Below are 144,179 nucleotides of genomic sequence, written 5' to 3'. Positions count from 1 at the left end.
TCACTCCCTTCTGGACGCCAAGCAACATCCTTCATCGCTTATACACAACCATGCACATCTTCTACTGGCTTTCATCTTCGTACTTAATCCTCGATACTATCTGTGTTATCGACCCTCATCCTGAACGAGGCTAATAACAATTAATTGCAGATGGAAGCTTGAAACACCAGTTTTGATAGGTACCATTGTTTTTAAAAAAAGCCCGGGCTTACACGTGATTTTTGCAAAAAATTCAATTCTTACCAAAAATACCTCCAAACACGTTATCAGACCCATTGGGAAAATGGCAATCCCTGTAAAAATGATAATGATGACAATATTTTTTGATTACCAATAGACCCGTGAAGGTCCCGGGGTAGAATAGGCCTTCAGCAACCCATGCTTGCCATAAAGGGCGACTCAGCTTGTCGTAAGAGGCGACTAACGGGATCGGGTGGTCAGGCTCGCTGACTTGGTTGACACATGCCATCGGTTCCCAATTGCGCAGATCGATGCTCATGTTGCTGATCACTGGATTGTCTGGTCCAGACTCGATTATTTACAGACCACCGCCATATAGCTGGAATAATGCTGAGTGCGGCGTACAACTAAACTCACTCACTCACTCACTTGATTACCAATACCAATATAGTGACCATGAACTGTTTCCATCAACGTGTACATGGATGTTTTGCTAGAGTCATGAACCATAACTGAAATGCAGGTATTTACAATCGCCTCTTCAACGAAAACGCATGCTTTCACTCATTCTCTGGTCATTCTCAGTGTCTCTAGTTGGAAATCATCGAGGTTTCAGGAAGGTCTTCTTTGCAACCTATCCTGGTTACACGAAAACAATGGCTTGCTACGCACCTGAACACAAAACAATGACGGCGCCCGTTCAAACACCACCAAAGAAGCAGTCATTTCAAGTTTGATTGCATTTCCAGCCATTTTCGATTATTGGTGTGTACCGTATCCTACGTTTTCAACGACCACGCTTACTACGAATTAAAGAACACAGCAAATTAGTCCCGACCACGTGGTTGTGTACTTTTCAAAATGCTAATAACGAACTTCGGTTATGACGAACAAAATTGGTGGTCCCTCGGAGTTCGTTATAACTATAGTGCACTGTACTTCCCCTTGACTGAGTGCCTTTCTGGATGTGTCTGTATCACTACACGTATTTGCCATCTACCTGAGTTCGAATGTGCCGTTATATTCTTCGGTGCCATATAGATTTGGAGAACTGTAACAATTATACAATTCGAGCATTAGCGTACGGTATTTTTCTGCAAAGGTATATCTCGCCGTCATTGTTATTCGCTTTTGTGATGTGGTGATTGGTCGGTGATGACTCTTTGTGATGTCTACCTGATATTTACACATGACTGTCAATCGATTAGTTCCCAAACAACCAGAGCTTAACAAAAGCCCAATTAAAACCCAGTTAACCTGTTCCACGGTGTGTAAACTGCGGGGGCGGTAATATACGCATTGATATATAAATTTTAGACGCGCCGAACAATCACTTTATTGATAGACTAGAAGATCTAGTGCAATTACTACTGATACAAGAACAGAGGTTCCGCTGCTTGCAGAAAAATCGTTTTAAATAATCATCCGTGTACCAACACAATGGGGACAGATTTAATAGCCCAAAGAACAATATTTTCATGTTGAAACTAGTTTATTTCTCACGGGCAGAAAAATCGACCGCGATCAAGTATATAAAACATCAATGCAAAAGAATAACTTAAAAAACCCTGCCAGATTCAAAAGATGGATTATATGAAGAATTGTCCGGTACTTATGTCCGGTACTATTCTCCGGTACTATTGTCCGGTATACTTGGCTGGCACTTTTGTTCAGTACTATTGTAATGGACATCACACACCGTCCACGCGCACTGCTTATTCAGCATTTGCCTCAGTGCAAAAATGTCATCGATGGATTTCTACATAATTGTTCACATACAAAGCAAGACGATATTGCGAAGTGAGCCATTTTTTATGGGAAGCTCGATAGTTTGCAAGGCTTCATATCCACGTATTACTGACGGCTTGCCCAACTTCCATGGTGATCTTTAGCAGAAATCACGTTTAAGCCCGATAGGTTGCAAGGCTTTATATAACCTTTTTAGCAACAATCATATTTTTTATAATGGTAGCTACACCCCTGAAATTAGTGAAAACACCATACTGCTATTTGTTGAAAGGTTTCCCAGTCTGAGGAGCGGAAAAGCGTCAAATAACGTCCCTGGATAAAATCAGATGCTAAAGTCTAGATTACGCACTATATGATAAACTCTTGTAATGCAACTGCCTATTCGGAAATGGGCCTCTGACATCTGATACATTTCCACAAGCTGGAGTGTGTGAAGGCGAAGAGCGAATTTGTTTGTCACTGCCAATGGCAATTTTCGTGTATGGCTTCCCAAATGAGATTCTTGTGAGATACTGACAAGAAATGCCAGAACTGCTGCCTCGTGTTTCTTTAATTACCTTTTACCCATTAATCATGTGCAATAATCACTGTAGGAATGATAATTCTCCTGAAACTTCTATACAGAATAATTCTAATTGCTTACGACAAAATGTCTGGAATTCATATTCGTTCAAAAATATATGTTGAGCTTACGATGGGAAGAAGATGGACCATCGTCAAATATGTGTGTGTATGTGTGCATGTGTGTGTATATGTGTATGTATGTGTATATGTTTGTTTATATGTGAGTGTGTGTGTGTATGTGTGTGTATGTGTGTATGTATGTATGTGTGTGTGTGTAACAATTAGGATACATTAGGATTACATTTAAATGGTAATACAGAAAGCTTGCAAGAGACTTACGGATGTTAATAATGTCATGAATTGTGACACTTGACATACTTACATAAAATTACATGCATGCAATAATTGTGTGAAAGAAGAAAGAAACAACAGTCTCGATCGCCCTCCCGAATATATTCCAGTGGTCGCACAAAGCAAAATACAGGTGACATTTACATAGATGGGCCATATAACATCAGCGATGGACAAAGGCCTACCTAGGTGTCCGAGAAAGGTGTACGCGCCTTGCATTTCTTTAAATGAAACATCGGGTGGTCAGGCTCGTTGACTTGGGGGATGCATGTCATCGTGTCCCGAATGCATTGATCGCTGCTCATGATGTTGATCCCCTGGAGTGTCTGGTTCAGACTCGATTATTTCCGTAAATAAGTGAGTGAGTGACTTTGGTTTAACGCTGCTTTTAGCAATATCCCAGCAAAATCAAGGTGGGGGACAGCAGGCAAAGATTTCACACATTATACTCATGTGGGGAATCGTACCAGAGTTTTCGGCGTGACGAGCGAACCCTTTAACCACTGGGCTACCCGACTGCTACCGACCACTAAATAATGCTGCAGGGCACACGCAGTGTCATTTGCATACTGACGTGGACGGCGTTGTTCGTTTCGGGATGACAATACAAGAGCACTTAGGGTACATACTGAGCACCCCCAGGAGGAGGCCATAACACGTTTACCACGACAAGCACCCCAGACTTTTCACTCATCAATCATGTCTGGGATTTCTTCTCAGCAACCACGAACTTGGCACTGCCATGCATGAAGAATGGGATGGGATGAGTGAGGCTTCATTTGGATTATGCCTCGTCGAATCTGGTGTCGTCTTGAGAACAGATTCGGATTCACGCGTTGTTATTGAGCTTGACTTTCTATTGTAAAAGTACGTAATGGACACAGGGGCGTTTGGGGCAATCGTCTGACAAAATGTCAGAAAGAGGTCAGTTATGCCAATCTCTGTCAGATTGAACTTTGTGAGAACTTTGACACACTTTTAGCACATTTCCCCTATATATTTTTAACAGCATATGTTGTGTCTGTATGTCTTTGGTTGCTAAGGCGTATCAACAAAGGACAGGTAATAACACTCACTGTCTGCCCACACCGGTATTAAATGTCTGTACACTATTGAGATTACTGTTAGAACACAGCATTACAACTAGTACCTATTCCTTTATTGGAGCACGGGCTTTACAAATGTATATTGACAATCCAGTGATTTATGAGACAAGTGTGTCGAGCCTAACAAAGCCGTTCCATTAATGGCCGGGTGTACCAACATCTCCCTTAGCTACTGCGCAGAATGTATTTCCGTTTCATGCACATGTGTGCATTCATGCACTGTTTGCTCTGCGCTTATGTTCACCACACTAAATATGTCCATTCAACATGATCCACGTTCAAACTATCACTGTAAATGTTGCAAAATATACACTTGCCATCAAATATAAGACCACGAACACTGGGCTATTTTTGTTAGTTCCCGTTTGAAATGTGGGTGGGAGTTATATTTATCCGAAACGAACACGGTGGGTACTTAATGGTGTTTTAAACAGTATTCCAATTATACTGATATTTGCATGTTTTGTATGAGATAAAACCCTGAGTGAGTATGTCGGAGGTTTACGAAACCTTAGAATTGGTACAACCTAAGGTTGACAAGTTATGGATACTGACTGATCCAGAGCAGCAGATCCTTGTATTGTCAACGGACATCACTCAGCACAGGGAAATGCGACGTCACAATCTCATATGAATACAAGATATAACCTCTTCACTTATTGTAACGTTGTAGGAAACTACCTGGAACATATGTTTACCTTAAACTCACTGACTCAGTCTGCTCTGGGGCGTAGTAGCCGTGTCGCTGGCTCATCACGAGTTTGATTCCCCACATGGGCACAATGTCCATAGTCCAGTTCTGGTACGCCCCGCCCCCCCCCTGTTATTGATGGAATATTGCTAAAAGCAGCTAAACCCACTCACTCAGTGTACTCTGACAGCGTGACTCATAATATCAATCACTGGATTGTGACAACCATTATATTACTGGTCGCCGTCAACTGAATGCCTTCTCCTGATACTGAAATACTGTGAAGCCACCGATTAAGAGAATAAGTTCACAAAGATACATATATCAGTGTGTTGTAAAGATGTAAGACTTTTTCTACGTTTGAATTCCACAGAAACCTTGGAACCTAGTGGTTCCCCAACTACGTGTAGGTAGAGGAGTGAGAGACAGAGAGAGAGAAAGAGACAGACAGAGAGAGAGAGAGAGAGAGAGAGAGATTGAGAGATTCATACAGGTATAAGACAGCAATGATGATGAACTTGAACTCTCACACTGGTGCACTCCACTTTCATATTGACAAGTGAACAGACTTTGAGGCATGCTTGAGAAAGATAAGATAAGTTAACCTTCCTTCTTAAATGTTTGTTGGCCGGTTTACATACAACATCCTGCATATCCTGCTGAATAAATGCACAGCTACTATCTCTTTTATCATATTAACTAACTAACTAACTAACTAAATAAATAATGTAAGATTTAAAGGAACACGATTAGAAAAATATCATTTTGTATGTGTTGTTTTGTTAAGCAGTTTTCCCTCTTTTTTCTAGTCCTTTTACATTTTATTCAGTGATGAAACTTTATCACATTTTCTAGTCTTACAATAAATTAAACCATATCTGGCAACATCTCGAAATCGTGAAGCTTTTACGCACCATTAAAGGAACGTTTTTGGTTTGCCAGACAAAAACAATGAGCCGTGATTACACAATGCCATTTAGAAAGTGGTCAAGTTGGTAGCCTAGACTGCGTACTTTGTGTACCCCTCTGATTAGTGTAAAGGTGCCTGACTCTGAGGGTGCGGGTTCGAATCCCGGATGCTACTCAACCAGAATATAACATATGTTGCAGCCGCAATGAGCCTGTCAATACCATTATTGTTCTCTATAGATTAAAAGGCGGTGTGCCACCCGTCCATGCTTTCCAGAATGTCTTTCCAGACATTATTATACGAAAACAAAGCGCTTTCCTTTAATGGTGCGTAAAATCAGCGCCTTTCATAAGTTTTGGTTTTCACATCAATTGTTCACATAATCTGTTAATCATATGCTTGTTGAATTGTGTCCAGAATGTCCTTTGTTGAGTTTTCAGAATAGTCTGCAAAATATCTATAAAGCCAATACCATTATAAACAAGAAATTAATCAGTAAAACATGTCACAGATGTCTGATTGTCATAGCATTTTCTGACAGTGAAAGATGGACAGTCGGCTACCTTTTATTTTGTAAATGTTAACATCGTTTTCGACTTAAAAAAGTGTGAAACATGAATGTTAATATTTCACAGTTATTTCATGTTTTACCCTCAGGTTCCTTTGTTTGCATGTGGTTTAAGGTCGCACTTAGCAATATTCCAGTTATATGCCGGCTGTCTGTAATTAACAAAGTCTGGAACACACAATCTAGGGATGAACATCATCTGCAGCGATCAATGCATTTGGGACACGATGACATATGTTCTACAAGCCAGCGAGTCTGACCACCCGGTGTTTGATTTGAAGGAAGGGTAATACGCTTTCCCCTTTCTCGAACACTTTTGTCCATCGCTGATAATACGTGATCCTTCATGATAATTCTCACCTTTATTTTGCCTATGTGTCAATCCAGTGATCAACATCATGAACTTTCATCTGCGCTTTGGGAATAAAATAACATTTGTCAACCAAGTCAGCGAGCCTGACGATTCGATCCCTTCAGTCGCCTCTTACCTACATGTGAAAACAAAGTTACGAGGAGACGGATGAAGACGACAAACGTGTGCAGATTTCCCCAGCGAGTTGCCACATCGACATCATCATTGATCAGTGTTAACGAGATCCGTGACATGTGATACTCTCGTGGCAAATCAGATTGCCTCAACTTATTGTCAGTTTTATTTGGAGTTATTTACTTTTTAGAAGTTCAAGTTCGTACTTAGCAGACATTTGGAGACATATGATTACCCAATGCCATTTTTAGAAAGTGGTCAAATGCAACATATGTCATATTTGGGATTTCACTTTCAAGTACAAATTCTAATTTGGAGACATTTCGAAATCTAATATTGCAGACCAAATGATATCTGATACAGTTCCTTTTTATGAGTTGCATAACTGTCCCCTTTTTTTCAGAAGATCGTCAGAGCTTAAAGCGCACAGTGGGTTCTGTGGAGAGATCTGGTTCTGGAAGAGATTTGATTTGAACATAGACATGCTTTAGTCGTTTAAATTAGTATGCACTCAAGAAGACGAGTTTCGACGCATCTGTCTGAAAAACTTTGTTATAGCCCTCGCAAATAAGGATGTTAGGGATGAAACAGTACACTCTCACCACGGTACGGTACGCGTTGCGGTACATTGCCTTCAGTTCGGTCCGTTCCGGTTCGGTGTTTGCGATATGATCACAATTCCAAAAAATACACAAACATTGCAAAAACAAGAGCCAAACTCCATGACAGCATCGAAAACAATACGCATACCTTTGCTACTTTGAATGAAGAAAACTGTCATTTTATTACTTGATAGAAATGACGATCCTAAAACTGAAAATACCGAATTTTTTATTGCATTACGCTATACCGAACCGAAGGCAAAATACCTCGGTTCTACTATTACCGCGGTACACCGTTTCACGACTGAAGGATATACGTGTAAAACATCCCCCATGAAGTAAATATACCTTTAGTGTCCTTCAGAGGACTATAATATCTTAATGAGATATTGATCATGACAACAGCCATTGTAGGTGTTATCTCGTCATGACAACAGCCACTGTAGGTGTTATCTCGTCACGACAACAGCCACTGTAGGTGTTATCTCGTCATGACAACAGCCACTGTAGGTGTTATCTCGTCACGACAACAGCCACTATAGGTGTTATCTCGTCATGACAACAGCCACTGTAGGTGTTATCTCGTCATGACAACAACCACTGTAGGTGTTATCTCGTCATGACAACAGCCACTGTAGGTGTTATCTCGTCATGACAACAGCCACTGTAGGTGTTATCTCGTCATGACAACAGCCACTGTAGGTGTTATCTCGTCATGACAACAGCCACTGTAGGTGTTATCTCGTCATGACAACAGCCACTATAGGTGTTATCTCGTCACGACAACAGCCACTGTAGGTGTTATCTCGTCATGACAACAGCCACTATAGGTGTTATCTCGTCATGACAACAGCCACTGTAGGTGTTATCTCGTCATGACAACATCCGTTGTAGGTGTTATCTCGTCATGACAACAACCACTATAGGTGTTATCTCGTCATGACAACAGCCATTTTAGGTGTTATCTCGTCTGCGTGTTCGTGCTCATGGTTTTTACATTATAATTTATCATGATTGCAAAATCTTTGATGGCGGTGTCCTTCGTTGCTGGGTGGTGCAGAATCCGGCGAAGTTTACTTTTTACTTTAAAGTTTTGTGTAAGAAATCAAAGAAGATTTTGATTTTTATATGTAAATATACAAATCTAATAAAACGAAGTTCTGAAAAACATCAATTAATTTTCCCGTAAAGATCTTAATGAAAATGAACCAATATCATTCGCAGGATTGTATCCAATTTATACTTGTATGTTAAAATGGTTCTGGATTACCTAAGATCGCTAACTACACGTTGTTTTACGTGAAAAGTTAAAAAAGTAGGATGTACTGCAAGGTTCTAGACAGAAAGCAGCATTGAAATGTTACAGGACGTAGTGAAAACATTTATTATTACAAAATGAATTGATCTGGGCATAAGTTACCCGACATAGGAACACTCTCTCCCGCATATATATATATTTATCATATATAGATATAGGTGTATAAATTGACAACAGGGACATGTGGAATGAATTTACAAGGAGAATGTGTATAATATAACACACGAATAAAACTACTAAAAGCTTTCAGTGAGCTTAACATATCTATGTTCAAATACTAATTCATTTTCTAATAGTGGTAGTGTAACATGACGAAATAACAATAAATCTAGATTGATGGGTATGCCATGTTTAACGACAGTATTTACATTTACAGACACATCTTTTCGCTGCGTTGTATTCAAAGAACATTCGAAAAGATAATACCATACAATTTTCACAAGAACAAGTACAAGAAGAACTGATCTTAAATTATTTTTGAATAAATTTTAATTAAACGGACTTGTATTGTACCTTAGCTTTGTGTGAATCATGTTGAATGTTCAATTTCCTTCTATCTGACCAAAGAAAAGGTAGAGCTGCATGTATTTTACTTTGACTTTTCAGTTTAAAACCTGATAAAGAATCTGTGTTTATCATTTTTATGGGAATATTTTTCCACATAGAAATATAACGTATGTTGTGTGTGGGGTTATACTTTCTTATAAAGTACAGATATATTTAAGATGTTTGGTTGTATGATATCAACCATCCTATCTTATGGTTCTGTGATACTACTGAATCTGTCCGTATTAAGTTTTGGTATATGGTTTGAAACTTTGAAATCCAACTCTGACAATATGGCCTTGGTTTAATGTGGACGACTTTACATTTTATTTATACAGCCACTGCTGTGAAATACTGGTGTAGACTTCTAAACATGCCTCATACATAACCAAGAAAATGCTGCATTATGTAATTATCTTTTGAAAGTGTAGGTAAAAATTCATGGGCAACTAAAAGTTTAAACAGTCTTCTTTAATTTGGTTTTGGCTTTGTCTAGTTAAGCCAGGAAAGTGATGGTCACAAACTGTATATTAAAGCATTTAAGCACAAATTACATGATTTATTTCAAGCTTGACAATCATCTTTGGACACCAACCATAAATGTTCTTACTGTAAACAGTGAAGATCTCTGATAAATGTAAAATGTTTAAATGTAAAATGTAAAATGTAAAACGGTAAATAATGATTTCTCTCAATATTTAAAATATATTTGTGCCTAATTTAGGTGTCGTGATCTTAAAATAGCAGTTGAAACTGGTAGATACATTTCTGTTGCATATGATGCAAGGTATTTTCTGTTTTGTAAATAAAACATCATTATTATTGAGAACGAAATTGCATGTATTTAAAGATGGGATGTATACTCTCATGTTAGAAATAAACACACATCAAATTATTTTACTGAATGTCCATCAATAATTAACTTTATATTTACAGAGTAGACATGTTACTGTAATGATTTTAAAAATGTTTATACAATGTTGACATGACAGACATATCTTAATAAATTACTACACATTTGCTCAACTGAGCTCTCAGTCTTTGTATCTGTATTTTGGGTCTGACGTCTGTGACTGAAATAAAATGACGTCTGCCTGTTTAAAGTACACAATCTCGTTTTTTACAGTTCCATCAGGGACTGGAACCCGACGCTGAGAGTGAAACACCCAATAGTGAGTGAAACAAAGTCTAATCTAGCCCATTTTGCCACCACGGCTTCCAAGAAAGTGTCTGACAACTGTTTGTCCAGTTGACATACCCGTCTGCCACTGTAAATAGACTCAGCTCCCAGACAAAACTACTGACACACAACACCTTCAGAAGGTGGTCAATCAGCTCAGACAAACATGCATCAATGAACATCAAGGTATAAAATGGCAGCCAAGAAATGACGAGTCTGAACTAAGATGTACGATTACCTGAAAGAGCTTGAATGACGGCAGGGTATTGAAGCCTTCACCGGGAGGTGCATGCACTTATCGAAAAATGTCCACAGCTCGTAAAGCCATTCTAGGTCTTTAAATAATGGTATATTGTAAAAACCTCTCATAAAGTTTGAAACTGTGTGAGTGGTCAATATATATAGACACTCATGACGCTGCTTTACCTATCTGCACTGTGGCACCGCATAATGGCGTCAATACACCGCCCACTAACATATGTCTTCATTGCACTAGGAGCTGTTGCCTGTTCACCCTGCAAGGTAGCAATATTTATAATTGATTCTCGAAAAAGAACGCTGATGGCGGACATTAGAGCACAATAGGGGCATCTAGTGCCTGCAAAGAGTCTTTAGAAATCACTGAAAACTCCGAGAGTCAAGTTGATATTGATCTAATCATGTTTTGCCAGAGGCAAAAACACGGTTGACAATTTACGCCAATACCTGATTCTGATTCTGGGCCCTGCCTTGAGAGTTTCCATATTTTCAGAACATAGACATGGATAATTGTCCTGCCATACTAATAGCCTTGGTGGGTTATTTGGGGACAGAAAGAGTGATTTCTTTATGGAAAATGTGATGACATGAAAATATCACACATCGGGGGCATTCCAGAGAACAATGACTGCATTGACAAGGGAGAAGAAATACAAAACGACATGGCGCACTGGCACGTGAAGAATGACACCATAATGTGAAAATGCTCTTGTTAAGTACACAGTTTGGATGAGGGATTGAAACTAACCATTCCCGGTTGGGAATAACACTTAATAAAACTGTCAAGAAGTAGGATGAAATTTCAGACAATAAGCAATAATAGCAGGACAAAGTTTACCTCTAAGTACTAAAGTGCACTTTAGTTTTAATAAACAATAACCACTTCATTCAAATATTGCTTTAACAAAGCAAAAGGAATGAATTTGATAAGGTCAGATGAAACGGAGCTGACAATGAGATTTGATGACACAGGTCAAGTTACAGAGTAATTATCATGAACATGAGTGCAACAGTACGTGAAATAGTGAATCAGCTTTGGCTTTGAGATTATGCTTTACACTCTTGTCTCCTTAAAAACCTTTGAATATCTTGAGTTCAGAAGATGATCATTAGACAAAGACGTGTGTTCAAAGGAGCACACTACACATTTGCTGTAAAGAGCTTCAGCTCTAACTGCACAACTCCTGCTTTCACATTGTGTACTTGGTAATCATACGCGATTATTATTGTTGCTATTATCATTTCAGAAAATCCAAAGTCGTCTCCCTTTACCACTGCAGTATTTCATTACTAGTGTCTGGTGTAATACATATTCGACAGTTTACTTCATGTTTGACGTGTGTGAGGTGATGTGGTATTAATGTCGCCCTTAAGAATATTTCGCTTATGAGTGTGTGTGTGTCTGTGTGTGTGTGTGTGTGTGTGTGTGTGTATGTGTGGCTACTTGTACTAGCCCTGACTTCAGCTGGTTTTATAGTGCTGACCATGAATACGCCAGTGAGACACATTATGCTGATTCCGAGCCGACCAGTCCTTGTTGTACCCATTAGTGCAGAGCTCCAGGAAGGGACCAACAAGTACTATATTTTAATGTCTTTAGGAAAGACACGGCCGCGAACTCCGGGTGGACACTATAACAAGTATGTAGTCGTTTGAAGTTCGTATCAGGTTGATATAAACATACATTTCAGATGAAGAATAGAATATATATCAGATACCACATCCGATGATGATAATAATCAAAGAATTTCAGCACACTGATACCCTTTTCTAATTTTATCATCTGGTGCTTCCGCCTTTACCCTTTTCGCGAACACTTGGTGTCATCGCTGATTTGCAGTGATCCATTTAAATACCTTTTACAACTGCACTTTACACCAAACAGAATTTGTTTTTGAGGGACCTCAATCACAGGTATTTTTTCGCACTGAAGTTTTACTTTTCAATCTGTACGCAGTAAATGTCGTTAGATACCGTTGACGTGTCATAATGGACCTTGCTGGTGGAATTCAGACCTAAGTGAGTTATTTCCGTATCACCTCGTCCCTATGCACAGGGAGATAATGGACTCTCACAGACAAGTATTGAATTAGGGATCTCATGCACTCTTATCTGGAGTTGTTTCTTATGCGTGCATTGTAATTGTTATGCCGGAATATCTGATTTTAGGGTGAAGGATAGAATGAAGTAGAGAAAAAATGTGGTATTATTTGCTGTGATTTTGAAATTCTCAATTCAGGTAAAAGTTATGGTAATATACTGAACAGGAAAATAAATGCAAGTTTAGAAAAAAATGTAAAGTAAGCTTTCATGTTTCAAGTGTTTATGTCTTCTGTCTCAAAACTTAATAAACACAGTTTCTTTTTCTCTTCAGTTGCGTTTCTTTTGCTGTGCGGTATAGCATGAATGCCGCGTCAGTGTGTATTTACACACCACCGCCATATAGCTGGAATATTGCTGAGTGCGGCGTAAAAATGAACTCACTCACTCCTAAACAATCAAATCTAGCCTTGTCAATCCCGTGACAAGAAATATGAGCAATACAAACAGGACACAGTGACGCCAAAGTCCTTCACCACTATCTTCTTTGACTGTCTTTCATTCTCCAAACAAGTATGCAGGCCGCAGATCTGTCAATGCCAGTCAACAAACGGTACCAACAAAAACAAAACAAAACAACCAAACAAAATACAGAAAAACAAAAGGCAACGACCAACAAACAAAACAAATCAAAACGAAACTGAAAACACACACACACAAAAATAATAATAAAAAACAACAAAAAAACACACACTCTTGGCGGTACAATAGAAGTATACTGAACAGCAAAAAAACCCCGCAAGTTTCAAAAGATGAAATCTCATGAAAGTAAGCGTTCATGCGTGTGTCCTCTATTTAAAAACAAAAAAAAACACCCCCCACAGTGTTGCGTTTCTTTTGCAGTTCAGTTTATTTACAATACATATACATAAAGACAAGATGGCAGAAAGTACAATTATAGTTGCAAGAGATAAATACAACACAGTTACTTTTTACAATATAATCATTTGGTCTTTTTGACAATTGCATCAACAAGGGTATTTTGCTCAATGTATTGATTGTGCAGGATTTTTTTCAGGAATATGTTTTTTACAATTTATTAGATTAGGGAAAGATAAACATTTAATGGGAATGTATTTCTTTCTTTGGTTAGTATGTAAATAGTTAATGATTTTCATGTGCTGCAGCAGGTGATTTACAGAGACTGCAGGTTCTAATTTCACGATCAATGACATGCCAGCAGTTAAAAACTTGTTAGACATACATACGCCCACAGCAGATAATGTTCTAACATAGGGAGATTTTTAATCCATTTGTAGTAAACACCTGTGGAGCTATTCCTATCTAAACTTTCCAACTTTGGTAAAATTGTTCTTTCAGGAATGATTCCACCTGAGAAGTTACCAACTGGCATGAAACATTTGTGGAATTATGAAATATATAAGATAGACCACAGTTATCAAGTATACCTTTAACCTATATGGTCCAAATACGTCATTACACCAATGGTTTAATAGTTCAGTGTATTGGTTTCTAGTTACCCGTGAAGATCAGGGCTAGAATTGATCTTCAGTAACCTATAGTAACCTATGCTTGTCGACGACTAACGGAATCGGGTAATCAGACTCACTGACTTAGTTGACACATGGCATCGTATCCCAGTTGCGTAGATTGATGCTTATAACTTTGATCTCCAGATTATCTGGCCCAGACTCGATTATTTACAGACCGCCGGAATATAGCTGGAATATTGCTGAAACTAAGCTCAATCAATCTAGCTTCTCTAGTTGGGTTGATACTTGAATGCTGATATATGCAATGTTTCATTGATGACATGAAACGAAAAGGTACAACTCAAGGTCAAAGTTCTCACTGTTGTTGGAAATGTATGTTAGATCACACACATTTGCATATATGCTACATTTAATTAAAAACATATTAATAAAAACAGACAATGCAGTAATAATTAATGTACTGGATATCCATAGTTATACAAGCATCAACATCAAGATGACTGTTGTTGTCTCCCTCGAATCACCGCATCAATGATTTACACAATCTTTAAGCCAAACTCTTTCCCTACATTCAGAGAAAAGATAACAAAACAATCAAGGGAATAGCTTGGTATTTAAAACTTTTGGCAACACTATTCAACATTCGCAAGATAAAAAGTAATTTTATGCTCATTAGGGGCTCATTTCAAACTTGGGTGACCATCGAAGCAGATTCACAAATATCTTCAAAGGTTCAGGTTAACCCGTGAAAACGAATCGATCATTTTCTCGTTTTAACACTAGAAATATAATCTTTTACTTGGAATAACAAGATTAGTAGAGTGTTTATCACTGACAGCTATTGGTGTGCGTGTTACATTGGTTAAATTCAATATCAAACTGCGGCGTACATACATACACAGACGCACGCACGCACGCACATACATCCATCCATCCATTCATCCATCCATCCATCCATCCATCCATACATACATACATACATACATACATACATACATACATGCACGCACGCACGCACGCACGCACGCACGCACGCACATCCATTTAGATGTTTAGAAGTCAGTTTAGATAAACCTGAAATTTTAGTTTTTAGAAATGGTGGCAAGCTAAGGATCTCTGATACATGGGTGTTTGGCAGTAAAACTATTAACACATCAACGTATCATAATTATCTTGGGTTAACGCCTTCTAACGGGTTATGTTGGTCAAAAGGTATTGAAGTTCTTGAAAAAAGCATCAAAGGATTTAGTTTCCGTTAAGCAATTATATACAAAGTAAGTTTCAGATTATTTCTCCTTTAGTTTCATTGAAGATATGTTTTGCTCAGATTAAGACAATCTTGCTCTGTTCTAGTGAAGTGTGGGGTCACTCAAAAATTGAATGCATCTAGCGTTTTCACATCAAGGTTTGTAAATATGTTGTTGGTGTAGGTACTTATGTGTCTAAACGTGCTGCACTTGGCGGATGTGGTAGATATTGATTATTTGTTGATGGTTATAGAAGATGTATTGAGTGCTGGGTAGAGTTAGTATCAATACCTAATCATAGATATTCTAAGCAATGCTATTTTCTCTGTAAATCTTTAGATGACTGTAATCGTTTTACGTGGGCTTCAAAAGTTAACATGTTACTTTTTTCTTATGGTTTTGGATTTGTTTGGATCTCTCAGGAAGTTGGTAATTGTTATTTATTTCTTAGTGTCTGAGCAAAAAGTTAAAGGCTGCCACCAGCAAGATTAGTTTTCTAAAGTTTGTGAATGAAATACGTTACGTTCCTATCAAGAATATAAATCTCTACTTTACAGATGAATTGTGTATCCTCCCTAAAGGATCGAAAATATAGACGATTTTTATTTTTGCTAAGATCTGGAGAATTGTCTTTAAGGATAAACGTCGGTAGATCGTGTGATATTGTTCGTGTATTTGTAATTTGTTATTGGTTGCATAGAAGATTAATGTCATTTTCTGTTAATATGTTAAGTTTATTCCAATTTAGAACATAGGTATATTCCGCAATCTTTCTGGAAACATCCTATTTAAATGTAATGTGTTATTAAGTTCTGATACAGTGAATGTCATAATTATCTTATTAAGCAAAACCTGTAAAAGAAGCTTTAAGTTTAAGAAGTGTTTAAAAGGTGTATCTAACCATTTTTTAGGTTTGTAATTGGACCTTTTACGCAGAATGTAGTTTGAATTGGAAAAAACACTTGCTGAGAGGACAAGGCCTCGGTAAAGTTTCCAAAAAGGTCAAGGGAAGACACAAGGAGGACATTTCCAAATTTGAACGTATCAATGTCAATGGATTTATTTCTATACTGACTTGTACCTCCGCCTATTTTTCAGGTGAAAAGCTGTTGAATCTGTGAATGTGTTTATGACGGGTACATGAGGCGGGGCAAGAACGATTCACCCAGACCTCGATTCGATTCGATTTTCGATATTAGACCTACGATTCAGTCATTTTCGATGCGAGTCTTCATGTAAGTTAAAACATCAGTAAGAAGTAAAACATCAGATTTCATTTAATTCTTCGTGTGATTTTCAGCGTGAAATCCATCGCCAACTTAGCGATGTCTACTAACAACAATGCCCATTGGATAATTAGGCCAGCACCTTATTCCAGCATTCGAAAACTTGACTTGGAGTCAAAATTACGTTCTGGCTATGTGGAGATAATTTAAATAGGTATTCAAAATTAATATCGAATCGAAATCGTGATAATGGTTATCGAAAACCAAAAGTAAGGTGTCAGATTCGATTCAGAAATGAGTGGCACATACTGTACCCAAATGGGGAATCAAACCCGGGTCTTCAGCGTGACTGGGGTGTTTTCTCCGTGTGACCATGCGACTAAATATGTATGACAATTAGAGTCACACAATGTATACGACCATATATGACAGAAAATGTTTTAAGCATCACAATAAATATTAAATCAAGTGTACCAATATCATATACGGCATCAACATCTGATTCTGAAGCAAATCAACTATCGCTTTCGGTAATTGATAGTTACTTGATTCGTGAAGATCCATGCTGAAACTGATCCCCAACAACAGATAAACAATAAACAATAAACAATAAACACTAAACAATAAACAATAAAACTGAGAGTGTAGTTTCTTTTGCTCGACGTTTTAATCAGTAAAATATTTGCGTCCACCTCCATCACGGCAATGTACAAGTGTGAGGCTCTATTGGTGTTCAGCTATGTCTTGTATGTAGTTAGAAGTCTCCTGTCAGGGTTTCTGGAGTACTACTATTACACATATTTGGGTTGTAAATATGCATCGAACTATCGATGGATTGCGATCACTCACTCAGTCACTCACACCCAGATCAGGTGTTTTCGTATTTATCAAGTCAATAACAGTACAATACAATTGAAGCAAGGTTAGTTTTTCGTTTCTACCATTGAAAAATACACAGGAAGTAGCAGACTGGTTCACTTTCATTCAATTATTCGTTCCTGTTATGCATCATTGAAACCTGATCTGGGTTTCACGTTTCTTGTCAGTTATGAAAAGAGACTGAAACTAATTCTGCATATTTTTATTTCATATAAACTATACATTCAGTTGGGAAATGACCTCAAATCATCACTGAAATTGTATTGCCACAATTGATCGCAATAGACGATCGCTATCGCAGTGGGTGCGTGAGTGGGTTTAGTTTTACGCCGCACTCAGCAATATTCCAGCTATATGGCGGCGGTCTGTAAATAAGCGAGTCTAGACCAGACAATCCAGTGATCAACAACATGAGCATCGATCTGCGCAATTAGAAACCGATAACATGTGTCAACCAAGTCAGCGAGCCTGACCACCCGATCCCGTTAGTCGCCTCTTACGACAAACATAGCCGCCTTTTGTGGCAAGCATGGGTTGCTGAAGACCTGTTCTACCCCGGGACCTTCACGGGTCGCTATCGAAATGGCTGTTTCCCCTTCAATATTCACCGCACTGTACTATCAATCTGAATTTATGTCAAGTCAAGACGCGTTTCCTAAGCATGGTATTCAGTATGCTTATTGATCTGTGTGAGATTGCGACCTTTTCGTCCTTATAGACAGGTAAATTACATGTATGGACGCAGCACGCTGTGCTATATTCGTCGCTGTAATAACAACTATAAACGTCAAAGAAGCTGTCAGCAGTGTTGGCCAAATTAATTCTTGAAATACACGCGTCTTACTCATGAAAGGCCCTTTTAATCACCAACACTACCGTAAAGTCCCCGGTAGACCGTATGTGCGTCAGGGTTGTCCAGATATTATTACATCGTTAGCCCTATACACGGGTTCGATTCGCACATTGGTAGAATATAAAAAACCATTTTGACAACTCGGAGTGAAACGACGCCATTGTTTTGTCGGCTAGATTGATAAACTCGTCTCCGAGAAGCTAAACAGAGACTGATTGCGATGAATACCCGAGCAACGTTTGTCGGGTGTTTGTTATGACCGGGCAAGGTTTGTCGGGTGTTTGTTATGACTGGGCAACGTTTGTCGGGTGTTTGTTATGAGCGGGCAACGTTTGTCGGGCGTTTGTTATGAGCGGGCAACGTTTGTCAGGCGAGTGTTATACCCGCGCAACGTTTGTCGGGTGTTTGTTATACCCAAGCAACGTTTGTCGGGTGTTTGGTATGACTGGTCAACGTTTGTCGGGTGTTTGTTATGACCAGGCAATGTTTGTCGGGTGTTTGTTATGACCAGTCAATGTTTGTCGGGTGTTTGTTATGACCAGTCAATGTTTGTCGGGTGTTTGTTATACCCGGGCAAGGTTTGTCGGGCGATTGTTATACCCGGTCAAGGCTTGTCGGGCGATTGTTATACCCGGTCAAGGTTTGGTGGGTGAAACGTACTCGAATCCGAGCTTCTCCTGGATTATGGTTTGTGAGCACCATGTCAGTGGCAGGATATCAAAGTAGTCGTCAACGTATAAAAACCTGCGTCATTTTGGCTTTCCTTCTTTTACATTAATTATAAGGGTCGGTGGGGTAGCCTAGTTAAAGCATCCGCTCGTCACGCCGAAGACCCAGGTTCGATTCCCCACATGTTTACAATGTGCGAAACCCATTTCTGGTGTCCTCTGTCGTGATATTTGTTCGAATATTGCTAAAAGCGGCGTAAAACTATACTCGCGCACTCTATAATATGTAATATATCTGCACATTGACTTTGCATATTTACACAAATCTCTTGACAGTGGTACTAAATTACTAAATTAGTATGGTCCGACTCGTTGCATCTTGTGAATGAGGCAGTCACCGTACGAATACCTCCCAGTTTGATTTGAACCATTACCCAGACATATGTCGTCATGTCCCAATTGCGTAGATCGGTGCTCATGCTGTTGATCTCTGGATGGTGTGGTCCCGACTCGATTAAGTACAGAACGACGCCATATAGATGGAATGTTACACAAGCGAAAGAAACCCAAACAAACAAAGCACAACGACAACAACAACAACGACGACGACGACGACGACGACGACGATAAGAACAACAAAACACAAAACAAACAAACAAACAAAAAAAACCCCCAAAAAACAAACCAAACCAAACAAAAAAACTCACACTCAAAGAAACAATCATCACCAATATGAGCAGCAAACGTTACATCCATTTTCATCAGTTTCTGCGTGTCCCATTTGTCCGTACTTATTCTCGTTGTCTTTATCAATTGGTTAAAAAACTTCCATACCACACCCGGTTCTTTTCATTCTGGCGGTGCACGAGGGTCTAAATGGTTAGATAACTAACATTGTACATGTGCTGTTGGAATGTAAAACCTGAGAAGTGGGTGAGTATGGCTTTATACGCTGCTTTTAGCAATATTCCAGCAATATCACGGTTGGGGGCTTGGAGGAAGGAGGAAGGGGGCTTTTATAATGAACCAGTACATGCTTTCTTCTCAGCAAAGGATCATATTAAATTATTAATAAAAAGTGAGTTGAGTTTTACACCAGTTTTCGCAATATTCGAACAAATATCACGGGACACCAGAAAGAGGCTTCACACATTGTGCCAATGTGAGGAATCGAACCCGGGTCTTCGGTCTCATGAACGAACGTTGTCACCACTTGGCCACCCCACCCGCTATTAGAAAGTGTAATAACATATGATAACTTAAAGTCGAAGAGGAATTCAAATCCCAGAACAATACCAAGTCATTCCTGACTTAATGCGGATTCAGACTTAAGTTATTCTCAAGACGTGAAACGATATTTGGACAAAAACAAAGTTGTATTTTATTCCTTTCATCTAACATCAAGCATGGAGAGAGGTGAAGACAACAATGTTGCTTTGATTTTGTAATTGTTAGACGCCACCCACGTAAATAGATGTCTGACAGTGATAAAGATGTTCCTTTTGAAAACGTTCACCCGTTTAGTGCACTGAGCTCTATACACGCTGAAAACATGTACAGTAGAAACATATCTCCATCTGTCTGAGTTCATGTATTTGTCTGGAAGCGATATTCGTTAGAGAAATAATGATCACTCAGATAAACAAAATGGTCGCCGTTTCAAACGCCGTTTCAAACGCCATTTGAAACAGTACACTAGAACGTTGACACAGAAGACCCGAAGAAAGAGTTTCGTTGTTTTATCGTCGTTATATCTTCTCATCAGTGTGTTTAATTATTCTATATCGTGTTACAGCCTGTGGGGCATAGTTTATTCCACAAGTACATGTAATTCGACATGCGGTGTTAGATAGTTCTTGAGTACTGAAGATCAGGTTTTGTATCTAAGTCATGAATGAGTGAGTGTGACTTTTACGAGGCTTTATCAATGTTTTACCAAATATCCCCTCTTTAGGAGAGCACAAGAAATGGGCTTCACACATTGTACTCATGTGGAGGATCGAACCTGGGTCTTCTGCGTGAAGAGCGAACGCTTTAACCACTCGGCTACCTCATCGCCTCTCCAGCATGAAGTTCTACAAAGTAAGATTTTATTTTTGTACAAATCGCCAATTATCAGAGTTTGGATCGATGTTTTTCACGCGGACTAATAATCGTCCTCACTGAAGGCATTTGAACAATGATTAGACAATATTGTATGCAAACAGTGGATGCGAAATAAATTTAAGGATACCAAGCAATGGGAATGATGCACAAAAATGGAAGGGAAACAAGAGATAGGAGGATTAGATGTTTGACTGGCATTTTAGAAGTTGCAATACACGCAAGGGCAAAAGAAACGATACCAAACTTATAAAAGTCATAAGTGGTGTTTGGACGTCAATATTATGAGAAATTATGGCTAAGAACATTCACCCGAACGCAACAAGGCTGGTGCAATGAAACAAGGATGCACGTGCAAAACAAAAAGCCAGAAAAATGAACTTATTCGCAATAGTTTAGTGCACGTGCACGCATGATACATGTGACTATATTCGGTATAAAAACACATGAAAATGTTTGTCGACATCTACATTTCGCGATTACATTTGCGACCAAATTATCGACAGTAGAGAGAGAAAGGGCAATTGGCATGATCCAGCTTGGCGCCACCCACACTCGCAAGGATCTTCGGTTGTACCCGACTTACAATAACCAGGCTAATGACCCGTTACAGACAGACAGGCAGGACACGGGACAGGCCGAGGAGTGGCAGATCTCGGGTCACGAATCCAGCTGAAGATCGGTACCTGCGCACACGGCACTTGGGCAACCGATTTCTCACTGTGACGTCATCATCAGCGACTGCCCTGGGTCATCGTATCAGCCGGAGGGCTGTGTCCAGGAGACGTCTTCAGCATGGTATCCGAGCCTACAGACCCTACTGTGGTGTAGCACTGAGGCGTCAACATCGACATCAACGTGTGAGATGGCCACGTGTCGTTCAAGGTTGGCAGCGCAGACAATGGGACAGAGTCTTATTTACAGACGAGAGCAGATACCTCCTGAACAGACATGATGGCAGGCCACGAGTGCATCGACACAGAGGAGAGCGGACGGCACGTTGCTGCGTGCAGGAGGTTGAGCCGTTTGGAGGTGGTGGCGTTATGGTGTGGGGAGGGATATGTGGTGACAGAAAGACAGATCTGGTTGTTGTGGGTGGGAATTTGAATGGGCAGCGTTATATCGACCAAGTCCTTCGGCCAGTTGTTCTACCCTTCCTGCAACAGAATCCAAGAACCGTCTTTCAACAGGACAACGCCCCATGCCACACAGTTCAACGTGTTCAAGGCTTTCTAAACCCTAACAACGTTGTTGTCCTGCCATGACCATCACGCTCTCCGGATCTTTCACCCATTGATCATTTGTGGGACCATCTTGGGAGACAGATTCGTGCCAGATAAGTCGCCCCAGTGAACAGGCAAACCCTCATCCAAGCTTTGAGGGAAGAATGGAACAGGATACCTCATCACGTGATCTGACCTCATCTGTTCGACGTCGTGTTAGAGCCTGTATTGATGCTGGGTGGTGACCACACTCGATATTGACTCACATGCGTGTCTTTGTGTCACTGACATTCTGTTATCTCATAAAACTGGAGTGATCGAATACAGGACATATAAATATCATGTGGTTTTATGCCATTATCTCTCACAATTATTGACCTCGTTTAATGAATTTGATGTTCCACACTCCTCACCTATTTGTTTTCAAATCACAACATTGATGTTCTGTTTATATTTTGTCATCTCTGATTAATTGGCTTCAATAATGTCGTATCGTTTCTTTTGCCCCTAAGTGTATGATGGACACAGGGATTTTTCTGGGTTACATCTCCTTGATTTAATTCGGACCACAGCGTTTCGGGGCTTGTTCTAGCCCCATCATGAGGTAGAGCTGAAACGTTGTTGTCCAGAATAAAACAAGAAGATGTAACCCAGAAAGATGGGAGGATGTTACATGATACAGATGTGGAATAACATTTGTGTGGTAGATGCTGCAATATGTAGATGTGCTAATAGTTGAATAATTTCAGTGTGGTGTATGTTGAATGGTGTTGTGGTAGATGCTGCAATATGTAGATGTGCTAATAGTTGAATAATTTCAGTGTGGTGTATGTTGAATGGTGTTGTGGTAGATGCTGCAATATGTAGATGTGCTAATAGTTGAATAATTTCAGTGTGGTGTATGTTGAATGGTGTTGTGGTAGATGCTGCAATATGTAGATGTGCTAATAGTTGAATAATTTCAGTGTGGTGTATGTTGAATGGTGTTGTGGTAGATGCTGCAATATGTAGATGTGCTAATAGTTGAATAATTTCAGTGTGGTGTATGTTGAATGGTGTTGTGGTAGATGCTGCAATATGTAGATGTGCTAATAGTTGAATAATTTCAGTGTGGTGTATGTTGAATGGTGTTGTGGTAGATGCTGCAATATGTAGATGTGCTAATAGTTGAATAATTTCAGTGTGGTGTATGTTGAATGGTGTTGTGGTAGATGCTGCAATATGTAGATGTGCTAATAGTTGAATAATTTCAGTGTGGTGTATGTTGAATGGTGTTGTGGTAGATGCTGCAATATGTAGATGTGCTAATAGTTGAATAATTTCAGTGTGGTGTATGTTGAATGGTGTTGTGGTAGATGTTGTAATGTGTAGATGTGATGGTAGTTGAATAATTTCAGTGTGGTGTATGCTGGATGGTGTTGTGGTAGATGTTGTAATGTGTAGATGTGATGGTAGTTGAATAATGTCGGTGTGGTGTATGAATTAACGAAACTGATACATCTATAGAATAGGCCTGAGAATTAGAAGTCCCTCTTCCTTCCACCCACCTCTCTAAAACACATTCTGCACGTGTTTAGCACACACACACTTTTCAGTTGCTCCCGTACACGAGTACTAAAGTCGAGAAAAAAAACCAAAACCAAAAAGAACATGACTTCTAAGACGAAGAGTTTCAGTTTGTAATGGAATAACCAAAGCCGGGACATACAGGCGCTGGCACCAAAGGCCCAGTCGGGGTTTTCAGACAACCTACGCAGACGATTGTTATAAATATCATTATTGAAGATTTCCAGGCGACATTTTTCAACAAAACACATCAAGCTTGTCAGAAAAGATCAATCTTATTAAAAATACATCGTAGTCTAGTTTGCTGCGCATCAGGATAGACTTCAAGGATATTTGGAAATTCAGTACAAGAAAGGCAGAACGTATATCAAATACCGAGACCGGATCGATAATATACTGGACAAGACAAGAGGAAGAATCAGGGGGGATTTAGTGAACGACTTTGGGAGAAGTGAGTGAGTGAATATGGTTTTACGAGGGTTTTAGCTATATTCCAGCAATATCACGGCGAGAGACACCAGAAATGGACTTCACACATCGTATCCATGTGGGGAATCGAACCCGAGTTTTCGGCGTGACGATCGGACGCTTTACCATTCGGCTACCCCACCGCCCCTCTTTAGGGAAAGAAGATTAGTGGGGAGATATCGTTTGAATATACCAGAGTGCTGTTAAACACCAACAATATACCACATTTGTCATTGTGATCTGTAAATGATGGACTAGTTAATTCAGAGATAGATGTTATGAATCAGTATCAGACAAGCCAGTGATCAACAGCATGAGCATGTATTTGCGGAATTGTAATACATATTTCTCAGTAAGAATGTGGTATGAGAATACATGTCACTTGTAACCAACGTCATATTCCTTTTCAATAAAACCTAATATTGTTATTCTGACTCTGATTAACTTTGAAACTGAAGTACCCTGATACAAGACACTATCATGGATGACAACTTCTTTAATTCTTTTAACACGACGTTTCAAGGCTAATTCTTGCCCCTTCGTCAGATGGATAATGAGAAGTGGAAGTGGAAGTACCCTCAGCGCTATCCTCAACCGAGTTCAAGCGAGTAACACATTTTGGAAACAAATCAAGTCTCTCTCATTAAACTAGCTTTGTGAACCAGAAACACTACACACCGGTACAGAAAACGAAAAACATATATTACGCGTCAAAGTTAATGACAGTATGCATGAAATGTACATAAGACATGGACACGCCATGACACGGCAATATTAATGATGTTCGAGGCAAACATTTGAAATTATGTCTTGGGTGGTGGGACAGCCTAATGGTTACAGCGTTCACTTGTCACGCCGGAGACACGGGTTCGATTCCACACATGGTTGTGATATGTCAAGCCCATTTCCCATGTTCCCCATTGTGATATTGCGGGAATATTGCTGAAACGCACTGAAATTATGAATCCGGACTGGCACTTCAGTCATGATAATTACATACATCTTCCAGAAAATCACCTAAAGCCATCCAGTTCTTCAAAATATAATGTTACCCAAAAGAATATATTTTCAAGTTGAAGGAGTTGATGATAACATAAACTGATACTACAATCGGAAATAAGTGTGTGATGAGGTCCACATCCAAACTGCAACACATGTATATTCGTGACTCAAGGCTACATTCATTTGAAAAAGATGTGTTGGTGTTTTTCATTCTAGCCATGCGGCCATGCGAGTTCGAATAATGAAATGAGTTGTTACTGTCTATTTCAATCAGTTTTTGTACATTTAGAAGTCTCTTTCCGAAAACAGCATCTTTATTGAATTGTGACCTATATACGTAGTGTGTCAGTCATGAGCATATGACAACTTGTATGTTTATTGCAAGCAGCAGTGTCCCAGTTATATAACGGCGGTTTGTAAATAATCAAGCCTGGACCAGACAATCCAGTGATCAACATTCACGCAGTCGGGATCCGATGATATGTGTCAGAAGAGTCAGCGAGCCTGACAGATACCTTTCATGTTATGATTTGAGGACATTGATGTATCACACCTGTGAAGTCCAAAATACAGGTATTCTTGTAAATAAAAAATTCAAAAGAATTTGTTATTATTGCGTAGGTTTTAGAGCAATTGTTTCATGTCTTTTCAAGGTGAAAATTCTTTCAAGGTAGACAATTCCAGGACGACAACAGCCTATATTGTTTTGCTTCTGTTTACTTGAGTCCACAAGATGTCCTCAAAGTCAAAGTCCGTACTTAGTATGGCCACCGCTGGCAGTCTCGGCACAGACAACGTCGATCGAGTTCGTCAAATAGGTGATCTATCGGGTTTAGATCCAGTGATCAGGAAGGCCATTGCAAGACATTGGCCTCAGAACTGACAAGGCAGCGGACCGTGACGCGTGCTGTATGTGAAATAGCGCTGTCATGCTGGAACAATTCCCTCTCTTCTTCCATAGTCGTAAGCATGTGATGCAAGGACGTGGTTTCTCCGACGCTGTCATCCATCTTGCCGGTGAAGAAGAAATCGCGATTGATCACTGAACCAGATTCGCCTTCAGTTTCTAAGGTTTCAATTCCGGACTCTTCCGCAACCGATTGACTTGACGGACAGGGGCGACAACTGTCCGTTTTGGTCATCACCACTTCAATCAATCAACTCCTGACAGTTTGGTCGGAACTACTCAAACCAGGGATGCGTTTGCAGTCTCCTCGGTAGTAGCAAGACGCTGACGCAAGTGAACAACCCGGATGTAACGGGAGGTAACTCTTCTTGGGCGATCTTGGTCTACAGGTAACGATCCCAAAAGACGATATATACTGCTCTGAGATTTCGGGCAACTGCAGACTGCGAATCCCCAGCTTCAGTGCTGCCTATAGTGATATTTCGATTGGCTGCACTCAGTCGCGTCATGATGATTTCCGTTTCTCCAGACAAAGTCGAATGACAAAATTTAACACAAGGTTTGTATGTTTATAGCTAGCGATACCGAATGCTTTTCCGCTTACTTGAACGCTTGTTTTGCTTTGTATCTTGGAGAAGTTTTGGTGAATATTTTTCCAAATGCTTCTAAACCAAGGGGGAAAAAAATCAAAACTGATGCGTTTTGAAGCTCTTTACAATCAGACAAAGAGGAAAGAAATAGTATGTTCTTATTGTTTTAACCACAGGTACAAGAGTCAAATATTCTCAAAAATCACCAGTGCGTTTCTTTTCCTAGAGAGTACATACCTACAGCTTTGTTATGGGTAAACATTAAAAGCAAGAGGAAAATGATCCTCATCTTAAGAGACCTGTGATACACCTTGAAAATATTCTTTGATCCTGTGCTACAATGATACTTCAGATAATGGCAACACTATTACATGTAACCGTTATTTGTATAAGTTTATACAAAAGAGAAGCTTCAGCGGCTCATTCAGGCTTGATGACAACTGAAGGATAATTATACATGCGTGTGAATACCCCACCCACCAACCTCTTGAAAATTTCTGAATCTGCCTATACTGCCTCACCGTTGTTGCGACGTTTAACGTTCTGGCACGTCATGCCTTTCAGAATTTGAGTGAGTGAGTTTACTTTTACGCCGCGCTCAGCAGCATTCCAGTCATATGGCGGCGGTCTGGAAATAATTGAGTCTGGACCAGACAATCCAGTGACCAACAACATGAGCACCGATGTGCGCAATTGGCAAACGATGCCATGTGTCAACCAAGTCAGCGAGTCTGACCACCCGATACCGTTAATCGCCTCTTACTACAAGCATAGTCGCCTTTTGTGGCAAGCAGGGGTTGCTGAAGGCCTATTCTTCAGACCTTCACGGGTCTTCAGAAGTTGAATAAGACTAATTTAAAAATCGAACAATTATGTAGGGTAAATACACTGACCCAAAAAAGAAACGCATAGCTGAAATCTCATTTTTAAAGTAGATTTTTTCGGAAAATATGGAATGGAATGACAATTAATGTAAATATTAAGTGTTTTATAGTCAATACAACCAAAACAGACAAACAAACACAACCTCTGGTGATTATTCGCCACACCACAGCACCTTGAAAACGCTTTGTATAATCTGCACGTGGGAAAATCTGAAAGCATTATGCACGTGCAAATGCAGGATCTCAATCTTGATTATGATGGCTATAAAAGGGGACAGGTCCTGTTGCGATTCATTCTTCGAATTTCTTTCTAAAAATGCCAAGGTTAAATGAAGAAAACAGAAATAGAGCCATTGGACGTCTGGAAGCTGGGGAAAGTCAGTCATCAGTTGCCAGACGTCTGAATGTGAGGCAGAGCACGATTTCCCGTCTCTGGCAACGATACACGCAACACAACTCGACCAGAGACCGTCCAAGGAGTGGGAGACCAAGGGTGACAACTCCAGCTCAAGACCGCTACATCCGGGTGCTTCATCTGCGTAATCGGGCCGTCACTGCTACGTATACCGCTGATCACGTTCCTGGGCTGCGTAGAGTCTCTCCACAAACCATCAGGAATCGCCTAAGAGAGCATGGAATTCGACCTATGCGACCTCATGCAGGACCTGTTCTGCATCCCCATCACCGTCGTGCACGTCTTCAGTGGTGCAGGAACGTTCGGGCATGGAACCTCTTGAATTGGAGGAGGATCTGGTTCAGCGATGAGTCACGTTTTCTGCTGTACAGACATGATGGAAGGATGCGTGTTTACAGACGTCGAAATGAGAGATATGCTCGACAGTGCGTTCGTGAGGTCAACAGACACGGTGATGGAGGTGTAATGATGTGGGGGGGGGGGGGGGGCATATCTATGAACGGCAGGACACAGTTGGTGCATGTGCAAGGGAATCTCAATGCTGTACGCTACCGGGATGAAATTCTGAACCGTCATGTTGTTCCTACAATTGACGCTAGAAGGGAAATTTTCCAGCACGACAATGCAAGACCGCACACAGCACGCATTACCACGGATTTCCTTGCCAACAACAACATTACAGTTCTTCCATGGCCCTCAAAATCGCCGGATTTGAACCCAATTGAACATTTATGGGACCAATTGGGTAAACGGTTACGACGTCGACAGCCGCAGCCACAGACACGTCTACAGTTGGTGAATGCGTTGCGAGATGAGTGGAGAAGAATCCCACAAAGGCGGATACGACGTCTTATACAGTCAATGCCCAGGCGATGCAGAGCAGTGATTGATGCCCGTGGTGGTCACACCAGATACTGACTTTCTCACTATGCCATGGAAAATAGAGACGCTTAATACCACTGTGAATGATTGTATATGTCTTGACACACATTTGTTAATACCCGTGTGAATTATCATTGCTCAAGTTCCATTACTTTTTGTGCAATTTAAGTTAATAAATCATCTCTCATAACATTGCATTTTCACCTATGCGTTTCTTTTTTGGGCCAGTGTACATCTCACAAAGAACTGTCCATGAACAGAAATGCATCTACTTTCAATGTGTCACTCCATGGCATACACATCCTATTTACTAGACACTTGAAATACCCTATGTATATTTAAAGTAGTTGAACTTTACATTTTAAGCATCAGGATTTAATTACCTCCGCTGGCAGTGCCCTGTTTCCTTACACTGTTTCCTCTCCTTTCCATCTTTATTACTGATACCAGATGTGAGGGGAATGATATGACTATCTGGTTTATATGCCTCGGGGGTCTCAAAGTTAATAAAGTTTAATGTAAAGATTATATATGCAATTAAATGTAATATCCGCCCTCGGATTTTAACTGACATCTATACGACGCAGATTCGGCTGAACCAGTCTATACGAGTAGTCGCATGTAAGGTTCTTTGCTGCAGGCTATAAATCTTTTCATATATTTATTGTTTAAAAGTACCTAGTCGAGTTTTTTTTCCCCTTTAGCAAAGTACAGGCATTAAGACATAGTGGAATGAAACCGTTTCAGTTCACATGTACTGGAACGATATGATAGTCGTTCGTCGCGACATCGTGAGTTCGATTCTCCACTTGGATATCATGTGTGAAGTCCATTTCTGGGCCGGTGGGGTAGCCCAGTGGTTCTTCAAGCCAAAGACTCGGGTTCGATTCCCCATTTGGATATCATGTGTGAAGTCCATTTCTGAGTCGGTGGGGTAGCCCAGTGGTTCCTCAAGCCAAAGACTCAGGTTCGATTCCCCACTTGGATATCATGTGTGAAGTCCATTTCTGAGCCAGTGGGGGCGGTGGTTCGGTGCGGTAGCGCAGTGGTTCCTCAAGCCAAAGACTCAGGTTCGATTCCCCATTTGGATATCATGTGTGAAGTCCATTTCTGGGCCGGTGGGGTAGTCCAGTGGTTCCTCAACACAAAACCTCAGGTTCGATTCCCCATTTGGATATCATGTGTGAAGTCCATTTCTGAGCCGGTGGGGTAGCCCAGTGGTTCCTCAAGTCAAAGACTCGGGTTCGATTTCCTACATGGATACAATGCGTGAAACCCGTTTCTGGTGCCCCCTACCTCGACATTGCTGGAATATAACTAGGGGCGGTGTAAAACCATACTCACTCACTAATTTTACAGGACTGCTGTTCCAGTCTCAGTATATATTTGGGACCTTTATGTCCGTTATTTTGTTAACTGAAACCATGATCAATTATATGTGTTGGAAAGTACTTGTCAAGATACATAACTGCTTGGCAGAAGAAAGGATGCATAACAAAATTGATTTTGATAAAACGGATGACAAACATTATTAAAACGGTAAATGTTGCTCATATGTCATTTTAAGCCACTATACATCTCTCAAAGTTGCGAGTTTAGTATATTCACTGAGTAATTCATAACGGGATTTGCAAGGAATAAAGTGGAAGTTTGACCCTTGGCTCTTTCCGTACATAAACACTAACACTAAAGTCTAAAAGAAACGTTACCTTCCTTTTTTCATGACAGGGGTACCTATCTTGTGGTACGCGTGGATGTCCACTTCTTGACCTGTCTGCGGTGACCCCAGTCCATCTGTAGCACCGATTAAACCTTTTAACCCTGGTATCCAGCTGCCAACAGCATTGTATAGCGATCCCATCTGTACAGCCCCACTGGTTCTTTCTCTCACTCTTCATGAGTTAATCGTGGCATTTTTGTTGTACGTGAGTATCATATCAAGCAGTCTGGTCTCTCTTTATACCTCACAGAACCATTCTACGCATAAAATGCAAATACTGCTTGAATGCTGCTACGTTTTGGCTATTAGGATTGCTATGGGTACACAGAAAATGAAAAAAAATGTTACTTTGCAATAAAAAAATAATTATCTAAATAATTTTAGATGTTCCTAAATACTTTTTACAACATCAAAGACTTGTTTACTTCTTTTCACTAATGCAAATCAATATTTTGAAGAAAGGAGCAAGCACATGCTCCGAAAAGTCGTGTTATTCACAATAAAGCCGTTGACATCCACAAGTCTTGCCTTTCTTATGCATCCCACTTCTACATGCCCTTCAAATGTTTGATGTTATAACACCAACTTCGGATTCAAGAATGCACATCCCCGCTTTTGGCCTGCAACTTTATTTAATGAAAACGAGTGAAAACAAAGGGGCGATCCCTCCTCTTTCTCAAGAGTGCGATCCCATAAAGTCACTCACTACAGTTTGATGAAGATGAATGGTTGAAAGGGGTTTTACACCGCTTTTTTGAGTATCCCAGTGACATCACGAGATAAAAGCTGCAACCAGAAGGGAAAGTGAGTGAGTGAGTGAGTAAGTGAGTGACGTTTACCCCGCTTTTAGAAATATTCCAGTTATACCACTTGGTGGGGGACACCAGAAATGGACTTCACACATTGCGCCCATGTGGTGAATCGAACCCAGGTTTTCGGCGTGACGAGCGAACGCTTTAACCACAAGGCTACTGCTCGTTGCCTCCGATCTTTACCTTTAGTTAAACCACAAAACACAGGCACAGGATGTAACGGAGTTAACGTGAATTGGTTAAATGCACTAAATCACTAAATATACGGCTGGGTATTCATGCAAATCCCCTTAAAAGCGGGTGATGAACAATACTCCCGTACCAAAACCTGGCCACATTTAACGATAATTCTCAGTTCTCAAAATGTGACAGCAATAATTCATGACGAAAGAAGTGAAATGTTTGTGAGTTTTGGCAATGAGCACAAACCTTACCCTCTTTCAAATTTCTTCCTTGGAAACGCAACACACTTTTTAAATTCCAGATAAAACGTAGTAGCATATAAAAAGGTTGCGCAGTATTTATTGGAAGGTAGCTCTTTTAACTTTGGAATAATTTCTTTATCCGTCATAACTCAAAATGTTCTTTTAACCGTCAATATGGTATGTATTTTGCCTTGGGTGTAATAAAATTCCATTCTGTTCTGGTAACTCTGGTGGCGGCGGGGTAGCCCAGTGGTTAAAGCGTTCGCTCGTCACGCCGAAGACGAGTTCGATTCCTCAAATGGGTCCACGCCTACATGTTGTTGAAATATTGCTACAGCGGCTTAAAACCATATTCACCCATTCTACTAAATCATTTCTCCAGAAGTCGTCCACCTGAGTAGCCTTTCGGTTAAGTGATGCCTGTCCCGCAGATACAATAGGCTCGATTTCGTAATGGGTATTTCTCATCTATAATATTTGTAAATGCGAGGTAAACACGAGCATCTTCAATAGTCACCGAAGCGTGCATAAACATTATTAAAACATTTCTTGTCATTCAGACTTTCTTCTGGCTCACATGTCTTATGAGTTTACTTGAGTCAAAGAAAGCAGATCGAAAGAGAATCAAACAAGGGGAACAGTGTTCACGGAAAATTGATAAGATTAACGATTGCATTGTCCAGTTACCACTTCCACAAACAAATGTAATCTATACATAGGGAGATCACTGACTACATACTAATTTTGGACGGCTTTTTGTATCGTTAATACATTAAACAGATCTACCATTCTTATTTTTCCTATCGGATTTTAACGACATTACCAAACCGGAAATACTCAGGAAAACGACAATCATGGCGGCAAAAACGAAAGTTGACCGCATTCAGCAAATGTCATGGGCTGATTTCTATGTATGCCGAGAGTGGTTTGAGTTTATTTTGATTGGATGTGTCATAATGTTTTGAATATGTATCTAGCTGTCTAGCTGCAGTCGTCAGTAATTACTGCCATTAGGGAGAGTTGCTAAAGTTGCAAATATGGAACAATATTACCGAACATATTGCAGTTACAAACATGCAAATGATGTCATTGTATCATAGCAAATCAAAATGAAAGTTAAATCATATAAGCGTGATGACAGGTCATCGGTGAAAATAATTACGAGAGTACATCTTGCTATATTGATGCAAAGACGTATATTCAATTATTCATACGGTATGATATACGTTTGTGATTGATGACAATCGTGTGATAAAAATAGGATAACATCCCGTTAGTGGCGTCACCTATTTTCGTGGTATTTTGATCGTACTCTTGTCTTTAAAAAATTTGATAGGGACCGTGTGCAGTTCACATAAAGCTAACTGGATGTGGCATGCTGTCATGTGAATCTCGCATTACACAAGTGAAGTGGCACCCCTGTCATCAGGGTTAGTTTTATCAAGATTTATCCGACTGTGCGTTGTTTACCCATAACTCTGCCCAGAGTCCTAGCCCCTCGGTACCCTTTCTGATCAAGCACCTGTCTACAATATTTCAGGTTTGGTAGATTTAGCCAATTTTTACTCAAATGGTCACATATTAACATTCCTTGTTCCCAGATAGCATTTATAGTTGACCCAACATTGGCAAACTTTGGGTCAATGTTGGGCCAACTATGAATGCTATCTGGGTTTTCAGTGCTAGTTAGTTTTATATTTTGAATTTCATTTCCAGCATTCCTACTATTAGTTGCATCAATGGAGAAAAGTGGCCTCACAGATGAACAGAAGAGAAAGATAGAAGAAAACTGCAGACGGGCCTTGGAGAGACGGCAACAAAGGAGTCCACAGAAAGCATCTCTTCCTGTTCAGACTGTCACTACCACCAATATCATTAAGCCACCACCTCAGTTTCCAGGGTACAAAGGACAAGCAAGCAGTGTAGTCCAGGCAGCTGCAAGATGCAGTGAGACAAACTCATACCAGCATAGTTCAAAACCCCCTTCTTCATCTCTCGGATCATTAGCCTCAGATAAAGCATCACTTCACAGTAAACAGTTTCAACAGTACAGCTATTCCAGTTCTGCTGTGCAGAACAAATATAGTGGATGGAAAAATGCCAGAACCAGTTCCTCCAGCACTTATCAGTCTGGAGCTAAGAAAGATCCTGTGTCGGCTAAAGTGTTCTATTCCTCAAATGTAGTGAAAGGACATTGTGTGTTGGAGTCAAGGGAAAGGTTCCGTGTGGAAGTTGGCTATCATGCAGGACTGGTGGAGATCTTTAAATCCCTCAACACAAAATTATATGGTTTGTTTCTTGGAATGTTTTTAATGTTTTATTTTCATGTCATGTTAGATTAAAGAAACTCATTTCTTCTCGTCGTAAACATAGAGTATGTTTTACCCAAACCTGCCAGTTTGGGTTGACATCATCTGTAGGTTCATCTAATATTTTACATTGACAGTATTACACTGACAGACATTATTCTCTTCCAGATGCTGTCAGTAGAAAGTGGAGCTTTAAGCTGGAAGATTATGACAACTTACGTGAGTATCAGATAGGTGCCTCATTGATTAGTTAGCATTTCACAAACAACAGTGAACTGTACTGGGTTTCAAAGTAGACTTTTAGCAACCTACTAGACTGGTCCGTGACAGTCTGGTTTCAGACTGGTCTTCAGAAACCATGCTTGTCGTAAAAAAACAAAAACAAAGAGGATCAAGGGTTTGTATCAACACACAAGTGATCAATAACTGAACTATGAGGTCCATACTCGATTGTTTACAGACTGCTGTCATATGGCAGGAATGTTGTGTGAAAAAACAAACAAAAAGTCACTTTACACCCCATAAATCACTGTTGTATTGAGTTGCAATTATTATAAAATTGTTATAATTTTAGTGTTAAGAATTCAGTAGAAGTCATAACCCTGTGTTTTTAACAATAGTTAATTGTCATGAAGGTGTTACTGTCATATGTGTGTAGTGGTGTGGAAGTTGTTCCCTTTTAACCTTGTGCTCAAGTATGTTTGGGAATCTTCTGGAACATGATCAATTTATTTTGCAGTGTCTATGACATCCTAGAAGGTTTTTGAGACTGTAGGTGGGAGGACAGGGGGCAGGTACGTGCCTCGGTGTGTCCCCTGAAAAAACCGGGTCTGGAGCCCCTCCACAGGGCTGTACACTATACTCTCTATTTATGTTAGTCTTTATACAATGTATATTGCTGTGAGTCAGCTGAAAGCCCACGTCCAGCTGGAGCCCCTGCCCAGGGCTGTACACTTTACTCTCTGTTTATGATATCTACATAAGCTGTATTTTGCAGTGAAGGCTGTGGGTCCTCTGAAACCCCAGGTCCAGCTGGAGCCCCTCCCCAGGGCTGTTCTACAGATGTTTGCCAAGCAGCTCCGGGGCATCTATGAGTCCAACGACATCCCTGATGCTGACCTCTCCAAGGTCGATTCTGTACTGGTCAATGCCCTCATGCCCTTCCAGCGACTTGGTGTCAGGTAATAGCAGGGAGTTGAAGAGGTAGTGCCAAGAATCACAGACTGGAAGGTGGAAATATAGTGGAAATTGAGAATACAGTGGAAATTTTGAGTGACTGTATCATGTTCCTGTTGAATTTACTAAGCTACACTATCATATCATAATGCCGGTCATATATACAAGTAAGATAAAATATACTGATAAAACGAAAACCTGTAATCTTTTTAGCATATTGGGTGCAGAACTTTTATGTAATTTGTTTTGGCAAGTATTGGTGTTTTGTTAGTTTGCAACTTTGGCCTCATATGAACAAAACCATGTCCTTTACTTGATATATTCACATGTGAAGGTCATTATTAGTTTGTTATGGTAGGATTGAGATAAGCCTTCACTGTTTTCAGTGTTGAACTATGTTAACTGCAACCTCGGTATCTCCAGGGCATACGTTTTGATAAATCTCCACTATACCCTTGATGCATCTGTGGCGCTGCCCGATGAATTTATTACCTCCCTAGTCTGTCTTTTATCCAATCATCTGTCTATGTTGGGAAGTTAAGTGAACCAATTACAGAACACTTTTGCTTTTATAAATTATCTAACCGATTAAACCCTTGGCAGTATAAATGACGCAGAGGTACTCTGAAGAGGTCAAAGGTGTTCTTTCATATATTTTGTCAGTTTGTATGATTTTCGCAAAATGTGAGATGTCTGCGAACAACCTTCTCAGATGAAAGTGCTGTCAGTGTTGACTCTGGCAAGCTCAGAAGCAACTGTCTCTTAGCTGTGAGACTGCTGAGCGAACAAAGGGAGGTAATAAAATTACCGGACTGAGCTGTAGATGCATCAAGGGTATAGTGGAGAGTCATCTGAACATGTACCCTTGAGATATCGAGAATGTGTTAACTGTGGATAAAACTGAACACCAGTAAATTTGGAACTGAAAGCTCATATGCTTGAAATGGCAGGTTATGTCTTGTACATTTGTACTTGCAGTTTCGCCATTCACAAGCAAGGCCGAGTGCTGCTTGCTGATGACATGGGTCTGGGAAAGACAATACAAGCCATCTGTGTTGCAGCCTACTATCGCCATCTATGGCCTCTGTTGGTGGTCTCCCCTTCCTCTGTTAGGTTTGACTGGGCTCAGGTAAGTCTCTATTTCATATATATTAATCAAATTAATCTCTTTAGTCATCAGAATATGTAGTGAAAGGATTCCTTGGTCTTTAAGGGTAAAGAGCCTTAAGGAAGGGGAGCACATGATATGATATGTATCCTGATAATACAGGTCTGATACGATTTGTTTCCCAATAGAGTAATTTCTTTTCACAATGTTGTATTCTCTCCCTTTTTGATTGGTAAGCTCAAGCCAACTTTCACTCTGCAGATTCTGAAACATTGGACAGTCACTTAAACTGATTCTTTAGAAGTTTCTGATAAAATTCACACATTTTTGTATCCAAGTAACTTGTATTGTAATGAAGGCAAGCAGATGTATTCGGTACAGGAGATAGAAAATGATGTATTGTATTATGAGTCTCATATCGTACACCGTATTGCTGCGAAGGTGTCTGAAATGGAGGAGGTAGTTTCTTAAATTTGGAGGAATTTGGCATTACGTTTGACAATATGATTTGTGAAATCAGCCTCTGACCATGCTAAAACATTGTCTCTCTGACAAGTCCATGTAGAACCCTGTTTACTTGGACCTCATATATCTGGAAGCCCTGCCATCTGGACTATTTGTAGTTGAAGGAAACTCACCTTCAGTCATTTTACTCAATTAGCCAGACTCTGCGCTGCTGACCCGTATGGGGAATTTCCAAACCATTTCCATAGATTTTCCTTGGAAAATGTTCCTATTTACCTGAGGGAAAGATCTGTGCACACATGCATGTTACGTGCCACATCTGTACTGTTTATCGTGTGACTAAGTATATTCATTGTTAATCTGTCAGCTGGGTTTGATATGAATTAATTAATTACCCACTAATGACAAGTTTCACTTCACTTGTTAATTAGGATTTGGCATGTGTGAGAACATCTCATCAGTATTGATAACACATGTAAATTTAATATTAGATAAACTACATTATAACTGTACTGTATGTAATGTCTTGGCACATTCCTGTAGTGGTATTGGGCATAATGGCAAATCAGACCATTAAACGCAATGTGTTTTCCTAGTTTGATTAACCAGACGCCTCGCTATCCGGATGATTTTCGAGTGTAACCAAAATGTCTGGATAAATAGGGTTTGACTATACTCCCCACACTGTAGTTACCATGTGGTGTGATGCAGCAAATACGGCGGTGGATCCCTAGTCTCGACCCCCAGGAGATCAACGTTGTGGTGTCTGGCAAGTCCAGTTGTACTTCGGGGCAGGTAAACATCGTCAGTTACGACATTCTGGCACGGAAGGCTGAAGACTTCAAGAAGAAACACTTTCAGGTGGTCATAATGGTGAGGAGGAGAGTGTGCTTATGTTAGCTTCTGTAATCAGTTCTCTTTTCTTTGTTATAGCTCAGTTGGCAGATCAGACTTACTGATTATGGTCAGGATGTTATCATGTTCCACTTGCATTGATCGATGCTCATGCTGGTAATTACTGTATTGTTTGATCCAGACGCGATTATGTCTTCGGGAATCAGCTGTGTTGATGTTTATGTTGTTTCATTCAAGGACGAGTGTCACTTTCTGAAAAACTTCAAGACTGTCCGGACCAAAGCTGCTCTGCCAATACTTCAGGTCTGTGTGTTGTCTTGTGTTTTGTTGTGTGAGGTAGTGTGGTGTGGTGAGGTGAAGTGTGTGGTATGCAGTTTTGTGTGGCGTGGCGTGGCGTGGCGTGGCGTGGCGTGGCATGGTGGTTTGTGTGGCATGTTTGGTGTGGTAAGGTGTGGTGTGGTGGGTTGTGTGGCATGTGTGGTGTGGTGTGGTGGGTAATGTGGCATGTGTAGTGTGGTGCAGTGTGGTGTGGTGAGGTGAGGTGTGTGGCATGGTGTGGTTGGGTGTGGTGTGGTGTGGTTGGGTGCGGTGAGGTGGGTTGTGTGGCAGGTGTGGTGTGGTATGTGGTGTGTGTGCTGTTCTGGTGTGTGGTATTGTGTGTAAGGTTTGTGGTGTGGTGTGGTGAGTGTGATGTGTGTCATGGCATGGCATTATTCTTGCATTGTTTGACAGCGTGTGGCATGGTGCGACGTGTGGTGTGGTGTGTTCATGTGTGGTGTTGTGTGGCAAAGTGTGTGGTGGAGTGGTGTGATTGGTTGACATACCATCTTTTGTTGCTGAAAGTGTAGTGTTTTTGTCATGTGTTGATAATTTCACATCACAAAAGACAATCAAGTAAGAAACACCCTGTATTCACTCCATGTAGTCACATGATCTCTTGTCAGAGTGCAAGGAAGGTATTGTTGCTGTCGGGGACGCCGGCCCTGTCTCGTCCGTCAGAGCTGTACACACAGATTGTTGCTGTGGTTCCTTCGCTCTTCAAGTTCCATGACTTCGGTGTCCGCTACTGTGATGGAAAACAGGTAAATGGAAGATCCCTTAGCCGAGAATTACTGTTTATGTGGTGTAATCTGAGACTTGATCCAGTTATGATTATTGGTGTGTCAACCTCTTACATGAACTGACATGAGCTTGTGTTGTTCACACAGTACTGACAGGTGTCAGCAATATTTCCACAGGCTCTTGGCTCACCAACATATGCTCAGTCTTTTGTTGTTACAAGATTTGCACATGCTGTTGCTATTTCATCATTGTATACACACTGTTGTTCATTTGTGTTGTTGTTGTGCTGTTGTTGTTTATTTGACATTTGCACAGGCTGTTGTTGTTTTAGCAATGTTTTAACAGGGTGTTTTTTTAATAAATTTTGCACATGGTCTTGTATCAATAACATTTGCTCAGGCTGATGTTTATTCAACATTTTCACACACCTTTTTCAGTAGTATTTGCAGAGGCTATTGTTGTTTCAGCACATTTGCACAGAGTGTTGTTGCTTCAGCAGTATTTACTCAGGCTTTTATTTTGTAGCAATATTTGAAAAGATTGTTGTTTCAGCAACATTTGCACTGGCTGCTGTTTCAGCAACATTTTCACAGGCTGTTGTCTATTCAATGTTTTTACAGACCTTTTTCAGTAATATTTGCAGAGTCTGTTGTTGTTTCAGCACATTTGCATGTGTTGTTTCAGCTATATTTGTACAGACTACTGTTGTTTCAGCAACCATGGGGCTGGGACTTTTCGGGGGCATCCAACATGGTGGAGCTGCAGCTGCTGCTGGAGGAACGGATTATGATCAGGTGAGACGAATGAAACTGTTCTTTGTCAGTACGAGGTGATATCATGTCTCTCCTCGGGCCAATCTCATATTATTAACTGGTTGCTGTCTTTTACTAAGAATAGATTGAAGTGCAGGGTTAGACATCAAACATCCTATCAAATTCTTAAATATCTGAGGGTCAGTTAAAATTGAAGTTCCTGGTTGTAGACGACAGAAGAAGGATGTGTTGTCACAGCTTCCCGCTAAGGTTCGACAGATGGTGTTGCTGGATCCGCAGTCCATCAAGTCCAATAAAGACCTGAAGAACTCCTCTAAACTCCTGGATCACAAGAACCTCAAGGTGAACGTTTGAAACTTTTGAGAGGGCAAAATTGCCACTGTCTCATTGGCCTGGGGCTATTGGTTGGGCCATTGACTGTGGAGATTTATTGGCCCAGCTGGAATTTTACTGGCCACAGCTCCAGTAAATCTCCACAGTCACTGTCCCGACTGGCTATCCAATTTTCATGAGGTCATTTACTCAATCCGCCAGTCTCTCCAGAATGCAAGATTATGGCTTGACAAAAATGTTCATCATATTAGCAGCTTAATGATGGAACCTGTCTCTACATTCACATTTCGGGCTAGTGAATTTTCGGCATACCTAGCCTGACTGGCTTGCAAAATTTGGAAACTATTTTGCCCAACACTGGGCATGGTGGGCACTCTGTCTAAGGTGCCAGGCTAATGATCCAGTAAGCATGAGGTGACAGCATCGAGCCCACCTGTCACTGGGTGTAAAAGTCTTGGAGTGAACATTACGTGCAGGCTCCCTCAGTGTTGTCACAACCCCAAATCTTCAGTACATAACTCTGTGCGCTTAAAGGTCACATGCAACGTAAAACACAACTTTGCAGATTCTTGTACCTTTCGGTATGCATTTACCGAAACAAATCTTAAAAAATGGCAAGTCAACCTATAAAGTTGAAAACAAACGCGATGAAAAAAAAGCCCGCGAAATCGGAGTTCAAACGTTTCACTAAATTCCCCCCAGCGCTGGGGGGAAAACTGGTTCCAACAGATGTGCTGCGCTGCGCCCGTGACGCATGCGCAGTGAATAGGTTCGCGGAGCTTGAAACAGTATGCATGCCCAGCGTCTTAGGTTGTGAGCAGTAGTCTAATCTTGGTTGTGTACACAAACAAGTAAATAATCTACTCGTTACGTAAAAAAACTTGTTGATTGTGGTAAGCAGTCTCTGTCACAGAGAAAGCTCAGTGTCTGGTTTATTCACACCTATATGTCTGCCTGCCTGTCTGCTAAAGACAACATGCAATACACAGCTTCGATCATTGACCACGTGCAATTTGAACTTAACACCTATCAGACTATACGACATAAAGAAAATAAGTTGATTTATGACTCGTGCACCCGAGTCCCCTGTCTGCCACATTATGTAATTAGGCACGTGTGATACACATGACATGTTTTTATGTCTGTGGGTTGCAAACATACTACATTCGTTTTTTTCGGATGACTGGATCTGACGGAAACTGGTGCAAACTCTTGTCAGTTTCAAGTCCTGCTTTGTACTTGGACGAATGACAGATTCCAGTAGTTTATCATCTCTGCTGAAATGATTTTTGATTGGATCGAGCGCAAATTCCGAGAACATGTATTTTCCAAACCCAACATCTCTACATTCTTCATGGATAACGGCTTCTTTTAGTGCATATGATTTTGTTTGACAACAGTATATGAATCCATACTGAAACGACGCATCAAGTACACAAAAAGAAGTTGTTATCCATACAGAATCTTACTTTCTTGTGACTGGCTATACTTCTAAAATGCCCATCAAACAGATCATCTTTCTGTACACACAATGAACCGTTAGCATATCAGCAAATGAAACAGCCAATCGGAAGCCTTCGTTACACTTGAGTGCATATCCAACAGCTATGACTGGGTTCGGTCTCCCGAGGGCTTCGTGTCGGGGGAAGTAAGCCCAAGTACAAAATATTGCACTTTTGAATCGCGATTGTACGCTTATAATTTTGTTTATTTGTTTTTTTAAAAGCAGCAATGTATATTGTATGTCATGAATAAGTGATAAATGTGTTTTAATTATGTTTGATTTTTTGGTTGCATGTGACCTTTAAAACAACCTACAAATCCATTGGTAAATAACCCGATGGTGGCTACATAAATGCATGCAAACACCAAGTTGCAGGTACAGCAACATGCGGTAAATTTGGACAATGTACTGTCACTATGTGCCCCAGTACACCCAGCTGTGAATAGGTACTTCTTAAGGATGGAATAGCCACGTTAACTTGGTGCATCTAAAGGCTGCAAGAGTTGTATGATCCCCAGGGACTTGAGATTGATAAAATGGTGTACCGTTTGAGTTTGACATCCAATGCTCAAGGGAAATCAAAGCGCCATTGAGCAACTCAGCTGGATATTTGTGCTGTACAAATATATAGAAAGATGTCATGTAATATAAATAACAGTGTTGTGTCATTTTTGCGGGCAAGATCCCCTCAGCTCTTGTCAGCACCATGTCGCCTTTCATAGGTTTCACCAAAGAAATAAATGTCTTAGCATCATTTTTTCTCATTTCTCCCTCATTAGACGGACCCGTGAAGGTCCCGGGGTAGAATGGGCCTTCAGCAACCCACGCTTGCCAAAAAAGGTGACGTAAGAGGCAACTAATGGGTGGTTAGGTTCTCTGACTTGGTTGACACATGTCATTGATTCCAAATGCACAGATTGTTGTTCATGTTGTTGATCAATGGCTTGTCTGGTCTAGACTTGATTATTTACAGACCGCCGCCATATAGCTGGAATATTGCTGAGTGCGGCGTAAAACTAAACTCACTGACACACATGTTGGTATTTTCTTGGGCTTGTTGGTAAATTCTTTCTAATGTCTCACTTTGGATTATCCCATCATACAAAACTGACTCTGTGATTGTCAAATTGGCATAAACAAACAACAACATAATCTCTTTTTACTGTTGACGGTAATTTTAAAGTCGTCTTTTGAATTGATGGCATGAATTTAAGTTTCCGTCAGCTGGGTGAAATTATTATTCAGGGCCAAGATTTTTGAGGCTCTCTTAGTGCTTAGATAGTTGTAAGTGCCATACATGAACATTAACTTACAGCTATCTTAAAAACTTTGAAAATCTAGAGTCAGAAGATTTTGGTAAGCATTTTTCCAGAGTTGGCGTCATAGTGCAAGACATACAGTGGTGTTTGAAATTAGGCATCAATGATGACATTTTTTACATGAATAAATATTTATGCTTTAAAGGAAACATGATGTTGAAATTTGTCAATTCTGTTTTCAATATCAACATTACCACCTTTACTGTTTCAGGGGATGGAGAGACGAGGAGCCTTGCTAGAGTACTTCCATCATACCTGCACAGCAAAGACCAAAGCTGTCAGGTGGGGATCTTATCATGAAAAATGAAAATGCTTATCTTGAAACATCCTATGATGCTTCCGTTTCACAAAACAATCGTAGAGCAAAGATGGTCGTAACTCCCATACTTTAAGATAAACTGTGACGCTTTGAGAAACAGGGCGCTGGAAACGGCCCTTTACCAGCATTTTCATTTTTGAACAAAATATTTACTGTATAGTTTCTGAGAAAATTCTGGCTCAGAGTTCAGACAGATGTCAGTTTTATGAATACCTCAGCTTAGCCCTAATACCTCCTGCACACCTTGTCACCTGTCTTATTATATAGGACAGCCCTTGTAGCAAAAGCACTATGTTTGTAACGATGTGGTTTTACAATCCAATAGATCCATCAGCAAAGGCCAGAAGTGTGGAAAACAGCTGAAGCCTTTATATTTCTCAGAATCTCTCCTTAAGCTGAACCATCGCATTTTATAACATACCGGTAAACCTGTTAGCTTATTGCCTGTGTTTATTAAACACAGCTCTTAAGATGTTATGACTCTCAAGTCTGAAATGCGAAAAACTAGCCATTCCTGGTATTCATTTTGTGTGAATTTACCCTGACTCTCTTTGATTTGAGTAAGTTTAGTTTCACTCCACTTTTAGCAATATCATGGTAGGGCTACCAGTAATGGGCTTCACACCTTATACCCATGTGGAGAATTGAACGCAGGTCTTCAGCGTGAGGAGCGAACGCTTTTAATCTCTGGGCTTTCTCTCAGACAGACAGACAGACAGACAGACAGACAGACAGACAGACAGGCAGACACCTGATTTATGAAGTATATTTTCAGTTGAATACTTTTCACTACAGCACTTGTGTAAGACAAAGTGATTCTTTAACAGATTTTGCAACAGTAGCAAAGTTACTCATGAATTCAAGTACAGCTCAACCTGGTTATAGTAACACCTTCTGTACATAGAAAAATATTGTGTTATAACCAGGTTGGCCTAAATAACAGGGCCTGGCTGACAGGGTGTTGACTGACGTAAGCTAATAAATGGGATATTTTAGTCCAGTTAATTTCTTTTAATTAATTAGTATCTTTGTGACAATAGTTGAGGGAGTCTTCACCGGTGAAGGTCCCGGGGTAGAGTAGGCCTTCAGCAACCCATGCTCGCCATAAAAGTTGACTGTGCTTGTCTTAAGAGGCGACTTACGGGATTGGGTGGTAAGGTTCGCTGACTTGGTCAATACATGTCATGTGTTCCCTATTGTGCAGATCGATGCTCATGCTGTTGATCACTGAATTGTCTGGTCCAGACTCGATTATTTACAGACTGCTGCCATATAGCTGGAATATTGAGTGTGGCATAAAACTAAACTCACTCACTCACTCACTGAACGAGTCCTCTCAAAGTATACCTCAAGAAAGAAACTTGTTCTATATTTTCAGAGACTACATACTTGACATGTTAGAGTCAGATAAGAAGTTCATTGTGTTCGCCCATCATCAGGAGATGCTGGATGCTGTTGAGGATGCCATCGTGTCATGCAAGGTAAGTAACATTCAGAGGATGCCATTGTGTCTTGTAAGGTAAGTAACATTCAGAGGATGCCATTGTGTCTTGTAAGGTAAGTAACATTCAGAGGATGCCATAATGTTGTGCAAGGTAAGTAACATTCAGAGGATGCCATTGTGTCTTGTAAGGTAAATAACATTCAGAGGATGCCATTGTGTCTTGTAAGGTAAGTAACATTCAGAGGATGCCATAATGTTGTGCAAGGTAAGTAACATTCAGAGGATGCCATTGTGTCTTGTAAGGTAAGTAACATTCAGAGGATGCCATTGTGTCTTGTAAGGTAAGTAACATTGAGAGGATGCCATTGTGTCTTGTAAGGTAAGTAATATTCTGAGGATGCCATCGTCTTGTAAGGTAACATTGAGAGGATGCCATTGTGTCTTGCAAGGTAAGTAACATTCAGAGGATGCCATTGTGTCTTGTAAGGTAAGTAACATTCAGAGGATGCCATTGTGTCTTGTAAGGTAAGTAACATTGAGAGGATGCCATTGGTAAGTAACATTCAGAGAATGCCATTGTGTCTTGCAAGGTAAGTAACATTCAGAGGATGCCATTGTGTCTTGTAAGGTAAGTAATATTCTGAGGATGCCATTGTGTCTTGTAAGGTAAGTAACATTCAGAGGATGCCATTGTGTCTTGTAAGGTAAGTAACGTTGAGAGGATGCCATTGTGTCTTGTTAGATAAGTAACATTCAGAGGATGCCATTGTGTCTTGTAAGGTAATTAACATTCAGAGGATCTGATTGTATCTAGTGAGGAAACAGACCCGGAAGGTGGTGGATCAGCCTTGTGGTGAAAACATGCATGAAAGTACTAGGAGATATTCTAGGCATAACATTGTGTTCATTTGTCTTGTTTTGAATATTCAGAATGGCCCCGAGTTTATTCGTATCGATGGCAAGACTTCCTCTGAGCAGCGGAACATCTACTGTGGGAGGTTTCAGACCAGTGAGTCTGTGAGGGTAGCTGTCCTGTCCATCACCGCCGCCAATGCTGGACTCAACATGGCAGCTGCCTCTGTTGTCGTGTTTGCCGAACTGTTTTGGAACCCAGGGGTACTTCTATGATGGCTATCTGAGAACATTCAAAACATATATTTTCTGCATCCTCATACAATATCAGAATGAAATGATCTTTAAGTCTACCATCGGCAGTTTGTCAAACCTAAACATTGTTTTTAAATGTAGTTTTACAGGTTAGTGTAAAGTATAGCGATCTATGACAGTGCTAGATCTGGCACAGGTCCCAGCCAGAATGTCAGTGGTATGCGTATGTAATGTGTGTAAGGGATCGTTCATAATTTATGATGCTGTGGAGGAGGAGGATTTTTATGGAGAAGCATGTACAATGTGAATGACTCATTTGCCCCACACATTTATGTACAAACTAAATGACCCCAACCTGCATGTCCTGTGTAAAATCAATGCTCCCCTTTCCCTTCCCATAATGTTTGATTATAATATTGTTCACAGTCACTGTCCTGACTGGCTAGAGAATTTTAATGGGGTCATTTTGTAAATATATCACTTGCTCTGACTTGTACAGTTATAATGCACTTTTTAATCATGCAAGATTATGGCTTGATAAAAATGTTCATTACCTTATCATACTATTTATGATAATGGACGACTGCTGAGTCTAACAACCATCTTTGCTGAGAGAAGAGATTTTATAGGTGTCTCAGAGTCTTCATTTTTTCAGTCTTGCATTGTGCTTCAGGCATTTTTTTATTGCTTTTACAGATCCTCCAAACCAAAATGTGAGGAAAGCATAAAAAAATTTAAAAAAATTTTTTTTTACCATTAAATGCTACCAACCTGATAACAGAATTATAAGCAAATTTTACCTTTCAAATATTTGCTGGCTCAGGGTGGTAATTAGAGAGAAAGTTAATACCATGGGCTGTCAGCTGGCAGCTGTGATATAGTCAAGTGTGCAAAAACAACTTCATATTCCCCTCTTTTTTCTGCCTACTGACCTAATCATTTTTGAAAAAAATATCTGTAAACCTAGTATTTGAAAAAGGCCTCACAGTTCAGCATGGGTTGTATATGTTGTCTTCAGATCCTGGTTCAAGCAGAGGACCGGGCTCACCGTCTGGGGCAGATGGACTGTGTCAATGTCCACTACCTGGTTGCCCAGAGAACTGCAGATGACTATATATGGTATGAAGTTAACATTGACAAACCTCTTTTATGTCATGAGTAAGATTTGGTAAGATTTCAAGTTTGAATGATCTGTGAAGATCTGGGTTAGAATTTATCTTCAGTAACCCATGTTTGTTGTAAGAGGAGAGTAATGGGATAGTGTGGTCAGGCTTGCTTACTTGGTCGATACATGTCATTGTATCCTAATTCCATAGATTGATGCTCATGTTGTTTATCACTGGATTGTATGGTCCAGACTTTATATTTACAGACTGCCGCCATAATTAGGGAAATCTGTTTCTCTGTAAATTCATGTGTACCTTTATGTTTAAAACATGCACCATTAATCAGTTATCAGTGGAACATGTATTAAATATCACAAACTATGTTTTTTTGTTATGTGACATGGGATCCTGTGAAATCTTTATATAAAAATATGCAAGCATGTTTGACTGTGAATTTCCACAGCATGCATCACAGTACATACTCTTAAACTAAGAACTGAATATGTTAATGATTTGTCACTCTTACAAGAATGACAGATGAAAAATATTGTTGATTTATTTCTCAAAAATTGACTAGCACTTTGTGCAAATTAGACACATAACTAGGTTGCACTTTGTTACATTAGGTTGCACCAGTGCAAGTAACTAAATTGAGCTCTGCAAGATGTTCAGAGGTTTAGGTCTCCATTCACACATGGATACAATGTGTGAAGCTTATTTTTGGTGTTTCCTGAGATGATATTGCTTGGATATGGTTGAAAGCATCACAAAACATTATTCATTTATTTGCTTTGTCTACACTTTATGTCAAAGTGCAAAATGATGGAAGAAATGTTTCCCTGGTATGTGCATGCCAATATTTCACCTTTGAAATATATATATCTAATATCATAAGCATAAGTATTTCAGTTCATTTTTGTCCTAAGCTTTGAATAGCTATGGCTTCGAATGATTGCTATTTATGGCCATGTCTCGGCTATGACAGCTCCTGTAAACAGGGATCAGCTGCATCTCTGTGTTGCTATGGCTTCATGGGTACTACATCACAGAAACATCTGATGTTTGAACACACTACATTGCGAGTGGAATTGGACTGGTGCATCTTGGTTTTTGTCTTAGGTTGCACCAGGTGCAAGTAGGTATCTATCTTAGGTTGCACCTGGTGCAAGTAGGTTAGCTTCTCTTAAGTCGTACCATGCTGGTTTGACCTTTAGTCTATCCCACCACCCTTTCATGAGGTAAGTAGGTATCTGTCTTAGGTTGCACCTGGTGCAAGTAGGTTAGCTTCTCTTAAATTGTACCATCCTTTCATTAAGAAGTATTTATTGTTAGTGTAACACTGCTTCTTACTTAACTTAAATTGCTTCTTTCCCAGTGTTAGATAATTCTACGTATAATCGACACCCTTTCCTTTGTTCGTTGTGGGGTAGTCTCATAGTTAGAGTGTTACCTCGTCACATCAAAGGTTCGCATGGGATTCCCCACATGAATACAATGAGTGACGAACATTTTTACTGACCTCCGCCATGATATTGCTGAATATATCATTAAACCAAGCTCACTCGCTGCTGTATTTGTTTCCAGGCCTCTCATACAGAGCAAGCTGGAGGTGCTGAGTAAGGCTGGGCTTACGAAGGACAACTTCTCAGAGGCAGATACCACACACATGAAGGTGAACTCACAATTCACGTAGATATCCTAGAAATCTATAATTGGGAGTTCAGTCTAGGATAAGAGGTAAATGCTTAAGAGTCCAGGTGGCTGTTTCACTAACCGATCTATCTTACCAAGTTAGGCCAATTTGACAATCATCTCATCTAAAAGTTATGCCCTTCCACTAAACAATTTAAGGCTGATTGTAGCTGGTGCTGATCTTACTATCTGATCCTAGTTTAGTTTCTAGCAAGAGATATAAAAATAGTTCCAGTCATGAGTTATCTCCCTTTGTATGGTCTACAGACAATGGAATTCCAGTAGTTTTGGAATTACAGTGGAAGCTGTGTAATTCGGACTCGACTGGGACAAACGTTTGTGTCCTAATTACAAGGAGTCCGAATTGGACTGGTGAGGGTAAAGAGTTAGCTCCCTTGACCAGGAGATACGCATGCACCTGGAGATACTAAATGAATAAATGAACAAGTAAACAAGTAAACATGTACTGTATAGATTAATTTGTTTATTCAATGGTTTGATTGACAGCATGGCCATGCTTTACTTGCGAAAATAGTCCCTCAAGTTGGTTTGTTTGTGTTGTGCAAACTGCCGATTCAGTACAAAGGTTTGCGTCACTGTTTCTAACGACAAAGTACATTGCAGCATTCTGTCATCATAGGTCTGAACAAAATACTTGATTTTCTGTAGCATCTGAAGCACATCAACATGGGACTCATTCAGCATTGTGTTATCGGGCTCCTCGGGCTGATTGTCATCGTCATCGTCCAGTGTCACACTCTTAGTCACACTCATGTGTGAAGCAATCATTTCACGTTCCCAATCTTCATCTGATGGATTTTTCGTTGGAATGTCATTGTCAAAAGTCACATGCTCATCCTCAGTCACATCTGACCTCACGAAGGATATCAGCAAAATCGCATACCATCAAAATGACACTGAGTGAGTCATGTCAGCTTGCTGAACTGCTTTGTTAATTCCTTTTGTTTAATTGGTTATCATCTCACCTGGTAATCCATTTGAAGTCGGTAATCGGCTGACTACAAAGCACTTCCGCCTCAGGCAGTCTTGCTATTCTGAGTTAATTAGCAATGTTGTCATAGTAAATTACCTTGAAGGGCAGAGATTTCAGTCCGAAATCTGAGTTACATGAAGTCCGAGTCAGTAATGATATGTAATGATAACTTAGTTCACTTCTGCCGGAACCAACAATTCGGTCCGAATTATATAGAAATCCGAGTTACTCAGGGTCCGAGTAAGGCAGCTTCCACTGTAGTTGTAAACATGAAGAGGAAACTTACAATGAGTGTCCGACAAAGAGCAGTTTTTCTCCTTAGGAATTATAAGTTCATGTTGATGAAGGGGTCCAGCATCACGTCCCAAGGCATGATGAGGTATCCTGTACTTCGCCATAAACACATTATCTAGTGTATCTACAATCTGTGAACAGTTTGGAAAAACACGCTCACAGTGTAAAGCTCACACTTGCAAGTGGAAGTGTACATGTTTGTTTCTCAGTGATTAGTTTTAGCTATCTGAAGTTAGTCATGTGCAACTTAGAATTCATCCTCGATATCTCCAGGGTATACGCTCCGATAAGTCTCCACTATACCCTGGACGCATCTACGGCTCTGCCCGATAAATTTATTACCTCCCTTTGCTGGCTCCGCCTTCTCACAGTAGCCAATCAGCTAGGCAGCTGTTATAACCGAGCTTGCTAGTGTCAACAAAGGCAGCGGTCGCAACTGCGAAGGTTTGCTCGCAGTGCGTCCCACATTTAGAGAAATCATACAAACAAATTGACAGGTCCGAAACTTTAAAACAACATATGAAAGAACGCCTTCTACCTCTTCCAGAGAACCTCTGCATGGTTTCTGTTGCCAAGTATAATCGGTTAAATAATTAAAAAAACGAAAGTGAGTTGTAATTGGTTTGCTCATCTTCCCAGCGTAGACACCTGACTGGATCAAAAGACAGTCAAGGAAGGTAATAAATTTATCGGGCAGAGTCGTAAATGCGTCCAGGGTATAGTGGAGACTTATCGGAACGTATACCCCGGAGATATCGAGGATGCTTAGAGTTGAGATCTTTATGATTGACTTGGCTAAGATCGGTTAGTGGAGTGGTATGATGATCATAACATCATGCGAAGATTTGGATTTCAGGCTTTTACATTCAGTTGGCAGAATGGCACCTACATTTTACTCTGCATCAAGGTGACATGCTTTGATAAGACTGAAGATATTGATCAGATCTGGCATTATGCCATACACATTCTTGCAGACATATCCCCATGCTCTTTTAGCTCAGCTTGACATCTTTAACATTAATATTTGTGGGTATCGCAGAAATAGGAAACACCTTCCTGTATGTGATTTTGTTTATAGGAGTCTTGGTCTGAGGTTAAACACTAGCTGTTGTTTTGATGGAGTCCAGCTCTAAGTTTCTTGATTATGTCGTAATAAATAAACAACATGTTATGTGTAGGATTCTAGGTCTAAGGACATCATGGGTTACTTTGAGGATTCCTTCATCGAGGAAGACAAGGAAGAAGGTGATACACGGGATGCAGAGTCTACTAAACCGTCAACATCTCCAGACAAACAGCAACATAGAACAGGTTGAAAACCTTGAGATAGACTTTGATGAGATATGTACAGGAGGTTCATATATTTGGACATATTTTGGGTTGCTCAGTTCTCTGCAAACTCTACTGCTCATCCTTCACCCACTTACTGCTTCTCCAACTCACCCCTCCCCTCATTCACCCTTCCCCTTTACTCACCCTTTCCCCTAATTACTGCTACCCCAACTCACCCTTCTATTACTCACCCATCCACCAACTCACCCCTGTATTACTCACCTTTCTGCCAGCTTACTGCTCCAACAGCTCACACTGTTACTGACCCATGAAGGTCCTGGGGTGGAATAGGCCTTCAGCAACCCATGCTTGCCACAAAAGGCGACTATGCTTGTCGTGCGAGGTGACTAATGGGATTGATTGGTTAGACCCACTGACTTGTTTGACACGTCATTGGTTCCCAACTGTGCAGATCGATGGTCATGTATAATCACTGGCTTGTCTGGTCCAGACTCGATCATTTACAGACCACCGCCATATAGCTTGAATATTGCTGAGTTTGGCGTAAAACTAAACTCACTCACTCACTCACTCACTCACTCACTCACTCACTCACTCACTCACTCACTCACACTGTTACTACTTACTTTTCCTCTTGCTCACCTACTTGCTGCTTCCCCAACCCATCCTCAGCTACTTACTGCTCACCCAACTCACCTCTCTATTACTCACCCCTGTATTAGTCACCCATTCACCAACTCACCCCTCTATTACTCACTATCCACCAACTCATCCTTCCCTCTACTCACCCTTTCCACTGCTTACTGCTTCCCAACTTGCTATCTACTACTCACCTTCATTTCTCCCTGCTAACCCTTCACCTTACTCACCCTTCCCCAACTTTGTGCTTCCCAACTCACCCTTCTACTCATCCTTCCTCTACTCATCTTTCTCCTACTCACCCTTCCCCATGTTACCCCTCTACTATTAACCCTTCCCCTAACTCGCCCTTCCCATTACTTACTGCTTGCCCTGTTCACCCTGCTACAACTTACTCTTCCCCAACTGACCCTTCCTCCAGCTCATCCTTCCCACTACTCACCCTTCCCCTGGTTACTCCTCTTACTCACCTTATCCCCCAACTCACCCTTTCCCCAAACAAACCCTTTCTCCAAACACACCCTCCAACTTCTCACCCCTTCCTCTCTCAAACGCTATTCAAATCCTTCTTTCAGAACACAGTGGTCGTCAGTCAAATCTTGACCAGTTCTTTGTGCCAAAGAGTGACAACAAGGCCTCACAGGACTCAACCACCCATCGTGACGACTTTGATTCAGATGACTTCTATGACAACTTTACCAGTGAAGACATGTTGGCTCTTACAGATGATGTGGACTGGGATGAGGAAATTCATGAGCCTGACCTTAAAAAGAGAAAGCTATGAATAGAGATGTAGAAGCTCAGAGGTTGTGGATGGTCTAGTCTGGATGGTGTTCCTACCTATTTACCAGTTACCAGAATTGTGTTCATCTTTTGACACTCTCAGATGGACATGATATGTATGGATAAATGAGTCTCAGAAGGCAGTACCAGTCAGATTGTTAAAACTGATGACATTTTAAAACACTGTCAGTTGAGCAGTATGTACTACGAGTATCTCATGTCAATAAGCCTTCAAACACTGTCAATTGAGTAGAATGTATGGATAACTGAGGTCAAAGGAATCCTCTAGCCGTAGTGTTTGGGAAGGCCATTTTAGACACGTGTTGGAATGTATGGATAAGTGAGGCCTCCTTACATTGGACATAAACCCATCTTTTAGCTCCTGGATGAGTGCAAACATATAGATAAATTCTGTCGGTAATGTTAATGCCAGTTCTGTTTTTTCAACGTTTTCAACGTTAATGCCTTGTCATCATATGTGTAATGTAAATGTGATAAAAATTATGCATGTTAAAAAATTATGCATGTCATTAAGTACACTGTCATGTGTATATATACTGTCATCCAAAATATTTGAAAATAAATGGTGCTGTAATACTTTCGTCATGGGGATGCATGTATGACATATTGAAATTATTACATGGGAATAATTTGTAAATGTACATGCAAGTGCTATGTTTTCGCTGTGAATTTGTAAAATTCTGCATAACAATTAAAATTAAAACTGTGATATGTAACTTTGGATTAGTCATTAGTGTAGACAGAGTCAACAGAGGATTATTTCTGAACTTCCAAACTGATACTTGCTCACTGATTGGCATGGTCCTGTGATGCTCACACCATCCTCTACTGATTGGCCAGGTGTATGGAATTCCACACAATCAATCAATCAGTGGCCAGATCCAAGGAGGCCCGCACTATTCTCCTTAGATTGGCCAGGTGTATGGAATTCCACACAATCAATCAATCAGTGGCCAGATCCAAGGAGGCCCACACTATTCTCCTTAGATTGGCCAGGTGTATGGAATTCCACACAATCAATCAATCAGTGGCCAGATCCAAGGAGGCCCACACTATTCTCCTTAGATTGTCCAGGTGTATGGAATTCCACACAATCAATCAATCAGTGGCCAGATCCAAGGAGGCCCACACTATTCTCCTTAGATTGGCCAGGTGTATGGAATTCCACACAATCAATCAGTGGCCAGATCCAAGGAGGCCCACACTGTTCTCCTTAGATTGTCCAGGTGTATGGAATTCCAAACAATCAACCAATCAGTGACCAGATCCAAGGAGGCTCACACCATTCTCTACTGATTGTCTAGGTGTGTGGGATTCCAGACAATCAACCAATCAGTGGCCAGATCCAAGGAGGCTCACACCATTCTCTACTGATTGTCTAGGTGTGTGGGATTCCAAACAATCAACCAATCAGTGGCCAGATCCAAGGAGGCTCACACCATTCTCTACTGATTGTCTAGGTGTGTGGGATTCCAGACAATCAACCAATCAGTGGCCAGATCCAAGGAGGCTCACACCATTCTCCTTTGACTGGCCAGGTGTATGGAATTTCAACCAATCAACCAATCACTGGCCAGATCCAAGGAGGCTCACACCATTCTCCTTTGATTGGCCAGGTGTATGGAATTCCAAACAATCAACCAATCACTGGCCAGATCCAAGAAGTCTCACACCATTCACCTTTTGATTGGACAGGTGTATGGAATTCCAAACAATCAAACAGTCACTGGCCAGATCCAAGAAGGCTCACACCAGTCTCCACTGATTTGCACATCCAGGATGCTCACACATGAAGTCATTGCTGGGTCAGGTCAATGGAGATACTCGGCATCTACAATTTATAGCCCGAAGCTGTCTAGACCGGCACTCATTAACACAAGAAATAATCCGATTTAGACAACGTGTAGGGTTGTAGAGCTGATCATAAATGTACAAGCCACGGAAAGGACTGACATTTTATGCCGGTAATGACAACGTGCCGGATAGGATAGGTGCCGGTTTTGACAACTTCCATTGATGGAATCTCATACCATGAACCACTGATGGGGTACATCCAAGCAGCGTATCTTTCAAGGATACTCTCTCTATCCACCACTTATTGTTCCTATTCATGGATGCTCACACCATCACCCACTGGCCAGGTCGAAATATGCTCACCCCATTAACCACTGATCCCAGATATTTGGAATCAATATCAACCCCTGGTTGGTATTGTTCAGGTATGATCTGACATACCCTCACGTCGAAATGCTCCCCTAATCAACTTCAAAGCTTCTCATAAATGTCAGCATGTTTATCACGAAGATTAAGATATTCAAGAAAATGCAATAATTATTCCTAGTCACAGATTTTAAAAACACCAGTAGCACGTAACTCAATGTATCCGTGCATATTTACATATGCTCAGTCACAGGCGGTGCCTTATCTGTGTTACTGTGTCTTTATCACTGCAGGACACCTTGTTATACAATTATCCAGACATAATGAGACAATTAGAAACTGCTGTCACAGCGGTTTTCCATGCGGGCACCAGTGATTATGAAACGCTTCAATTAAGCCGACTCTAACTTGCTTGATTCTCAACACACAGGTTCAAACTCTTTATTCTTTATCTTTTATGCATGTGTGTAGTCCCTCGGTCCATGATTCAAAACTATACATAAGCAGCCTTCATTTTGCAGCGACTCCGATTGTAAACATAGTAGATAATAATGGCAAGATTTCTTAAAACCAGTGGAATTATTATAGCATTACACATCAGTCGGTTGAATTTAGACAAGGTTGTATATCAAGGAAGTGATACTCAGCTTCCACATAGTTGCAGGAACTCTTTTCACACAATCCCAAGCTGTTTGGTTTATTTATAGATCTACCCGTTTCCATATTCAGTTGATGTGAACTACACTTGAACTTGGCTATAGCAATAGGGAACTTCTTGATAGCTTTCCAATGGAGATATGGCTGAATAGATTTAAATTTAGATAATAAATACGTTTTATAGCCATTAGACGGCGAGGAATGCCATTCCTGCAAATATATGTTTTTGGGTCTTATATAGGAATTCAGATAAGGTGTATATTAGGAATATATTGATTTTCCCGCACGTATCTATTCCATCTTAGAAGTACATCCCAGCAGATATTGGTTATAACACTGACTATATCAGGTGGTCAGACTCGGTTCCATTCCGTTCCCTCTTCTCTTGTTTGTATGAGTGCTAGGATAGCCGATTGGTTCTCAACAAAACTTTACACCTAAACGCAGATGTTCACACAGACGATATTTGCACACACTAACCAGCAGTTTGATGTATGATCCTCTTGCAATTCATATGTATATGCATTTGCGGTTCGTTCCCCACGTTGTTGGAGCAATCAATCATCGATGTAACCATACATATATACATAACATACAGTGAGTGTTTCAAGTGAGTCTAAACTGTTAAAGGAAATATATATTTAGAGGTATTTATCTTGTGTTTAGGTCTCGTCACGAGACTATAAATTTTAACTCATTCACTGCACCTTATAACTCTGTTGGCCACGAACTGTAAAGAAAAAACGCATGGCAACCATAATGACACCCGGTGTTCCCAATATGATCCGGGGATCAGAAACACTACAAGCTAAGACATCAACTATGGCGGAACACTCGAAAGAAAATACAACACTCCAAAAAGGCAGATATATCACTTGCAAAAGTGAATTAAAGAAGTAAACATGAATCCAAACAATTTGTCAAATAATTACAATTTTGTTGAAACAAAACACGGTGTGTAACTTGATCATTAGCATTAACAGCATTCTTCGGGAAAACCACCCGTGAAATCCGGGTATTTGGCTTTCAGCAACCCATGCTCGTAAGAGTTGACTAACGGGATCGGGTGGTCAGACTCGCCGGCTTGGTTGACGCACGCCATCCTATCCCAGGAGTGTAGCTCGATGCTCATGCTTTTGATCCCTGGATTGTCTTGTTCAGACTCTATTACTTACCACCGCCATATAGCTGGATTATTGCTGAGTGTGGCATAAAACTAAACTCAAAGGCACTTAGTCCATCACTCTTGTTTCTCTCGATTGTAGGCTTTAATACGGAGCGCAAAACCCTATTTGATTTGGTGGGAACTCGACTACATAAGCTATCAAATAAGCTGAATTACTGTAGCTAAATGCAAGGATGTTTATTCTAAATAGCCACACGAAACCCGACTGTAGTGCCATTTGTTGATGCATGTTTTTTCCACACTTACGGAAAAAAGTAACAGTGCATAGCATAATAGATATTTGAAAGGTATAGAACTTTAAACGTGAATTGATGATGGATGGGCGTGCACGTGTACTTTGTGCAAAAAAAATACTGTCTTTTTAAATGTGTTTTGGCACCACAACTTCATACACCTGGTACTGGAAATTGAAGAAGGGTTGATTATTATCTGGTCTCTGAATGATGTTGACAACAAATTAATTTCAACATAAACTACCACGCCTTACGGAAAAATGAGCGTCTCCGCACCGTGTGTGATCTGGAGACTGGAATAGTCCAAACTGAAGTGGCGAGACATTTTGGTGTCATCGAAACACCATCTCGTCTCTGTGGACACTTTCTCAACATAATGTCAGCAAAACACTCACGATCGATTCCCGACAGCCAGTTTGACTGCTCGGACTATTCGTGGCTTACATCCACTTTGTTCCAGGGCTGTACGGAACCGTTCGAGGGAGCACAACATCTGACCCCAACGACCTGCAATACGTCCAGGTTTAATCCAGCGTCACCCAGAGGCATGTCTTGTCTGGTCCAGACAACATCTACAGTACAGTAGGCAAATTGGGATGGTATTTTGTACACTGACAACTCAAGATTTTATCTGGACAGCTAAGATGGCACGGCAAGGTTGTGCGAAATGTTGACGCGTGCACTCAACATCGACAGTTTGTCAGTTGAGGCGTTAGCGTTATGGTATGGGGAGACATCACATTTCAAGGTCGGACACAACTTGGCATTATGATCAACGTGACACGTGTCTACCAAGTCATCGAACCTGACCACTCGATCCATTATTTGCTCCATACGTTAAGAGTGGGTTGCTAAAGATTATTCTAACCCGGATCTTTACGGGCGCATATTATTTAAGAAGGTTTTCCCGATCGTAAAATCACCTGACCCGATCTCATCCACGGTATCGATGCAATATTCTCAAGACCTTCTTAACAAACTGGGATGGTGGGTGCTCTTCTCTTTCGTAGCGATTTGTGGAACATCTGTGTTTAATATACTATAATAATTTCAAGATTTTCTTTCATATGTGTACAGGTAACCTGTGGGTTCACCTAGCCTTCCAGTTGTGGTTGTTAATCAACTTAGTTCAGTTAGTACAGTGCACCCTTGTTATAATGCCCCTTGTTATAATGCCTCTGGTTATAATGCCATCCTGCATGTAATGCCATGTTTTTTGCCAGAACGGATTTCCTGTCAATACAATACCCTGTTTGTGCCAAACGGGTTATAATGCCATTTGCCAATGATTCTGGAACAGAAAGTAATGTTCCTTGATTGTAATGTTAGTTACACAACCTGCATGTGGTATACATACCTTAAATGGTTCATTGACGTTCATTAATTGATCATTAGTGTTCTAAATAGTCTTGTAATCTCAGATACATTAGCACGTGTGACAATACACTTCCTGCCATCTTTAACAACAAGACACCTGAAGTACTAGGCGCAGGGATGATCCAGTCATTCAACATTCATTAAAGGACAAACGGTGGCATTATAACCAGGGTATACTGTGTGTGTATGATTCTCATACGAAAGTACAATAGAAGTTCTGTACATTAATATTGCTTTTATTTATTTCCTCACCATGATTTTACAATAAATAAGTGTATAACATCTTGCAACAACCTAGCTATATAATTGGAAATACATTTTAAGTATAAGCATTCATTAATATTCATTGATGAAAACATAGACAATTTGTATTTTGTTGTTCAGGTATATAGGTCAGGACATTGCACATTCCAGAAAAAAGTATAACATGTATATATGTACAGTTTCATTTTGAGACAAACACTTAAACATAAATCAACTTGAGCATTGTAATCACAGGTTCATGAATAAATAGTTCTTGCATTTATGTCACATTGTCACACATTCATAGGATCGCTCCTCTTATGTGTCACTTTCACAGGGAGTCCATGGCCGGAAGCGGAAGTGGGTTTGAGATTATGCTCCTTGTGAGCATGCGCTGCAGGCGCATGTTTCCGGTACGTTGTAGGTCTTGGTGATCTTTCTTCCAGTACCACAGACAAGCTGGATAGTCTTGGGTACCGTCTTGGCTGGCTGGCAACACATGCAATCGTTGTCAAAGCCGCGCATGAGTGCGGTGTACTTGGAAGTTGAGCCGCAGTAGCCTGCACACTCCTTGAGTTCTGGTATCGGTTCTACGTTGGAGCAGATCTCACCGTTGTCATTGACCTTGAAGAAGCCAATGGATTGCTGGATCTGTCCGAACATCAGTCTTGGAGTACAGGTCTTGCACACCGAATTGAGGGAGGTGGTTGGTACCATGTCTGCAAATACAAGAATCAGGTTTGTTAGGAAAGACACGCGTGGGAACAACGAATTCGTTGCTTGGTATGTTAGTTGTTTAAAGCTACACTCAACACTATTTAAAAATACCGCAGATCTGAATAATCAATACCAGATCTTAGAAACCAATGATCGATATTATGATCCAGGGGCAGCAAACCAAGGCCACTAGTAACATTTTTTATTTATCTCGGAGACAGACATCTGGTGTAAACTCATTCACTCGCTCTAAGATATTCTCAACTAATATGACTCAATCAAAGGTTTGCATCCCATAGTGAATCGTTGATGATTCATTTCACAAACGCGATGGTGACCAAACGAAATGCTATTCCATGAAGTGTTGATCACGTGATTATGTGACATAAATGTAGCATAATCAAACGATGTAAATCCCTTCGGGTCATGTATAATGATATCCGTATTGCTGAAGTAAGAGCGTATGCATTAGATTTATTTTAGAGACAAAACTACTATATCGCTGTATTTATTACATCGGTGGCACTACCCACCTCTAGGCACGCATCGGAGACAGCATCCAGTAGAATCGTAGGCCTTTTCGCTCTGTGAACACAGAATGTTATAGTCAAAGATAAAGTTCATAGAAATATGCTTCCCTATCAACTCTATCATAAATTATCTTAACATTTAAATGAATGGTAAACGAGCAGATATTGGGCTATTTAGATCCAATTCACTGGCCACCAGACCACTGCAAACTTATCAAACTTATCATTCAGAGGTCCTGGTGATTTTTCACTAACCACGGACCACATGACCAGCATAAATATCGCACACTGACGATTAGTGGGGACGATGTGTGGGAACGTTGTCTTGAAAAATTGCCAATGCCATGCAGAACAACATGCTACTTCTTGCCTTTATCTTCTCCTGAACCTTGCTTCAGTTACACCACGTGCGCGAAGATCATTAAATTGAAATCAACGAGGAAGGAACGGATTCGAACTCATGACCACCTGTGCCACTATATCACTGTACCTGTACCACTCTTAAACGCGGGGAGGCCCTGCTACATACTTCATATACTGCTGATCACTAGATTGTCTGGTCCAGACTCGATTATTTGCAGGCCTCCGCCACATAGCTGGAATATTGCTGTGTGCGGCGTAAAATTCACTCTTTCACTAATACATCAGCTAGTTATTGTACGTACTCCTGTGCACTTGGGCAGCTTGTCGATATTTTCACACTGTACTTGAGTCTGCAGAACGATGAAGTCGCCTGTCATAACGTCAACTGTACACATCTTCTCGAAACACTTCATTGATGCCTGGATCTTCTCTCCTGTCTGTAAAACACAAGAAATATATAAATGAAAAAATAATATAAATAGACATGTAAGTATCAATACGTTCTTAACGTTTTTATTGACAGTCCAGTTCCAATGTCCAAACGTCAAAATGTGCCGCTGGCTGGAATGCTGCTGAGTGCGGTGTAAAACTAAACTCACTCACTCTCACTAAATACCAATTTATAACATATATTGATCATGTCCGATTTGTGTTAATGGCGCACCTTGTAAACCGTGCCGTTGACAACACAACCGATCTTAACACATTCTCCACAGCAGGTGCCGTCCGTTTGACGTCTCTCCTCTCCCTGGGAACATAAAGAGCAGGTAAATGCAGCGTCGTAGATTAATGTCAGGTGACTGAGTATCGATGCAACAACGACTTTACATGAACAATTCAATTTTGTGGTATGGGTAGGTTCCAGTACGTTACAAGATTGGCATATATCCACTTGTGCAGGGTAAAATGGTTACAAGACATCGTACAAATATGTTAATGAAACATAAATGAAAGCTTTAAGTACTGTAATCTTTTACATTGTTTTGAATTAATCTCAAAGTCGTCTCTAAAAATCTCATGAAAATCCGATTTAGAATTAATCTTCAGAATTAATCTTCAAGAATCAATGCTTTTCGTAAGATTCGACTAACGGGACTGGGCGGTCAGGCTGTGCAATTAAATGATTTATGTTACTAAATGAAAATAAGATACACAACCTTGGTCACATGTATTGTTATGGTGAGACATAAAAATTGATCTTCAGGAATCAATGCTTTACCTAAGATTCGACTAACGGGACTGGGTGGTCAGGCTCGATTACATGTCTGATGTTTGATCGTAGTTGTGTTCCAGTCGCGTTGAGTCCATGCTATCAGCTGCCTTATGTGGACCAGCTCGATGTGGAGCTCGATGTGACACAACCGACAATTACATAATCGAGGACGACTTAATTATGACCAATAAATGATCAGGGCACTTACCAATTTGCATACTGGACATTGTTTTTCCCGGCATGTTGTTTCTGCAGTACCACTGGTGCTGTTGACACATTGGCAGGTCTTGCACAGGCCATCCGCCCATTGCTGACCGACGGTGTGGGTCACCTCCACTGGATTGGTTCGGTCCACCTCCTTACCATTGGTCACCATCTTGGTCATTGAGTATCTGCAGATTGGCGTTGGGATGGTTGTGGTCACTACTGGGAATGGGCTTGGGGTGCCAGCAACTGGTGGGAACAAGAAAAACATCATAATATTACCTGTAAAATGCTGTGCTGTTTACTGACTCAAGATTGCCATATATAATTATTTAATATTTAATTTAAGAATCATGGACGTAATTTAATTATAAATTATCAATATTAACATTTCCACCGAAATGTCACATCTTTGCAATGAAGACGTCTAGCCCAAAAACTTAGTCCTATTCATCACTGAGAACAGTGATATCGACGTCCAAATCTCGCAAACTTTCAAATATTAGTATTTAAGACATTATCAAAAGCGAAATGCGCAACCCAGATTTGTTGATGGTAATAATAAAGAATTGTTCGGTTGGGAGTCTGTGCAAAGTTTTCAAATATGGCTTCAATAGATTAAAATATTGATGCTTGTTTTAGTCTTGTCAAATATATTGCGTCAGACATAGTGCATGTTGTTAAGTCCACTTACCACATGCCTTGGTTGTGCAGTTGCAGCCACCAACGATGTCCACGACCTGGGATCCCTGAAATACCGCAGGGACAAGACGTTAAACACTTTTCTGTTATAGTGTGACGTGTTACTAAAGGAACATAAGAGACGTTACCTTGGACACAGGTACTGGTACAGAACGACCTATTACGATTGACAAGGAACCTTCAGCTTTCAGCAGAGGCTTTTTTGTAAGGAACGTGTAAGACAGTAGACACTAGTAACAAAATTAGAGCTTGATGGTACTTACGAAAGCACATGGTGGTTGAGTAGGAACTGGACACTTTGGAGGGCACACTGAAACACAAGGATACGGTTTGTATGTACATAATTGCAAATTACAATTACCATTCTTTTTGGAAAATGTGATGCTTGAAAACATTAATCCAGTTGCAAAAAAATAAGCTCACCACAAGTGTACTCTGGGCAGCACCTGTCCCCGCTGTCGACCATGGTCAGAATCTCTGGCTTCATACAGTCCCTGGAGATCTTGGGGCATTGACGTGGCTCACAAACAACGATATACTCCTCACAGCATCCATCCGGGCTCTTCATCACCTTTGCAACCTCACCTTGGTTAAGAGGAGGCTGAACGAGGGGAGAGCACGTGACATCGACACAGGCCGCTGAAACAGTAGAATTAGTCTGTCATACTGACCCTGAAACGAACATATCCAAGAGAGCCCATGCAAGTCTAGATTATCTGGGATTATCTATATTTCCAGAGTTTTAGAAAATGAATGAAGTCTCTGGGCTTCTTTTCATTATATTTTATCACGACCTATTATGGATAGTTCTGTTTATTATGTTTATTTGAGAAACTAGATGTTAGTATATAGCAGAATATATTCCATGTTTAAATGTTCTCTGCGCAATTGGGAACCAAGTCAGCGAGCCTGACCACCCGATCCCGCTTCTTACGACAAGCATAGTCGACTTTTATGGCAAGCATGGGTTGCTGAAGACCTGTTCTGCTCTGATCTTCACGGGTTTAGTCTCAAACATCAGACTTACTTGGTGTGGGCACGTGTGGTGGAAGATGAACGGTGGTGTTGGGTGCAACGCTTGTTGTCACTGAAGCAGCATAAATTAAAAATAAATAATATGTTTCCCCTGAGTAATGACATCACTTATCAGGCCGCTGAGGACATCGTCTTTTAAGCGACATAAACGTGGTGTCCAAGAAAGTACTTATTCTTATCAATGTTTTAATAATTCGATATATTGTTAAACATGTGGAAAGCGCTTGCTGGACATTTTCAGCAATGTGACTTTCAGCATATTTATTGTCTCTGATGTTTTCATCACACGACCGAAACCACTAACTTTCTTGTCATATTAGAGGATCATTGAAATTATTCAGATACAGTTCAGTTTCAGTTTTTTTCCTGAACGATGTTCAGAATTTAGTGGCAAAACAAAACCCACAAATACATGAAATAGGGTACCTACCGATCTTATGGCGTGTGGTGTTGACGTCATTGAACAATTGTGTAGTAAAGGTGGGAGTTGTAGTTCCTGGCATCGTCGGAGATGGTTTTGCTGTGGTTGGCAATGTGAAGATCGGAGTCGATGCTGGAACACACAACACACGTCTGTCATAAACCCAGAGATCTTGATCTAGATGTTCAAGAACATTTCCCCCTAACCCCTCTCCACTATCCCATAATTGTAGCAATGTCAAGGTCGAGGTCGTATCTTGAAAACTCACCACATTCGAACTCATCGGTCGTACAGTCTGCGACACCATCACATCGGGCAGAGTTGGGGATGCACTGGCCGTTTCCGCAACGGAAGTCTCCAGTTGCGCATGCCTCACACTCGCATTCGCACGTATCCTTGTCCAGAATAGTCTCGAGACCCTGTTACAGATAGACAGGTTACTCAATAATCACATATCGCGATTTCTTAAAACCAAAATCTCTGACTTAAGAAACAGACGTTTGCTCAAAATGTGGCTTTATGGTTTTGGGGTAACACCAACCTCTCTTCACTGACGAGACCTTGTGGCAAGAAGTTCAAACGTTGGAATGATACATATCTGTATTATGCATGTATAGAAAGAGAGACTCTCGGACTAGTCATTGTTGTACACTTGGATTACATACTATATTTTCATTGTGAATGGGGCAATATTTACTTTATGTGTGTTCTGTGTACTGTCAATTTACAACATTGAAATAGATGATTTTTGTCAACTGTTCGACTAAGACATACCGTGATTTTCAGTAACAGATACTGACCTCTTTGCAGTCGGGGCAGGTCTTGGGCAGACACTTAACCTCGCCGCTCACACACTGGCAGGTATCACAGTTGCTGTTTTGGGTGATCTGACCAGGCTGGGAAAGGGAATTATAACCTCTAAACCAATGCACCAAGATGGTAAATATTGTATATTATAGTCAATTGGAATATCAATGAAAGACAGACATTTGGATTGGATGTTTTGTTTTTTAACCTTTGCTGAAGGTGTAAAATCACTTTGACTCATCTTCTTTTATCACGTCCGGAACTGAGTTTCAAAGAATAACTGACTTTTCAAATGTTATTTCAGTTGAAGAAGAAGGTCTTGAAAACCCTGTTAAATTCTACACAAAAAGGAGGAACTGTTTTATGGATAGACAACTTCTCTATTGCAAGAAGTAGTCTATGACTACATCTCTTCACCATAATGCCACTTAAAGAGATATTACCCTTGCTCAGTTTTCTAACTTCTATATGCCTCTCAAAGACGTTACTTACCAGGACAACTTGCCCATCAATCATACATGGACACTCGGCTTTGCGGACACACCTGACACCGTCACAGAAGAAGCCGCTAGAACAACCCTCCTTGGGGCACTGACTCAGGTCCATTCCTGTGTAGCAGGGGATGAGGTTGGCGTTGAAGGTGGGAGCGACGGATGGGCCGGCAGTAGGGGTGGCAGTGGGGATCTCAGACACTGGAACAGTAGTGGAGGATGTAGACGATAGAACAGTATATTTCAGGTGTATCAAGGTGTGCGATTAATGAGACAGGCCATTTCGGGGTGAGATAAGGCTTCACGGCTTATACAGTCTTTGGGGATCTTCTGACATTGACGTGTCTCACAAACAACCATATACTCCTCACTAATGGCTTTGTGAATCTAGAAGCACGATTATCGTGTGAATAAACGAGGATTATATTTAGTCAAATCTAGTATTCGAACCCGTTCACTAATATCAATCCTTTGCATTCTGGGATACAAATATCTCTTCTCGAAACACCCGATGGAAATATCTTCATGGCATGACCGTGATCACCGGTATGTTTAATATGATATATTTCCACTGGAAACAATATTCATAAAGATACATATCTTTCAGGAACATTTCCAATTACTTGACTGAAACGTGCTATGTATGTCACTACTCAGACACCTATGTTTAGACCTTCGGTGTTATTAGAGAGATCGGTACTCACAACATTCCTTGGTCTGTTTCAGACAGCCAAGTCGGACTTCGTAGTCGAAGCACATTGGCTCCTTCTGATCTGCGTTGTTGCACACAAGACCTTTCCACAGATTGCAGGTGACGGTCTGACCTGTCTCACCGGAAGCGGTGTGGTCAGGGGTGGCGGTTCGGCACTCGATGCGCATTGGCTGTTGACATGTCAGTGAAGCCTTCTTCACCTCGTCGATTGGTTCACGGTCGCCATTGGATGTAAGAGTCACTTGGCCAAGGTTGACCCATGAGTCCCAGATAACACATCCGGCTAAAGAAAAATGGTCATGTGCATTACCATGGCAATATTTAATGATCGAGTTCTAGTTCTGACTTCAGCAGTATTTCAGCAATATGATAAACATCATCAAAATGAGACCTTCACATAGTTGGTCCAAGTGAGGAACGGAACGCTACCCCAGCGAAGGGCAAAGAGTCAGAATCATCTAAGGACGTTATGTAAATGTAACGGACATTAAACACTAGAATACAAGGAACTGACACTAAACATGGTTGGTTAGTTGCAACACAGATAACAAATTAGTAACACTCAATATTACCAAGACCCATATTTAAATCTTTAAAAAAAGGTCGTCAGAATTAGGTAATAAAAAGTACTAACTATGGCAAGTTCCCTTTGAATGTACACCACTAGTTCCGTCTTATATATACCATTCCCCAAACGTAGGAGATATTCCATTGTTCGAGACATAACACTAGCCAATGCAAATAAAAAGTGGTACGTATCCATACATATGAAACAATCCAAAAGGAAGGGAGCAAATTTTCACATTTTCCCTTCATTTCTTTTCATCAACTGTTGCCTCCTTGGCCTCATCATGTGCATTTCATAAACCTCGTAAATCCAATATCCCCTACTGTTTTTGAATGGTATATGATGGTTTACTGCCTACCTGGAAGGAAGGGCGTCACTGTCTGACCAGGCGTAGTGGTGGAGGAACCGATGGGCTTGCCCGATGGTCTCAGGGGGTTCACTGGTGTTGGCGACACAGCTGGTGACGAAATCGGTATAGTTTAAGACATACACAGTTGAAGGTGAAACGACTGAAGTTACTTCTAAAAGGATGTTTTCATTGGTGTGGAGGCATATCTGGCCAAACATTACACGTAACATTAAAGTGGCCTGTCCTTTACATTTGTGTATGACCATATCGTAAACTAAATATTCTCATACAAAATTTGATTGCCTTCTTATGGACCTATCGTTCTAACTATTATGCTTTGGTCATGCGTAGCCTTAGATTTTACTCATCGACAATGGACCAAATCAGCTAGGGGACACCCCCTGTCCTGGGGCATGATGAGGCCTTGCACGGCATGACCTCCGGTATATTCAGGGAGTGCCATGTCGTATATGCATCTGGACATCACTTACTTGGGTAGCTCTCGAAGCATCCGTGGATCTCGAATCTAAGGGCCATCATGCCACTCCATGTCTGAGGGCTGATCCTTATGTAACGGGCTCTGACTGGAGTCATGAACATGTTCGTCACAGGGGTCTCGTTGTCGAAGTTGCCGGAAAACACCTGGCAAAGAATAAGGATTAAGTATACCAAGTGGCTCAATAACACTTTTTGTATACTTTTTTTCGTATCGAAGTTTCCTGCGTCCGTATTTGTTGTCAACTGATACTATTTAAAGAGCGAGTGATTCCAGTAACAATAATCCAGCAACATCGCGGTGGAGGATAACATAAACCAAGGAAATGAACACGGATGTTGGCCGACCCAATTGCCCTCAGTTGTGATACAGTAGTGTTTTGATGATTGCATATAATATCAGTCCTAGCTGAATCAAATTCTGGAACGACTTGGCACCGTAATGTGTTTCCAGGAAAGCTTAACCAAATGCACCAACCATATCCTCTCCCTTGGTCTCTCTGTAGGCGTTCCAGTTGGCACCGTCGTATGAGTAGAACACCTTGTAGGAGGTCACGTAGCTAGGAGCTGTCGGTCGTCCTTGGGTGGTGACACCGGTGATGATCCTAGGAGCGAGGAAGTCCACCTGGATGTATTGTTTCTTGTTCTCCTCAGCAGCCAGCCAGGCGCTGTTTCCTCCAAGACGTGCACTGATGGCAGAGTGGAGGCCGTCGCGGTAGGAGGAGGCGGAAATCATGTCGTTGCGAATGAAGCCGTTAGCCATACCCATGTCTTCTTTGCATCCAGCTGGCAACACGGAGAAAGTGGGTTAGTTGGGTATGGTGCTTTATTTGATGGCATCATAAGGACTACAGCGATGAGAGACGCGACTGGTGTTCATTGAACGACGCTATTTGTGTGTTGAACTTTGCGAATGAGTTGTATTTCTTGTTATATTACAGCTTGTGGGCGGAAAGCCGTTACAGTTTTGTTCAATATCCACAAACACAGTTGTGGCTCAGACAAACCAAGAAACGAAATCGGGGTAAATCGGGACTCACACCCATAGTAATACATTTCTGAATTGCCAAATGGATGTAACTGTGAAAAGTGAACAGCTATGCCAAAGATGATTGGACGCTTATAAAACAAGGCTCACTATCAAAATGACTAACCTGGTATGTTTGGTGTTGGGCTGGCTGTAAGTTGAATTCCAGGACTTGCTGTAGGGGTTCCACTTACGCCTTGTCCAGGGCTTGCAGTTGGGAGGCCACTTCCGGTCTGACTTGGTGGGCTAGCTGTTGGTACACCTATGAAGCGGTGAATGATTCCTCATTAAACAGTTCACATGTACAAGTATGCAATCGTACTCACATTTTCAATGATTTTGTATTATATTCTAAACGGAAAATATTTATCTGTTGGGATGAGGCGTAACCTACCAGAGCAGTCACAGTGATATCTGATTCTGTAGTCACTGCAGGGAATGGGGAAGTTGTCCTGGTCGTTACAGACGAGGCCGTTCTCAACTGAGCACTGCATGATCTCCCCAGTACTGTAGGATGGGATACCATCAACAGTCTCGCATTCCACCTTGTCGACCTTGCCAGTGGAGCAGAAGTCCTGAAAACAACGGAGAAAATGTATACATTTTACAACATACCAAATACACCATATTCTTACAAATACACCAGCATCGTCCTAAATATATGTATTCCTTCACATGTACCAGGCGTTTTCCCAAATACATCTTGTTTCCTTCCAAATAACTCAAAACACACTCTTCCAAATCAAACCACCCCTATCAAATGCATCGTATTCCTCTGAAATACACCATTAACCAGTCGCGTATCACCATTAACCTGTCAATATTAACCAGACAACGACACAAGGGCATACACTGGGGTGGTGTGATGTCGCTACTACTCACAGTGAGCTGTTGCTTGGTCATGAACTCATGCTGTCCTTCTGTGGCTGTGTTGGTGTCGACCCAAGAGGACCATGAACTTGTAACGCAGGTCTGCTGAGGAGAAGCTGTAGGACCTACTGAAGGGCCAGCAGATGGTACCAAGGTAGGGAGTACTTCCTCGGGAGCTACAAACAAAAGGGTCATTTCAGATGGGATAATAGGTGATGCCGTCTGTTGTTCATTCAGACGTATCACCACACATTAAATCGAAGAGGATATGAGTGTCCTCAATCAAGTGAGGATGTTTCTTGATTTGCCAGTACATCGTGATCTTCTGTTCCAACAATTAACATCAAAATGTGGTACAGATAAAATAATGTGCTTAGTGACATTACTCTCAAAATGTCCTTTGGTGATGAAACGAAACCATGTCAGATGAACCATTTCTTCCAATGTTACAATTACAGTTTTGAGAGTTTATGGAAGTGTACTTTATTACCAGGCTCTTCTGTCAGTAGTACACGGCAGAACTTACCTCTACAGCCAACAATGCTGAACCTGAGAGCGATAGCTCCCTCCCACATAACTGGCTGGATTCGGATGTACTTTGCAACAATTGGTGTCAGCACTGATCTCACTGCACTGTCTCCGTCAAAGTTTCCGTTGAAGACCTAGCAAGACACAATCGAAGACTGTCATACAGCTTCAAATCAGAGTGCAGACTAGAGATGAACAGTTCACATATTATTTATATTATTTAGCCGAGCGTGTTGATGTTATATTGATAAACAGTACACGTTAAATCACCCGCAACCAGGTCCATTGCATGTTCGCCTAATTCAATTCTGTCGGTGATTGATCGTCATGCTACAAAAAGGTCAATGGCATTACAATCGCAAAAGGAATATTCTTTTAGCTTTTACATTTTAGTTTTAGTGTAAATATAACGAAATAACCAGAACTGACTTCACACATTGTACCCATTCGGGGAATCGAACTAGGGTCTTTGTAGTGACAAACAAACACCGCCCTGACGTTTTTTTAAAGGCTGACACAGATGGAAACAGTTTGAGCATGAATATAATGAGTTGTAATGACTGTACCTTAGGAGTGCCATTCTTTTCATAGTACTGGAAGGTCTGTCCATCCATAGAGTAAGCAATTATGAATGCCTTCACCCACTGCGATGATCCCTCTCGTCCTTTGGTGATAATAGCATTGACATATTCAGGGTGGTCAAATCTGGCTTCAATCCATTGTCCTTTGTCCATTGTCTTGGGCATCCAAGCTCCAATATTGAGATTGTCAGAAATGGCATCAATTCTAGATCTTTGTGGCCCTGCATATGTGGAGAGACTGGAAGATGCGCTGAGATGGCTGTCCGGTACTTCTAGAGTGGCAGTATTTGTCATTGGATTTGGACAGACTGAAGGAGAGAAATGCCGTGTGTAAATCTAGGGCATATGACGTGGCGTGGGGTATACTTTGAAGATGTAGTTTGTACACTGTATAAATGTCTTCAAATCATACTTACTGAGCACAGCTGTTGTGGACTGGCCAGCAACTGCTGTTGTCTCCATGCCTGGAGCCACACTGAACGATGAGCCAGACACTGGGAAATGACAAAACAGAGCATAGCCTCATTAGTGAGCCTAATACGCGTTCGGATTTAAATACAATCTGAAGATGGATGCATTGCCAGTTATAGTCAGTTTGAGGAAAGAAACCTATTAGCAAATTTAGTAAACAGGTAGTACCTGGGCTGGCTGTTGGAAGTCCACTCTGTCCAGCACTTGGACTTGCTGTGGGTTGAGCACTCTGTCCCGCACTTGGACTGGCTGTTGGCTGACCGCTCTTTCCTGTTACACCTGGGCTGGCTGTTGGAAGACCACCTGCACTTGGGCTGGCTGTTGGCTGACCACTCTGTCCTGCACTTGGGCTGGCTGTTGGCTGGCCACTCTTTACTGTAACACCTGGGCTGGCTGTTGGTTGAGCACTCTGTCCTGCACTTGGACTGGCTGAGGGAACACCACCCTTTGGTGTAACACCTGGGCTGGCTGTTGGCTGGCCACTCTTTACTGTAACACCTGGGCTGGCTGTTGGTTGAGCACTCTGTCCTGCACTTGGACTGGCTGAGGGAACACCACCCTTTGGTGTAACACCTGGGCTGGCTGTTGGTTGACCACTCTGTCCTGCACTTGGGCTGGCTGTTGGCTGACCACTCTGTCCTGCACTTGGACTGGAAGTTGGCTTACCACTCTGTCCTGCACTTGGGCTGGCTGTTGGTTGAGCACTCTGTCCTGCACTTGGACTGGCTGAGGGAACACCACCCTTTGGTGTAACACCTAGGCTGGCTGTTGGTTGACCACTCTGTCCTGCACTTGGGCTGGCTGTTGGCTGACCACTCTGTCCTGCACTTGGACTGGAAGTTGGCTTACCACTCTGTCCTGCACTTGGACTTGCTGTGGGTTGCCCACTCTGTCCCGCACTTGGACTGGCTGTTGGCTGACCGCTCTTTCCTGTTACACCTGGGCTGGCTGTTGGAAGACCACCTGCACTTGGGCTGGCTGTTGGCTGACCACTCTGACCTGCACTTGGACTGGCTGTTGGAATACCGCTCGGACCTAAACTTGGACTGACTGATGGTTGTCCAAGAATGCTTGGCGTACCAGTGGGAAGACCGGTCTGTCCTACAACTGGAATGGCAGTTGGCTGACCACTCTGTCCTGCACTTGGACTAGCTGTTGGACGTCCACTCTGACCTGCACTTGGACTGGCTGTTGGTTGAGCACTCTGTCCTGCACTTGGACTAGCTGAGGGAACACCACCCTTTGGAGTAACACCTGGGCTGGCTGTGGGTTGCCCACTCTGTCCTGCACTTGGGCTGACTGTTGGCTGACCACTCTGTCCTGCACTTGGACTGGACGTTGGAATACCACTTTGTCCTGCACTTGGGCTGGCTGTTGGTTGAGCACTCTGTCCTGCACTTGGACTGGCTGAGGGAACTCCTCCCTTCGGTGTAACACCGGGGCTGGCTGTAGGTTGACCACTCTGGCCTGCACTTGGGCTGGCTGTTGGTTGAGCACTCTGTCCTGCACTTGGACTAGCTGAGGGAACTCCACCCTTTGGAGTAACAACTAGGCTGGCTGTGGGTTGCCCACTCTGTCCTGCACTTGGGCTGACTGTTGGCTGACCACTCTGTCCTGCACTTGGACGGGATGTTGGAATACCACTCTGTCCTGCACTCGGGCTAGCTGTGGGAAGACCGCTCTGTCCTACAACGGGGCTGGATGTTGGCTGACCACTCTGGCCTGCACTTGGGCTGGCTGTTGGCTGACCACTCTGTCTTGTACTTGGGCTAGCTGTGGGCACTTTAGAGCAGTCAACGCCTTTTGGTTCACACAACACTCTCACTTCATAATCAAAGCATGTGCTTCCTACCATCTGCTTACTATTACTGCACATCAGACCGCTGTATTTCATATCGCATGTTACACCTATCTGGCCAGATTCCGACACAGATTTCTGTGTCTTGCTATCTCTGCATTCCAAGGCTGTGATGTCTTCAGTGTTGCAGAATTGGAACTGTTGTCTGAGACTTGGAAGCAATTCCATTTCACCAGTATTGTCAGGTGTGTTACTATTCATCCACTGTGTCCAGCCACAGACAGTCGGTGCAGCAGTGGGAAGACCAGTCTGTCCTATGCCAGGACTTGATGTGGGCTGACCACTCTGGCCTGCACTTGGGCTGGCTGTTGGCTGACCACTTTGTCCTGCACTTGGGCTGGCTGTTGGAAGACCACCTGCACTTGGGCTGGCTGTTGGTTGACCACTCTGTCCAGCACTTGGACTGGCTGAAGGAACACCACCCTTTGGTGTAACACCTGGGCTGGCTGTTGGTTGACCACTCTGTCCTGCACTTGGACTGGCTGTTGGCTGACCGCTCTTTCCTGTTACACCTGGGCTGGCTGTTGGAAGACCACCTGCACTTGGGCTGGCTGTTGGCTGACCGCTCTTTCCTGTAACACTTGGGCTGGCTGTTGGGACACCACTTGACCCAGTACTTGGTCTTGCAGTAGGCAAAGCGGAACAGTCGCAGAACACTCTCATTTCGTAGTCAAGACACTTTCCATCTTTTTGTTTCAGATTATTACATCGGAGGCCACGTATGGCATCACATGTGACCGACTGACCAGCTGCAGATGCCGTCTGTTTGGTACTTGCTACTCTGCATTCAACCTTCTTCATCATTTCGTGACTGCATACTGTGGTTTTGGTCATGAGGGAAGCAATTGATTCGATGTCACCCTCAAATGGTTTATTTGGCACAATAACATCGGGGTGATCAGAGTTAGTCCATGCTGACCATCCACAGAATGGAGGTGAAACAGTTGGCTGACCAGGTTGTCCACTGCTTGGGGAGGCAGATGGCTGACCGGATTGTCTGGTGCTAGGGGAGGCAGTTGGCTGACCAGATTGGCCGCTTGGGGAGGCAGTTGGCTGACCGGGCTGTCCGCTGATTGGGGAGGCAGTTGGCTGACCAGACTGGCCGCTTGGGGAGGCAGTTGGCTGACCAGACTGGCCGCTTGGGGAGGCAGTTGGCTGACCGGGCTGTCCGCTGCTTGGGGAGGCAGTTGGCTGACTAGATTGTCCGCTTGGGGAGGCAGATGGCTGACCGGATTGTCCAGTTGATGGGGATACGGTTGCTAAAATCAGATAAATTTTGATACTTTATAAACTCATTCGCTTTTCCTAAACTATATTTTACGATCACATAATCAAATAATATACTAAATATTTAAGTATTTAATATTCAATACTGACAACCATAAAAACATAGTTGTAAATGATGGAAGGAGACAGCTTTTAGATATGGACTCACATGCGCATGGGCAGTAGAAGCGGACCTCGTAGTCCCCACATTTTCCACTATTCTCCCAGTTGTAGCAGGTAAAACCTGTAGTAAGGTCACAGGTAACCTTCTGGCCAAACTCCATTGCTGGTGTCTTAGATGATGCCTCGCGGCATTCAATGCTGACAGGATGGGCACAGAATGTGTTGGTGGTTCTCAGTTTCAGGATTGATTCAACATCACCATCACCAGTTGTTGGCTTGTCAACGTTGATCCAGTTGGTCCAGTGACACTCTGGTTGAATAGTTGGTTGAACAGATGGCCCGGCTGTAGGGACACAGCTGTCATCCTTTGTACAAACTGCAGCATTGTTGAAACAGTGGCACATTGAACACTCATCAACTGGGTTCTTGTAGAATTCGAAAGGCTGAAAAACAATATATCAAACGATTTAACTATGTGTCTGTTTTAGTACAAGAGTTTCTAGCTTTAATAATCAAGTTGATATACGCAGTAACAAATCTGTTTTATAAGAAAATCCCATATTTGTTTTCTTTGAACCTTCTTTGGTATATCCATGCAGAATTCTGTTTGATAAAAACCGGGTTAGTTTCTGCTAGGATAGTTTTGTGATTTTTCGAGTTAAGAGAGTTGTCTTGACAACTGGTTTGAAACTAATGATTCAAATGATGCTATAAGAAAATGATACCTCACCTGAGCAAATGTACCATCGGGTTTCTTGCATGGACAGAGCTCTGCCTTGACACACTGGCCGTTGTAGTTGAGTCTCTCGCCATCCGCACATTTAGGGACAGTGATTGTTTCGTCCTTGCAGCCGGGGACACATTGTTGTGGGTTTGTGCCGTCGCAGATGTCGCCGGAAACAGCGTTGCACAGCTGGTCACAGGTGTGGGCACAGGCGTTCCACATTTCTCCGGGAGGACACACAGCTGAAAGGACAGATTCTGATGTCAAAGAGTAGATGCTGAGGTTGAAGGAAATTACTGACTGATTCTCCCAGCTGTCATTCCAAAAGCAACAACTTTGTATGCCAGTCATCTGTTTGTATGGCACTCTAAATGTTTATTAATAGACATATTAGTATACTGCTATGTTCATTAACGTCTTTGAGTGTGGTGTTTTAAAAATCACCACCAAAGGTTGTGCAGGCTGAGCCTACCCCGTACAGAGTATTGCCCATTTCAGGTGAAATTTTATTGCTGGCAATATTGCTACAAGCGGCGTAATAACTAAACTCATTCCCTCTGTCATAACAATGTGTTCCTGGAAACATCTTTATTTATATTGTGAGCAATATTCTGTGTTCATTTGCACCACTCTCTTTCTGAAACTACATACCGGTAGTTGTTCTCTCCAGGGGAGCAACGGTCGAAAATGAAGTTCCTGCAGTGGCGGTAGGGACATGGACGGAGCCGGTGGTGTGGATGTGGGGACCAGCAGTTGGACCTGCAGTGGGTATTGGGCCTAGGGAACAAACAATCGTGATGAACGAGATTATGCCACAGTAATACGCTGGCTTACAAAGCTATCGTATGGACCGATGTAGATTTTCTTCATTTCCTTCGCAATTATGCATGGGAAAGAAAACAATATTCAGAGCTACCTGAATATAAATTGTCAAAGCCACAGGACAAAGTATTTTACTCCAAACGAACCTCATTTAAAACAAGAGGCAAAGACCTCATTTAACAAATATAAGCTTTTATCATTTATAAAATCAATCATAGAAAATCTGATAGCATCGGGTGTTCCCGAAGAAACATATTTCACTCATTGTGTTCATGTACCTTGGCATGTGTCTTCCCAGCAGAGGACCCTCACTTCGTAATCGTAACACTTGGAAGACAACTGCTCGTTGTTATAGCAACGGAGACCATTGTCCACGTCACATGTAACTCTGCTCTGGCCGGCCGCACTGGACATTGTGTTTGTGCCAGCGATTCTGCACTCAATCTGCTTCATGTTCTTGCAGACGCCATGCTTAGTCTTGATGGACTCAATAGTTTCCATGTCACCATGACCTGAGTCTGGCGTATCGGTGTTGATCCAGGGAGACCAGTCACATCGGATAGCAATGTTCTTGTTGGGTGGAGTCAATGTCACCTGTGGGGTTCCTGGATAACATAATGCAACAGAAGTCATACACACATACATTGGCACATAAAACGTATTTTACAAGGTCCCTATGGTGGGTCACTAGGTTTTTAGGATTTCGACAGATGTACAGATGCATCAAGGCCTGAATGTGGGAGAGGTGAGGTGAAATTAGGAGACAAACATCATGTGTTGGCCAATTTCCGGGTGTTATTGAGTATTTTAAATGAAATATTCCCGTACTTCAAATACTCAATAACACCCGGAATTGGCCAACACATGATGTTTATCGACATTGTAAACAAAATAGTAAACCAAAGGGGTTTTACTGTCGGCACTTGTTTACATCGAGTACAGCAGTGAAGTGTCATCATCTGGCCGTTTCAGCTGGTTCCCATGGTAGCATCTGGAGTTGCTCATTTGTGACGTCATTCTAAACTTTACGTCACAATATGATATGAATGACGTCACCACTGTTGATGACACAGCAAAACAATTGTTTACGTGTCAATACGCAGTGAATAGTCTTGCAGTTTCCAGGAATCTAATACCATTTGATCATGTTTTTCAACCAATCAGATTACAGAACACGGTGACTTTTGGTTTACAATGGAGCTTAACATAGTTGAACAGTTCGCTCATATGACGAGGTGTATGCATGTGTATCTGTCGTTGCTTGTAGTAGTCCAGACGTAAGCTGGCTTTATGGTGCCAGCTCACTGAGATACCACCGTTAAGCATGATTACCCCACTTAGACACATTATTCTGACCCCGAGCCGACCAGTCCTTGTTGTACCTATTAATGCCAAGCAGGGATCAACAAGTACCATGTTTTAACGTCTTTTAGTATGACGCAGCCGTGCATCGAACCAGAGACCTTCGGGCAGAAGCTCTAACTAATTCATAACGGAGACGTTGAATGTTTGAAAATAAAGACTAGGGTGTATGCGTTATTTATGATTTGGGATTAACAACGGGTATGGGACTGCTAAAGCTAGAAACCCGGGCAGACCGGGTTCAAACCTCTGATAATACGTCTCTGGCTTTCAAAATGGCGTTCAAACAGCAATTTAGGGTTACTTCCTATGCGAATTGGGGAGATGTTGTAGATGTTCTGTTGTATTGATATCATAGGAATGTGTGTAATTGATATATACTGTAGAGATATTACAATTTAATTACTCACCACTGCAGTCACAGAAGTAGCGGACCTTGTAGTCGGAGCATGGCACGGGGGCGTTGTCTGCGTTGTTGCAAGTAAGACCACTCTTCATGTCGCAAGTCACCAGTTCTCCAGAGCTGTAGGATGGGATGTCATCGGTATAGCATTCGATTTTGGTAACCTGGCCTCCCTTACAGAATGAAGACAACTCATCAGGGGTCATGGCCTCGTGGTCTCCGTTTCCTGACTCTGGCAAATCTCTGTTTACCCAGTTGGAGTAATGGCTTTGAGAACAAGATGTGACAGTAGGACTTGCAGTTGGCTGACCGCTCAGTCCTGCGCTCGGACTGGCTGTTGGAACGCTGCTCTGGCCGGGAACACCAGGAGTAGCTGTTGGTTTACCAGTTTGTCCTGCACTCGGACTGGCTGTTGGAACGCTGCTCTGGCCGGGAACACCAGGAGTAGCTGTTGGTTTACCAGTTTGTCCTGCACTTGGGCCGGCTGTTGGAATACCACTCTGTCCTGCACTTGGACTGGATGTTGGTGTACCTGCTGTTCCTGTTGGGGGTGAAGCAGTTGGAGCACATTGACAGTAGTACATGATTCGGTAGTCACTGCATGGCATTGGGAAGTTGTCTTCGTTCCTACAGACGACACCTTGGTGTTTGTCGCAGGTCATAAGTTCTCCACTGCTGTAGGATGGGATAGCGTCAACAGTTTCACATTTGACTTCCGTGATCTTTCCTCCTGGGCAGAATTTAGTCAACTCTTCCACTGTCATTGATTCATAGTCGCCATCACCGACATTCGGGTGATCTCGGTTGATCCAGGAAGACCACTGGCTGTTTGTGCACTGTACTTCAGGGCTAGCAGAGGGAACACCTGTGCTAGACTGCGGTGGCGTGGCTGTTGGAAGATTAGTTTTGACGGGTACTGGGCTAGCTGTTGGTGTAGGACAGTCACAGTAGTAGCGAACCTCATAATCTTGGCACTTGATTGGGAAATTGTCCTCATTCTTACAGAGAGCACCATTAGTAAGGTCACACTTCATAATGTCTCCGCTGCTGAAATACTCTATACCGTCGACTGTTCTACATTCAATCTTGGCAAGTCTTCCTCCAGCACAATACTGAGACATTTGGCTTCCTGAAAGTACCTCATGGTCACCCTCTCCAGTCGTCGGCTTGTCATTGTTCACCCATGGGGTCCATTGAGACTTAGTGCAAGATGTCGTTCCAGGGCTGGCTGTTGGGGTTCCGCTTTGTCCAATTCCGGGGCTTGATGTTGGTGTACCGCTTTCTCCGATTCCAGGACTGGCAGTTGGTTTACTACTTTTTCCAATTCCGGGGCTCACTGTTGGAGTACCACTTCCTCCAATTACGGGGCTGGCAGTTGGGGCACCACTTCCTCCAATTACGGGGCTGGCTGTTGGGGCACCACTTCCTCCAATTACGGGGCTGGCAGTTGGGGTACCACTTACTCCAGTTCCGGGGCTGGCAGTTGGAGCTCCAGTGGTTACCGGAGTAGTACATTCACAGAAGTAGCGGATCTGGTAGTCGCTGCAAGGCATTGGGAAATTATCAGCATTGCTGCACGAGGATCCACCCGCCATTGTACACTGCATTACCTCACCACTGCTATAATACTCAATACCGTCGACCGTCATGCATTCGATCTTAGTGAGTGTTCCTCCAGAGCAGTATTGCTTCTCCAACTCAGGTGAGATCTTCTCGTAGTCACCTCCACCAACACCAGGCTTGTCCTGGTTGATCCATGGGCTCCACTGGCTAGTTGTACAGGTGGCAGTAGAAGGAACCTCTGTCCCAGATGTTGGAGGTTTAGCTGTTGGTGCGCCTAAAGAGAAAGTAAGAGTTAATCAACTGACTTCGGTACCTGACATGAGTTTAAGTGAGCAGTCTCTGTGCTGATTATTGATCGATTATATATCCGATATAGAAATTATTATGCAATGACTGAGAGCAGTATGAAAAACGGGAAAACCAAATGATATCCATTTGAAACAATTCGTTTGGGCGTTAAAGGCGCAGTTCCAGTGAAACATGTATGAATAGATAGTAATGACCATAGTAATGTGTCCATATGTCCTGTGTCACTCAGAAACAGAAATCAGAAACACAATATATGTCTACATGACCACAGAAAGCATCAGAAACGTTTGCCTACCTTCACACTGGCACTTGAATCTGATCTTGTAGTCATGACACTTCATAGGTGTGTTGTCACTGTGCTTGCAGGACAGTCCAGTTTGAGCATCACATGTGACAATATCCCCACTGAGATAGAAAGCCATGTTTTCCTTAACTGTCTGACACTCGACCTCGCCAACGGATCCTCCAGCACAGTGTCTATCGAGGTCTTCCTTCGTCACCTTTTCAATCTCACCTGAAATGAAACAATGATGTACTGCTTTGGAAACAAGCGGTGCAACAAACTTGTTGAAAGCGTTTGTTGATCCCACGAAGGACCTGGATTCGATTATGGACATGTTTTTAATGTTCATAGTTTGTAAAGTCAATGTAAACCCTCCCACTCTTTAAGCATGGATACTGTGACAAATGTATGAAAATGAGACAAAACTGTCAACTTTTCTTCCTGGTACGAGACTTGCAAATGAATCATGTGAATGAATGTCCAGTATTGACCATAGTTCCTCTGGTCAGCTGCAAAGACTGTTTTGAACATATACTCACCGACACCATCAGGTTCGTGTCTGTTGATCCAGTCTGACCATTTGTTGTCACATGCCTTGGGGGAAGCTGTGGGCACATAAGACTTGACTGAAGGTGCTGCTGTAGGCTTGCCGCATTCATCACAGAAGACTCTTATTTCATAGTCGGAGCATGTTTTGCCTCCCGTCTGATCAGTGTTCATACAAACGAGGGACTTTGTGTCAAGGTTACACATGACTCCGGTTTCACCTGTTTGGTCGAATGGTATTTTGCCTGTAGCTGTTCTGCATTCCATTTTCTTGACGTACTTGGTGTCACAGATCTTCACCACGGTCATCATGTCCCAGAATGACTCGTATTCGCCATTGGTGTCTGGAGTATTGGAGTTGACCCATGGTGTCCAGTACATGCAGGATGAGGTAGATGGGGCGGCTGTCACAACAGGGCTGACTGTGGGGGCAGCTGTTGGAATAGCTGTTGGCACTGTGAGTCCAGTTGGTACGGATGGTGTGGCAGAAGGAAGTTGACATCCATAGACGTTGAACCTCATTCCGATTGCTTCATGCCATTCCACTGGTCTGATCCTAATAAAGCGTGCATTTATTTCGGGGAAGACGTTCATGAGGGGAGTGTTCTGATCAAAGTTACCCTCGAACACACGTGGGACAGTATCGGTTGGGGATGTGTTGATTGCATTGAAAGTACGCCCGTCGTTGCTGTAGTAGACCTCGTACTTGGTCACCCATGCAGCACCATCAGATCGTCCTTGAGTAGAGACGCCAGCTATTGCGTAGCTTGCACCGAAGTCAACCTCGATCCACTGCTTCGTATCCGTGTATCTGCACACACACACATTCAGAATATATCATTCACATTCTGCCAATGAAGTCATGCTGTCACATTGGGACAGAGTATTAGGCGTATGTTTTATATACACGATACCTCAAAGAAAGTTTCGGCATTTACAACTTAAGTATCTGATGAAGTTTGGGACACGAGAAACGTATCTCATTATGAATGCATAATGTTTATATGCTGAACTTTGTAAATCCAACATATTAGTGCTTCTACAGACTGAAGAAAACTTCAACACACATTCTATTATAATATGCATCTTGATACTACGTGACCTTCACTGTTGATTCATTTATGATGGGACAGCGTATTGGTGAAAGAAGGCTTGTATTCAATTCCTCACATGGGTAGAACTGATGGGTAGAATTGATGAAACCACTATCTGCTGACTCTACACTGATGTTACTAAAAGCGGTGTAAACACATTCATTTCTTTCATTGCTTGATGTTACTACACTCACTTTGGTATCCATCCTCCTGAATAAGCACCATCCTTCTGAGTGTAGGGTCGTGCGCGCTCTGCACCGGTGAACTGGTTGAGGGAGGAAGATGCTGTGAGTTGTCTGTCGCCAACGAGACCAGGGTTTTCAATTCCCATGGGAACATCACATTCTGAAAACATAACCATGATAAACGTACAACATATTCTATCTTTCTGGGGAAGCATTGAACATTAGTGTCTTGTCATCATGTACAGAACGAAAAACGCATCCTGTCTTACTGAGGAAGGAGTGAACATAATGGTTGACATCATGTGTGGAACGTACAGCTTATTTTCTGGGAAAGGACTGAGCATTATCGTCTTGGTATCATGTGTGTAGTGTACAACGCATTCCTGAGGAAGGATTGCACATCATGTGTATCCTGGTACAGCTCATCCTAACTTACTGAGGAAGGGTCCTTGTGTAGATTGTCCAAAGGGGGGAGAGGCTGTGGGAACACCAGGACTGACTGTTGGTGGCTTGGGCTGTGGTGGTGTGCATCCAAGGATATTGAATCGCATGGCAATGCCGTCCTTTGACCATTCCACCGGCACGATGCGGACGTACCGTGCAGTGATGTCACGGTTGAACAGGTTCCTAATTGGTGTGTTTTGATCCATATTACCCTCGAAGACTTCAGGTGTTGACCCTCCGGGGATACGTGTGTATGGGGAAAAGTCGTGTCCGTTAAATCCATAGAAGACATTGTATTTCGTAACCCATTTAGGTGCTTCGGGGCTACCTTGTGTCATCACACCAGAGATGAGAGTTGGCTTGAGGAAGTCCACTTGGATCCACTGTTTGTCAGTTGATCTAAACAAAACACATGCCATGATAACATTAGATGCGTATTAAAACAGTTGTACTGAGGACATTTAGTTATATACCGTTCGTGGATGATATACCGATGAAGAAGGGATGAGAAACATCTGACTGAGTGGTTGCTTAATTGATCTAGTTGGATAATGGCATTCAACAAAGATATGAATAAAATGTGCATGAGTACTCACGATGGGGTCCATGCTCCCTGTGTGTACAAACGTCCTGCTGCTGCAGAATGTTTGGCATCAAGCGAGGATGAAGATGTGAGCTGGCTGTTGCTGACAAAGTAAGAGTTCTCGATACCCATGGGGATGAGACAAACTGAAAATAGCATTTGATTTGATTATTTTTTCAATGTAGGGAGAGCCAAAAGTACGTGTAACACGTAAACGGAAAAATGTATTCAATCTTGAATATGTGGCGAGAGAAATTTCTTATGGTCGTGAAAAGCAAAATTAAGGTGAACATTGTGTGTTGAAAATTAGCAAAGATGCTCTGTGTTCGTTAAAAGAGTAAGGATTTGAGGTCAGGAAGTAAATCTTTGTACCATGCCAATGGTACGAAGGACCTTACAACAACCTACCAGATGGTGTGGTGAGTTCAGGGACTGGGCTGGCTGTTGGCTGACTACTCTGTCCAGCGCTAGGGCTAGCTGTTGGTTGACCACTTTGTCCAGCGCTTGGGCTAGCTGTTGGCTGACCACTCTGTCCCGCACTTGGGCTGGCTGTTGGTTGACCACTCTGTCCTCCGCTTGGGCTGGCTGTTGGTACACCGCTCTTTCCACCGACTGGAGGACTAGCTGTGGGAGCTCCTGCTGTTGTTGGTATCAATGGGTTAGTTGGGGATGGATTGCAGCCGAGGATGTTAAATCTGAGGGACGTTTCTCCATGAGATGTCAATGGAACAATGCGAACAAACCGCGCAGTGATATCTCTGTTGAAAAGAACAGGAACTGGTGTTTTTGAATCTGAGTTGCCATTAAACACCTTGGCGGGCTTGCCCTCAGTGTCAGTGTAGTCAGTGAAGGTCTTGCCATCGAAACTGTAACTGACTTTGTAGGTCTCAAGCCAGCTGTTGTCCTTTCCGGATCCCTGGGTTATTACACCAGAGACAGTCTTGGGCTCAAGGAAATCTACCTGAATCCATGGTGTTTTATCTGTGGGTCTGTAACATGAAATAAAGAGGCTTGAATTTTTCAGCTGTTAACGGAAACTGTTGCCACAAAATATCATACATGCATCTCCTACAGTGTACTGTTTAAGAATAGTATTGTCATTTTACAAGTATAAAACTATGTCCGCAGTGCTTAAGACTCTCCACTTTTGCCTATCCTGCTTATATAATTATATTATTGTTAGTATATACTAAATACGGCTTACGCGGGGACCCATGATCCAGCAAACTCGTCTGTTTCTTGGTTGATTCGTGCATAGATTGGACCATGTGCCTTGTCCTTCTTCGATGAGGCAGTCAACTGACTTTCACCAACAATCCTGTAGTTTTCCACTCCCATGGGAATAGTGCATACTGAAAATCATCAATATTATTTGTTGAAGCGAAGGTAGAAACACAGTAAAACTATTCTGATAGTCAGGTCGTTTTTGTGGCCTTCAAAAGTTACTCTGCGACATTAAACATTATTAACCCACCAGATGATATAGCACTGTTAAGTACATCACATTTCTATACTGTTGCTTTGGCCCTTAGTGCTTTTATGAGCTGAATCCCTGTTAACGGTTCAGCTAACATTATGTTAAAAGTTCATGTATTAAATATCTGTACTCAATATGTGCTATGGTAAAATGTGATGTGGTTGATGTACAAATTTCATGGGTTTTGTGATATACTCACCGGGTTCAAGCGTAGATACTGGTGATGGCTCTGGCATGGTAACTCCAGTTGTCATAGTGAACACTGGAGAGACTGTAGGCTTGGCGGAAGGTGTCAGTGTGGGTTGGACACTTGGCTTGTAGCAGCCCAGCAAGTTGAAACGCATTCCAATACCAGCTGGGGACCAGGCGATGGGAGTGATCTTGATGTACTGAACAGTCACCTGTTCCGGGAAGATGTTCTTCATGACAGTGTTCCTGTCGCTGTTTCCAGTGAAAATCATGCTCTTTCCTGTTGCTGAGTCTTTGATAGGAGTAAACGTGAAGCCATCTGTGCTGTAGGACACGATGAACTGCGTAACCCATTTGTCACTGATGGAGCTGCCTTGGGTCAAGATGCCATTAAGGACCTGTGGCTTCAGGAAATTCACCATGATCCACTGGTCTCCATTGTTTTCTCTGTCCAAATGAAAGCCATTTAGCTTGTAAAATTCTATCGCGATGAAGCTTTTCTCAAAGGTTATGTTCAATGAAATCTGAAAACCAACGAACCGAACTATATCAAACACTAAGTGTGTTTGGATTTACTCATTTGTAATTTCTACTTACTTAGGTGACCAGGCTCCGAATTCATTGAAGAGACGTCCAGCAGGAGCATTGAATCTGTTGCCACTAAATCCTGATGCTGTGATCTGCGTGTCCTTGACAATTAAAGCATTGTCTATTCCCATTGGTTGACTGCACACAACATCTGTGAATAAACCGTATGCTCGTAATATTCGAAACTAAGTAAAAAATCATAAGATACTGAAACTGTTTGAACATTTTCGTTTTGAGTAGATGTAACATACATACTGGAAGACACTCCTGGTGGAACGGCAGTTGGACTTCCAGAGACACCTGGTGGAACGGCAGTTGGGCTACCAGAGACGCCTGGTGGAATGGCAGTTGGACTTCCAGAGACTCCTGGTGGAACGGCAGTTGGGCTACCAGAGACGCCTGGTGGAACAGCAGTTGGACTTCCGGAGACTCCTGGTGGAACGGCAGTTGGGCTACCAGAGACGCCTGGTGGAACGGCAGTTGGACTTCCGGAGACTCCTGGTGGAACGGCAGTTGGGCTACCAGAGACTCCTGATGGAACAGCAGTTGGGCTCCCAGAGACTCCTGGTGGAACGGCAGTCGGGCTACCAGAGGCTCCCGGTGGAATGGCAGTTGGACTTCCGGAGACGCCTGGTGGAACGGCAGTTGGGCTACCAGAGACTCCTGGTGGAACGGCAGTTGGACTTCCGGAGACACCTGGTGGAACGGCAGTTGGGCTACCAGAGGCGCCTGGTGGAACAGCAGTTGGACTTCCTGAAATTCCAGTCTTTGGAGTTGGAATGCCAGAGATTCCCTCCTTGGGTGAAGGAGTTGGGCTACCAGAGACGCCTGGAGGTACAGCAGTTGGGCTACCAGAGACACCTGGTGGAACGGCAGTTGGACTTCCAGAGACACCTGGTGGAACGGCAGTTGGACTTCCTGAAATTCCAGCCTTTGGAGTTGGAATGCCAGAGATTCCAGCCTTGGGTGAAGGAGTTGGGCTACCAGAGACGCCTGGAGGTACAGCAGTTGGGCTACCAGAGACACCTGGTGGAACGGCAGTTGGACTTCCAGAGACACCTGGTGGAACGGCAGTTGGGCTACCAGAGACACCTGGTGGAACGGCAGTTGGACTTCCAGAGACACCTGGTGGAACGGCAGTTGGGCTACCAGAGACGCCTGGTGGAACGGCAGTTGGACTTCCGGAGACTCCTGGTGGAACGGCAGTTGGGCTACCAGAGACGCCTGGTGGAACGGCAGTTGGGCTACCAGAGACGCCTGGTGGAACGGCAGTTGGACTACCGGAGACTCCTGGTGGAACGGCAGTTGGGCTACCAGAGACTCCTGGTGGAACGGCAGTTGGGCTACCAGAGACTCCTGGTGGTATGACAGTTGGACTTCCAGAGATACCTGGTGGAACGGCAGTTGGACTACCAGAGACACCTGGTGGGGCTATAGTGGCAGGTCCACTTGTAAGCCCTGAACATGACAGGACATCGAAACGGAGAGCAATCATGCCATTCCATTCCTGAGGCTGGATTCGAACATATCTGGCAATTATTTCTCTGTCAAACAAACCCCTGACCTTAGTATTTCTGTCGGAATTGCCAGTGAACACAACTGTAGCTGTTTCCCCACTCCTTGTGTAAGGAGTAAAGTCAATTCCATCTATACTGGTAAGAACAGTGTATTTGGTGACCCAGTGATCCATGGATGGTCGACCCTGTGTTACTACTCCAGTAATGAACTCGGGATGTTTGAGGTCTACCTGGATCCACTGCTCTTTGTCGTTCATTCTGAAACACAGGATGAAAAACATCAGACTCTTTTATAGACATCAAGCACACAACAACTGTTATAAGGACCATGAGTAGTTACGTAAACACGTGGTGATCGAAAGTGCTGACTCTACCTCTGAAACACGTTAATTTTCTAATTAGATCAAAGAAACCGTGAAGCATTTACATCTACAATCACAAGACTTTGTAAGGTGAGAAACTGACTTTTTTCACAGACTATTTTAAGTAAACAAGATATTTGACTGCATAGAGACTTATGGAAACGAATAAGGGAGCATACAGTAGAAGCGTTCCTATATTTCATCCACAGTGCAACACGTATCTTGTGAAGAATATGAAGGATATATAAGAATATGGGATCACTTGCACTTTCATGTGTTCCCTTATTCATTTCCATAAGTATGAATACACTGTTACAAAGGGACATTTTTTTAAAAAAAATGACGATTTTCTTTTAAAAGTGTACTTTTTGACAAACGTGACGTGGGAGGAACAACTTTTAATTTATTTCTCTCAGAAATACAGCTTGGGAAGTTTAGTACGTGTTAATGCGTTGTAGATTCAGTGACACTCGTTCTTACAGACACTCATTCGTATAGTGGACAAATGGATGATCTGGACGCAGACTAGTCAAAATATTGTTACGCGCACAAGGAAAAGTAACGCGGCGATGCCCAAGAAACATTTCACTTGTATATTTATCCTGAGGTATGCAATATTGATTATAGACAGCATGGAACAAAAAGACTGGACAGACCCTACAACCATGAAGACAATAAAACAATACTAACCTTGGCATCCATGCTCCGGCAAGATTTTCCTGTTTGACTGAATCCAAACGCCCTCTGGCTGCCTCAAAACTGTAGTCGAAAGATGTGGAAGCAGAAAACTGGTCTCTTCCAAAAAGGTCATGATTTCCTGTACCCATAGGGATGTCACACACTGTGGAGAAAGATAACGATGCACTTGATAACATCGCACGTGGTAACATTGCACTTGAAGGTTTTAGTAGTTCGTCTGGCAGGATTAAATCAACCAAAATATGCAGGCATGCCAATATTGTATTGATCAGTTTGTTCTTTTTTACTCTCACCTTTCTTTGTGATGGTAATTGTGTTTTGATAAGTGGTGTATATAGCTGTTGTCTTGGTAACAGGCGCATATGAAGGGGATGACGTTGGCTTCACAGTGTGTGGCTTGGCACTTGGAGAATTGTTGATAGCATGGCCTGGTCCGGGCGTCGGCACACCACTAACTCCTCCACTTGGGGATGCAGTAGGAAGGCCAGTCTGCCCTGCACTGGGACTGGCCGTTGGTTGACCACTCTGACCTGCGCTTGGACTAGCTGTTGGAAGACCACCTGCACTTGGGCTGGCTGTTGGTTGACCACTCTGGCCTGCACTTGGACTAGCTGAGGGAACACCACCCTTCGGTGTAACACCTGGGCTGGCTGTGGGTTGACCACTCTGGCCTGCACTTGGGCTGGCTGTTGGCTGACCACTCTGTCCTGCACTTGGACTGGCTGTTGGAAGACCACCTGCACTTGGGCTGGCTGTTGGAAGACCACTCTTGCCTACAACGGGGCTGGATGTTGGCTTGCCACTCTGTCCTGCACTTGGGCTGGCTGTTGGTTGACCACTCTGTCCTGCACTTGGACTAGCTGAGGGAACACCACCCTTTGGTGTAACACCTGGGCTGGCTGTGGGTTGACCACTCTGTCCTGCACTTGGGCTGGCTGTTGGCTGACCACTCTGTCCTGCACTTGGACTGGCTGTTGGAAGACCACCTGCACTTGGGCTGGCTGTTGGCTGACCACTCTGTCCTGCACTTGGACTAGCTGAGGGAACACCACCCTTTGGTGTAATACCAGGGATGGCAGTTGGAAGACCACTCTGTCCTGCACTTGGGCTGGCTGTTGGCTGACCACTCTGTCCTGCACTTGGGCTGGCTGTTGGAAGACCACCTGCACTTGGGCTGGCTGTTGGCTGACCACTCTGTCCTGCACTTGGACTAGCTGAGGGAACACCACCCTTTGGTGTAATACCAGGGCTGGCTGTTGGAAGACCACTCTGTCCTGCACTTGGGCTGGCTGTTGGCTGACCACTCTGTCCCGGAAGACCACTTGGGGCTGCACTAGGAGCGGCAGTTGGTACCAGCGCTGCACAAAAATATCATGTATTTTATTTAAAAATATAACATTTAACAGTCAATTAAATTCTCGAATCGTTTGTTGATTTGATCAAATTGTTGCAAATAACGCATGCTTACCGCAGACTTGACAGAAATATCTGATTTGGTAGTCTTGGCAGTTAAATGGTGCATTATCGGCGTTTTTACAGCTGAATCCTGTCTTCAGATCACATTGTGTAATCTCCCCAGTTGAGTATGAATAGGCCTGTGTGTCAAGTCCGAAACACTGAATGTCCGTAATTTCCCCACCAGAGCAGAAACCATGTTTGTTGTTCAAATCCTCGTGGGAAACAAATTCGTTGTCGCCTCCACCTGTTGTAGGTTTGTCAAGATTGAACCATTGTGACCAGTATGATGCACAAGTTGTTACTACTTGAGGTTGGTTGGTGGGTCCTGTACCGGGACTGGCTGTTGGCTGACCACTCTGTCCTGTACTTGGGCTCGCTGTTGGAAGACCACCTGCACTTGGGCTGGCTGTTGGTTGACCACTCTTTACTGTAACACCTGGACTGGCTGTTGGTTGACCACTCTGTCCTACAACGGGGCTGGCTGTTGGCTGACCAGTCTGGCCTGTTACACCTGGGCTGGCTGTTGGAAGTCCACCTGCACTTGGACTGGCTGTTGGAAGACCACTCTGTCCTGCACTTGGGCTGGCTGTTGGTTGACCGCTCTTTCCTGTTACACCTGGACTGGCTGTTGGAAGTCCACCTGCACTTGGGCTGGCTGTTGGAAGACCACTCTGGCCTGCACTTGGACTGGCTGTTGGCTGACCGCTCTTTCCTGTAACACCTGGGCTGGCTGTTGGCTGACCACCTGCACTTGGGCTGGCTGTTGGAAGACCACTCTGTCCTGCACTCGGGCTGGCTGTTGGCTGGCCACTCTTTCCTGTTACACCTGGGCTGGCTGTTGGAAGACCACCTGCACTTGGGCTGGCTGTTGGTTGACCACTCTGGCCTGCACTTGGACTGGCTGTTGGCTGACCGCTCTTTCCTGTAACACCTGGGCTGGCTGTTGGAAGACCACCTGCACTCGGGCTGGCTGTTGGCTGGCCACTCTTTCCTGTTACACCTGGGCTGGCTGTTGGAAGACCACCTGCACTTGGGCTGGCTGTTGGTTGACCACTCTGGCCTGCACTTGGGCTGGCTGTTGGCTGACCGCTCTTTCCTGTAACACCTGGGCTGGCTGTTGGAAGACCACCTGCACTTGGGCTGGCTGTTGGTTGACCACTCTGGCCTGCACTTGGACTGGCTGTTGGTTGGCCGCTCTTTCCTGTAACACCTGGGCTGACTGTTGGTTGACCACCTGCACTTGGGCTGGCTGTTGGAAGACCACTCTGTCCTGCACTCGGGCTGGCTGTTGGCTGACCGCTCTTTCCTGTTACACCTGGGCTGGCTGTTGGAAGACCACCTGCACTTGGGCTGGCTGTTGGAATACCACTCTGTCCTGCACTTGGGCTGGCTGTTGGCTGACCGGTCTTTCCTGTAACACCTGGGCTGGCTGTTGGAAGACCACCTGCACTTGGACTGGCTGTTGGAAGACCACTTGGCCCTGCACTTGGACTGGCTGTTGGCTGACCAGTCAGGCCTATGCCTGGGCTGGATGTTGGCTGACCACCTGAGCCTGTTGGTGGTTGTGCTGAAGGACTACCACTCTCACCTGGGATAGGACTAGCAGTTGGCATTCCACTGTGATCAATGCTTGGTGGGGCAGATGTAATCTTAACCACTGGACTGACGCTTGGTTTAGCTGATGGGTTGAGTGATGGCGTCACCTCATTAGAGCCAGTGTATACGCTGTATGTAGTGACCACTGGGTTGTAGGGTGTGGCTGAAACATTAAAACATAGTCATGATTTCCAAACGTATTAAGATACATTCTGACTTTCAGCAGGTATAATGATGATCTACATGGTTTATACAACTAAACTAAAAGATGCATGAAACACATATGCTTACATTGAGCACAGTCGCAGAAGAATCGAACTGCATAGTCCAGACACTGGCCATTGGACTGTTTGCTGTTGAAGCAGAGTAGACCAGCCTGTTTATCACAGGTGACCTGCTGTCCTGTCATTTCATGACCGGTATTGGTTCCAGCAACAACACACTCAATGGAAATGATGTTACTCGCGTCACAGAACTTGTTTGACTTCCTCAGTTTGTCAATGGTCTCTAGGTCACCGCCATCGGCATCCCCAGGTCGGGCCTCATTCATCATGGAGGTCCAGCCATGGTTGCAGACAATGGTCTCCGGCTGTCCACTGACACCAACTACTGGAGATACAGTGGGTCCTGCAGTTGGAGTCACCAAGGGCACTTCACCTGGGGTCGTTTCTTCTCCACCTGTAAAGACATAGCATACGTGAGTAAGAACACGTTGTTTTATGCTGTTGTCACCACCATGAAATAAAGTAGTATCAAATATCTGTGCATTCCACCAAGGTAAAGAGAGACTCGCCATTTGAAATTTTCTTGAGTGAGTGAGTGGGTTAGCTATAAAAGGCTGCCTTTAACGGACCTTAAGTTATATTACGACGTCTCCCATCAAAACAAACCCAAACGATTCTATCGGCAGATTCCACCAGACAAAGATATCATTAAATGGAAAATATAATTCATTTATGTATTCACAAAATATATAATGTCCACGAATATTGGATAATTAGTTAATAGGATACCATTTATAATTTCGTGATTTATTCAGCTGCAAGTCAATTAGGCCATGATGTGATTTGTATTTCTGGGAATACTTTAGCATCCTTGACACATTATTTATTTTCACATATCCTGACTACTCACAGTAACAGTAGAATCGAACTTCATAATCTGCACACTGCTGGCCTTCTCCATTGATGCATTCAAGACCGCTGCTGTCACAGTTAACATGCTGTCCAGTAGATCTGTAGTCAGCTTTAGTTTCGGCAACTCTGCATTCAGCTGAAAGGACTTTCATGCATGTTTTCGGATACCCAGCAATTCCATTGACAGTTTCAGCATCGCCATGACCAGTGGTTGGTTTATCGGAGTTGATCCAGCCTGTCCATCCCTCCCTGCAAATCTGAACAGAGGCAGTTGGGGTGCCTCCTTGTACACCGGAAGGACTGGCTGTTGGTTGACCACTGAAGCCTATTCCTGGGCTGGATGTTGGAAGACCGCTTTGTCCTGCACTTGGACTGGCTGTTGGTTGAAGACTCTGTCCTGCACTTGGACTGGCTGTTGGTTGACCACTCTGTCCTGCACTTGGACTGGCTGAAGGAACACCCCCCTTTGGTGTAACACCTGGGCTGGCTGTGGGTTGACCACTCTGGCCTGCACTTGGACTGGCTGTTGGCTGACCACTCTGGCCTGTTACACCTGGGCTGGCTGTTGGAAGACCACCTGCACTTGGGCTGGCTGTTGGAAGACCACTCTGTCCTGCACTTGGACTGGCTGTTGGTTGACCACCCTGTCCTGCACTTGGACTGGCTGTTGGTTGACCACTCTGTCCTGCACTTGGACTGGCTGAAGGAACACCCCCCTTTGGTGTAACACCTGGGCTGGCTGTGGGTTGACCACTCTGGCCTGCACTTGGACTGGCTGTTGGCTGACCACTCTGGCCTGTTACACCTGGGCTGGCTGTTGGAAGACCACCTGCACTTGGGCTGGCTGTTGGAAGACCACTCTGTCCTGCACTTGGACTGGCTGTTGGTTGACCACCCTGTCCTGCACTTGGACTGGCTGTTGGTTGACCACTCTGTCCTGCACTTGGACTGGCTGAAGGAACACCCCCCTTTGGTGTAACACCTGGGCTGGCTGTGGGTTGACCACTCTGGCCTGCACTTGGGCTGGCTGTTGGAAGACCACTCTGTCCTGCACTTGGGCTGGCTGTTGGCTGACCGCTCTTTCCTGTAACACCTGGGCTGGCAGTTGGCTGACCACCTGCACTTGGACTGGCTGTTGGAAGACCACTCTGTCCTGCACTTGGACTGGCTGTTGGCTGACCGGTCTTTCCTGTTACACCTGGGCTGGCTGTTGGTTGACCACCTGCACTTGGGCTGACTGTTGGTTGACCACTCTTTACTGTAACACCTGGGCTGGCTGTTGGTTGACCACTCTGTCCTGCACTTGGACTAGCTGAGGGAATACCACCCTTTGGTGTAACACCTGGGCTGGCTGTTGGCTGACCAGTCTGCCCTGCACTTGGACTGGCTGTTGGTTGACCACTTTGTTCTGGAAGACCTGATGGTGGACTGGCAGTTGGGAATCCTGTTTCACTCTTAGGAGGTTCAGCGGTAGGTGTTCCCTCTGGGGCAACAGTTGATGGACAAGCATCAGTACAGTAAACCCTCACTTCATAATCCAAACAAGTCTTCCCTTTTGGTTGCATGGAATCAACGCATACAAGACCCCTGTTCAAGTTGCAGGAAACTCCCATTCCACCAGATTTCTCATAGGATATTTCCGATGGATTTTCAGGTGTTGGTTTAACTCTGCATTGGATAGCTACTGGTTCTTCACAGAATGGATATTTGAGGCGAAGGTTGCTCAGTGTTTCATAATCACCGTCGGTGCCTGGTTTCTTTTCAAAGGAATTCATCCACTGTGTCCACATACAAGATGGAAGAGACTCAAAAGGCTGTCCAGGTTTAGGAGTTGTGTAACCTGGGGCAAGTGTTGGCTTTGCGGTGGGCACTGCAGTTGGAGTTTCTGAAACAGGATTGAAATTTCAAGTTGATGAAATTACACGTATTACAAAAAAACCCCAAAAACCTGATTATGCTGTAACAACATTCAATCAATTAAACACTAGTATATAACAAGTCATTAAAATGATTTAATAAACACTTACGTCCACATTCACAGAAAACGCTGATTTCATAGTCATCGCATGTGCCTGTTGCTTGCTTGCTGTTTGCACACAAGAAACCCTGCTTGATGTTACATTCTGTTCCCATATCAGCTGTCAAGTGGTACATTTTCCCAGAAGTGGCACTTCTGCACTGTACACTAGATGGTTTGGCACAGAAGCTGTAGTAATATCTCAGCGCTTCAAGGTCTTCATGATCACCTTCTCCTTCAAATTCAAAGCTGTGACTGATGGTAGGTCGATCAATATTCATCCAAGCCGACCATCCTTCAGTACAACTGTAAGGAGCTTTTGTCATCACACTGCTGGTAGGAAGACCACTTTGTCCTGTACTTGGGCTGGCTGTGGGAAGACCACTCTGGCCTGTAACACCTGGACTGGCTGTTGGTTGACCACCTGCACTTGGACTGGCTGTTGGAAGACCACTCTGGCCTGTACTTGGGCTGGCTGTTGGTTGACCGCTCTTTCCTGTAACACCTGGACTGGCTGTTGGAAGACCACCCGCACTTGGACTGGCTGTTGGTTGGCCACTCTGGCCTGTAACACCTGGACTGGCTGTTGGTTGACCACCTGCACTTGGACTGGCTGTTGGAAGACCACTCTGGCCTGCACTTGGGCTGGCTGTTGGTTGACCGCTCTTTCCTGTAACACCTGGACTGGCTGTTGGAAGACCACCCGCACTTGGACTGGCTGTTGGTTGGCCACTCTGGCCTGTAACACCTGGACTGGCTGTTGGAAGACCACCTGCACTTGGACTGGCTGTTGGAAGACCACTCTGCCCTGCACTTGGACTGGCTGTTGGTTGACCGCTCTTTCCTGTAACACCTGGACTGGCTGTTGGAAGACCACCCGCACTTGGACTGGCTGTTGGTTGGCCACTCTGGCCTGTAACACCTGGGCTGGCTGTTGGAAGACCACTTGGCCCTGCACTTGGGCTGGCTGTTGGCTGACTGCTTTGTCCTGCACTTGGACTAGCTGAGGGAACACCACCCTTTGGTGTAACACCTGGACTAGCTGTTGGAAGACCACCTGCACTTGGACTGACTGTTGGTTGACCACTCTGGCCTGTTACACCTGGGCTGGCTGTTGGAAGACCACCTGCACTTGGGCTGGCTGTTGGAAGACCACTCTGCCCTGCACTTGGGCTGGCTGTTGGCTGACTGCTTTGTCCTGCACTTGGGCTGGCTGTTGGCAGACCACTCTGTCCTGTTACACCTGGACTAGCTGTTGGAAGACCACCTGCACTTGGGCTGGCTGTTGGAAGACCACTCTGTCCTGCACTTGGACTGACTGTTGGTTGACTGCTCTGTCCTGCACTTGGACTAGCTGAGGGAACGCCACCCTTCGGTGTAACACCTGGACTGGCTGTTGGAAGACCACCTGCACTTGGACTGACTGTTGGTTGACCACTCTGTCCTGGAAGCACGGGGCTGGCAGATGGCGTTGCTGAGCCTGTAATGTGTTTCACTTATTTTATTACATTGACAAAAAAAAACTAAAAGTAAAGAAACATACCTCTTATTGAAATTGGTAACTTTAAAGAAGCTTATGTAACAACAAAGAAATAATTGGCATGATCACTTACAGTCACAGTAATATCTAACTTCATAGTCGAGGCAAAGTCCGCTAGACTGATCTTTATGGTAGCATTTAAGTCCTTCCCGCAAGTTGCATGTGACTTTTTGGCCAGACATTTCAGCCTTGGTTTTCTGACCGACGACACGACAATCAATGGCACTCATCATATCATGGTCACAGAAGGAATAGGACTTCCGAAGTCCACTGATGGTCTCAATGTCTCCGATGTTGGCTGGCGTTGGCACGGAGGAGCTCATCCAGGACGTCCAACCAGTCCTCAGACAGGCAGGGGGTATGGCCGTAGTAACATAGGGAGTTGCTGTTTCAGAGGATACTGTCTGCACAGTTGGGGAGACAGTTGGTTGAGCTGTAGGTACTGCAGAAGGGGTGGAGATAAACGGTGTGCTTCCAGTGCAGTAGCCCATCCTCTTCAGTTCCCCGTTGGTACAGGTGCTGTTGAATCAAACCCAAAATGTTAGCTGTATGCTAAACACATATCTACAAAGTGGGAGTGCATAAGTTCCTTTAAAAGAGAGAGAGAGAGAGAGAGAGAGAGAGAGAGAGAGATAAGGTGCAGTAAAATATTCCCCAATGATTGGTCGTGTTGTATTCAAACGGTATAATCTAGTAACTATGAATGCTCCTATATGGCTTACTGGTGTTATTGCTTTTCTATGAAATGTGGTTTCACTATACATGATCAATGCATTCACACACCTGGTGCCAAATTCTACTGACCGGTCTGGAGGAAACCGGTTGAATATATGTGATTCTCTTTTTTTAGTTTACTCTATACCAAAATACACACAGAACTGTTCGCTTACCAGATCTCACACTCAGATCTGCATATGGTTTCATCCGTGATTCTTTCTCCCTCCCTGTAAGCTCTTCCGTTGAGGACGCAGGCTGTGGTATTACAGAAGGGTTCTGGGATGCACTTCATTGGCGAGACGCTGGTGTCATACACCTGTCCTGGGAGACAAGGCTGGGCATCGCAACCTTCGAAACACAGGTCCTGTTTGCATTCCTGCGTCAGTTGGTCGTACACAAGACGGTTGTCGCAGGTCTTCTTCGGGCAGGTGGAAATGCAGGGGTTGTACGTGAAGCAGTCGGTGCATTCAATGGCTGCAAGAGAGGCAGTGAAGAAATATAGTGACTCATAGGCGGATGCAGAAGGGATGCAGGGGTGCACATGCCCTTTTTGTCCTGGAAGTTGATAAAACTGACATTTGAAACTATGCACCTCCTTTCTTAAAAAGCTATGTCCGCCCCTGTGACTGACTATGGTGACATATCGTTCAAAGATGGACACAGTCTAGTGTACCCATATACATAACAGAACCCTGGCCCTATGTTTTCGAAGCCCTCGTAGCGCTAAGATAGTCGTAAGTACCATACATTAACATTAACTTACAGCGATCTTAGCGCTAAGAGAGCTTCGGAAATCTAGGTCCTGATCTTCGAAGTGACCTTCGACGAGCTATTGAAATGAAACAGGTTCACAGCTGTGGATACTGACATTCACCTCACATGACGACTGGTATTTTCAGATGCGACGGGATGTGTGATCAGAGATATTTCTGGACATTTTCATTAAGGATTATAATCCAATGATATGTTTAATCAGTCATTTTGCAGACGAACCAAATATGGCGTCTGTGACCTTGCAATATCATGTCCCCAAATGGGAACACGGTGACCTTTTAGGTGAAAAAATTATTTAAAACATACCGCAAAGCTCATTGCTCCTCCATCTGATGGGAACTCCTTTGACGGCGCATTCGTGGGCGTAAGCAGCGATGGCAGTACAGAGACATTCACAGTCGCCTCCAAGGTCGCAAGCACAAGCATCAAAGATGCATTTGTCCATGTATGTCTGGTAGGGCACAACGCCGTGGCAGGGCTCAAACAAGTCCGACTGCATGATGCCGCATTTCTTCTGAGCCCATGGTTTACGGTGAGGGGCAGCATCGCACGTGTCGGTGATGACAGTTGAGGGTGCGCAGTAGTCGTGAACCTTCCAGGAGTCACCAAACGTGGTGGCCTTGACAGCGGGAGGACCTCCCTGGGGCATCTGGAAGTCATCCTTTTGGTCTCCATTGAAGTTGCCACACAGACCAGCAACCTGGGAACATGAAACATAGTCTCGAATGAGTAAGATAGACATAATATTAGCTCAGTGATATCAAGTTTTGCCAGGTTAATGAGAATAATCTGAAGTCATACAGGACATAGCCGAAACAACAAAGAAGCCAGTAAAATGCTGACAGGTAAACAATCATTAGACTCCTTTACGACCAAGTCCTTATTGTGTTGTATCAGACAATGCTATCTGTTTTGAAGGTAGTGTCCTAACCCTTCCACGTAAGTTATGTCATAATAAAGATGCATCGTATTATGCATATACAAAGCTATATCTTACACTTATGTCAGTTTAAACTGAATATGGAAAATTGGAAATACATATGGAAAATCGGCGCCAGACAATTGGGATTCTTGTCTGTTCTCGAAATAACCGTGCAAAAAGACGAGACATACGTGAAAACTATATCAATGGATAAGGGGAAATCACTGACATGTGTTCGTGGTTAAATGACAATCTACCTTGTTCCTATGTGGAGTACTGAGCCTGATGTAAAGGGTTGTTCCTTTGTCCCACTGCATAGTGATTCCAAACGTGGTGTTGACGTAGAGGAAGTTGCCAACATCCCTGATGTCGAAAGGTGAGCCGGGCTCAGTCGTGACTGGTTTGCCACGAACAAGATTAAGACGGTAGAAGTTGGCAGAGCCAGGCTCGCCAACAGAGAACTCAATGGCCTTGGTGCATGTTACACCACTGGTGCCACATGGAATGTTCTCGGTGGTGATCAGGAACTTGTAAGGGTTGGAATCAGTGGATTTGGCAAGGATGTAGTCGCAGTTGCCTTGGAACTCAAATGGTTTGCCGTCAAAACTCTTGTAATGGGAGTCACCGTACGTGCTGCAGATGGCAGGACAATCCTTCATCTCACATTCCCACTTGCGACTCTTGCATGTGCTGAAAACATGAATTATAGTGAATTATCAGTGAAAAAATATATCTTTTTAATGTAATTTCTGTCTTGGCCTTACCAACTGAATTATGACGGCATTTTATGCATACAAACAATATTTGTATCATCAGTTCATTAGCATTATGGTCGTTTTCAGGTGAGATTCAGATTAGAATTTCTGGTCATAAGAGGCAGGGGTTCAGGCTTGCTGACTTGCGGTATCCCCAAGCCTTGATAATGTTTCAATATTTCTAAAGACGCCTTAAAACTAAACTCATTTACTCACTCTCAAGATTGCGAAGTGTACAAACCATTCGTTACAGTCCATGACGATCTTCTGGTTCTCGAAGTAGGCTTTTCCTCCGTGGTGACAGGGACACTGGCCGGCCTCTACGCATCGATCTCCCTCCTTCACAAACCCAGGCTTACATACACAGCCAGGCTCACATGTAGTCGTGGTGCACGTTGGGGGGTCGTGTACGTTGTCGCATGTAACGGGGCAAGCAGAGACGCAGTCGGTGTACTCCTTGTTCTCCTCACAGAGAGACTGGATGGGCTTTGTGGTGGGCAGGGTTGAGGATCCGCCTTTGGCGTGGAGGTTTTGACAATGCCATTTGGCGCCCACGCATTCGCTGTAAATAACCATGTTGAACATAAGTGGCTAAAACATAGTTGGCTAGCTGAGTTTGATTCTGATAATTACAAATGTAACACAGCTGGGTCTGATCTGATCTGGTTCAGGCTACAATGGTCACACTCTAGACATTGCGAAATATAGTTTACCAAAGTTCATCTCCCTTGATGGTTGTGAATCCAGCTTCATATTCTCTCTCGTCAAAGATGCAAGGACACTGTGTGATGCTGACACATTCGCCATCGTTGTTCAGAGACTCGCCAGGAGGGCAGTTGCATCCCTCCACGCATCTCTCCTGACATGCCTCGTTCTCGGCAATGTTGCGACAAGTTCTGGCGCAGGGGCTGCCACAGACTTGGTACTCCTGTCCGCCGGTACACACCAGAGCTGAGGAACACAGATAGTTATCATAGGTTCTGTAGTGGGCAATGGTAGTGAACATTTAAATACAGGCTGTGAACACCTGAAAATATTGGTAGCTAATAGTGGTAGCGGACATTTAGATATTGGTAGAGATCACTGAAAATGTGGTTGTGGGCATTGATAATGGACATTGGTAATGGATACTGGAATATAAGTGAACAATGGAACATTAGATGTGATGCTTAATACTTTAAACTGGATGTAGAACATTGTCAGTAAACATTTAGGCATTGGTAGTGGACATTGGAAACATTGGATTTGGACAATCAGAGTGAACACAGCGGCATTTGACATTGCGAGTGGACAGTCCACATGATACTCGAAATGGCAAATTACATGGCAAGGTGGTTTGATTCAAAGAATCCAATGTCAAAAACTGTTACAAATTACTAACGGGGTTATATGTGTCTCCACTCACCACACTCTGTGATTTCAGAACGCCAGTTGATCTTGATGCCTTTAGCAGCACAGGTGTCCGCGTATTCCCCGAAGTTGGGGCACATGCAGTCCTTGAGGTTGTCAGTGCAGGCACAGGTGTCATACAGACAGTCATCATAGAACTGATCCACATCCACAACGTCATGGCATTCTGGAAGATGAAGGAAACAAATTGGAACCCACCGATCTGCCTTGCTGTCAGTTTAGGGGAGTTATGCGTTCAATGACAGTGGACTGTCCCCGCCCTTGAATATCGCTGTCAGATGAAACCGTTAATGCCATTCTTATACTAACCCTTCGGTAAATGTGACATTATGGGCCCTGAAAATCATTGATATACCGACCCTGAATGTAACTGATATACTGAAATTGAATATAATTGACAAAATAACCTATTACTATCATAGATATACAAACATTGAATATCATTGCAATACTGAGCCTTGAGTATCGTTAATACACTAACCCTTGAAAGTGTCACTCTTCAGCTTCTCACATTCTGCTACAGCCTTGGCCTTCCTCTGAGCGTTCAGGTCACAGGGATGGGCCTGTGGGGTTGTGGGCATGTCGCGACAAGAGGCCTCAGTCTTCCAACGGTTACCGAAGGCGTTGACATTTGTCTCAATGTCGCCTTCCTTTGTGAGGAAGTCGTTGTTCTGGTTGCCGTCAAAGTAGCCGCAGAGACCCTTGGTCTTCTTCATGAAGGATGGAGGGGCGGTGATGTAGGCACGAGTGCGGCCGTCCCAGAGGATCTTGATGCCGTTGTCAAGCTCAGCCTAAAAATAAACATTGTTCTTTACGACGCCTTCTGTAACCTACGACTGATACAGTTCTTTCTAAGAGACACAAAACAAAGAATTTCCTCCAAGTCGATATGAACTGCGACTGGTGAAAGTATAATAGAATGAGAACTACTTGCTTCACAAAACCATTAGAATCTATGCCGAAACGTCGCCTATACAGAATAAATAAGTTGTATATCAATAACAACTGTCCTCATTCTAGATCTCCTCAACGTCTCCAATGCCAATAAAAAAGAAAAGTGGAAGTGTTTTAAAGTTTGGAAATATGTTGATTAATGATTCAACATATATTCTGCTGAACTATTTCTTGACAGAGAAAAGGACTCGGTTATTTAAAACGGAATGTTGCGCCTGTCCTACCTGCATGAAGAGAGATGACACCATGAAGATCTTGATTCCCTGAGCCTTGTATGGAAGCTTGGTGATCTCCTTCCCGTTCACAAACAGCTGGTGGTTGTGGTCGAGCTTGATGTTCATTCCGTTGACATCGAGGGTGACAGATTTGGTGCATGATGCCTCTCCGTGTCCACATTTAATGTTGTCAACGATGACGTCGAAGTTCGGATCGTAGAGGAGGTAGTAGCTGCAGGTACCCATGAAGTTGTAGCGGAAGCCGTCGAAGGTCATGTAGTGAGGATCTCCAGTAGCAGAGCAGGTAGCTTCGCATTTTTTGTTTGTACAGTTCCACTTTCCGCCATAGCATGTGCTGAAGGACACAAATGGTTGAGTAAATTGCTTATGAACCGAAGTGAACAGTGTACAAAAAAGCCATGCAAGGAACCAGACATGTGGCAGTTTAGTGCAAGACGATAGATCGACCATGCCTCTTAACTGTCGCCACCCTTTACTGGCAAGAAGGAGAATTTACGTGATAAGCCTTATCAGAGAATCCAAACCATTTATCATCCCTGAAACTTTGGTCCCGAATAAAGGAGAGTGTGTACAAGTGTATTATATTGGGCAATAACTAAGCTGGTATATGCAGAGATGTTATAACCACCTAAGGGTACCTAATCAACTCGTCTTCTGTTTGGTGAATGTATATACACTTGTGAGTCACGTACCATGTGTTGCAGTCTCTGGGAATGGTGGCTCCATGGCTAAATTCATGACCGTTGTTGTCGCAGGGGCAGGTGTCCGCAGCGATGCACTCGCCGTTGTGGAGGACAGTGCCGTCGGGACAGAAGCAACCGTCAACGCATGAGTCGTCAATACAGGTGGCGCTGGAGTCCTGGCATCTCTTGGGGCATGGACTGCCGCATTCCTTGAAGATCATGTTTCGCTGACACACCACGGCTGTTTCGAGAAGAGACCCATGATTAGAATCTCAAACGTTCTTATGAGCATATGCATGCAAGCGGTGATTTTCTACTGAAACAGTTACAGATATCAAATATTTTGGTTTGCCAGTATTGAACTGGGTGGTTGTCAATCTTCATGTTAATACCACGAATACCAAATTTCGTATCAGGCCATCAGCAGCTTTTATCGGTTTACCTAGTAATCGAATATCAGTCTCAAATGTACTTCAGTACCACGGAAACCATTCACCGAACAAAGTCATCCCTGAGACACCACCTGGCGTTTACTTGACCAAGAGTTATCTCCCTTAGTCCATTATATTCCGAGAGTTATCTCTCTCTCTCTCTCCCTCCCTCCTAATCCCCCCACCCCCACTCCCCCCACCCCCCTTCATCTCTATCTTTCTTTCTCTAACACACGTAAGTGCTACTCACGGCATCTGTCAGACCTTCTCCAGGCGAATTTGACCTTCTTTGACATGCATTCCCTGGAGTACGCCTCGAAGGTATTGCACATGCAGGTGTTCTGGTCGCCATTGCAGCAGTCGGTCTTGCAAGCTTCGATATAAGGGTTCACATCCACAACCTGAATTATGAAGATTTATGTAGATGCAAATATGCATAGATGCAGATATAAAATACAAAGGTGGGAGAAATCCCCGGAGTAATAAAGATATGGGGACGGTTACCCAGACCAAACCATTGCTGATGACTAATTTGGAAGGATAATGCAGCCGATTCTCAGGGGATCTTGGGACCACAGGTTAATCTTGGCTGACCAAATGGCTCGAATTCTGTTCGAAAAGTGTACTGCACGTATATTTATGCTGGGTTTGGACAACAATCTCAGCATGGTCTCCATACTTTACAAGTGTACACTATGGATGAGGGGTGGTCAGCTTCTTGAGATGGACAATACTCACAGAATGGCAGGCGCTAAAAGAAGCATCAGACATCAGCTGTTGGCAGATATCGGACGCCTTCCTGGCCTTCTGGGCGTTTTGAGCGGTGTCCATTTTGCATACAGCGTGCTGGGAGATATCGGGACAAGAGGCTACAACAGTGACATAGAAACATTTAGTAAAGCACGATCTTGAAGTAAATGACTCTGTTCTACGTTGTCAACATCAAGTCATATGAATTTGCAGCTGGCCAGCTTTGGTGTATTGTGTAAGAGATATATGAGTACATTTGATGCCTCTGTTCCGACTATGTTACGCTTGAAAATGGTATCTGTCCAGTGTTGATGTGTTTTGTGAAGGGTATCTGGACAGAATTTCTGCTTTTCGTAAAGGGAATTTGACCATCTTTGAGCATCTCGTAAAACGTATCCCCCCAGCTTTGGTGCTGATCAAACAATGTCTCTGATCAACTTTGACTGAAATCTCGTTAAGGCTATCTGTCCTGCTTTGATGTATCATGTAAAAGATACATGACCCACTTTGACAGATCTTGTAAAGGGCCCATGAGCCACTTTGATGCTTCTTGTAAAGGATATATGACCAGCTTTCATGCATCTCACTCACATCCGTCAAGAAGCTCTTTCTTCCAGGTGGTGGCGAAGCTAGCTGCAGACGTGACGACTTTGCCGGTGTCCGTCTCGAAATCGTTGTTAGGATCACCGTCGTAACGACCACACAGGCCACACGTCTTGCCCTTCAGGTCATCGGCCACCTGCACGAAGATGGACTCCTTTCCGTCCCATTTGACCTTGAAGCCAAGTCCAGTTCTGACGGTGATGTAGGAGCCGACCAGTTCGTACACAACACCATCGTGGGCGCCAGGGACTTTTACCTGTTGGAATAAATGCAATAATAGCGGATGGTACCGACTGAACAGTGCTATGAGCACTGATGTCCCCGGAGATGTTTAACGGTTCACTCAAGATGCCTCACATAGTTTTTATTTTAAATTGATTATTTTGCCCTGAAGTCTTGAGCAGATTAATTGTTTTGGTGGTATTTCTAGGAAATTTATCATACGTAACAAATGCGTACCCAATCCCATTTAGTGGCTGAGTGCGTGAGTTTCGTTTTACGCGTTTCTTGGCAATATTTCAGGCGGGACTACTGGGATGGGCTTCACATAAAAGATCATGACTGTTGACAGACTTGGCGTTTGCAATCGCACAGATGGATACCGCGACTTTTATTTGTCATGGCTGTTTGTTTCGCTGGAGAACGAACCATGATTGAGGAGACGCATGGATTATCAACTACCAAAGTCTATACAAGCATAAATACTGTGTACTAAAAAGATCAGCAGTAGACTCACAGGTTGATCGTTCCATGTGACCAATGGTTGAGGAACACCTTGACGCAAACTGATTTTTGTTGAGCCCATGTAGATGTCAATTTCTCTCTTGCACTGTTTTCCAACCGAGCAGTTCCCGTCGTTGATGACGTGTATGTCGAAGGTATTGAAGGCGCAATCCTTGGCGAGGAGGTAGTGGCATTTACCCTGGAATGTGTACATCCTGTTGTCGAAGGTCCTGTAGTGGTCCTGGCCCCATGTAACGCAGGTGGCGTCGCCGTTAACCTCAGGGTGGACTGTAACGTGAATGAATGCTATTTTGTGCCACATCCAGCGATGTGCAAACAATATATACTGAACAGCAAAAGAAACGCAACTCTACCTTTTCATAAAGGCTTCATTTTATGATATTTAATTTTTTTCGAAACTTGCGCTTCCTTTGCTGTTAAATATACCAACAGCATGGATAAACAAAGAGTCCCTCCCTGATGAACCTGTGAATAAAAGCATGATCTCTGACCTGTTTCAGTCGACACTTACGACAAGTTTGCATTGTACACTAACCTTAGCATTAAGATGATTGTAATGTACGCTTAATCAACTGTATGCCTTTTTATATCTATGTACCCACTACACTGGGATATGTGATGTACTTAGTTTATTCTATTCACCTCACTTGTTGTATGTACACTTATTCTACTACATGCTTTTTCATATCTTTGTACTCACTATAATGGGGAACAATAAAAAAAGATGAAAAAAAAAGTTTTTTAAGAAGAAGTTCCAAAAAAAAAAAAAATTGATTGTAACCGTTATATGTTAACAAAGACATGCAATAATCTTAGCATTTAGACCGCTTTGTTCAACTAGCTTGACTATCAGTTCTAGTTCTTCCCACTTAGTAGGTAAGGACATTCGGCTTTAGACCTGCAGTATTTCATATTAACAGTCAATATAGTTGTGAGATAACATGTTTGAAACATCCATGTATTCTTATATTTGAGAACAGATCAAATCGACAAAAACAGTGAGACTGAATCTTTCTGCAACATAATTCTACTTGTGAATACTCACTTAAACTACCTGTCGGCTGGACAGATGGCGCTACAACTACATCTGAAAGAACCAAAATATTAATTTGTTATTTTATTGGTTATTCCAAGTCACAGCATCTTAGTTACATTAGTTACTGTCATGATGCGACAATCCCGTGATTGATCCAATGAGCAATGTATAACATGTCGGATCATTTTAACAAGCAATCATCCTAGAAATGGCGCATGGCGTCTCAGTTAATTTAGTTGCGTATCGCAACCAGCACACGAGACGTATGCTGTTTGAACCAATTCTGCACTGAACCCCTACTCCTCGGATAAAATGTAGTTATAATACGGCTGACATTAACCAGACCCGTGAAGGTCCGGGGTAGAATAAGCATTTCATTAACCCATCCTTGCCATAAAAGGCGATTATGCTTGTCATAAGAGGCGACTAACGGGATCGGGTGGTCAGGTTTGCAGACTTGGTTCACACATGACAGTTCCAAGTTGCGCAGATAGATGTACATGCTGTTGATCACTGGATTGTCTGGTCCAGACTCCATTATTTACAGACCGCCTCCATATAGCTGGAATATTGCTAGTGCGGCGTAAAACTAAACTCACTCACTCACTCACTCACATTAATCACTATGACGCGTTCTACGCTTTAACACGGCCACGCACCTTGCACACAGTCCGGAATACTCTCCTTGGGGGGGCTCCATGTACCATCAGCCGAACACCTGTACTCGGGGGCGGGAGGCGTCTTGAACTTGAAGGTGGGTGCGCAGCCCACGGTGCAGACTGTTGCAGAACTGTCAGCCTTACACTGGATGCTGCCGAACATTGGAGGCGATGGCTTCTGGCACAGACTGGGAGCTAATCACAATGATAACAATATTTATACACGCCTCAATGACGTAACTATGCCGATGCTTTAACTCTTTTTAATTCCTCCAAATGTAACTATTATCAGTATTTTAAATCAGTGTTAAATATTAAATGTTTTTGTCGTTTAACTTTTCAACATATCTAAGAGCTGCTTCAGCACAATTCAAGTGTAGTAATTTTATAATACTTGTAGAAACTTGGCGTTATATCAACAAAGACTGTTATCAAAAATTCCTTGTATCATGTAAATCTAAAGATCTGAAGATGAATTCCATGTACTGTTCATTTGTGAATCCCATTCACAACTAAGAGAAAGGCCCTTTACCAAATATGTTAAAATGCCTTACTCTGTATATTCCTTGACAAGTCCTATCAAGAGTAGCCTTGTAATATGGGTACTGAAACATCTGTTGCCTTGTATCAATTTTTAGCTAAAAGGATCATCATAAACAGACTTGAAACATCTTTGTGCTTCTGGATACACTGGAGTTTCATTTTGAATGTATTTTGGGCCTCATTCAGTTAGAAAAACCTTTGTCTTTAACTTTAATGACATCTTGTGGGCAATAGTCTTTTCTTGGTGTATTGCAGAAATCCCGCTTAAACGTAGTGAACTGATAGGTTTTGTATCCTATGGGAACATTGTTGAGTGGAAACAGTACCCCAAAACCTTACAAAAACGTTTTACATTGTTTTTGGAGCCAAATACAAATGGTGACATTGATGACTTACCATGCTGGCAGTGTGTGCCTCTCCATCCGTCTATGCAGGCGCACTTATTGGGTTCCATGCACGACCCGCCGTGCAGACACCCCGGCGAGCACACAGCTGTAACAGAACCTTCATTTATGAACTGGGCATATACCAAGCCACCATCGATTGATTATTTTTGGAGCTGGATAATTAGACATTCATCTTTTTTTGATAAAACTTCTTCAAGCAGTCGATTGTTGCATCAGAGTCAAAGTCAAAAGATTTTTTTTACACAAATTGTATGTAAATTCAGCTAAGGGGGAGGGCGATGAAAATAGTCCGTGGAATAATCGAACTGGACCAGTAGGTCCGATTCTGTAGCAGCGTACCAAGAGATTTTTTTAGTATGGCTTCTACGCAGCTGTTAGCAATATTCCCCAGGATATCACGGCGGGGGACACCAGAAATGGATTTCACACATCATAACCATATGGGGAATCGAACTCGGGTCTTCGGCGTGGCGAGCCAACGCTTGAACCACATGGTCACCCACCCCTCCACCTCTACCATAGTTGATGAAATGTCCAGAGAGACTCATTGGAATTTAGAATTGGTGACTCGAATCTGACAACAATCAAAGACAACTGACAAAATATACCCCACACTCTGCATGGGGCAGTGGAGTAGCCTAGTGGTTAAAGCGTTCGCTCGTCAGAACCGAGTTCCATTCCCAACATAGGTACAATGTCTGAAGCAAAGTGCCCCCGAAATGTTGCTGAAATGTTGCTAAGTGCGGCGTAAAACAATACTCAGCCCATAGTCATCGACTTTGGGTCCACACTGCCAGACTACTCACGTTGACACTCGGGGATATCCTTCCCATCATACCAGCTTCCGTCAAAGGGGTCACATCCTCGTTCTACGGACGCTTCATTTGTCTTGAACTGGAATCCGGTGTTGCATGTGGCGGTGCAAATGCTGTGGAAACACCAATGTGATTTAGTATCTGGTGAAGGTGTGAATTTGCCTTGACACCACGCCAGTGCTCAATGACAAACAATAATTCGCTGTTTTGGTTCTACTCCGAGCGCGCCATACCGGAAGACGTAAAACTATGTTGATTATTTTTACCCTGCCTGACTTTTTTTTACCATCAAGGATAAGGTCTGGTGTGTGGTCGGAGTGTGGTCTCCATGTTAAAGGGAGGAATGTGAAACGCTAAGTGAAAGCCTGTTTTACTTAAAGAAACCTCAGGTTACATTTCCCGATTATAGTACCATGGTCTAGGTCCCAGCCTATAATGTCCACTTACTAGTCGAATCCGTCGTCACTGCTGGCACAGTTGATCTTTCCGTTGGTGGGGGCTGGCAGGGGTTGGCAGGCAGAGTTGGCTACCGCTGAAATAGACAAGAGAGGGGAATGTAAGACTATTACACGTGATTTGTTTCATGACAGACATGTGTCGCCATGTTTCCGTTGTTTTTTCCGGCGGCGGTTTGTAAATAGTCGAGTCTTAACCAGTCAATCCAGTGATCAACAACATAAGCATTGATCTACGCTATTGGTTATGTGCCAACCAAGCCAGTGAGCCTCACCATCCGATCCCGCTACTCGCTTCTTACGACAAGTGTGGGTTGCTGAAGACCCGAATTCCAACCCGGATCTTCACGGTTAGTTTTCGATCGATCAATACTAAGGTGTTTATGACTCTTAAACCTAATATTTGAATTCTAATCTATTGCAACATTTCAGCTGCCTGTGTGTTACCCTACTCTGTGCAACTGGCGTAGAAAACTTGTTTTGACATGCATAGATCGGATCTTCAGATTACACACCTGTTACTGCCTCATTAACACAGAAACTGACGCCTTTTCCAACTTACACCCCTCACCTGCCCTAGTACCAGTTTGTTAGCTCTACTGTAAGTCAAGAAGTCATGATGAGTCATAAAACGTATCTACGGTCGTAGGTGCATGTGTCAAAATAGATAGCCCTTCTTGTATATGTATCACCCTTTGAACAAAGTTCCTGCTTCCGGCATGCAGTGTTATTTGAGCTTATGGTATTCAACCAGTGGACATTTTAATTTATATCAATATATTTTATTTGTTTTTAAACCAGTGTATTGTGTACTCAGCGCATGTATGAGAAGTGGTTTCATGACATTTATTGTTTGAAGGTAAACGGTGGTTTGACGTCAGTGTCATTTTATCATAACATTTATAAAAAATGACATTACACCAGACCATTTGTATGTTCTTTAGAATGAGTGAGTGAGTGAGTGAAAGACTACTACTACTACTACTACTACTACTGCTGCTGCTGCTACTACTACTACTATTTCTACTACTACCACTACTTTAGGCGATGTACATAATACATGAATGAGTGAGTTAATATTTAACGTCACATCGGCAGTATTGCAGGCATATCGTGACGAGAACATTCCTGTAAAAAAGGAATTGATGTATATGGTAAAAAACCTGTCGACGAAGGACAGTAAAACAACTAATATCACTACTTCAATATAAAAACAGGCTATAGATAACATGACATGACATAATACATGAGAGATTAAGGTTATCATAACCACATAATGAGCAAGGACCAGCATAATGCTGGAGGACAATCGGAAAGGATTGAGTGTGTGTGTGAGTGAGTTCAGTTTTACTCCGCACTCAGCAGCATTCCAGCTATATGGCGGCTGTCTGTAAATAATCGAGTCTGGACCAGACAATCCAGTGATCAACAGCATGAGCATTGTCATAGCAATTGGGTTACGATGACCTGTGTCAGCCAAGCCAGCGAGTCTGACCACCCGCGTCCGCTAGTCGCCTCTTTGGACAAGTATGGGTTATTGAAAACCCATGGTCCTCGATTCCTGTCTTGGAACACAGACTCTCCACACTGGTTAACGATGTGTTACACAACCAGGCCACCTTTATCCCCGGTTAAAGAATAGTTCAGCTACAGGCGATCTTATAACTTACCTTGTCGCTTGACTCGAGCGGCTCTGCAAAACAGGTAAAAAACTTTATGATTGTCGTGAATGTTATCAAAGAAAAGAGCAAACGATCTGATAAGTAAAAAAAAAGTGGATCAACTCTGTGGGATTTGTTTTCCGGGAAGGGTGTTATCATCAAAACGGACTATTTATCTACATTTATGAAGCCATGTTTCTGATAGCGGTATCCGCGCACATGTTTATGTGGAGTACCGACGCACTGGCCATTAAACACTCACACACATAGCTGGCAAAATGCTGCCTTTACATAAACGATTCACGCAATCTCATTTAACCTTTTCAAATTCCAATTTACTCTTTAGCGGCTATTCATTAACCACTGCAAACTTGGTGTCCGACTTGAAACATACGGCACAACAGCCATGTAATCCGCAAACTCCCAAACAAATTCGCTGCAGTTTCAGGCAAGTTTACACCAATCCTTCAATGCATTACTAAATCTGGAATGTCTTTGTGAATTAAAAGTAGTTATTTTAACAAAACGACTGAATACATTTCCTTGAGGAATTTGAGTGAGTGAGTGAGTTAGTTTAGTTTTACGCCGCACTCAGCAATATGCCAGCTATATGGCGGCGGTCTGTAAATATCTGAGTCTGGACCAGACAATCCAGTGATCAACAGCATGAGCATCGATCTGCACAATTGGGAACCGATGACATGTGTCAACTATGTCAGCGAGCCTGACCATCCGATCCCGTTAGTGGCCTCTTACGATAAGCACAGTCACCTTTGCTGAAGGCCTATTCTACCCCGGGTCTTCATGGGACGCGAGAAATTTGAAATAAAGAAATACAATACGTCTATACTGGACACGCTTAGAGACGAGCTGACGGATGTTACAAACTCGTCTTTCGATCCTGACAAGTTACGTCGTCTTTTAAACCGTATATATTACCGTAGTATATTTTGAAATTTATTTTGTTGCAATTAATTTCACCATTAATCTGTGAACCTTAAATATGAACACCAGATGTCATTAAGAAGTTACAAGTTTGTAAGCGTGGCCACCACTGACGTAATATGTGATAGATGGAAGTCATATTTAGAATTATGAGACAACATTAATCCGACGCGACAGTCGCCTGTATGTAAACGAAATGTAACGGCAAGGACACCTCCCCTCTACCAGTCTCCCCCTGTGCATGGCTTATCCCACGCAGTGAGTGCTTGATTGAACTAGCTAGAGATAATTGACAGTTTCTCCTATACTCCACACTGCACATACAGATGGCAATATGCGTTGCATTGCTACCGGGATACTTGACAATCCTATTCAACATTTTGTGACACAAGGCATTCGACAATTTGGAATACAATTTATTTGGAAAGGTAATTGAAACACGAGCCGTATCTATACCTTTAACAAAAACGTTCTTAACCTCATTTATAAAAATCTCCATTTTGTCTATCGCACGATTGTTTATGTGAAACCCAGACGAAAATTCTATTTTTTTTTCTAAACAATCAAACATTTACACAGTTCGCCGTTATTTTCATGTAGGACCATAGCACATAATCTCCTTTGGCACTTGTGAAGTATGTTTTCATGTGTTGTAAAGTTAAAACGATATTCGTCTGATGCCTATGAAAATACTTTCTCATGGGTCACACTGAAATCTTTTCAGTAAAGAAAAGTTATCTGTACAACAATCTACTGATTAAGGCTATCTTCGGTCAGCGATAATTTTCGATTAATCTTGTCAGTTATTTTTTTGTAACGTCCATTTAATATAAATATACACATATTTACAACAAATTCTTTTCAGTACTGGAATCAAGTGCTAATTCTGACGTCATGCTAATTGGTAACGGTTTACGTATCAGGTCAAACCCGGAAAAAGAAATGAAAGCTCTTCAGACACATGTTTCACACACAATGAAGCATTATGTCACTTTGCTAAAACTGGATTTATAACCTAGCTCATATAACTATCATTTCAACTGTCATAAGTTTATTAACTGATGGGTTGCGTGTTGTACCATTTCAAAACCGAACCTAACATGAAATATGTTTCTTTTGTCAGTGTTTATTATACAAAATCAGTTATTTACTTTCCAAAGAAAAGACTTACAACTAGATTTAGAAATGTAATATTAAAAGAAACTTATGCGCATTGAACTTCGCGTGCTTCATTTCTAAAATATCATTAAGCTAGGAGTCACTTAATAAATTGAAACGACATGTACGTTCTAAGTAAACCTTAAACATGATTTGGAATATGCGACACAAGTAACAGATTGTTTTCAAACTGATTATCAAGAAAGTGTCAAGGATAAGACATGAATATTTTAGGTCTTTCATAACAAAAGAATAAATATGAACTTACTCGATCGCCGAGAAAAGCAGGAAGCCAAGACACAAGGTCTTAAAAGAGGCACTTTGTGCCATTTCCAAAGGTGCACAGATACCGCTGTGAAATTCCTTTGGCTGATTCCTTGAAAGACCGAGTAAAACTGGAGACAATTAGCGCCCTAGCGCTTGTGAGGTTACCTTTAAAATGCTGAAACTTATATACAGAAAGTACTGGCACAGAGCGACCAATCAGTGATCAGCTGACTGGCGTCATTCGGCATAGCTCGGTATCCAAGTGAGGACTTCTGATAACATTTTAGCCTACGAGGTAAAATCTATTGAAAACAGTGTACAATTAAAAAGTACATTTATTATTGACCGTCAGATCTTATTCTAATTTTGATAAATATGACTATGGATTATCAGTTTTTGCCGAATTTCGTTAATTATGAGTTTAGGTATATGCTTGCTTCAGCAGTTTGCTATCTTGGATATTACCTGAATTAAGATAACATTTTGTCAAACTTGGAAAAGCATTCATACTTTCTTATCAATATTTTGAACACAATAATCAGATGACAGCTACAGTATGATTTCTTTAAGGGAAGACGTTTATACATACAATAAATCAATCATCTCCTCGTATTAATGAACACACAAGATAGATAAGACAGAAATTGAACGTAAGCACTTGTCAATTAAAATGTTATCTGCTAATATTTCATTAACTGTAAACTGGCCTTTTATTACTATAGGTACTTTTTACAGGTCGTGCTTCAATCAGCAGGTTGCGCCATGATCTGTGTTGACAATATGATTTCTAATCTGTGGGTGCACTGTGTGACCCGTGTCCAGCGAAACATACCCGGACATTAGAGGCCGGACACGATAGCCCCATAGGGAAATATAGGATACACGTGGGGACTGAATGCAGTTCCTTCAAGAAGCACTGATGTAAAGGGCTGTTCATAACTCTAATGTCTAAGAGGATGATGGGTTTTATAGAGGAGAATTCACAACCAATCAATCCAACTGTTATTGACCAGAGATCTATTCTCCATCAACCAGTCCATGCTGTTATATATCGAGAATAAAAAGTTTATCTCTAGCCTATTTCTAAACAAAGATGTGAAGCTGGGGAAAAGATAGGCTGAACTAATTTTGAAGACCAGTCCACGTTTAGAGAAGGTTCATCTGGTAACTGTTTTAAGAATGTCATAATCATTTGTATTTACAATGTTACAGATATGATGACACCGCTTTATAAATCAAAATAACTATTCCTGTTGTGTTTATTCGAGACTATGAAATTTAGGTTTCACTTGTCATGTGACCATATATCAGTCATTTCTGATTTTAACTTTTCAAACGAAGGTAACCTTTTTGAGGAAAATATGCATGTTTTCCAAAAGCGCATGCATCCTATTTAAAGCAAAAGATAATTTCCATTACGGTTTTCTTTCTAGACTAAAGATACTAAACAAACTTATAATAGCTCTTTTTTCGGAAAGATTTCCTATGTGCCAACCTATATTTTTGCAAAATATACTGGTTTTCATTCACGGTATATTAACCCGATCTCTACTTCCCATGAACCAATCAATCATGTTATATTCACCAGATATCTACTTCCCATGAACCAATCCATCTTTTATACTGACCAGAGATCTACTTCCCATCGACCAATTCATCCCATTATACTGACCAGAGATCTACTTCCCATCGACCAATTCATCTCATTATACTGACCAGAGATCTACTTCCCATCGACCAATCCATCTATTATACTGATCAGAGATCTACTTCCCATCGACCAATTCATCTCATTATACTGACCAGATATCTACTTCCCATCGACCAGTTCATCCCATTATACTGACCAGAGATCTACTTCCCATCGACCAATTCATCCCATTATACTGACCAGAGATCTACTTCCCATCGACCAATTCATCCCATTATACTGACCAGAGATCTACTTCCCATCGACCAATTCATCCCATTATACTGACCAGAGATCTACTTCCCATCGACCAATTCATCTCATTATACTGACCAGAGATCTACTTCCCATCGACCAATTCATCCCATTATACTGACCAGAGATCTACTTCCCATCGACCAATCCATCTATTATACTGACCAGAGATCTACTTCCCATCGACCAATTCATCCCATTATACTGACCAGAGATCTACTTCCCATCGACCAATTCATCTCATTATACTGACCAGAGATCTACTTCCCATCGACCAGTTCATCCCATTATACTGACCAGAGATCTACTTCCCATCGACCAATTCATCCCATTATACCGACCAGAGATCTACTTCCCATCGACCAATTCATCCCATTATACTGACCAGAGATCTACTTCCCATCGACCAATTTATCCCATTATACTGACCAGAGATCTACTTCCCATCGACCAATTCATCTATTATACTGACCAGAGATCTACTTCCCATCGACCAATTCATCCCATTATACTGACCAGAGATCTACTTCCCATCGACCAATTCATCTCATTATACTGACCAGAGATCTACTTCCCATCGACCAATTCATCCCATTATACTGACCAGAGATCTACTTCCCATCGACCAATCCATCTATTATACTGACCAGAGATCTACTTCCCATCGACCAATTCATCCCATTATACTGACCAGAGATCTACTTCCCATCGACCAATTCATCTCATTATACTGACCAGAGATCTACTTCCCATCGACCAGTTCATCCCATTATACTGACCAGAGATCTACTTCCCATCGACCAATCCATCTCATTATACTGACCAGAGATCTACTTCCCATCGACCAATTCATCTCATTATACTGACCAGAGATCTACTTCCCATCGACCAATTCATCCCATTATACTGACCAGAGATCTACTTCCCATCGACCAATTCATCTCATTATACTGACCAGAGATCTACTTCCCATCGACCAATCCATCTCATTATACTGACCAGAGATCTACTTCCCATCGACCAATTCATCCCATTATACTGACCAGAGATCTACTTCCCATCGACCAATTCATCCCATTATACTGACCAGAGATCTACTTCCCATCGACCAATTCATCCCATTATACTGACCAGAGATCTACTTCCCATCGACCAATTCATCCCATTATACTGACCAGAGATCTACTTCCCATCGACCAGTTCATCCCATTATACTGACCAGAGATCTACTTCCCATCGACCAATCCATCTCATTATACTGACCAGAGATCTACTTCCCATCGACCAATTCATCTCATTATACTGACCAGAGATCTACTTCCCATCGACCAATTCATCCCATTATACTGACCAGAGATCTACTTCCCATCGACCAATTCATCTCATTATACTGACCAGAGATCTACTTCCCATCGACCAATCCATCTCATTATACTGACCAGAGATCTACTTCCCATCGACCAATTCATCCCATTATACTGACCAGAGATCTACTTCCCATCGACCAATTCATCCCATTATACTGACCAGAGATCTACTTCCCATCGACCAATTCATCCCATTATACTGACCAGAGATCTACTTCCCATCGACCAATTCATCCCATTATACTGACCAGAGATCTACTTCCCATCGACCAATTCATCCCATTATACTGACCAGATATCTACTTCCCATCGACCAATCCATCTATTATACTGACCAGAGATCTACTTCCCATCGACCAATTCATCCCATTATACTGACCAGAGATCTACTTCCCATCGACCAATTCATCTCATTATACTGACCAGAGATCTACTTCCCATCGACCAATTCATCTCATTATACTGACCAGAGATCTACTTCCCATCGACCAGTTCATCCCATTATACTGACCAGAGATCTACTTCCCATCGACCAATCCATCTATTATACTGACCAGAGATCTACTTCCCATCGACCAATTCATCTCATTATACTGACCAGAGATCTACTTCCCATCGACCAATTCATCCCATTATACTGACCAGAGATCTACTTCCCATCGACCAATCCATCTATTATACGGACCAGAGATCTACTTCCCATCGACCAATTCATCTCATTATACTGACCAGAGATCTACTTCCCATCGACCAATTCATCTCATTATACTGACCAGAGATCTACTTCCCATCGACCAATCCATCTCTTCATATTCTTTGGAGCTTTATTCTCCATCAACCAATCCATCTAGCAGGAATGAGTTCTTCCGTTGAAACTCACCGTGGGAGACCTTCATGAGATCCTTTGCTCATGTGAGAAATGGACTTCGCACATGTGGGGAATCAAACCCGGGTCTTTGGCATGACGAGCAAAAGCTATAACCACTAAGCTAACAAACCGCCTCGCTAACACGAGAGACTGGAAACAGAGGCAAGAAGTGGAATATGTGTGTCTTGCAGAATGACATCCGAGTTAACCTACATACATATGTCACTTGTTTGTGTAATGCGTGTCACCTAATTACATAATTAATGATTATGTTATAACAACATGGCAACAAAGTACCAATACAGCGGAACGCCTACCACAAGCACTTCAGTCTGGATGATTGCTTTGTTGGTTCTCAATAACTTTCCTGACGACATCCGTTTGATAAGATCATTAATGTCGAAATCGGATATCTCGAATATTGGTCTCTGGCAGAGTATCTTTACTTTCTTTGAGAACACACGAAACGTCACTACAATAAGACGCACAGACTGCGTGAGTTTAGTTTTAAGCCGCTTTTAGCAATATTTCAGTAATGTCACAGAGGGAGACACAAGAAATAAGCACTGTCGCTCTCCCCAAACAAATAAATTAAGCAGCTGACACGACACTTGTAAAATCCTTGATATAAATGGGTTACTCAATGCTGCACATTTTCGTTTTTAAAAAAAATAGTCATTCTGTAACATGTTTTATGAAAAAGTTGGGACCGCCTGTGTGTTGTAGTGGTTAGAGCGTTCGTCCGGGGAGCGGAAGGTCGCGTGTTCGATCCCCGCGTCATACAAAAAAGACGTTAAAACAAGGTACTTGTTGGTCCCTGTCTGACGGTGTGCATTAATGTGTATGGCAAGGACTGGTCGACTCGAAGTCAAAATAATGTGTCTGAGTGGGGTATTCATGCTTAACTGCGGCATGGTATCATTTTAAGCTAGCACTATAAAACCAGCTTAAGTCTGGGCTAGTACAAGCAACCACACATACAAACGCATCCACGTCGTTATTTGAGCGAAATATTCTTATGTGCGACGTTAAACCCAATTTAACCTCACCTCAACTTCCTAACATTCGAATTCATCGTAGATTTACTAAAGTGAGGGCAATATTCAGGCAATAACGGAAGGGAAACACCAGAGATTAGGCTTCACATCTTGTACCCACGTGGGGAATCAAACCCGGGACTTGGGTGTGACGAGCGAACGCATTAACCGCTAGGCTACTCTACTGGTATACTGATCAGAAGCAGCGTATCAGCGTCAGTATACAATATGGATGAATGATTAACATCGACACATATGGTTCGACGCAGACAGTTTTGACATAGGTTACTTAAGTAAATACGCATTTCTCCTTGAAACCGAACATGTCCTTTACGGATCAATATTAAGAATTATCTTATTACATCAATTCTACAAAAAATATTCATCAAATACTACAAGATTATATATATTCTAAAAAATATTTGTCTAGACAAATTGTGCATTGTTTGAAAGTTTGATGTATAACGGTGTTTAGGTCAACGTCACTTTGAATAGTATTTAAGCTATGTCTCTGGGGTCTGCTTGATGAGGGAGGAGAGCCTGAAGTAATTCAGGTCTAAGACATTTCCCCTTGATAATCCTTGAAACACACCGAACCGGTGAGGACCGTGGACACAAGATATGGGTATTATGTTTCAAAGCTTGTATAAGTTGAGCTGTTCATATGTTTTGTGCAGACACGTGCATGTATCAGGTGGAAACACGCGGAATATATGGAAATGTGAGAGATCCTTGACGAAATGTGACAGATCCGGGTCATATCTGGTTTTCAGCAACCCATGCTTTTCTCAACTTGTGAAGATCTGGTCAGAATTGATCTTCAGCAACCCATGCTTGTCTCAACATGTAGAGATCCGGGCCAGAATTGATCTTCAGCAACTGTTAGGTGTCCACCATGTGTGTCCCCGTGTGGCACCTAGCAGGATCTGGTGGTCAGACTTGGCAGACAGTGGCTGCCACATGTCACTGTGTCTCAGCTGCATCTGTCGATGCTCATGGTGTTGATGACTCGAGTGTCTGGTTCTGACTCCACTATTCACAGAACGCCGCATAGAGCTGTAATACTGCCGAGTGTGGCGTTAAACAAAACAACATGTTTCACCTTATCCAGGGAAATACTGTCGGTGTTACTTATATCGGATGAAAAAAGAAAAGGAGAAACCGTGGTGTACAGCATTTCCTTTGACTGAGACTGTCAACCGTTGATGGCAAGTTTGGAGGTTTCACGTCTGCAGCCGGTGATTCTGTTTTCAGTCATTAATACAGATTTAGTGATATTCCAAAGAATATAAATACGCTCAGAGAACTGGGAGTCTATGACACAGATCGGTTTGCATCCATGTTAAGATTTAACACTTGTCGGCTCATGCATGAGGTACTTTGGACTCACGCAGTCCTGAAATCCTGCCTTCAGTTTCCATTGCTAATTACCTCTCTTGTTCTAAGAAGACGCGGATTCTAAATAGGGTAGGTCACTCCAATTCAGGCCTTGAATCCTCTAGTCATTTTTTATGTTCTTTACAAACCAAACCATGGATTAAACAGAATAGAGACTGAATCATTTCTTCGTAAATCTCACGTTGACCGACTAACAGGTATAAGAAAATACAATGTGCACCTATGACTCGACCTTTCTTTGTTCGATCGCACCAAGACATATATGTCAACAATAGCGTAGTATACAATTTCATCAGTTAAAAAATACTGTTTGCAGGTTACCCTCCTGCCTTCGTTCCTGCAATCAATTAACCATGAACTACTGTTCAGAAAACCATTGTCAATAGTAATATATCATTGCATTCAGTTAATATAAGCTCTTCCAGTTGCCGATGTTCAAAAGAAGTAATATAATAGAACCAATTAGATTTCAATCACTCTAACAAGACTTCGACATAACACAAGGTCTGTTTCGCCTCGAAGAGAAGAGCTCTGCAAATACAGGCCCTTAGGCCGTGTTGTTCCGCTGACGTTTGAGAGTCGTTCGCACCCTTAGTCAAATACAGTTGAAATGGTGATTTATTGTTGGGCATAGCTAGATGAAAGGTCCAACCGTGGAGGGTATATGACGAAAAGTTCGGGTTAGTTTTAAATCCATTGTTTGCGGTTTGGGACCCCGTGAGGTTACAAATATTTGATAATGAAGACAGATTAGTGAGGGAGTCATTGTAATACAGACACACTGAGACGTTCAGTTCGGTGGACCAGGCATGTTGACTCTGAGCTTTAATGGAAAGGCAGTAGGTCAGTTCACAGGTACGAATTACCATCAATTTCAGTGTTCCTTCCATCCTTAATAGGCCCGCATCCTATATGATTTTTAGGTGTTTAACACCGCACTTAGCAATATTCCGGCTATAAGGCACTGGTGAGTAAATAATCGAGTTTGTCTGTGAGAGCCTGACCACCTGATCCCACTAGTCGCCTCTTACAACATGCATGGGTTATTGAAGATCAATTCTAACCCGGATCTTCATGGACCCGATATCAGTGAGTTAAGTCAATTTCTTAAACATTAGCTCATTTTAGACATCTGGATGACACTGCTGCATGTGGCGCATTTATCATGAAAATGCTGGTCATTACTTTGACTTCTAAGCATATGTTAACACACAGCAAGTAACTATATGACTCTTCTTGTGACGAGTGCCTCCGCTGGAACAGGGTAGCACTTCGCGAATACCTAGTGTGGCTTTAACCACCTAGTGTGGTTTAAGACGTTTCTGCAAATTACAGGACCAATAGGTATGGTTGGAATATAAATTTCCCAAGAACAGTTTAAGCTCACTTGCACCTTAAACCTGTTTCAAGACAAATAAGGGTGTTCCTAACAGCATACACGTTACACGATGCTCTAGCCTAGCGGATACTACGTTGGCTCGCAACGACAAACAACCCGAGTTTGATTCCCCACATGGGTGGAATGTGTAAATCCCATTTCGTGTTAGCAATATTCCAGGAATATCACGACTGGGGACACTGGAAAAAGGCTTCAGACATTGTACTCATGTGCAGAAATTGAACCTGGGCCTTTAGTGTGATGAGCGAACGCTTTAGCCACTAGGCTACCTAACCGCCCCGCGAATGGCATTCTAGAATTTGAGGAGAATGAGGGCATTTATATAGAAATACAACTTGTTTACTCTGTAAAGTTTCGAAACAAACTATGATGACCCTTCAGCGTAGATTCTAGGGGTGAAGTGGTAAACCACGATATTAGCAGAACCGCGGTATGTGGCCTTCGGTTCGGATACCGTAATACAATCCAAAAATTCTTTATTTACGGTTTTCGAACCTTCATTTCGAATATTACTCAGCCTTTTTAAACCTTTTCTAAAATGTCTAGAATTCGAATCATTTTGTCAAAATCTATCTAAGTTCGGCTCTTGTATTTATTTTCGGCATTAAAATCATTCCTCATATAACGAACACAAAACGGACCGAAGCGAAGGCAATGTGTCGCTATACGGACCTTACTGTAATAGAAACGTACCGTTTCATTCCTAATAGATTCTTATGTCGAACACTTGCTTGACAACACATTAAACCCCACGTCGACGGGTTGTTTGGATAGAATAAAGAAGTTCTGCATCCAAAACATTCCTCATTTCCGTGTGCGACATATTATTCGGTTTTAAGGACCTATTCTGGTCCCGAATACCGAATCCACAGCTCGACTACGTCCTCGAACCAAACCATTAACATAACTTCATTCCATTGGAAACGTGACTTATGCAGTAATTATATAACAAAACGTATTGGCCAGCGCTTAATGGCCGTCGGGCAAACCCCTTTGTCTAGACATGTTGTTATGAAGCACTTCCAGAAATAACAGTAATTACCGAATAACATCTAGAAAACACATACTCTATAAATACATCAATTACATATTACAAACGCGTGATTTAGGTTCACTGTCCATTGGTTAAAATATTTGTTAATTCAAAACCTCACAGTGTAATTTAGTCCTTACTGGGGCGACGTATCATGAGTACGCATTATTACTCTTTGAGGCGGTGCGTTAGCCCAGTGGTTCAAGCGTTCGCCCTAAGGCTCTGGTTCGATTTCACACATGGGTACAATGTGTGAAGCTTGGTGTCCCGTGTTGTAATATTGCTTGAATATTGCCAAATGCGTCGTAAAGTACAATTCTCTCACTCGTTGTTAGTACTCTTTAGACAACCGTGTATCCTCTTTATACAGCGAAACCTCCTTAATGCTATCAACCAATGCAACATATTCACTACTGGATTAACCTGTCATGAGTACATACTGCGAATAATTGACGTCGTGTGTTTATGACGGTTGTCACAGATGGGCCAGGATTGGCTCACCTGGAATCATAATTATTAGATATTTAGACACATGAGCTCATGATAGTCGTAATTGTATGATCGAGTTTAACAGAGATTTCTCGTGGATGCGGAAAGGATTTTGTGGCTTATAATCACGATTATGGAATGATAGCGCACACAAAATATGAATACTGGATGATTGTGAACAATGTGTATATAAACTGTTTTCCTGTGAGTTTCGGTCTTAGAACGCCAAGTGGAGCGGATAAATATCGTAAGCTGTTTTATAACTACTAGACAATCATATTAAGACCCGTGAAGACCCGGGTTAAAGTTGGTCTTCAGTAACCCATGTTTGCCACAAACGGAATCGGGTGGCCTGGCTCGCTGACTTGGTTTACATATGTCACTGGTTGCCTGTTGTGCAGATCGATGTCCATGTAGTTGATCACTGGATTGTCTAGTCCAAATTCGATTATTGAAAGACCGCAGCCATATAGTTGGAACATTGTTGAGTGCAGCGTAAAACTAAAGTCACTGCAACACACATAGCAGAAGCAGCTAAATCGGTTACATATTTCACGAAAATACAAAATTTAATCATTATCAATTATTTCCAAGATGTAAATACAATCTTGAATATTTTAATAGAATTCAGACCAAAAAGAAATCATAAACGTATCTAATTAGCTTTATCAGACATAACACAAACACATTTTACAGTTCGTCTCAACATATATACCGAGAATAAAATGTTAATCGGCAGCCCATTTCAGAACCAAGATGTACATGTGAATCTGGGGAAATAGGTTCAAATAATTGGGAAGACCAATCCATATTTAAAGAACGTTCATCTGGTAACTGATTAAGGGATATCATAATCACTTGTATTTGCGATTAAAGGAATTATTGTTAAACAAATCATGGTACTGCTATTTAAAGAAGAAAAAAAATCACTTTCACTTGTCAAAGATGACCATATAACAGCCATTTCTTATTTTCACTTTCAAAAGAAGGTAACCTTTTTGAGGAAATCAAAATGTATCAAAAAGCGCTTGCATCCTGTTTAAGATAAAAGATCGTTTTTCAACTAAAACTGCTAAACCGAATTACCATAGTTGTTTTTTCTGAAAGATTCCATAAGGGACAAATTTTGAACATGCTGGGTAGCCCTAAAACATTTTACTCACAGTATATTTCGCATTGTTGTAGTCGCTAAAAGCAGAGACGCAAAAAACACTGTTGCTTTTTTCAACGAGTCGTGTCTGTTTTGGAAGTGGTGCTAAGCCGAAAGTATCAACCTTTCAACAGATTTACTTGCATATAGGGGTTCGTGGGGTTCCTCAGTATTAACAAATCGTCACACAGAATGATCTCCATTGCGCCCTGTCAAGTTAATATCCTGTTATTTACATGGTAAACCGTCATAGCAGTTGCTTGCACGATCACTTCGTCTGGAAACACTCAGCCTATCAGAAAGAAGGATCTGTAAGCTCTTATTATTTCTAAACGCGTCAAAAGCTGTATGAATCTACCAAAGTGAATATTAATTGGCACTTAAGAGATCGAATTCCTACGTTATCGTATACAATGACGCATTAAGAGAAATATTTGTATGGGATTTAGTCAATAACGTAGGGAGTGTTATAAACTCACAGATGACCAAGCAAACAACCAACCGGCTTACAGGGTGTTAGGGTAGTTTTGGGGTGAACGTGTTCGATCGTCAAGTCGACAGCCAGGTTCGATTCCATATAATGGTTGCAGTGAGTGGAACCCTTTCCCCGGTGCCCCAGTCTGACATGGCTGAAACCAGATCGAAAAAGAACTAATTCACTCATTAATTTTGACTTGTAGCATGCAGTTTGATCGTGCTATGACCGGTGTAGTGGTTACGGTGTCCACCAGAGGAGCGGAAAGGTCTCGGGTTGGATCCCTGGCCGTGTCATACCAAGAAACGTTAGAATATGGTACTTGTTGGTCCCTGTCTGGCGCTCGGTATTAATCAGTACAACAAGGACTGGTCGGCTCGGAGTCGTCTGGGTGGGGTATTCATGCTTAACTGCGGCATGGTAGAATTAGCACTATATAACCAGCTGAAGTCTCAGATAGTACGAATGAGTGAGTGAGTGAGTGAATGATCGAGTGAGTGAGTGAGTGAATGATCGAGTGAGTGGGTGAGTTTTACGCTAAGCAGTATTCGAGGGGCCTGTGAATAATCAAGTCTGGGTCAGACTGACCGCCTGATCCTGTTAATCGCCTCTTGCGACAAGCATATTCTGGTAACTCTCCATTCCTTGAAACTAATGTGTCTGGGCTCCATTATTTTCCAGAACTGGACAATTACTCAGACATTACCCTCTACATAATCGATTCTGGACCAGACAGTCCAGTAATCAACAGCATGAGCATCGATCTACACAATAGGGAACCGATGACATGTCAACCAAGTCAGCGAGCCTGACCACCCGATCCCGTTAGTCGCCTCTTACGACAAGCAACGGTTACTCAAGATAAATTCTTACCCGGATCTTCACGGGTTGAAAAGAATTGAAGTGTAAAAAATAACATGTAGCATCTGGACGACTAAGTCTCTTCACTACCAACCAGCCACAGAACGTTGTGTTCTCCTCTGTAACGTAGAAATTAACGTTAGTGTGTCACTATTGAAAAAAAACAATGATATTTTCATTGACGTGCACTTTCTATACCAAATTAATTCAGTTGAAAAACTATTACATCAATATATTTCGTGTAAAAAATCCAAGTCTGTAGGTGACAAAATTATCATTATCACATTATGTTTTCTATTCTTTGTGTTATTTGCAGGGTTAAACATCAGGATAGAGTGACGATAGCTCATCTCTACCATTGCAGCAACGGCAGTATATAACATTCACAGTTCAGTTTTGTTTGCTGCTAATGTTTGCAGTCAGCGAAAATACAGCAAGTCGATATTGTACAATCGGCTGTACTTTCAGCAGTGAAGTTTTATAACTGTGCAACACGTCGAGTGTATTAATGCGTATATTTTAAAAATATTACAGATATTTCCTTTCATGACGGAAAACAACACCGTGTGCCATGCATGCCGAGGACGTAAATGCCGTTGATGTTTGACGTCACCCATGAAACAGTCCCGCCCCACAGATAAGAGTTGATGTCGGGGGTGACAGAGTGGAGAAGAGCTCCTTGTCATAGTATCTCCGTGTTGCCTACAGGCATGACGTCCCTCCCCAATCATTGACATCGTCAGTGGGGGTCTGACCTCTCCGGGTTCGTGTGACCGGTGCAGTGAAATCCCCCTTTACTTGCACAATACAACCCCTTCGACTCAAGGAGTTTTGGTTAGTGCAATGTCAAACTACTGTTGTCTGCTCATAAACGAGTCAAGTTTTCAGAAATGGTTTTACAAAACATACACATTATGGAATCCAGCAACTCGAACTCCCCAGGATAAGACAGTGAGTGAATGACTTTTGTTTTACGCCGCTTTTAGCAATATTCAAGCAATTTCACTGCGGGCGACACCAAATATGGACTTCACACATTGTACCCATGTGGGGAATCGAACCTGGGTCTTCGACGTGACGATGGATTGAGTGAGTTAGTTTAGTTCTACGTCGCACTCAGCAATATTCCAGCTATATATACATGGTGGCGGTCTGTAAATAATCGAGTCTGGACCAGACAATCCAATGATCAACTGCATGACCATCGATCTGCGAAATTGGGAACGATGACATATGTCAACTAAGTCAGCGAGCCTGACCACCCGATCCCGTTAGTCGCCTCGTACAACAAGCATAATCGTCTTTAAAGGCAAGTATGGGGTGCTGAAGACCTATTCAACCCCGGACCTTCACGACGCGTTAACCACTACGCAACCCCACCGCCCCAAGAGGAAGAAAGAGAAAATATGTGTCATCTAGTTTCGATACAAATTGCTTCTTTAACGATTATATTTTCGATCTATAAAGGTGATCGGTATTGTCGAAGAAAGACGAAATTCCGCGGTTAATGTTTTGAAAGTCATTAATAACCCGCACCCTCAGGGTCAGGCACCTAATCGCCAGCACACAAATGGCATCGTGTAATCATTAATAATGACATTTCTACAATATCTAATAGAAACACATCTAATTTAGCGAAATCATAGTAATGATAATTTTAATAGGTTCTTTAATGTAAATTCCCAGTTACTCACGACTATGATAAGTTGTGACTTAGATGGCTGTCTTTATTCGACTTAGTGTTTAGTGAGCGATTGAGGTAGTTGTGGACTGTGTGAGTGAGTGAGTTTAGCTTTACTCCGTACTCAGCTATATTCCATCTATATGGCTGCGGTTTGTAAATAATCAAATCTGGACCAGACAATCCAGTGATCAACAGCATGAGCATCGATCCGCGTGTGTTTGTGATGTAGGAGAATTCCCTAAATGATGCTGATATTTGTCATGTACCACATTGTAGAAAGCATCAGCACAGGCATTGGAATGTCAACCTACAAACAAAATCAGAGCAAACACGATGTTTCTCACCATTCTCCACAGTGGCTTTAGGTGCCGTAGACCCCGTTCCCCATCCTGACCAAAGGCTGGAGTTCCTATAACCAAAGAAGGTCAATATGAATTGACTGGGACGTGTGTTTTTAAAGAGGCCCTTGAAGGACTCTGATCTACAGGCACGCCAATGCATTAAAAGATGCATTTCATCCCAATGTTTTTGGTTTTTTAAAAAAATATAAATGCCGGACTCGGCAATATTGGAGCTATATGGCGGCGGTCTGTAAATGATAGAGTCTGGACCAGACAATCCAGTGGACAACATCATGAACATTCGTCCATGCGCATGCAGCTGGGTTACGTTGACATGTGTTAACTAAGTCACCCCGATTACTCGATCCCGTTAGTTCTGTCTTACGAAAAGGGATTGCTTCTACCGTACAGGATATTAGAAGGTATACGTGCAGAACGGAACACCCAATCGGATAAACAATAAATTTTCGAGTGGGTTTATCTCTAAGCAGGGAAATGTGGCTCAAATGTCATATGAAGGTCGAAACAAATCGTTGTTTAACGACGGTGCGTAAATGTGATTCTCAATGCGAGACCCAAAGGGTAGGTCGTGTTCTTTTAATACTGAAGTAACTGCTTTGACAATCCTCGAAGACGGGGATCTACATGACTCAGGTGCAGGGCTTTTGGTTATCCGGGTAAAACAACCAGGTATGGGGATTCAAGGAACCCAACAAGTATACTTCGGATACAAGGAACCCAACAGGTATAATAGGGACAAAAGAAGCCCTTTGGGTATACTTGGGATACAGGGAACCCCACAGGTATACCTGGGATACAAGGAACCCCATAGGTATACTTGGGACACAATGAACCCCACAGGTATACGTGGGATACAAGGAGCCCCACAGGTATACTTGGGATACAAGGAGCCCCACAGGTATCTTAGGGATACAAGGAACCCGACAGGTATACTAGGTCCTAGTGGAACTTTATTTGGAGGCGCCGTGTATATGGTTACAAGTATAGCAACAATACATATTTTTCATAGGTCCTGTATCAACCTGTCATACTTAACCATGGCAATGCAAAGCATTCGCTCATCACGCCGAAGACCCGGGTTCGATTCCCGACATAGGAACAATGTGCGAAGCCCGTTTCTGGTGTCCCCAGTCGTGACCCTGATAAAATGTTGGAATGACAGTTGCGTTAAACCAATATCACTCACTCGCTTACTCCAATTCGCCACACTTATCAGGGTCGGACACGGGTTTATATACGACAGAATTAACGGTGACAGGCCGGGAAGGTCACAATTTAAAAATGACTATTGCCGGGAAGGTCACAATTTAAAAATGATTATTGCCAGTAAAGCCCCATTTCCAATAGGCTAATCAATTGATAAATTGGGCGATCTTTTTGTTGCGAGGGGCGATAACTCTCCTTTTATAATGATATAAGCGACGGTCCAACGTCTAGCTTCCGGTCTCGTTCCCGAGTCAATGTGCGCTGCGACAACTTGCTATATGTAAAGACAGAACCCAGCTTACGCATTGCCGTGTTTCACCTTAAGAAAAATATATTGTTTACGACGAAAAGACATTAACTGGCGCATGTTTTGCTTTAGAAAGGCATTCTTTGTTTAGAAAGGCATTCGTTGTTTAATTTCCAAATGCAGTACGAATTGACACGATAGAAGATAACAGGGAAAACGCCATGAAACGTCGATATATTGCCACGGCATTTCCTACGACAGAACACCAGACAGAGCAATTCTCGGGTGTCGTATCATCGCTGAAGCAAAGAAAATTCTTTTTTTTATATGTTATCAGCCGTTATGGTGTTCCCAACGGTAATTCTTTAATTATTACCACATTAAAATCTTAAAAATAGTTCCTATACAATCACCGACTCAATGTGAAAAAAATCGGGGCTACACCTCCGGCGAACGAGCATCCCTTGGATGTTCTTTATCGAGAACTTATGATTATTACACATCCCTGACAATTGAAGAAATTCTGTATAGAATGTAACAGTTACTTAGAAACATATATATTACGTTTTGAGCAACTGTTCTTCACTCAGCTGAATCCATTTTGCTTTTAAATTCTGACACTACTGTGTATTTTTATGTTTACACATACAAGTGCCATACACCTATTACTCAGGCAATTCGGTTGCATCAGAAACATCCGTCATCATAGCTTTAAATAAAATATTTCCCCCTTGAAAAATATGTCCACCAGTTAGTATTGTGAGTCATGTTATATATGTGAATTTATTGGTATATTTCTTACAAAAGTTTAACACCACTTAAAACCTCTTAATATAAATAGTCATTTACAGACATTTCTCTGAACGAACAACATATAATTTTGACCGCCCAAGCGGATGTGTATGATAGAGATATATTTAATATGTTTCTTGTTTTGGTAACATTAAGTTGAGAAAACATTTCCCATGACAGACAATTTACTATCAAACTTTCTGATTTTCATTCAACAGTTCTAAAATAAAATTTTAGGTTATGTCTGTTGGTTAGGGATGAACACAGAAAATGTGTTTATTATCAAATATATGATATAAAATCGAATTTAACCCCACAATTATTATATGAAGATATGTCTATGCATTTATATATATTATTACAAATTTAACAGTACAATGTACAATGACTGAATAAAGTCATGTATGTGTAATGTAATGTAAAAGTACACACGCACCTGCATACAAAGAATCAGATTGAATTACAACATTGCACAGTGCAGATACAATGTAAAGTGAGAAAGGATATTGACTTTATTGATATATTTGTGTTAGAATTTGAAAAATCAATTTAATGCAACAAAACATGAGAGCGAGGTCTAAAAATAGAACATGAGTTTTTTCACGACTATTTTAATAATCTGATCATTGTGAAGACAAGATGTATGTAGACACTGCAGGAAAATGTAAACCATTTGATGCTGACAACACTTACTAGTACCATTTACTATATTACAGATTGAAATTTATTATCAATATGAATATATGTATTGTTTAGTTGTTTAATGAAACTAGAATTTGAAAAGTGCCCTTGAATATGTACTTAACCTATTGGTAGTTTTGCTTCTTCTGTGTCTGCAATAGCACATGTAATAAATCAATATTTTAATATTATTTCCTTTATTAAAACTTAAGAAAAACAAAACATGTTAATATATACCCTTAATTGATGATAATGTATATGCAGTCATGGTAGAAATTAGCAATATCTTTATGCGTTATTTGCCTATACAGTGGATTTATATTTCATGCATCACAAACCGTTACAGACATAAAAAAGTAGATTTTAGTTATGCCCATGTTTATCGCATTTGAAAGGTGGCTATATGTAGGCGATGATTGACATAATTCGTCCGTTACTGTTATGAAAATGTTTCACATTTCGCGCACCGCATCAGCTCCCGCCGTTGTAAATTCTATGAATGCAGCCATATCGACCGTAATACTAGCATGATTTGAGTACATATACACAGAAAATACACTGCAGTTTTAAATGTGTGATACTGAGACATCTAGTGCCAGTCTTAAATAACCGATTGCAAAACGTCACGAAAACGACAAAATATGACCTGAAAACGATCAGCTGGTTCCACCTCGCTTCGCTTCGAACTGCCATTTCGCGATTCATACTTGCAAAGTAAGCAGTCATGCCTATCCAAGGTGTGTCATAGAATCATGGAATGAATATTGTAGGACATAACACTTGATATATCATCGTAAAAGGGAAAAGATATTCTGTGCATGCACTGGCGTGAACGTTAGCGGTGAAGGTGAAGGCTATACTGGTTAACTGTCTCTAAGTGTAATGGTAACATGTACGACTCACATCGCGCATACATCATGCGCTGTCTGTTTAAGGTTGGACCGTCCGGATCAGCGCACCTACAGATTAGTGAAGGGAAGATAAATTCAAAAAGATCGCCCATGAACACTGAGTCAATCTTGTTTATCTATAACACATGTAAGTGACTTCTTGCACCGCACAAAATGACTGTATTACCCAAGTTACTTATGATAGGAAATGCACATGTCATACGGTGGCCACGTTTGAAATCTATGTGTCACCTGGCTGTCAGATTTACATGCATTTAAAGCGGTGCTGAAATAAACCAACAATCAACTCTGCATTTACATGTATTTCACGGGTGTGTACATCTGGCCATTGTTTTCATGTGTTTTCCAACGGTGAAAGTGTCGACACTGGTGCCATGACAACCGGAAATATGTTTTCTTGGAGGGGCAGTGTGGTAGCTCAGTGGTTTAAGCGTCAGCTCACTGCGCCGAAGGTCCGGTTTCGATTCCCAACATGGGTACAATGTGAGAAAAAAAATCAATGTTTTTTTTCTCAATACATCATTAACTATAGCAAATTAGTCAGTGTTACCTACTATCTGGACAGGGCGGTGGGGTGGCCTAGTTGGTGTGTGTGTGCCTTAAAGCTCTTGAAACTATTCAAGATATTTATATCAGACAACAGCATTCCACAGGAGTGCTCCTTGACACTCCTGAAACTATGCAAACTATTTAGCGATGCTCACTATCGACAAAACATTCCAACAAGGTTGGTGGTGTTTTTATTCCATGAATTTTCGTTAGAGGAAAAGAGTTAACTTCATGAAACGTGCTGATTCATGGAGTTGTGGAATGAATGAATGAGACGTTGCTTTGAAAACTTGAACAGCTCGCTGCAGCATATACGTAGAACATCAGCGATGTTCCCGTACGCTCCCGAAATTGAACGACAAAAAGCAGAAAGAGGAGAGGTAACGAATAGGCGATTGTTTTGAATTTATCTTCCCTTCACTAATCCGTTGGGTGCGCTGATGCGTACGGTCCAACCATAAACTGATAGCGCATGTGGTATACGCGATCGAGATGCGAGTCGTACGTATTACTATTACACCTAGAGACAGTTAACCAGTATAGCCTTCACCTTCACCGGTAACGTTCACGTTGGTGCATGGGCAGCATATCTTTTCCCTTTTACGATGATATATCAAGTGTTATGTCCTGAAATATTTATTCCATGATTGCAAGTATGAATCGCGAAATGGCAGTTCGAAGCGAGGCGGTGGAATCAGGTCATGTTTTGTTGACGTTTGGCAATCGGTAATTTAAGTCTGACACTAGATGTCTCAGTACATCACACATTTAAAACTGCAGCGTACATTACAGCCGATATGGCAGCATTCATGGAATTCAAGACTAGGGGTGGGTGGACCCGATGCGGTGCGCGAAATGTGAAACACTGAAAGTCTTCTTACGTAAATTTCATCTGGTCATACAAGATGGGATTGAGGTTTTTTTTTGACAACACAAATATTTAGCAGGAAGAAAGAGAAGGGAGAAATAATGGTCAAGTAATTGTAAAATAACAGTAACGGACGAACGTTGCCAATCATCGCCGACATGTAGTCAATTCTCAAATGCGATAAACATAGGTATAACTAAAATCTACTGTTTTTTATGTCTGTAATGGTTTGTGATACATGAGATACAAATTCACTGTAGAGATAAAAAGATAAATGATACATAAAAATATTGCAAACTTATACAATAACTGTCTTTTAAAGGTACAAACTAAAATGTTTTGTTTTTCTTAAGTTTTAATAAAGGAAATAATATTAAAATATTGATTTATTGCATGTGCTATTGCAGACACAGAAGAAGCAAAACTACCAATAGGTTAAGTACATATTCAAGGGCACTTTTCAAATTCTATTTTCATTAAACAACTAAACAATACATATATTCATATTGACAATAAATTTCAATCTGTAATATAGTAAATGGTACTGGTAAGTATTGACAGCATCAAATGGTTTACATTTTCCTGCAGTTTCTACATACATCTTGTCTGTACAATGATCAGACTATTATAATAGTCGTGAAAAAACTCATATTTTATTTTTAGACCTCGCTCTTTTAACTTAACTTATTAAATATACTATTTCAGACAGAAGAAGCAAAACTACCATTAGGTTAAGTGCATAATTAAGGGCACTTTCCAAATTCTGTTTTTCATTACACAACTAAACTATGCATATCTTCATATTGATGATAAATTTCAGTCTCTGGTATAATGAAAGGCAGCACCAAATGGTTTACATTTTCCTGTAGTGCCTACATACATCTTGTCTGTACAATGATCAGATTATCATAATAATCATGAAAAAGCTCATATTTTATTTTCTAGACCTCGCTTTTTATGGTTTGTTGCATTAAATTGAGTTTTCAAATTCTAACACAAATATATAAAAAAGACAATATCTTTACCCACTTTACATTGTATCTGCACTGTACAATGTTGTAATTCTATCTGATTCTTGTATGCTGGTGAGTATTTACTTTAATATTACACTACACATGCATGACTTTTTTCAGTCATTCTACATATTATCTGAAAAAATTGTAACAACATAAATAATGCATAAACATATCTTCACATAAAAATTGTGGGGTTAAATTCGAATTTATATAATCTAAAACACATATTTGATGTTAAACACACGTTCTGTGTTCATTCCTAACAAACAGACATAACCTAAAGTTTTCTCTTAAAACTGTAGAATGAAAACGAGAAAGTTAGATAGTATATGGTCTGGCTGAAATAGTTTGTGTCAACTTAATGTTACCAAAACAAGAAACACATATGAAACGTAATTCTATCATACACATCCGCTTGTGTGGTCATAATTATTTGTTGCTCGTGGAGAGAAATCGACGGGTTCTGTCTTTACATGTAGCAACATATGTCATATTTGGGATTTCACTTTCTTAGCAAAGTACAAATTCTAGTTCTTATTTGGTTCAGTCCCATCCGGGATTCGAACCCGCACCCTCAGAGTCAGGCACCTAATCGCCAGCACACAAAGTCAGCAGCCTATCGACTTCACTGGAAGTCGCGGTGGCTGAGCGGGCTAGGCGGCTGACTCTGAGGGTGCGGGTTCGAATTTTCACATCACTTTTCAGGATAGGTTTTACATTCACAGTACCGTTTCAGATTGGTACAATATTTCAATTGGAATAAATCAACAAGTTTTTTTCCCTTATAAATCACCAAAAGTTTTTCATAAGAAAGTATTATTTACATGTCATTCCCACACTTTTTTATCACGTCAAGTCACAAATATTTTTCACATCAGTTATAGTTTACATATACAGTGAGGTTTCTTGACTCCATGTATGAGCTATCATTTCACGCGTGGTCGTTTTTTATCGTTTGGTCCAGCCTTTGGCCGAAACGACAGACTTTATGCTGTAACTGGTGAGTGAGTGAGTGAGTTAATATTTAACGTCGCTTCGGCAATATTGCAGCCATATCGTGACGAGAACATTCTTGAAAAATGGAATTTATGTATACGGTAGAAAGCCTGTCGACGAAGGATCACCAACAACTGAAGGTAGATCACCATACTAGAGGTCATGGGGACCTACAGTACTTCTGCTACCTGCATGGTCCCTAGCTGGATTTACACCATCCCCTCAGCTGCTGGCGATTGTATGCAAGATCAGCCACAAATTAAAATGACATTAATACTTCGGATAAAAAAATGGAAGATTAAATTTGACTTCAAATGTTTTGGGACTTACGTACCCTCTCAGGAGGACAATAATTTAACGGTACTTCAACCCCCGTCGAGGATACAGCCACTAACAATCTCACTTACTAATTCAACTTCCAATCATAAAATACTTATTTATTTACATGTCAGTCAACAAATCTAATGCTTTTAAAGATGCAATAATTAAATGAGAACTTACGTTACTAAAAAGGTCCTTCATAGTTCTTGATTTGATAATTGTCCCTTGTGACGGAATATTCAACACAGTCAAGCTAGACGTCCTTGAACGTGATTATTTTATCACAAGGGATGCAGAACGGAGGATCCTCGCCATTCAAAAGATATTCATGCGTATATCTGGTGTGGCCAATACGACATCGTTGTATAATGTCCTCTTCATATCTGGAACGACAACCCAAGTAGGTGTAACCAACATAAGGTTTTATTGCATGTAATTTATTTACACCTACATGGGTGTCCCACTTCCTCTGCATCAGATCACGGATGTAAGATATAATGCTAGCTTTATAATCAGTATAGAGAATAAGAAGTGGTGTCACAGATTTGTTGATTGCTGTCTTAGCAGCAAGGTCAACCAAAGTGTTACCAGAGATTCCAACATGGCTAGGTAACCAACGGAAGACGATGTCGTATTGGCCAGTTGCAAGATCATTATAAAGTTCAATAATTTCTATTAAAAGTGGATGTTTACATGATGGGTTTTTAATTGCCTGAAGGCACGAAAGAGTCAGAAAAGATAATGTATTGTTTATGTTTAGGGTGTCTTTTAATATATTAAAGAGCTGTTAATATGGCGTTTGCTTCTGTAGTAAAAATAGAGCTGTTATCGTATTCTAGAAGATATTGTCCTCGATCCAATGACAGTGGCACAAGCTACAGCACCACCGTCCTTGGACCCATCTGTAAATATGGATTTGTAATTGCTACATTTATTTTTTAATTGTTTATATTCTTGTTTATATTTTAGTTCATTTGTTTCTGATTTCTTAATAGTAGTTAAAGTTAAATCGACTTGTGACCTATCCAGTTGCTAAGGGGGAGAAGAAAGAAGACGGCTCAATGCCGGCAGCAATAATAAGTGGCTTAATCCTAAACCTCCATATTGTTCATCACCATAGGGTGAGGTATCCATGTAACCAGATAACCATATTTCTTTCTACTTACAGCATCTTGAAAAGAATCAGTAAAATATGTAGTCTGTCCTGGAAATATTTGTGAGACTAAATTTTTATACTCATGTGCTGAACGAGGGATAGACAATAACACAAAATAACGTGTGTTCAGTGACAAAGTTCTGTTGCATTCCCCTGCAATTCCCAACTGATTTTTACACACTTGTTGCATGAAGACATCCACTACCAGCATACATCGTTAATCTCATTCTAAATAATATGAATTTAACTCCTGTTCTGTGGGAAGGACATCTTGAAAACGAATATTGGGAATCATTCTCTTGAGTTTGCTATACACATCCTGTCACACAGCATAGCAGTAAATAAACAATTTAAGTGCGGGATCAAACATGATATTGGCTTGTCTTAACAGACGTGCAACCCAAAAGGTTTTACCACTAGACGATCCACCTACCACGGATATGCTTGTAGGCGTTTTTATAGGCAACAGACAAGTACTTTCATCCATGATGTATGTTGGTCTCCTGCTCAGTATGAAACTGAACTTACTCACAAATAGTGAGGGTATTTATATATAACAAAACGTCATTTCATCTAAATCTAATTTTTATTTTTTTCTGCACATGGAAAACATCGTACATCAATGACATCATCGACAATTAAAACAGGAAGGAGTACAGTGTTTGAAATAGTTGCATATATACTGAAGCATCATTCCGTGGGAAGTTCCTTACATCAAACTGGTGAAGAATATGATGAAAACTCCAGTGGGTTTTCAATTTACATAACAGATAATGCAAACAATAGTACCCATACACATTTGAATCTATAGATTTTATCCGTTCACTGTTGTGCAAGTAAGATCTAACAACGGATTTTAGATAACTATCAAATACAGCATCAATCGGTTCTGATAAGCTGTCAAACAATTCTGCTGTATTTCCTTTGAAATACATACCAACCTTGTGATGACCTTTCTTTTGACTAAAGTCTGTATTTACAATAAGTCCAACCCCTCTTCTTATCATGGCAGATGTGAGTACAGGCAAAGTATCCTTAGCATACACTCCCAAGACGTGACACTGTAAGACAGGATCACACTGTATGACTTACTTCAATTCAGAAGCTTTCATGTTTACTTGATGTACACATTCCGTGCTTTATCAATTTCAATGATGGAATTTCTTTCACTCAGGATAACACAGCTCAATGTCTTAGTCAAAGCAGATTTGAATTCAATTTCAAGTCTCACATTTCCCATTTCACAAGATTGAGATAATCAGTGTCTATTTCCTCCAGTTGGTAAACAAAAAGAGCCCTGCCAAGCAAAAAGTCTTTTCTTGAAATACCGTTTCCCGGTTTTGACACAAGTTTTGTATTATCAAACAAGTTGAGATAGGTGTCTGCATCGTCTGCTCTTGTAGCTGTCCCTGGGACACTGACACCATTCACATACAGGTTGGCTTTTTTAATCACGCTCAGTTGAAAGTTGGAAGGATTGCCATCATATTTCCCATTAAAACGGCTGCTATCAAATCCTATGATATATCGATTTGCAATGGGATTTGAGACATTTTCAGTGGTATGTGTTAACTGAGAGACAGGAATGCCAGTGACCTTCACCTCAGACTTGATGAATGGATAGAGGGCATTAGAGTTGTTCTCAAACAAGGTATTGTGAGCTATAATCAGGGCTGGGCTGACATTCAGTCTGCAGACTTTGAGATGAGCATCCAGTAGGTTTATAGTGAATTTTTTGTTGGCCACACCACTCATGAGACAGAAGGTGGGAGAGGATCTGTACAATTTCAAAGACGTAGGTACACCATTAATCATGCATAGATCTATTCATCTCAAACACATCTTCAAATAAGTTTCCAGACATGTCCTCTCTTGACTCAGTGCAATGAACTTTCCCCGTGTCATCAAGCCGGTGTTACTTCCTGTTTCTGTATCCGTTGATTCTATATCGCTGTTCGATGCTCCTACATCTTTATAGAACAACTGAGAGGTTAACTGTGTAGTCTTTGCATCAGCTCCAAAATTCAGTAATGCTTTCATCATGCTCTTGTAAGCACAATGATTGTTGGTGGAAGAGACCAGTGTGTCATTCAAATAAACTGAAACCTGGCTAAAAAACGACTGAAGAAACAGGATGACTGGCCCCACGTGTTCTTTATCAAACAATGAGCTCCCATCATTGTGAGTGACCTTGAGTTTCACATGCAATCTTGTCCTCTTCAAATCCAGGTAGTCACTGCCTGTGTTAGAAATAATGAATTCCAAAGGCGCCTCATCGTTGATTTGGCTCACTGGACGTACATTTTCATAGTAATGTTGCTGATTACATGTCTGAAATGGAGGGAGTGTGAACAGATTTAAAGATTCAGGAACTACCTCTTCGAAATGTTTACAGGTGAGCAGCGACATGGCATTAACCAAATATATCGTTTTCGTTCACTGGAGTGCACTTGAGCACACGGGCTGTCTTGGAGGGGATGTTGCTTGTTAGACGTGTCCTCTTCGTTGTGACCACCTGTTCACCTGTAGGTTTTTTTTATTGATTTCTGTCTCTTCTCCTTAGCATCTGCTCTTTCCACCACACTTTGAGGTTCAGAGGTCACCTGCAGTTTGACTTGAACTTATATTGATGCTTCATCAGGTTGATGAGATGAAATGAGCAAAATGGTAACGTCTGAACTGAAGTGTTACGTGAATCTTCCAAGAATGACAGTGGAGTTCAATCACTTGCTTTCATACTAATTTCAATTCCTTCACCATCACTTGGATATTTTATTCATTAGCAAATTTAAAGTTAGGTCCCTCCCTCAGGTCTATATGCCTCAACAATGGTAACTGAGTGTGTCCTACCAATGAACTGTCACATAGGTTACACAACACATCTACATAAGGATCATTCATAAGAGTGAGATCCACTTTTCCAAAGTTTAATTCTGTCAAGCTGACTACCCAGAAGCCACCAAACACCAACCTTTGATTCAGTTTCACACGAAAATGATACTGGGTGTTCCCTTTGAAACAATCTTTCTTTGAGTCTGAACACTTCAGAAACACATATTTCTCCATTACAATTTTTTCAATTGACTTTCCTCCACATAAGAATCAAAGGAACTGGGCCAACCTAACCATCGAACCAAAGCATAAGTCTTTCTATTCATACGTTTCTTCTTTAAGATCTTTTCCACCTGCCACTCAATATCCTCTCCTTTGTTGACCTTCTACGATTCACTGGTGTAGAAAGAACCTTTGACCTTTTCATCATGAAAATCTTTGGGTTTGTACAGTGGAATTTCCTGTCTTTTAAAACGGTCAGCTATTTTGAACAGCTCTTGTGTCCACTTCAAGTCAAGTTCTGTGTTGAAAAGTTTCATCCGATATGGAATACGAACAAGATCTCCTACTTTATATTTGAATTTCTTCCTAGGGTGCAGACTTTTGAGATGTGCCAACAAAGGTTTAACATCCATATGTTTCAATTCATTGCCTTTATTCACTTGTGCTGGTGATAAATTAGGTAGGGAGGAATGCAAAGTATTGTAGCTGTGCACTAGTTTAGGTAAAACATCAAGGTAATGTCTGGTATTGTTGTGAGTCATGTAACGCGTAATCAATGATTGTAACGTTCTGTTGAACCGTCCTATGTAATTACTTTTGATGTTTTCATTCCGTGTAATGGTGTAATGCCTCGAAATTCCGATTCGCCATCTGTGCGAACCTTCTTTGGTTGTCTAGTTTTAAATGTTTCTTTGAAGGCTTTCAACACCGATTTAGGTTTCTTATTTTCTTAAGGTATCACAAAAGCATATCTGCTAAAGGTATCAATAGCCACCAGCAAATATCCGACGCCATAACTCTCCTTGCTATAGCGAGAGACGTCGGCCAGATCCACATCAAACATTTCATTCATAAAATTCACCCTTACTTTTAACCTTTTAAATCTATGCTTGACTGGCATATGTAAACTGTAGGCATTTCACATTCCTCAAATCGATATTATGTTGTCTGTTTTTCTTCAATTCATCATGGAGTTTTGATGGACCAAAATAAGCTCCAGGATTTTAAGCATTGAAATGATACATTTCTATGGCTTTTTCTTGGTCTAATCATGCTGCTCTTCTTCTTTCCTGAACTCATGGTGAATTGAAGTAATCATGTGCAACTAACCAATATAAAACAGGACAAGAATGTGTTCTATGCACGTTTTTATTGACATGCATACATGTATGTCATATTTTCAATTACATATTTTCCGATAAAATATTCACTTCAGGTTTTGGCCGATCGGATGTGTTCTTTAACATATCACTGTGTTTCACGTTTGTCTGCACTGTCCTCCATTTCAAGTAAAAAATGAACAAACATTTACACAGTCAGTATATGTCCCTCAAAGTCCTGCAATACCATGTCTTTCATCATGCCTGTTTCATCATAGTAGCACGTACAGTTCATGAGATCCATACAGCACACATGAGACTGAATTTGTCCACTATTACAGCTCATGTAACACAACATATTATTGTAACGACATACATTTTTCTGAAGAGAAGTTAGTTTCTCTTCCTGATAGAGATCTTCCATGACTGGTTGATCTATGACTCCACTGGATGAATCAACAGCTGTTATGTCTGTGACTTGTTTCTATTGCTGTTCTATGTCTTCCATGAGTTGAGTGTAATCCAACCACACGCCATTTAAAGTAGGTTCATCAACCATGAGGGATGAAATTGACACTGTTATGTCTGTGACTTGTTTCTATTGCTGTTCTATGTCTTCCATGAGTTGAGTGTAATCCAACCACACGCCATTTAAAGTAGGTTCATCAACCATGAGGGATGAAAATGACACTGTTATGTCTGTGACTTGTTTCTATTGCTGTTCTATGTCTTCCATGAGTTGAGTGTAATCCAACCACACGCCATTTAAAGTAGGTTCATCAACCATGAGGGATGAAAATGACACTGTTATGTCTGTGACTTGTTTCTATTGCTGTTCTATGTCTTCCATGAGTTGAGTGTAATCCAACCACACGCCATTTAAAGTAGGTTCATCAACCATGAGGGATGAAAATGACACTGCTTCTGTATCTTCTCCCATTTCCCTAATAATAAAGAGAAAAACAAATAAGATTTACAAATGTAGAACCGCAAACACAGTAACACGTAAGTAAATGAAAAGATATTCAAAATGAACACAGTGACAAAGTATACACTTACCTTGGTTGCAAAGGGGTTGCTGGAGTGGATTTCTTCTTCTGTGGTCTTCTGCTTCTGACCACTTTTCTGTTCCTTCACTTTTCTTGGCTTATAAGCCTTAGCAAGAGACATTTTGGGAGATAGACGTTTTCTGTTCCTTGAATTTCCAACCTCGGATGTGACAGCAATGCTTGAATAATCCAACACCAAACTCATGAGAGTAGGCGATAGCGATGGACATTTCTGTTCTAAGGTCTTCATCCTCTTAGACATCTCTGTGTAGGTGGTTTTATTCAACTCGCTTCTTCACATCATCGTTTCGTCCTAATGGAGCTGAGTATTAAGAACATCCTTCACTTCTTGAAACGTACTCGTGAGTAAATGGTCTGTTGAAAAGTCTACACGACGAAGGTCCAGCATCTTCTGCGACATACTGATTGCAAGCAGGTGTGTCTTTTCTGAAACTCTCTTGGTTTCTAATGACAATGAAACTGATTTGAAATGACTTATACTAGAAGGTGCATAATAGAATTGTGTAGAGCATGAGCGTCGCACTGATTGGATATGTAGTGATACACACACCGTTTGGTTGGTTAAAACTCTACATCGGAGGAATGCTCTTATTCTAACTGAGGAATGTTTGTTCACCTGTACTTAAATAGTTTGAACAGTTTCCAGAAACTTTAAGGAGCGCTCCTTTGGAACGTCTATTGTATGACTTAAATAGTTTGAATACTATCAGGAGCTCTAAGTAGCGCTCCTTTGGAATGTCTGTTGTTGTGCTTGGGAATGCTATTGTTGTGCTCTGTAATGCAATTGTTCTTTTTTCCATTCTATTGTGTGTGCTATCTGGATTGCTTTCTATCTACGCCCGGGTTCGAGTGACCACATGGGTACAATGTTTGAAGCCCATTTTCTGCTGTGCCCCGCCGTAATATTGCTGGAATATTGCTAAAAGCGGCGTAATACTAAACTCACTCACTCACTACTTTCTATCTACTGATGTGGGTAAATAGGCTGTAACCTTTACACCATTTTTCGCTCCTTATCTGCCTTAGTATATTGTGTCGATTACATGGTTTGGTCTGTTGAATACATATACCTTACGTAATGATTGTATGTCGTGAATGAAATCAATTATTGACACAGTCGGGGTCGCGATTAGGACACGTTTAACTCAGTCATACTGCGCCCAGGTGTTTAATTAATAATTTCTCAAATTCTGACCCACTTAGGTGTGACATGTGAAGTGGGCCTACCTCTTAATCAGGTACAGAAATCAGACGTGCACAAATGTGCATTTAATCTTCACAATATATATTACGATCCAGTCTGGCTCGAGACGACGCAAATGTGTGAGTATGGTTCTACACGGCCTTTAGCAATATTCCAGCAATATCCCAGCAATATGAGGGCGGAGGACATCAGCAATGGGCTTCACTCATTGTACCCATATGAAGTATCGAACCCGGGTCTCCGGCGTGACCAGCGAACGCTGTACCAACTAGGCTACCCCACCCACCACCCTGACGATGCAAATGCAGCCGAGAACTGAACTGCGTGACTGATCTGTCATAAATGTATTACCTAACTGCATAATCTGTATTCAGATTGACGGTAATGTATTACGTCTGTGGACTTCCTTGCTAACTCCCGATGTCTGAAAGGTTAAAGCATTCGCTCGTCACGCCCTACATGGGTACAGTGTGTGACGCCGCGTAAAACCAGACTCACTCACTCTTAAATACCAGGTGCCCGGAGACCTCACTTACCTCTTTTGGCTGCTGGTCAATATCTTTGCCAAATGTCTTGGAAACGCTGGACACCACATTTTGGTAGATCGAGCGCATACGAACAATGATCAGTAATATCGAATAACATATATTTTAAATATTTAATAATATTTCACAAACATAATGCAGCTGATAGAGCGTACTCAAAGCACCAAACTTTATTAGTTCGTTTCAATCTTAGTTCGATGTACGTATTTTAACTATATTAAAATAGACAGAAAAAGGCAGGTGTGATCAGATTAGGTGGGTTCGTTGTAAAGGTAGTTGTCTTCAATAACCTCACTTCCCTACATTGTTGGTCATGAGAACTGGACCCGTGAAGGTGCGAGGTAGAATAGACCTTCAGCAACCGATGCTTGACGTGAAAGGCGACTATGCTTGTCGTAAGTGTCTACTAACGGGATCGGGTGGTCATGCTCGCTGACTTGGTTGACACATGTCATCGGTTCCCATATGTGCAGATCGATTCTCATGTTGTTGATCACTGGATTGTCTGATCCAGATTATTTACAGACCGCCGCCATATAGTTGGAATATTGCTGAGTGCGGCGTGAAACTAAACTCACTCCCCTTATGAGAATTGTCCTCACACCCTGTCATCCCTAACCCCGTGGTGTATACACTCTCGTCCACTGAATGTCTGATCCAGACTTGATCATTTTACAGATCGCTGCGATATAGCTGCAATATTGCTGAGTGCGGCGTAAACCTGAACTCACTTACTCACAGAATGAAACGTCTCAGTCGAGGTGGTCAAGCATATTTGGTACAACACTACCACAGAGGCTAAATAAAAAGTGAAATGTTTCTCGGTCATTGGCGCGTCATTTTTGTGCGCGTAACAATTTTTGTACTGCCATTTGCATAAAATAATTTTGACTTGGCTGCGTCCCGATCATCCATTTGTCCACTATAAGAATGGGTGTCTTTAAGAACGTGTCTACAACTTATTAACATGTGCTAAACTTCCCAAGCTGTATTTCTAAGAGACAAAAATAAAAATGTGATCCTCGTTTAAAAATGTGTCACTTTGTTTCTATCAAAATTTAAAACAAAATCCCGACAAACATTTAATTTTTATGCAGCCTAAAAGCAACCCCTGTTATTCCCCGAAACGTAAAACGTCCCCAATGACGATGAATATATGATATGAATAGGTCTCAGCGATGACACAAGACATCGATGACTAAGTGTATCTTGCTCTATAGTTCCATCCATCACTCATACAACGGTAGCGTAGCCTAGTGGTTAAAGCGTTCACTTGTCACACAGGAGACCCGGGTTCGATTCCTCACTTGGGTACAATGTGTGGAATCCTTTTCTGGTGTCCGCTCCGATATTTCTTGAATATTGCTAAAAGCGGCGTAAAAACATTCGATCCTCATTATAAAATGTTTCTCACTGCAGTATTGCGGTCACATGACAGCAGCCTATGAACAGAGTGAGTGAGTTTAGTTTTACGCCACACTCAGCAATATTCCAGCTATATGGCGCCGGTCTGTAAGAAATCGAGTCTGGACCAGACAATCCTGTGCTCAACAACATGAGCATCGATCTGCACATATGGGAACCGATGACATGTGTGAACCAAGTCAGCGAGTCTGACGTCCCGATCCCGTTAGTCGCCTCTTACGACAAGCATAGTCGCCTTTTATGGCAAGCATGGGAAGCTGAAGGCCTATTCTACCTCGGACCTTCACGGGTCCCTATGAAGAGAGCCGACTTTCATGTAATGAAGGAAGAGTGGGGTAGGTCTTAAGCCAAGGGTTAATACGTGTTCTGCATACAGATATCATACAACGACGATATTTTGAATGACATGTATGGATAACAAGTCCTTCATCTGGTGAAAGCTGAGTCAATACTAAGAGCGAATATATATACAGTGGAAGGTGTCAAAACCGGCATCTGTCTAATCCAGCAAGTTGTCAACACCAGCATGAAATCCTTTCCGTAGCTTGTACATTTATCATCCGCTCTGCATTCCGGCACATTCTCTGAAACGGATTATTTCCTCAGTCCCAGTGCGTACAGCTTCCACTGTATAGAATATATTCTGATTAAGACATGTTTACACAATGCAAGGAGGGAGAACGTACAAAGAGGACCATATAATTACGAAGCCAGTTAGATTGCATTAACTTTCAAAGACGAGGCAAAGATGAGGCAAGGATGTGGGAAAGATTTGGCGTCCACGATCTTCCTTCACTATAAGATCCTATCAAACTATTCACATATGGCAACATGATGAACGGTTTGGTGTTAGGTCTGTTTGGTGAAGGCTGCTGTCATTCGTCGTACAAAGTTGTGTCCCGTACGCTTGCATGGATCCTTTGATTATGGATGGATGCCAGATTCGGCTGAAGATCACAGGATTTTGCTTAAAATATGTTCTCTGACATACACAGTTCAAAGCTAATATTTTGTTTTGTCACAACCCCACTTGCAAGAACTCTCTTTAGTTTATGAATATTTATTATTATACCTTGACAACCCAAAACTAGTGAACGCAGAGGTGAGGTGAACATGCGTTTAACAAACTTAAGACGCTTATGAGATGACGTGGGTGTATATGTGGCTGCTTATACTGGCCCAGACTTAGATGGTTTTACAGTGCTTGCTCACTAAAATACCATACCGCAGTTAAGCATGAATATCCCTCTCAGACACGTTATACTGACTCCGAGCCGACCAGTTCTTGTACCTATTAAAGCAGAGCGCCAGGCAGGGGCCAAAAAGTACCATAGTTTAACTTTTGATATGGTGCGAAGTGAACCCCGTCGTTATGAGCATATTATCATAGCTGGTAAACATAAGCATATATTCCATGTCAACTAGACGGAA

The 144,179-nt window shown here is 42.0% G+C and overlaps 3 protein-coding genes across 3 annotated transcripts; 1 reads left to right on the top strand and 2 right to left on the bottom strand.

Moving 5' to 3' along the window:
- The first annotated feature begins 32,765 nt into the window (after positions 1-32,765).
- On the top strand, positions 32,766-53,250 carry LOC137255929 (SWI/SNF-related matrix-associated actin-dependent regulator of chromatin subfamily A-like protein 1). The gene is made up of 17 exons (XM_067793529.1): positions 32,766-32,845; positions 33,651-34,223; positions 34,412-34,462; positions 35,241-35,424; positions 36,398-36,548; positions 37,704-37,865; positions 38,085-38,150; positions 38,792-38,929; positions 39,624-39,703; positions 39,892-40,024; positions 43,050-43,120; positions 44,536-44,638; positions 45,532-45,717; positions 46,727-46,827; positions 48,399-48,486; positions 50,973-51,105; positions 52,302-53,250. The coding sequence occupies exons 2-17, from the start codon at positions 33,674-33,676 to the stop codon at positions 52,508-52,510; spliced, it is 2,406 nt and encodes an 801-aa protein (XP_067649630.1). The 5' UTR covers positions 32,766-32,845; positions 33,651-33,673; the 3' UTR covers positions 52,511-53,250.
- A 5,111-nt stretch (positions 53,251-58,361) lies between these two features.
- On the bottom strand, positions 58,362-88,705 carry LOC137256634 (mucin-5AC-like). The gene is made up of 42 exons (XM_067794537.1): positions 88,336-88,705; positions 87,161-88,225; positions 86,859-87,009; positions 84,545-86,064; positions 84,299-84,440; positions 83,712-84,148; positions 83,240-83,387; positions 82,444-83,024; positions 82,049-82,181; positions 81,445-81,851; positions 81,018-81,168; positions 79,723-80,540; positions 79,196-79,414; positions 77,036-78,865; positions 75,542-75,868; positions 75,093-75,218; positions 74,448-74,683; positions 73,764-74,160; positions 70,639-73,587; positions 70,416-70,493; positions 69,985-70,307; positions 69,417-69,552; positions 68,903-69,066; positions 68,415-68,595; positions 68,148-68,282; positions 67,472-67,779; positions 66,990-67,140; positions 66,508-66,606; positions 65,574-65,864; positions 64,871-65,070; positions 64,372-64,467; positions 63,840-63,990; positions 63,581-63,703; positions 63,143-63,202; positions 62,539-62,754; positions 62,379-62,425; positions 62,108-62,162; positions 61,418-61,662; positions 60,661-60,744; positions 60,299-60,433; positions 59,637-59,688; positions 58,362-59,105 (listed from the first exon to the last, which is right to left on the bottom strand). The coding sequence occupies exons 3-42, from the start codon at positions 86,993-86,995 to the stop codon at positions 58,759-58,761; spliced, it is 14,235 nt and encodes a 4,744-aa protein (XP_067650638.1). The 5' UTR covers positions 86,996-87,009; positions 87,161-88,225; positions 88,336-88,705; the 3' UTR covers positions 58,362-58,758.
- On the bottom strand, positions 87,099-111,696 carry LOC137255406 (mucin-5AC-like). The gene is made up of 26 exons (XM_067792848.1): positions 111,541-111,696; positions 109,179-109,201; positions 107,501-107,585; positions 107,045-107,166; positions 106,228-106,323; positions 105,289-105,483; positions 104,639-104,680; positions 103,586-103,860; positions 102,838-103,105; positions 102,235-102,365; positions 101,747-101,897; positions 101,075-101,306; positions 100,371-100,716; positions 99,674-99,983; positions 99,188-99,358; positions 98,496-98,733; positions 98,024-98,344; positions 97,285-97,717; positions 96,412-96,805; positions 95,505-95,805; positions 94,688-95,133; positions 93,085-94,554; positions 91,056-92,942; positions 90,213-90,599; positions 88,336-90,084; positions 87,099-88,225 (listed from the first exon to the last, which is right to left on the bottom strand). Exons 1-26 carry the CDS (start codon positions 111,600-111,602, stop codon positions 87,099-87,101), a joined length of 11,262 nt encoding a protein of 3,753 aa, XP_067648949.1. The 5' UTR covers positions 111,603-111,696.
- Between the last annotated feature and the right edge of the window lie 32,483 nt (positions 111,697-144,179).

This window comes from Haliotis asinina, chromosome 11 (assembly GCF_037392515.1).
Source record: "Haliotis asinina isolate JCU_RB_2024 chromosome 11, JCU_Hal_asi_v2, whole genome shotgun sequence".
NCBI lineage: Eukaryota > Metazoa > Mollusca > Gastropoda > Lepetellida > Haliotidae > Haliotis > Haliotis asinina.
This window is presented reverse-complemented; position numbering and strand designations above follow the sequence as displayed.

What these genes read in the sequence shown, in the direction of transcription:
- LOC137255929 (XM_067793529.1), top strand. Translation starts at nt 33,674, where the DNA reads ATGGAGAAAAGTGGCCTCACAGATGAACAGAAGAGAAAGATAGAAGAA. An exon ending in TGGATCACAAGAACCTCAAG is followed by an intron (nt 40,025 to 43,049) that starts GTGAACGTTTGA and finishes TTACTGTTTCAG; the next exon opens with GGGATGGAGAGACGAGGAGC. An exon ending in ATGCCATCGTGTCATGCAAG is followed by an intron (nt 44,639 to 45,531) that starts GTAAGTAACATT and finishes TTGAATATTCAG; the next exon opens with AATGGCCCCGAGTTTATTCG.
- LOC137255406 (XM_067792848.1), bottom strand. Translation starts at nt 111,602, where the DNA reads ATGGCACAAAGTGCCTCTTTTAAGACCTTGTGTCTTGGCTTCCTGCTT. An exon ending in ATCAAGGGAGATGAACTTTG is followed by an intron (nt 98,345 to 98,495) that starts GTAAACTATATT and finishes GGTTATTTACAG; the next exon opens with CGAATGCGTGGGCGCCAAAT. An exon ending in GAGGAGCAATGAGCTTTGCG is followed by an intron (nt 95,806 to 96,411) that starts GTATGTTTTAAA and finishes CCTCTCTTGCAG; the next exon opens with CCATTGAATGCACCGACTGC.
- LOC137256634 (XM_067794537.1), bottom strand. Translation starts at nt 86,995, where the DNA reads ATGGGTACAGGAAATCATGACCTTTTTGGAAGAGACCAGTTTTCTGCT. An exon ending in CTGCACAACCAAGGCATGTG is followed by an intron (nt 61,663 to 62,107) that starts GTAAGTGGACTT and finishes TGTTCCCACCAG; the next exon opens with TTGCTGGCACCCCAAGCCCA. An exon ending in AGCTGCCCAAGTGCACAGGA is followed by an intron (nt 59,689 to 60,298) that starts GTACGTACAATA and finishes CTGTGTTCACAG; the next exon opens with AGCGAAAAGGCCTACGATTC.